Source organism: Pseudonaja textilis, chromosome 10 (genome assembly GCF_049901715.1).
Source record: "Pseudonaja textilis isolate UNSWEBS1 chromosome 10, rPseTex1.2, whole genome shotgun sequence".
Lineage (NCBI taxonomy): Eukaryota > Metazoa > Chordata > Lepidosauria > Squamata > Elapidae > Pseudonaja > Pseudonaja textilis.
In genome coordinates this window covers 23,991,029-24,128,603 of record NC_141999.1, presented here as the reverse complement: position 1 = coordinate 24,128,603, position 137,575 = coordinate 23,991,029, and the positions used below count along the sequence as shown (strand labels likewise).

Genomic DNA, 137,575 nt, shown 5'->3' with positions numbered 1-137,575 from the left:
CAGTATTAACCTTGGCGTTAATCTCTGCTTGTTATAGAGTGTTAATTACTGGTGAGATGTTTTTGTCTTTTTGTTTTCTTTTTGGCTTTTTAATTGTCTCCTTTGAATGGTATGTAGATGTTGCTTACCTCTATGTGTCTGTTGATAGATGTTTTGTCCGTGGGCCAGACTTCCAGGAGTTCTTTAAAGTTTTTTGGACTTGGCTTTGTCTAAGATGCTGACACTTTCCCAATGGAATGCCAAAGTCTATCCACACGTTGTACAATTAAAGAGTTTTCATCATGTTTTCTAATTGCTGTTGCAAACTGACTAAAGCACTAGTAGTCAGTATCTACCCTTAGTCAGAAGACATTAATTTAACGTCCTTAAGTCAGTACTGTCTATCTGGTATTGCTTCTCATGTTAACGTGCTTAAGCCATATGTAGATTGCTTTGCTCTTTGCTTAATGTGTTGGGTGAACTCATTACAGTCTATAAGCTTTGGTTTATGGCTTAGCAGCTTTGAACTTACTCTACCATAGCTTATTTAATAAGCCACAGTTAAATACCCGTGACTTCATACAAATGGCAGAGCAATTCAATGAATCCAGCCCTCTGCATTACCGTGGTGACACATATTCATCTAAATGGGGAATGACTCAGTTGTGGTTCGGTGTTCTACAAAAACAATTATTTTGAACAAACTTTGAGAAAGGAAATAGCCCCAGAATGGGGAGGCTGAATGAGACAACCAAAACTGCACACGACAGAGTAAATAACGTAAACAAAAAAGGAGCGAAATGCATTAAAAAAAAATAGCCGTTTCTCAAAATTACAAAATTGCTGATATTTGTCATGCCCTTTTACAGGCTTGGTTGTAAAATGTCAGTGTTGTGGAATAACACACAGGATCCCCAGAGGAGGGAAAATGGGTTAGGAATACACAATGACATTTAGCTGTGTGGTTCGTGATGGAAGGGATCTACATTCAACTATTTTTCTTCCTTTGCACCATTATTCCTCAAGGATATATATGTAATTTTACACTGGAGCTCTACAACAACTACCGTATGTTGATTGTACATATTGTCAACTGCAACATAAACCACCATAGCTGGGTTGAAAGCCAGAACCAAGCAAACTTCAAACCAATTAGGGTTCAGAATCTGTGTGAACCCAACTTCTAGTTCAGAAAAGAGTATAAGCCTGTTTTTATAGCTTTGCCACCTCAAAGGTACTGTTTCCAATGGCAGCTGGGCTTTTCCTTAAAGACATTTCACTTTTCACCCACAAAGCCTCTGGCTGAATGTCAGAGTGGAAGAACCTTCTTGGATGACAAGCAAAGCGTCTTCAAGGAAAAACAAAGACAGTCCGGTTGCCTCTTGAAAAAGCACCTTGGGACAATCATTGACCTGGATGACAGAAAGTCTCCATAGACATATCGCTTTGCTGCGATTGCACACCGGGAAAAATTATTGAAGTCCAACACATTTGATGTGAACAATGGAACAGAAGCTGCCCTCGGAAGTTGTGGGAGCGCCATCACTTGAGACTTTCAAGAAGAGATTGGACTGCCATTTGTCAGAAATGGTGCTTGGGCAGGGGGTTGGACTAGATGACCTACAAGGTCCCTTCCAACTCTGATTATCTGTTATCTGTTACATTTGGGGAAATCCTGTGTACTATAAAAGATGTATATATCCCATATTTTATCCAGGAGTGGAAGGTAACATCTATAGCTTTCTGTCTTCCCTATTTATATTTATCCTTCTATCCATCCATCCATAGTGATTCTATCTCTGTCTTCTTATCTTTCTGTCTGTATCCATCATCCTATTTATACATCTATCTATATCCTGTCTGTCTATCATCTATCCATTCATCTACTGTATCTGGTTTATCTATCATGTCTACTGTATGTATCTATCTACTGTATCTATCTACCATATCTATCTAATCCTATCTATCCTGCCTGTCTGTCTGTCCATCCATCCACTGTAACTGTTTATCTGCCATATCCACTGTATGTATCTCTTTACCGTATCTACCTACTGTATCTATCTAGTCCTATCTATCTATCTATCCATCCATCCATCCATCCATCCATCCTATCCTATCCTATCCTATCCTATCCTATCCTATCCTATCCAATTCAATCCATATCCTTGTCTGTCTGTCTACGTATTCATCCACCCGTCCGTCCACCCACAATAGTCTTGTAAAGGTTGGGCTGAGAGAGTGACCGGTTCAAATTCAGGCAGGGAGCTTCTGTGGCCATGAGGGAACCCCATTCTGGGTCTCCCCAGTGTCCCTCCAACATTTATCCACGGCACAGCTCTTTGCGGCTGAGCTTGGTGGCTTGCTTGCAGACATTTCACAACCCAACTATGGTAGGCGACCTCATCAGTTCCAGGCAGAATGGGGTTTGCTGCCCCACTAGCAACTGATGATGTTACCTAGCTGGGTCCTGAAACGTCCGCCCAACCGCCCAACCGCCCACCAAGCTCAGAGAGCATGCGCAGAGTCTCCATTCCTTCGGATGCTTAGACCACTCGGGCCGTCTTCAAACAGCTTTCTGTCGCCATGGCGACCACAGCGGCTCAGCCAAACGCTTCGGATTGGCTGGCTCAGGAGACCTCGACCTCGCCGCGTCGCGTCATGTGACCGACTGTCATGGCGGCGCCGCTGCGGTTGGGTCGCGGCGTGGGTCCGCTTTGGCGGGCGCTGCAGCCACCGCTCCGCCGGCCGCCGCCTCGGAGGGCCGGCTCCAGCGGCGCCAGGAGCCGCCTGTACGAATACGCCCGGGAAGGGTGGGCGTCGTGGCCGCGGCTGGACGTGGCGGGGCTGAGCGAGCGAGACCTGGAGGTGCGCAAAGGGCCTCTCAAGGCGCCGGACCTGCATGAGATCGTAAGCTCTGTGTGTGTGTGTGTGTGTGGGGTCGCCCGGATTGGCTTGGCTGAAAGGGCCGCTGAGGCGGGCTCTGGAATCTCGGCTTCGGGCCGGGGGGGCTTAAAAGGCGTCCTGTGTCCTCCCCTCTCTCGCCCGCCTTTATGTGTAGAAATCAGTATTTTTCAACCTCTGCAGCTTTTAAGATGCGTGGACTTCAACTCCCAGAATCCCCCAGCAGGCGTGCCTTAAAACAGGGGTCTCCAACCTTAGCAACTTTTAAGACTTGTGGACTTCAACTCCAAAGCTGGCTGGAGAATTCTGGGACTTGAAGTCCACAAGTCTTAAAGTGGCCACGGTTGGGGACCCCGCCTTAAAATGTGTGGATTTCAAATCCCAGAATTCCCCACCCAGCAGGCGTGCATTAAAATGTGTGGATTTCAGTTCCCAGAATTCCCCCGCCAGCATGTTTTAAGATGGGTGGACTTCAACTCCCAGAATTCCTTAGCCAGCATAGGGTCCACACATCTGAAAGCGGCTGAGCTTGAAAGACATCGGTATAGAATAGATGACCTTTGGATTTGTCTGTTATTTTGAACCCTGTAGCAGTCAAAGAGCTTGGGATCTCTAAGCCATGAAGAGTTCATCAAACAAAGAGATGTGATTAATTGCATGCCATTAAGCCAATGTTGGTTCTAAGAGAGCACATAGGCAGATCTGCTGGATGATCTGTGCCCCACCTGGTCCTTCAGGTCTTCAACAGTGCCTCATTGCCTTTTTCACCGAGTTCTTCCACCTGGCTGTGAGTCTCCTTCAATTTCCTTTCACTTTTCCCGACAATATTGACTTCCGTACAGAACAGAGTCTTCATCTTGACTGATTGTATGCTGTCATCAAGTGACCTAGAATTTAGCGGGTTGACATTATTTTCCATTAATTCCATTCATATTTGTTAAATCCTTCCATTCTCCTCCTTGTCCCTCAAGCTTGAATTTAAAGAAATTGAGTCCTACCGGGTGATAGGAAGCCTTTTTAAGTGCGTTTTTAAAATATCTAGACATTTCGAAACAGTTGTTGATTCACTTCTTACATATAAACTTAGTTATGTGCTACAAACTTAATCTCCTGGTGCTTCTGATTTACCAGAACTGCGGTGTGAAAGAACATTCATACATGGTGTCTCCTTTTGACCAATCTGGCTTAATCCTTACTAACTGTTGTAATTTTCTTTCCTCCTATATCCTAACCACCAGGTTACTGCTTGGGAGAGACTGAATCAGGTTCAAGAGGAGATTGCAAAACTCAACGCAGAAAGAAAGAGAGTGAGGACAGAAGTGTACAATTTTATGGTAAGAGCCAACGATCATGATCACTCTGGAATAACCCCTGAATTTACTGTAGGAAAATACATTAATGAATTAATAAAGCCACTTCTCTTCAATAGCTTGTTTTGTTTTTGTCTGAATTATGATTGCTGGGGACTTTTCATTAAAAAAAAAAGCTGGTAAGGATTGACTCATTGCTTCAGATAGTTTATCCCAAATTTTGGAATATTAATTGGTTGCTTCTCGTATTTGTAGAATAGACAAAAATAGCTTTACATCCTTGGTTGATAGTTAATTATTCACAAGCATTACGTTGGTTTGTTTTATGAATAACAGTCCCCTGTTTTTTTCTTTGTAGCAAAACCATGATGAGAGTACTTTACAGACGGTAAGGAAATTTCTTTTACATGTATATATAACAGATATAGATGGATATAGATAGACAAATGTAAATAGAGATAGATAGATTGATTAGATAGATAAATATATATAGATATAGATAGATAGATTAGATAGATAAATATAGATAGATATAGATAATTAGATAGATAAATATAAAAAGATATAGATAGATTAGATAGATAAATATAGAGATAGATAGATAGATAGATAGATAGATAGATAGATAGATAGATAGATGATAGATAGATAGATCTTAATCACTTCAATCCAGGGTTTCAAATATAGAATTGGCATTTGCTTGATTTGGTTCTGAGTGGGTACAGATTAAAAAACTAGAAACACGGGGAGAAGATGCAATGGTAAAAATGGAGAATATTTTCTGCTTCCGTGAATTCTTTGACATCTTTTCCCCTCTCCCCTCCAGCTGCCTGTTTACAATGCCTTGGTGAAAGAGGGGAGGGAAATCCGTGTTTGCCTTAATACCTTGCGCCAGGAGGAGGTTGAGTTGCAAGAAAAATACTATCTGCATGCCCTAAGGCTGCCCAACAGGATTCACCCTGATGTGGTAAGGAGCATAAAATAGAGAAGCAAATTTTGGTATTTCTAGGGCTCTGGCAGGCATGGAACATCAGGTCCAATTAAACCAATGTATTGCTAAAAAGCTAACTCAGGTAGTCACTAAAGCCATTTGTTTAGAGACCGCAGTTACAATGGCACAAAAAAAAGGGACTTAACAACCGCATTTCACACTTTCACACCATTGCAGCATCTCCATGGTCACATGACCCTAACTTAGCACCTGCTTGGAGTCAGAAAAGAGTCCACAGGATTCAACGCGTGTGTGTGTGTGTGTGTGTGTGTGTGTGTGTGTGTGTGTGTTGGACGTAGTACTTTGTGGCTATGTAAGGATTCTACGCTGATTCCTCTTTTCACTCCGCCCCACTTCTTCTATAAGCTATGAATGAGGCAGCCCAAATTTCCTGAATCTTTACTATAAAATTGTTGTGGAGCCCTCTGGCTTTGCAGTCACTTAGCTTAGGCCTAGTGTTTTTCATCTTGAGTTGGACAGAAATAATAATTGATACCGTGTCTTCGCCTCTTTTCTTCCCATAGCAATCTGGAGATGAGATTGAACCCAGGGTAGTGGAGATCATTGGCAAAAAACCAGGTGAGGAAACCATAGCCTGAGCTACCATTGAGGTAGAATTCAGAAGCCACTGAAAAGATTCGGTGCCCATTTACAGCCAAAAATAATACTTACACAGTCAACGCAACCCTGTGGTGCTTTAAAATATAATGCCTGTCGCTTCTTTGCTTTGTTTTGGAAACAGAATTTGATTTCAAGGTAAAAGGACACCTAGAAATTGGAGAAAACCTGGATATTATAAGGCAAAGGTTAGTATGAAAAATTGCAACATTCCAAATTGTAGGATTCAAATTCATTTTTACTCCAGTCTATTCCAACTAATCTGCTAAATGGACATATGTGAATAGGACAGGCGGAGTTGAAATTTCTTCTTAATCAGACTGGAAATTTTGTTTATGCACTCTTTGGGATCTCTTGAACACTTTTTTCCTACCTCTTCCTTAGACGCTTAGCACATATTTCTGGTTTACGATCCTACTACCTTTGCGGGGCAGGTGCGCTGCTTGAGCGAGCCCTGGTCCAGTTCACTTTCTCCAAGCTGATCCAAAAGGTATGGAGTTCTCGAGCATCGTAAATCAGTGTTTTTCAAAGTTGGAATGTCTAAGAACTGTGGTGGACTTCAGCTCCCAGAATTCCCCAGCCAGCCATGCTGTTGCGTTGGTTTGTACCCAAAGTTCATCGCAAAGAAACGTAGAGTGATCAGCTAACGCTCCGTAATGTTGATTTTTCTTCTCCTTTGCATTAAGAGCAAACTAAAAAAATGGGTTATTTTTTTTATAGGCGTTGGGGCACGAGGCATTCCTGCCGACCTTAACAACCATTTCTTTTACCTTCAGGGTTTCATTCCTATGACCGTCCCAGATATGGTTAAAGGAGCTGTTTTTGTGAGTATGCCTCTGTTTTGTTCCGTTGCATCCAGTTCTGGCTAATGAAGGCGTCTATGGAGCTGAATACGTTGCTTAGCTTCTGAGGGGTCCTTGATGCTCTCTCAGCTTGGTGGTTTTCTTGCAGACTTTTCATGACCCACCTAGGTAACATCATCAGTGCTAGAAGGGAGTGGGGTTTGTGAGGAGGAGGAGGACAGTGAGGTCCTTGGTGCTCTCTGAGCTTGGAAGTTTTCTTGCAGACATCTCACAACCCAACTAGGTAACATCATCAGTGTCTTCTGTTTATCAGGAAGGCTGTGGCATGTTACCTGAAGTCCACTCCTCCCTGGTATATAGGATAGACCCTTCCCGGTTTGAGGATCTGAACTTGGCAGGAACATCCGAGGTTGGCATTGCAGGTATGGTTGAAACAGGGAAGTCTTCTAACCTGTGGTCAAGGATAAATTTGGGGGGCCACACCAGTGCTTGAAGGGAGAGGGGTGTGTGGAGTGGAGGAGGAGAGGGAGGAGGAGGAGGAATATGGGGTCCACGGTGCTCCCTGAGCTTGGTTGTTTCCTTGCAGACGTTTCATAACCCCAATAGGTAACATCATCAGTGCTAGAAGAGAGGGGAGTTTGCTGAGAGGAGGAGGGGGAGGAGGAGAAGGGAGGAAGGGAGGACAATAAAGACTTTGGTCTTGAGCTTGGTAGCTTCTTTGCAGACGTTTCATGACCTAACTAGGCAACATCATCCGTGCTAGAAGGGAAGAGGTTTTGTGAAGAGGAGGAAGGGGTGAGGAAAAGGAAAACTCTGGGGTCCTTGGTGCCTTCTGAGCTTGGCGTTTTCCTTGCAGACGTTTCATGACCCAACTAGGGAACATCATCAGTGCTAGAAGGGCTTGCTCTCTGTTTCTATACAAGGGGCTTGCCCTGTCAGTGTGGATGCAAATGTTCTTGGTGATTAAGTAATTAATCATTAAACTTGGTAAGTAAGTAAGTAATTCCTCGATTTAAGCTGTTTACCATTTGATTATTTGATTGCTCGTCTTCTGGCACGGATGGTGTTCCCTAGTTGGGTCATGAAACGTCTGCAAGAAAAACCACCAAGCTCAGAGAACACCAAATATAGTTTGCCCCCAAGCTACAAATATTCTTTTTTTTATCAGTTCCATTTTTTTTCCTTTCTTTCCATTTTTGCCTTCTCCAGGTTATTTTGCAGACCACGCTGTAGCTTTGAAGGATATGCCTGTCAGGTGAGTTCAGTGGTGGGCTTCAACCGGCGTAACAACTGGTTCGCAGTGCGCTTGAAAATGTCAACTCATAAAATAGTTCTATAGTCTGTTTAGAGTTGCCAACAGAAAGGGAAGGAGGGAAAGGAGCTGGAAAGAGCAGTGCAGCAGCTTGGAAACAGAAAGTGCATTCCATGCATAGTTTTTCAGAGAGAGTAACTAGGTGACTGAAGTTTCTGCTGCCACAAAATTCTGACTGGAGGGCCTGATTGATGACTCTGGGCTATGGACGTGTCCCATTGGAGAATGTGAATTACGATATACCCAGGGGGTGAGGGGGAAACCAGGGTCAAGGGTGACAATGAACGATGTGTCTCAGAGTCGGCTGCACCCAGGCAGTGCTGGCATGTTAACTCCCCATAAATCCTTTTGAAGTTTTGGAAGTTTGGCTCGAGACTCAGGATTTAATTGGGGGTAACTGCCGGAATCCTGACAGCTAGCCGACAGCTTTAAAACTTACCTCCTACTTCAGCCCCCGTGAGTAAAACAACTGAGGCCCGGCAATCCGCTCTGCCACACCTGTCAGCTGGGTGTCAACCAAAAAATACCCCTTTGGTCTTTTTAGTTGCCAGCAGAAAGGGAGTGGGAGAAAAACAGTGCATTCCTTAAATGCCTCAGCTAATCGCCCTGGCAGCCAAAGCTGATGGCACACAAGATTATTACTGGAGAGCTTGATTGAAGACTCTGGGCTATGGATGTGTCCCATTGGAGAATATACATCCAGGGTGTGGGATGAAGACCAGGGTCAAGGGGGAAATGACTGATCTGTTTCAGAGTCGGCTGCAAGCAGTAAAATGCCGACATGTTAATTCCTAATAAATCAATTTTTGCGGCTAGAGACTTATTGTCAGCTTTGGAAGCCATATTCCACGCTGCCACATAGCCTGAGAACGTGGGAAGGGGGCGATTTCAATGGAGTAGTTCTAAGTAGACCAAATAAAATTCTTTTAGTAGTTCAAGGTTATTAAGTGTGGCGCAGGATAGAAAAAGGATCTTAGACTGGGACGGATCGTGATTGGTCCATGTGATGTGATGAGGGGGGAAAGGGGGATGGATTGTAGTTCGGGACATTGTGGGAAGTCCAGGAAACTTCTAGTTTCGAGATTCCACAGGTGTGCCAGGTGCTATTCCAATAAACGTACTTTTGAGAGTATGCTTGTCTCGGAGTTACTGATGAGAATGGGGGTTTGCTGGAACACTGACATTTATGATTTGAATGGGGGTGGGTTTGTTGGAGCCTTGACACTGGGCTTCAAACGAACGAAATATAGGACAGACTAGCTCAGGGCAGGTGGGGCCAACGGATCGCCGGAACTGGCTGAATCCCACCCCTGAGTAAATTGTTTTCTACTTGCTGTGCATTCACACCTTCGGAATTGCCCTTCCAGATGGCTAGATTTCCCGGGGTGGTTTTTCTGTTTTAACTTCCAACAGATTTTCGTGGGGCGGCCGAGTGGGAAGGCCCGATGTTGCACCACAAAGCATGATTAATCATCCTTTTTTTTTTTTAAACTTGGCCAGGATAGCGTGTTCCAGCACCTGCTACCGAGCCGAAACCGAGACCGGCAAAGAGCCGTGGGGTCTCTATCGGGTGCACCAGTTCACCAAGGTGAGGGCCGCTCCGCTTCCAGGGCCAAGTCTGCCGGTGGAGAGAAGATAACAGCACACCTGTGGTTGCGCAGCTGCCACAAACAAAGACATCTTGGCTGGATGCGGACTGGCATAGTTCTAGCGGCCGGCTGTCGGCGCCTGTTCGGCTGGGCCTGGAGAAAAATCCAAATCACATTGGCAGGGAGGGAGGCTCTGGGTTGAGCAAAGAAATGCAGGCCGTCCTTGACTTACAACAGTTTGTTTAGTGTCCGTTCAAAGTTCCAACGGGACCTTCCGACAAGCCCAATCCATGGGGAAGCCGGGTTCACTTAACAACCGTGACACAACTGCAGGGACTCCCTTAATAACGAAGGCAGGAAAGGGCTAAAATGGGGCAGAACTCGCTGAATGGTCTCACTTAGCAACAGAAGTGTTGGGCTGAATTGTGGTCGTAAGTCACGGAGGCAGTCCTCGACTTAACGACCACAATAACGTGATAATAACAGTAACATAATAGCGATAAATTGATGGAGGATTGTGTTTCCTGGAACGAAACACGTGCCAGATAAGACACAGCCAAACTTCACCTTGGCTGGAGCGTTCGGTTTTTGCTGCCATATTGGGTCTGTTTCAGATAATAATAATTATTTTTTTCCTCTCCAAAAATGGAGCGGTACTTGAAAAGTTAGATCAGGGTTTTTCATACTTGACAGCTTTTAAGATGTGTGGACTTCAACTCCCAGAATTCCTCAGACAGGATGCTGCCTGGGGAATTCTGGGAGTTGGAGTCCACACATCTTAAAGCCAAGGGTCTTCCAATTTGGCAAGTTGAAGGCTGTGGACTTCAGCTCCCAGAATTCCTGGGCTAACATGACTGGAGCAGGAATTCTGGGAGTTGAAGTCCACAAGTCTTAACAATTGCCAAATTTGAAGACCCCTGTCTTAAAGCATGCTGCCTGGGGAATTCTGGGAGTTGGAGTCAATCCATTTGAAAGCATGCTGTCTCGGGAATTCTGGGAGTTGAAATCCATCCATCTTAAAGCATGCTGCCTGGGGAATTCTGGGAGTTGTGGTCCATCCATCTTAAAGCATGCTGCCTGGGGAATTCTGGGAGTTGTGGTCCATCCATCTTAAAGCATGCTGACTTGGGAATTCTGGGAGTTGTGGTCCATCCATCTTAAAGCATGCTGGCTTGGGAATTCTGGGAGTTGGAGTCCACCCATCTTAACATTGGCAAGCTTTGAAAACATCAAGTGAGGTCACCCTTTTCTCTTCTCCTTCCTGCCTTCGCCCAGGTGGAAATGTTCGGCGTCACCGCCAATGAGACGGGTCTCGAAAGCAACGCCTTGATGGAGGAATTCCTCGCCCTGCAGAAAGAGATTTTCCTGGAGCTGGGATTACACTTCAAGTGAGGAGACAGGCTGGGTGTGGCAGCAGTTGCAGATCTGTCCCAGCTGCTTCTGGGTGGCTGGGGTGGGGAAACACCGATAATGACAGAAACATCCACACAGCAAAGTAGCCATGGGGTTTTATTACAGGGGTAGTCCTCGAATTACAACCATTTGTTTCGTGACCGTTCAAAGTGACAACGGCCTTGGAAAAAAAAAGGGACTTCCGACCATTTTTCACAACTTACGACCTTCGCCACCTCCCCAGGGGTCACAGGGTTAAAAAATCGGGCCGCTTGGCAGCCGGCTCATATTTACAACGGTCTGGGGGTGGGTGGGTAACGTGATCTCCTTTTGCATCCTTCGGGCCAGCCAAGCCAACGGGGGGAGGGGATCAGATTCATTTCCACAGTTGGGTTACTAACCCAACAACTGCAGTGTGTCAACTCATCAAACATTTCTTTTTAGAGGTGCCCACAGAAAGAGAGGTGGGGAGCAGTGAGGCAGCTTGCAAACTGAAACTGCATTCCATAAATGTTTTCAAAGATAGTAACCAGGCGACCGAAGTTTCTGCCATGCAAAATTCTAACTGGAGAGTATGATCGATGACTCTGGGCTATGGATGTGTCCCATTGGAGGATATGAACTATGATACACCCAGGGGGGTTGGGGGAAAAACCAGGGTCAAGGGTGACAATGAGTGAGGTGTCTCAGAGTCGGCTGCACCCAGGCAATGCCGCATCTTCTAACTCCCAATAAAACCTTTTGGGAGTTTGGCTAAAGACCCACAATTTAAATGGGGTTAAGTGTCGGAATCTTGACACGATGTTTCACTTAACAAGGATGGCAAGAAAGGTCGTAAAACGGTCGTAAAACTCACGAGAGTTATCCTCCGTTTAGCGGCCTAAACCTTGGGCTCAATTTTTTGGGGTTGTAAGTCGAGGACTGCCTGTATCCGGTTAGAGGAGTTCACCAGCAACCCCGCCTCCCCCTCCCAAAGAGCCACATGAGTAAAGATGGGGTGGGGCGGTCTCAGCCCCCTGCTTTGCCTCCCCCAAACAGGCTTCAGGATTTCACTGTCCTTTTGTGGCTGCTGGTGTTCTGCCCAAGGCTTCCCAAGACCGTAAATAAGCCCACCCTTAGTCCAAACAACTCTTGTTTTTCAACGCTGGGAATTATGTTCATTTCCAGCTGGTGATAAGCCCCAAACAGTCCTCAAGATAAGCACCCACCTTTCTTTCCTTTGAATGGCTGCCAACAATTAAAGTGCCAAATGAATTGTTAAAAAGCCAAACGAAGTACAAAGTCCACACAGAGCTTCAAGGTTTAATCCGAACAGAGCAAACAACTTTGCTTCCTGCAAAGGTTTCTCTACCTTTGCACCTCCTTTATACCTTAGGGGAGGGGCAATCACTTCCCAGCCTTACTCCCAAGTTGCCCCTTTTGTTTCAGCTTCTCTTGATTTCTAGCAGCTCTGTGCATACGTGCACTGGGAACAGGCTCCCGCTGTTCCTCTGCCTTGCTGCTGCCGGATTCTGGAGGCTCCGGAGTCAGCACATAACTCCCAGATGGTTCTGGCCCCATCTCTACATCGGATGCAGGACCCTCAACCGAGTCCGCTCCAGACTCCCGGAGTGGTCCCCGTTCCTCCCCACTGTCCGATTCTGCTGCTGTCTGCACAGGCTGCCCGGCGAACCACAACAGCCGGGCTTCCTTCTGACCAGCCCCTCTCTTTTGGTGACAGGGTTCTGGATATGCCCCCGCAAGAATTGGGCCTGTCTGCCTTCAGGAAATTTGACATTGAGGCCTGGATGCCCGGCCGGAACCAGTATGGAGAGGTGAGAAGGGAGGGGTTATCTCAAGGCCTGGGCTTTTGGGGAGGGGTCGCACTAAGGGTTGGTGGTGGAAAGATTTCATTGACCTACCTGCGGATGCGTCCCTGGTTTGGGGATGTCCAGGTTGGAATTGTTGCCGGTGCTCAGGTATTCACAGCTTGCAAATCTTCTTCTCCGGGGAACTCACCTGTCTTGCTCCAAGTGAAGAATTCACCTGTTGGATTAAATCGAGGCCCGTTTTTTAATAGAAGAAATGAACGAGGTCTTCCAATCCAGCCTTTGTCAACTTGTAAAACATTCCTACACTTGTTTCCAAGTTGCCCTAAGAAAGAGGGGGAGGGGAGACTGGAGAAGCATACGGCAAATGAACTTAGAAGCACCTTCCAACCTTATTGTCAACTAAAAAATCACTCCTTTGGTCTTTTTAGTTGCCAGCAGAAAGAGAGTGGGGGGAAAGCAGTGCATTCCTTAAATGCCTCAGATAATAGCCTTGGCAGCCGAAGCTGTTGGCACGCAAGATTATTACTGGAGAGCATGATTGATGACTCTTGGCTATGGAGGTGTCCCATTGGAGAATATACATCCAGGGGTGGGGGGAAAGACCAGGGTCAAGGGGAAATGAATGATGTATTTTAGTGCTGGCTGCACCCAACTAAACGCCAACATGGTCACTCCTAATATATTTTTACTCTGAGAGAGTAAAAAAGCAGCTAGAGACTTATGATTTGAATGGGGAGTAGCTTTGTTTGAACCCTGACACTTATCTTAAAAAAGATTGTAGCTAAGCTACTGAATCTCTTGCCCACGGAAAACTTTAATTGGAGAATGTGATGGATGACACCGAGCCCGTGTAGGAGCTTAATTGGAGAAACTGATTTATGGCACACCCGCGGGGCGGGCGGGAGGGAAGCAGGGTCACAGGAGACTGTAACAGCTCACGCCAGTATGTCGCTTCTAATGAATTCTTTTGAAGTTTTTTGAAGTTTGGCTCAAGGCTCATGATTTAATGAGGGCGATCGCTGGAATCCTGACACCTATACTATTTCAGACAAAGTGACTGTCTTCTAGTCTCTTCTTAAAAACCTCCAGCGTTGGAAGCACCTACAACTTCAGGCTATCTGCCAAAGAAACAGCCTTTCGTTTTTGATTATTCCACCCCTAGAAACGAGCGGTAAAATCCCTCCTAAACACTCCTGGGCTATACAGTATACATCCCTCTGGTTCTTGTTCCTGGACCACACCGGTACAACTTCGTGGCTGCATTAGAGTGTTTCTTTTTTATTACTTTTCATTTATTTACTAAATTTATCTGCTGGCCATCTCACCGTCGAGCAACCTGGGGTGCTTTCTAACCTCATAAAAGAGAAATGGAAAACATTGAGAACGTTAAAAAAAAAAGCATTAGAAAAAAAGTAGACGAGAAAGAAAGCGAGACATAAATAAGAAGGTTTACGATGGCTGATATATCCTTTTCCAAGAAAAGATTGGTAATTCTGCCAAAATCAGACGGAAGGGTGGGATGGCTTCTTTTCCGCATGCCCATCCTGTTCCCGGCTCTCATCCTGTTTTCTTTCTTCCTTCCCTCCCTCCCTCTTTCCCTCTCCAGATCTCCAGCCTCTCAAATTGCACCGATTTCCAGTCACGAAGGTTGAACATCATGTACTACAACGAGAAGCAGCAGCTCAGCTTTGCACATACCGTAAGCTCGGTTTGGAGAGACCCTTGGGGGGGGGGGATGTCTCGAGAATAAAAAAAGGGCAGGGGGTCTGCACAGAGAGAAAGCCCCCTCCCGATGCCTTGTCTCCCTCTGGGCCACCTTGGGGCTGGGGGCTCCGTGCGCATGGCCTCCACCCATTCACGACCTCTTTTGTGCACCTTTCGCAGGTGAACGGAACTGCTTGTGCAGTTCCACGCATGCTCATTGCCATCCTGGAGTCCAATCAGCTCAAGGTTTGTGGAGGGTTTTTATTTTTTTTTGCTTTGCATAGTATATTGCCCAAGCTGGAACCTTCTGGGTGCGTTGGGACTACGACTCCCAGAATTCCCAGCCAGCAAGGGAGGATAGATGCTTGGGGAAAACCTAGGGTGTTTCCTCCCTGTGAAAAGAGGACATTAGCGCGCACCGTCAGGGCTCTGGCAGTTACCCCTATTTAAATTATCAGTCTCTAGCCAACTTCCAGAACTTAAAAAGAAGATTTATTAGGAGTAAATATGCCGGCGCTGCCTGGGTGTAGCCGACTCTGAGACACATCATTCGTTATCATCCTTGACCCTGGTTTTCCCCTCACCCCCTGGGTGTATATCATAATTTATATTCTCCAATGGGACACATCCATAGCCCAGAGTCGTCAGTCAGGCTCTCCAGTTAGAATGTCAGGGCTCCAACAAATCCACCCCCATTCAAATCATAAGTCTCTAGCCGCATCTTTCATAGGGAGAAAATAATAGAAAAAAAATCGATTTATTTGGAGTGACCATGTAATGGAATGGAATAGAGAATAGAATAGAATGAGAATAGAAAATAATAGAATAGAAAATAGAATAGAATAGAATAGAAAAAAATAATAGAATAGAAAATAGATAGTAGAATAGAAATACAATAATGGAATAGAATAGAATAGTACAGAATAGAAAATAGAATAGAATAAAACAAGGAAAGAATGGAATGGAATAGAATTAGAATAGAGCTGGAAGGGTCCTTGGAGGTCTTCTAGTCCCACCCTCTGCTATACCATTTCAGATAGGTGGCTATCCAGTCTCTTCTTTAAAAAAAACCTCCAGTGATGTAGCACCCACTATTTCTAGTGGCAAGCTGTTCCACTGGTTAATTGTCCTCCCTGTTAGGAAGTTTCTCCTTAATTCCAGATTGCTTCTCTTATATGTTTAGTTTCCAACCATTGTTTCTTATCCTGCCCTCCGCTGCTTCGGAGAATAACTTGAATCCATTGGATTCCCTTCTTCTTTTGACCCCACTTCTCTCCTTTGCCCAGGATGGCAGCGTTCGAATCCCGACGGTCCTGCAGCCCCTGATGGGCGCTGAGGTCATCCACAAACCCAGCCACACCCTGTTAAAATACATCGGTCCCAACCAGTCCAAGAAAGGGAAGAAACCAGTCGCGGAGAAGCCCTGGAAAACTTAGAAGGAGCAAGGTACCCTCCGTTAGGGGCTGGAATACCGCCGTGAAACGGGGCAGCCCCTCCTGAACAGCCAACGTACCACTTCTATCTCGGACCGGCAGCTGGAGCGGGCTCCAATGTGGCGCGTGGCATTGGCTTCCCCTGCAGAAGTCACAAATGGAGAAAGAAGTTTACTTGCACCTATATATTTCGGGGTGGTACCTTTCAGGGTGGCATCAGGCTGTACAGGTGATCCCTTTTCCTCCTGTCTGGCATCTTCCAGAGATGATCCACCAACCCAACCAGCAGGGCCTCTTTCCAATCGAGCTGTCTCTTCAAGGAGTTGTCTTTCCTACACAAGAGGGGCTTCGGTACCCTTCGGCCAGGTCTCCCTCTGAAGGATGGAGGCGCATTTTCGAGACTGGGGGTGGTGCTGGTGGTGGTCCCTGCTTGGTTATTTCAGGCTCTAGTTTCTTCCTCTGGAATCCTGCGCCCTTCTAATGTTCAGTCCTTCATTCTTTCCATTGTCAGGATTCCAGCAATCGCCCTAGTTAAGTCATGATCCTCGAGCCAAACTTCAAAAAATCTGCAAAGGATTTATTGGAGGCGACATACTGGCACTGCCCTGTGTGAAGCCAACTCTGGGATTTCTTTCTCCTTCCACTTCTGGGCAAATACCATTCTTGCCGCAGTGATGACATGTATGATCAAATACAACTCTCTCTTATGATGTTTTTTTTTAAATATAATTCCCAATTAAAAAACATTCTGGTCTATGATCTACTTTAAATCCCATTATTTCTTCCAGTCCCTTCCCAATCCTGTGCCAACATTTTTGTGCCAACTTTTTTTACAGCTCCACCATGCATGATAGTATGTGCCCCTGTTTTCCATTAAGCATTTCCAACATTTTGGGAATTGAGCATAAAACACAATCTTAATCCTGGCAAAAACCACTTTTAGTTCCACGGCTGCGAATTACCTTCATTCACAGCCTACCAGGCTTCCCAAACAGTCTTTCAGGGGAATGTTGATAAACACCCACCTTATCGCACTTGGGATGCGGCCAGAGAACTAATGGCCAGGTGCAGAGCAAGGCCAAACTTGACACAAGAGTCCAACAGAACTTTTCAAAGCTTGAACCGGCCAGACGAAGTAATTGCTTCCTGCAAAAGCTCACGTCCCATTCGCTCCTCTTTTATGTCCTACAGGAGGGGCCAATTATCTCCATGTCAGGATTCCAGCAATCGCCCTAATTAAATCATGATCCTCGAGCCAAACTTCAAAGGCTTCATTAGAGGCGAGATCCTGGCCCTGCCCTCTTTGAAACCAACTGCCCCACGTCATTTATAGTTCCTGGTTACCCTGTTTCCCCTTCTCCCTCCTGGGTGTGTCCTAAATCAGATTCTCCAACTGAGCACCTTCACGGGCTGGGTGTCATCAATCATGTTCTCCAATTAAATATATTCGCGGGCAAAAGCTCCGGTAGTTTAGCTACAATCTTTTAAAGATAAGAGTTGGAATGTACTTTTGCTTCCAAATTGCTGCACGGCTCTTCCAGATTTCCTCCCTCCCCCCCCCCCCTTTTAATGGCAACTATTAAAACAGGTATAGGAATGTTTGATGAGTTGACATCCGGCCCGTGGAATTGTGAATTTTTGGAAACAGCCCGCATCTCAAATCCCGACGGGCTTACTTAACCCGGGAAGGAAAGGACTAGAAATATAACATGGGTAAATCAATCAATAAATTGGGGTGATATTTTCACTGGTTTCTAGTCTGGCCTTGCCTGGGAAGTCTTGTTCCATCTGCATTCTTTTCAAAAACGAGCTGTCCTTGATGAGGCCCCCCCACCCCCGGGTTTCCCCTCCTGCCCCCAAGGCTGGGTTAAGGACTCGTTTTGGGGGAGCCACCAGGTGCTGGGAGTGTTGCCCTCCTGTTCTCCTGCCAACTCCAGCCGTTGCGGGAATGTCTCGAGCGAGTTCTGCCCAACCGCTGCCGTCCTCTTGCACAACGAGTTGGTTGCACCCTGCGGCGCTCCGTGCGCGTGACTTGAGAACAAAAGGCCCGCTTAACGAAAAGGACGATCCAACAGGTGCAGTTGGTCGTGGCAAAGTCAGGGGAAGAGAGGGCAGGCTGCCCTGGGAATGCCTCTTTGAATAAGCTTGTCTGGAGCAAAAAGGGAGTTGTAGCTTACACATACAATCGGACCATGTACAGAGGTGGAACCTTATGGGCGCTTGTAGAGATGTAGTCCGCAAAAGGCTAAGAGGGGCAGGGCGCATTACTTCACATAAAGGGTGGTTTTGTCTCTGGTGTGCCTTGGGAGAGAACAACTTTATGGGGGGGGGAAACTGGGAGACCCAATTTGGTCTATTTAAGGGAGCAGGCTAGAAACTAGGAGGTGGCGAGTTCTAGTCCTACTTTCAGTACAGACGGTGGTTGACTGACGGGGCTAAGAGACAGTGAGTTCTAGTCCCATCTTAGGCATGAAAGCTGGCTGGGGGACTTTGTCAGTCACCAGGACACGTGAGTTCTAGTCTCATTTCAGACCTCAAAGCCAGTTGGGCTACTTTAGGCCAATCACTAGGAGATGTGAGTTCTAGTCCCATCTTAGACCTCAAAGCCAGTTGTGTGACTTTGGGCCAATCACCAGGAGATGTGAGTTCTAATCTCATCTTAGACCTCAAAGCCAGTTGTGTGACTTTGGGCCAATCACCAGGAGATGTGAGTTCTAATCTCATCTTAGACCTCAAAGCCAGTTGTGTGACTTTGGGCCAATCACCAGGAGATGTGAGTTCTAATCTCATCTTAGACCTCAAAGCCAGTTGTGTGACTTTGGGCCAATCACCAGGAGATGTGAGTTCTAATCTCATCTTAGACCTCAAAGCCAGTTGTGTGACTTTGGGCCAATCACCAGGAGTCGTGAGTTCTAGTCCCATCTTAGACGTCAAAGCCAATTGGGTGACTTTGGGCCAATCACCAGGAGTCATGAGTTCTAGTCCCATCTTAGACCTCAAAGCCAGTTGTGTGACTTTGGGCCAATCACCAGGAGTCATGAGTTCTAGTCCCATCTTAGACCTCAACGCCAATTGGGTGACTTTGGGCCAATCACCAGGAGTCGTGAGTTCTAGTCCCATCTTAGACCTCAAAGCCAATTGGGTGACTTTGGGCCAATCACCAGGAGTCATGAGTTCTAGTCCCATCTTAGACCTCAACGCCAATTGGGTGACTTTGGGCCAATCACCAGGAGTCATGAGTTCTAGTCCCATCTTAGACCTCAAAGCCAATTGGGTGACTTTGGGCCAATCACCAGGAGTCGTGAGTTCTAGTCCCATCTTAGACCTCAAAGCCAATTGGGTGACTTTGGGCCAATCACTAGGAGACAGTGAGTTCTAGTCCAACCTCAGGCGTGAAAGCTGACTGGGTCAATCAGATTCAGCCCAACCCACCTCCCAGGGTTGTTGTGGGAAATTTAGGAGGAATTACTTGTTTATGTTCACCACCTTGAGTTATTTATAAAAATAACAAAAGCAGAATGAAAAAATAAATAAATACAGGGCGCTGACTTTTCAGTCCAGACGATGGAGCCGAAAGCTCTTACGTCATTCGAGGAAATGGGAAGGGAGTGTGTTTTTAATTGCAACTTCCCTTCATACCCTTCCTTGCGGAGTCTCCGTCTTGCCCATCCCCAGCCCATAATAGTCACCAGCTGTTCTTTGCTTGGCCAGGTCAAGTAAGGACAGGGCGGCGTTGTTTGAAGAAAAGAAACGTGCAACCAAGTTCCCTTATACCTAATGTCATCATCAATTTTCTCAGATGACAGAAACGTGTGTCCCCCCCTCCCGTTGTGTCACCCAACACAACAAGTTGTGTTACTCCGATCCTGAGCTGAGGCAGCCTTTCCAAAGAGTTGCTGCCAATGTCGGGTCATCATTCTGGGTGCTAATTGAGGGTGGCCTTCCTTTAATGTCATGAAGAAGTATCCAAGCGTGGCGACTTTAAAACTTGTGGACTTCAACTCCCAGAATTCCCCAAAACAGCTGGCTGGGGAATTCTGGGAATTGAAGTCCATCCATCTTAACGTTGCCAAGGTTGGACGTTCGTGATTTAAGAGTCAGAAAGGAAAAAAACTGGGATATTGAGTTTCTGGCTCTAATCAGGGATGTCCAACCTAGGCAACTTTGTGGACTTTGCCTCCCAGAATTCCCCAGCCGGCCGTGCTATTTCCCCCTGTTGCTGGCTGGGGAATTCTGGGAATTGAAGTCCATCCATCTTAACGTTGCCAGGGTTGGACGTTCGTGATTTATGAGTCAGAAAGGAAAAAAAACTGGGATATTGAGTTTCTGGCTCTAATCAGGGATGTCCAACCTAGGCAACTTTTAAGACTTGTGGACTTTGCCTCCCAGAATTCCCCAGCCGGCCATGCTATTTCCCCTGTTGCTGGCTGGGGAATTCTGGGAATTGAAGTTTACAAGTTGCCAAAGTTGGACACGCCTGCTTTAGGGCAAGTAACCTATTTCAACATTGTGCCTTTAAGACGCAGCGCAAGCTTGGGATGTCTTTCGTTCTGAAAACGTTGCCTCCTCCCCCCCTCCCCGTTTCCTCCCTTCTCTCCCCCCCACACCCCATGGTTCAAATCCTTCCTCCCCTCCCTAACTCTACGAGGGTTGCATAAAATGACCCCTTCCCCTCTTTCCAGCCGGAGGCACCGACCGGCTTTGTGGGCAATGCTAAACCGTGCATGAATTCTCTAACCCGCTGGAAAGGGAAATTTATTACGTTGGTTTTTCAAAAGGGGTGTGTGTGTGTGTGTGTGGGTCTCATTAGCACCCGTATAAAGAGACCCTCCCCCGCCCCCCAGCCCCTCAACCTTCTGTTAGGAGCAGGTGACATCACTTCCTTCCCGCCTCCTTTTAGCATTTTCCCCCGCCCCTTTCTCCAAAATCTCCGGTGCGACTCTGTTCAGTTCCACAAGAGAGTCCAAGGACGTTGGCCGGCTCGCTGCAAGTGCAACGCTTTGTGTGGGGTTTCTCCCTCCATCCACTCTCCCCCACTCCCTCTTTTAGTCCTTTCTGTGGTTTCCTTTCCTTCTCCACGCCCCCCCCCCACCCCCAAACCCACCGCCCCAAGTGGGACGAGAGAAGCACCTTGCCAGGGGGTTGAAGCTATGGTTTCTCTGGAAGCTTCGCTTCTGCTCTTTTTCCTCTGCCAAGGTAAGTCCCGGAGTGTGTTTTCCATCCCATCCTCTTCCTCTTCCAGCTCTCCAGCCCCGGGACCGAGGCGCAGTGGAACGTCCCCTCCAAAGTTTCCCCCCCCTCCTGATCGTGCTCCATGAAGCACTTAAGCAGCCTCGGCGCAGCCCATCGGCGGGGTTTCTTCGTGAACTTCGCCGGCAGATTGGCGGCTAAGGAGCTTGGTGGTCTCTGGACGTCTCGGTTGGGGACGTAGAATCTGGGTTTTGTAACCAGGGGGGTCTTTCCTGCTGGATTTCCCCATCCCCCTACCCTCCCATTGAAGGCATGGGGTTGTTTTTGTTTTGTCAAGTCAAAAAGAGCTTTTTATAACGGAGTTCCTCCTCTTGTGGTGACCTCAGGTGTCGTTTGTCCTTGAAGGGAAAAGAATCTGACTTGCGAATGTATCCTAACGGAATAAAAGAGTGGGAAGGGACCTTGGAGGTCTTCTAGTCTAGCCCCCTGCTCAATCAGGAGACCCTGTCCGGTCTCTTCTGAAAAAACCTTCAGTTAAAATAGACCTTATACTAGATTTTTCCTCCCAATCGGTTACCTTCGGACTATGGGGCTGCAAGAATCGTAGAGGTCATCTAGTCCAACCCCCGGCCAAGAGAGCCTGGGTCTTCTAGGAGTTTGAGCCCGCTCTAACTTAAAACAGCAGGATGTTGGTGAAGGCTGCCCGGATTCATTTGCTGCTTTCGTTCCAACGAAACCAACCAACACAGTCATCCTGCACGGCTTTGAAGCGGCGAGCTGACGATCATTATCAGCTTCTTTTAAACCTTTCCGCCGGGAGTGATCTTCAACCTCTCTCAAATCTTCTCCTTGAATGCTGCTCACTCTTCCCCGGTTGCATTTAAAAAAAAAAAAATCCATTTTTTCTCTCCCAAACTCCTCCTCCCTTCCTTCCTCCGGTTCCTTTTGTTCCCTCTTCTTTTCAATGCCTCTTTCCCCCCACCACCAAAAAAATCCACCTCCTTTCTAAAAGGCCCTGCCGAATATGAGACAAATACCAAGCGGTTATCTTGGTAGCGGGGTTGATTTATTTTATTTTATTTTTGGTCCTGTTCCGCGCATTAGATTCGGATTTCGTCCCCGAGGGAAGGCAGAGGAGTCAGCGCTTGGACGGGATTCCAAGCCGGAGGACTTCAGCACCCTGGAGAGCGGCTCCTTTCGCTGCCAAGGAGGCTGAGACATCAAATCCTGTTTTTTTTTTTCTTTCCTATCCAGGCAATTTTTTAAAAAAAAGCACACACACCTCTTTCCCGTTCCTGAAATACTTGGATGGTGTGAATGGGCTCGCTGCCTGGGTTTGGGCAACAGACCAGCCGCATTTTGTAGTTTTGAAAGTTGGCCAAAAGGTTTGAGGGATTTCTTGGGCAATGCAGTGTGCTGGTTGTAATGGGAGACAGGTCGGTGTGGTGAAACAGGTTATGGGTGTGCAGCCACGGCTCTTCAATAGCTGGCATCCCATCCTGGTTATAAAAGGGTTTGTTTTTTTGAAGCGAAGTCAGGATTTCTAGGGAGCAGATCCATTTCTAAATAAAACCATTGGGGATCGGTTCCATTGTGTCTTCAGTTTTTAGGAGCTGCTACGGTCTAAAAGGAAAGCATTTTGCTAAATGCTTTAAGCTAGCATATCATAATCAGTGGGACGGATGACCTAGTTTTATATTTTCCTATTGGTGGTATTTAAATCATAAGGGAAATTACTTTTGCATTTTCAGGGGGTTTTTTTTTCCTGATGCTTCCAGCGTGCCCTTCCAAAAGGGGATGTGCTGCCCCAATATTGCTTTTCAATTAAAAAAAAATAAAGTAATTCATAAATAAATGGTTTCATGGCAGAGACTGACTGCCCAGTTTCTGTCTTCTCTATCCTTGCTTTAAATCAGCCTTGGTGACTTTAAGAGGGGTGGACTTCAGCTCCCAGAATTCCCTAGCATGCCTGCTTTAAGCTGTGTAGATTTCAACTCCCATAATTCTTCAACGAAAGTGGGCAATTGGGGAATTCTGGGAGTTGAAGTTCATCCTTCTTAAAGTCACCCAGCTTGAGCTCCTAAATGAAGGAAGGCATCCAAATGATGACGACAATGATGATAAAAATTCCAAACTCATGCAAACCAGTAAAAACCAGGAACCAGCAACACAAAATGCTTAGAAGGGGACAGTTAATTGGGGTGAAGGATGGGGTGGTGGTAGATGGGGAGGGAGAGAAGGAGCTGCTGCCTTCTGATATATGATTTATGTTTTCTATTCATTCTGGGGTTCTTTTTTCTGGAATTATTATTGTGCAGTCTCTAGCATTATGTAATTCTTATGTAAGTCAGACTGGCACACCTGAAAAACTTAAGTCCTTCTCTCTGTCTTCCTAGAAGCCCCTCCCCAGAGATGACAAACCCCATAATGACAGACTCCTTCCCCCCACTTTTAGTTATTTAGTCATCACATGGTCCTTTGAACAGAACTACAGAATAACAGGGCTTGGAAAGGATTTTGGGAGGTCTTATTTTAAAAACTAACAGTGGGTCTGGTAAAGAGGACATTAAGAGGGTCTGGGGAGAGTTATTTAACATCAGATCCTAAGCTGGCCAAGAGTCACGGGACAGCGAGAGAGCCAGTGCATCGATTTAAGAAGTAAATAATAAAATTTTAAACATATTCACGGTTATTCTGGCTGGGAAGAAGCTTTGCCTACCCCTTGCTGGTTATTTCCTTGAATAGCAGCTTGGCGTCCCCAAAATGAAGCAGCCGAAAGGCTTTTCTTGAATGGAGAGATAAAAATAAGGAAGATTTAATCCAGGGAACGTCCACGCCCATGGCAACTTTTAAGACCTCTGTCTGGACTTCAACTCCCAGAATGCCTCAGCCTTCATGCTGAATAGCATGCATGGCTGGTTGGGGAATTCCACAGGCCTTAAAAGTTGCCAAGGTTGAACGACGATCCTGGTTTAATCTGTCTCATTTCTTCTGGGCTTTTTAGCCCAAGAAGGGAGATCAGAAAATAAAAAGGAGAAGGGGGAGCAGGAAGGGGAAGGGAAGGGAAGGAAGAAAAGGAATGAAGGAAGGAATACAGGGAGACAGGAGGAGGTGGAGAGGGGAGGAGAGAGAAGAGAAGGTTGGCATCTCAAACTGGAGATGTAAGGAAGATAGTTCCCACAGCAAGAGGAGCAACCTGCTTTAAATAAGAACCTGCTTTGGTTGTCTTGATGTACAAAGTTTGAAAGATTGTAATATAAGATATATTACAATCCATATCTTAACCACGGCCAGACTGGCATTTGCCCAGTGCTGGAAACTACCCTCTATCCCCTACTGAACTTATGGTTATTCAGAAAATTTTACAATGCTACCGAAATGGACAAACTAACTCACGTATTAAAAATAAAGAATCCTCAACCTATTATAGCAATTGAATCCTTTGTATATTTGGCTAAACCAAAGATAGATCACCTCTAGGAAAATTAAGGCCAAGGGCCTCAAGCAGAGATAAAGAAAAGCACCGCCGACAATAGTTTTGAAGAAGAAAGGACCTTACAGTCACAAAAATATGGTTTTATTATAACTGTTTTCCCTACTCTTTCCCCCCCTTCCCTTACCTTTCCCTCTTTCCTCTCTCAAGCCTTCCTCTTTCCTCTTGGCCTATGCCAAGACCTGTTTGTCTTTTGTTGTATATAATTTGTAGCTGTGTTGTTGTTGTTTTTAAAAGTAAAATTAATAAAGTTTTTTCAAAAAAAAAAAGTTTGAAAGAAACGTATCTCTATCTTAATGAAAAGAAGGACTAGGCTTAATGATCTTATAGAATACAGTTGAAATGAAATATGACAATTGTTGTAATGAAATTAATATCAGTTTTTTATGATGAATTGAATAGATTAATTTTTCTTGTGATACTACAAATAGTCAAGACCTTGTTGATGATCCAAACTCTGTCAAGGACCTTGGCGTACTCATCTCTAATGATCTAAATGCTAGAGCCCACTGTAACTACATAGCCAAAAAGGCATTAAGAGTTGTTAACCTAATCCTACGTAGCTTTTTCTCTGGTAATATTACACTACTAACTAGAGCATACAAAACATTTACTAGACCAATACTCAAATACAGCTCATCAGTCTGGAACCCGCCTTACGTATCTGATATTAACACAGTTGAGAAAGTCCAGAAATATTTCACAAGAAGAGTTCTCCACTCCTCTACTTGTTGCAGAATACCTTATGCCACCAGACTTGAAATTCTAGACCTAGAAAACCTTGAATTACGTTGTCTTCGATCTGATCTAAGTATGGTATATAAAATCATACATTGCAATGTCCTACCTGTCAATGAATACTTCAGCTTCAACCATAACAAGAGCACACAATAGATACAAACTCAAGGTTAATCGCACCAAACTTGATTGCAGGAAATACGACTTCAGCAACAGAATGGTCAATGTCTGGAATACTCGACCTGACTAATTTAATCAACTACATTAAATTAAATTATTAATCCAAGTCCCACCTCTGCTCTTTTATTCCCATGTCACAGAAAGTCCGATAAAGATTAGGCTGGTCACGAGTGCAAAACCTAGCAAGCTAGCCAAGCACCGGGTTTTGCTGCTGAAACGGAGGCATGTTTGAATATTTGACATTTTGAATATTGGAATATAATGCTTTCTCTCTCTCTTTTTTCCCCCCCAGCATTTTCACTGCCGGTACCTACTCAGCTGTCCAAGGACGATGAAACGGTAAAAGAAAAGTGGGGGAGGGTGAGTGAGGAATATACAGGTAGTCCTTGACTTACGAGTGCAAATGAGCCCAAACTTTGTGTCGTTCAGTGAGACACTTGTCACTTTTGTCCCGTTTTACGACTTTTCTTGCCACGTTGCTTAAGTGCATCCCTGCAGTTGTGGATTTAGTACCACGGTTGTTCAGTGAACCTGGCTTCCCCACTGCAGAGAGACCCTCGAAATAGCTTCTGCCCCTAATTTCCTGTCTTCTTCTTCTGATTTTTGGGCCAGGTGATTAAATGCATCTCAGAAATCTTAGCAGACACCCTGTCCAGATCCAGCCCAATGCCGGTGACCAGCGACTGCATGAAGGTCCTGAGGGAAGGTAAGTGGAGATTTGGGCTCCTCCTCCTCTACACAAATGACCCTCCCTTCTAGGACTGATGATGTTCCCTAGTTGGGTCATGAAAGGTCTGCAAGGAAACGTCCAATCTCAGAGAGCATCAAGAACCCCACAGTTCTCCTCCTCCTCCTCCTCCTCCTCCTCCTCCTCCTCCTCCTCCTCCTCCCCTCCTCCTCCTCCTCCTCTTCCTCCTTTCCACATATCCCACTTCCTTCTAGCACTGATAGTTGGGTCATGAAACATCTTGAAGAAAACCACCAAAGCTCAGAGAGCACCAAAGATTCCCCTCCCCCCATTTTCCTCCTCCTCCTCCTCCTCCTTTCTGCATTGGGTAATAAACCTCTGCAAGCTCAGACAGCTCTAAGCACCCCCCAGTCCTCTTCTTCTTCTTCCTCCTCCTCCTCTCCACAAGCCCCTCTCTCTTCTAGGACTGATGGTGTTACTTAGTTGGGTAGTGAAATGTCTGCAAGAAAATCACCAAGCTGAATTCCAAGGACCCCACAGTCCTCCTCCTCCTCCTCAACGTTTGCAAGAAAAATAACCCATCTTAGAGAGCACCTAGTCCTCCTCCTCCTCCTCCACTCCGCAAACCCTCCCTAGTTTCCTGGGTGGTAATCAGGAGAACAACAGTAGTTTCAGACTTGCAAGCTCCTTTAGCATTAGAGGAGAGCCGTGGTGGTGGAGTAGTTAGAATGCAGGCTAATTTGGCCCACTGCCAGCAGTTCGATCCTGACCGGCTCAAGGTTGACTCAGCCTGCCCTCCTTCCGAGGTCGGTCCAATGAGGACCCAGATTGTTGGGGGGGGGGGCAAGAGGCCGACTCTGTAAACCACTTAGCGGGGGGCTCTAAAGCACTGCGAAGTGGTGTATAAGTCTCGGTCTGTTACAATGAAGTAGAATTCACTCATCTGGGGGGTGGTTTGTTATTCTGGGAGTGTGAACCCGAGCTCCATTTCAGACGACAGAGTCCTGACGATGCTTCATCACCGGCATTTGCTGAGGGAACTGGAGGACCTCGCCCATCAAGGTAAGCAACTCCATTCTTGAGTTTGGTTCTTTGCGAAGTGGAGACGGAAGGTAAGGGGGTCCCTTTGAGGGTGCTATCTTGGGCCCAGTCCTGGCTGGGTGTCTCGGAGAGGGGGACTCGGGAGCTGCACTCCCCTGGAAAAGAACTCACTGAAATTTGCTTTTACAGAGAGAGATAAATCGACAAATTTATTACTGTTATTATGATGTACAAGTAGTTTGACTCAGACAATACCCTGTTCATGAAGCGCTTAAAGAATATTAAAGAAAAATGCATAAATTAAAAATAATAATCCCAACAGGAAGAGGTAGTAAAGAAGGACAAATATTTATTACTAAAGCCGTACTACATGGGTAAAGCATACGCAGAAGTTAGACAGCCGTGTAAGAATTACAGAATTCAGAATCAGCAGAATGGTGGCATGAAGGAAAGAATTTCCCCTGTTATTTTTTTTTTTTACTTTTAACCTTTATTTTTTTGGTTCAATGCCTTCCGTTCATTTCCAGAAAATACAAAGCATCTCCTGGCCCAAGAACCGAACCACAATTCTCCGGAAGAAAAACAACAAGGAGAACTCAAGAAGAGGGATGAGCCCGCCCAAGAGAAGGTAGCCGCCCCTGAGATGGTGGAAGAGCACGCCAGCGAAAAGGAAGAAGAGGAGGAAGGGAAGAAGAAGGAAGAGAAAGCTAAAACCTCAAAGGAGAAAGCGGAGGTCTCTCGAGATGAAGGTGCTTTGGAGGTACAGGATGAAGAGGAGGAGGAAGAGGAGGAGGGAGAAATAAAGAAGAGGGTCTCCTCGGAGACGTGGCACTCCAAGGAGTATTTCGGCCACGTCAAGAAAAGAGGTTCCAGGCGGCCCCAAATCCAAAAGGGAACGCTTCAGGGAGATGAAGGAGGCCCGGAGAGGCAGGAAATGGGCAAGAGACGCTTTAGAATGGATGAAGAAGAGGGGGATGACACCTCAGAAGAAGAGGAGAAGAAGAAATACCACCGTGGAGGACACAGCAATGACGAGAAGTGGGAGGGAGAAGAGGGGAGACCTTCTGTGGCCAAGAGGGTGGCGGAGAAGGCCAGCGACGAGGAGACGGCTCAGTTTGAAGAGGAGAAGGGCCTCAAAAGCTCCAAGGCCAAAGCCCACCTCCACAAAGGGTGGAAGCCGTGGCAGGAAGAAGCGGAGGAGGAGGAGGAGGAAGAGGAGGAGAACCACAACAAGGGGAGACATGGCCACCACCGTCCATCAGTTGACTTGGACCTCGAGAAGAGAGATCGGAAGGATCCAGTGGATCTGAGAGGCAGGCACCCCGCTCCTGAGGAGGAGGAAGAGGAGGAGGAAGAAAGGGACACCCGGCAGAGGAAGGTTGGTATGAAGGAAGAGTCACTTTGAGGGCCTATCAGCTGGTTTGGGTTTGTTTTTGTTTTATTTCAAAAAAAGAAGGAAGAAGGGAGGAACAAAACAGGAAAATAAAAGGAGCTGGGAAGATTCAGGAGGAAGTGAAGATTTAGGCTCCTAAAAAGTATTTCTCCTCAGTAGGGATACTTACGGACAGGGTTGTCCAACCTTGGTGATTTTAAGACTTGTGGACTTCCAACTCCCAGAATTCTTGAACTCTGGGCATTGAAGTCCACCCATCTTTAAAAAGTTTACTAGCATCCTGGCCAGGGAATTCTGGGAGTTGAAGTCCACCCATCTTATAAGCTCATTAGCATGATGGCTGGGGGAATTCTGGGAATTGAAGTCTCTGGAGCCTCGGGAGGATGAAAACAGGCCCATTTTGGCATTTCCCGAAGGCCTGTTTTTTGGCCTCTGCAAAGATTTCCCTCGAGCCTCTGGTAGGCCATAAAAGGCCTCAAACGGGCCAAAAATCAGCTGGGAGGTGCGCGCGCATGCACAGTGCAGGTAAGGAGGCGGGGGGTGTTGTGTGTGCATGTGCAGGGCACATTGCTTTGTGGGTGCCGGCACGCACGTGCTTTTGGCACACCACAAGGTCTGCCATCCGTGCCCTAGAGAGTATTTTAACTTACTGCAACTTGTGTCTGGTTTGCCAATTGCACAAGGGCAGATAGGACAGCTCTCCAGTGGGTTAACCTCATTGCCCAGAGGATTATGGGTATAATATTTCATCCTGGGTATAACATTTGCCCAGAGGATCATATTTAATCTTTGGAAGAGCTTTAGAGCTCCCGCTGCCTTCAGAAAGTTCAAAACATCCTCAAAGATCCATCTCATCCGGGGCTCCCTTTTTTTGAACTATTACCACCTGGCAGACGGTACAGGATAATAATAAAAACAAGGACAAACAGGCTGAAAAACAGCTTCGATCCCAGGGCAGCAACTCTTACTGGATTCAACTGTGTAGAGCAATATTAATGCAATATCAGGGGTTTTCGGTTCAATTGCATAGAATGTGAAGGAGGTGTGTTTGTGTTTTATTCTTTTGCATAGTTTTCTTGTGTATAGTGTACCCTGAAGACGGCATTTAATTTCGTTGTACGAGGTGCAGTGACACAATAAAGTATTACTACTACTCCTACTTTCCCCTTTAGGTTCCAGAGGTGGAAAAACTGGAAGAGATTGAACGGGAGCTGAAGTGGGCTGTTGACAAGCTAGAAGAACTCAAGAAGGGTTAAATCCTGCGGCTGCCTCAGAAGCCGGGGAGGGTAGGGGAAACCCCAGCTATCCTTTCTCTGTAGGACCCCTGTATTCAGCTTGGCTTTAGACTGTTAAACTAAGTTTTCCCCTCGCTTACGATGATAATAGAATACTTGTAGCTCAGGGTTGAACTGCGGAATCCTGGGTGCTCTCCGAGCGTGGAGGTTTTTCTTGGGAGACGTTTCGTGACTCAACTAGGGAACATCATCAGTGCTAAAGGGAGTGGGAGGAGGAGAACTGTGAGGTCCTTGGTGCTCTCTGAGCGTGGAGGTTTTCTTGCAGACGTTTCGTTACCCAGCTTGGTAACCTTGTCAGTGCTAGAAGGGAATGGGATTTGCTCTCTGTTTGCATTTAAGCGGTTTGCCCTGTCAGCGTTGGTGGAGCGTTGGAGGTTTCTTGTGAGGTCCTTGGGGTTGAGCGTGGAGGTTTTCTTGCAGACGTTTCATTACCCAGCTAGGTAAAGTCATCAATGCTAGAAGGGAGGAGGGGTTGGTCTCTTTGATAGTTCCTTGATAAGGTTAAAGGGATTTGGTAGGAGGAACTACCAGCTCAGACAACTAACTAACCAAAGAATGACCAAAACCACTCCCACCGACACCAAGAAGACAAGCCGCCCATATATAGACAGACAGCAAACACCTTCCCTTCTAGAACTGATGATACTACCTAGTTGGGTTATGAAATGTAAGAAAACCACCAAGCTGAGAGCGCCAAGGAGTACACAGACCTCTTCCTCCTCCTCTCCACATACTCCACTCTCTTTTAGCACTAATGTTATTATTACCTAGTTGGGTAATGAAACCAATCTCAGAGCGTATCCAGGACCCCACAAATATCCACCTGACTTGCATTTTGCCACAAAAAAGAGGGGATCCCTCAATCTGGCTACAGAAGACTGTTCTAGGAACATTTTGTTCCAAGCCTGTTTCCCCCTTGACTAACTAATCCTCAGATCTTTGCTTGTTATCCCACCCAGGATAGCTTTGATCACCTCCTAAGAGCTTAGCGCTACCCAGGTCTTTTATTCTGCATTTTCGATTGGCTGGTGGAACAAATTTGCATCCTTAAACTTTCCTACGTTGCAATTCCAGGAATGGTTGAATGGGGAACAAGGCTCTTTTTTCTGCTTTGCGCATCAAGGTTTAAAAGAAAAAAATATCGGTTTAATCAGTGTTTTTTTTTCACTTTGGGCAACTTGAAGCTGGGTGGGTTTTGACTCCCAGAATATCCCCAGCCACCCATTTGCAAGTTGCCAAGGGTGGGGTGTGGGTGTGTGTGTGTGGGGGGGGGGGAAAGCAGCAACTCTGGGTTAGAGAAACAGGCGCTCCCATAATCTTGAATTCCCACTCGTCAATAGAGGTGACGTGTGGCATCTCTGTACTTCGCTGTTGTAAGCTTGCCTTTTTCCTGACAACTGCTGCAGTCGTTCCACTGCACCGTTGCGTCAAATGTATTCTGAATCTGCACACACTGCAAATAAACCTAATTGCCTAAGGCGATGTGTGCCGTGTCTGTGTGTGAGCTAGTGGGGTTGTGTCCTCCAAGGCAGCTGTTCCGTTGTGGTCCGGCATCTGCTGAGTTCAGCTTTCTTCCTCCGGCTTATTTTGGAGGACAGATTTGCTTTTGGCTTCTGCTTTTATACACACCTTAGGAGGGATGCGTCCCTGCCTCCCATCAGAAGAGCTACTTTGGTCTAGGGGTGAAGGTGCCGGAAGGTGAAGGTGGGAGAGAGGAGTTCTAGTTCTGCCTTAGGCACGAAAGCTGGCTGGGTGACTTTGGACCAATGGCCAGGAAATTGTGAGTTCTAGCCCCCAGTTTAGGCTTGAAAGCTGGCTGGGTGACTTTAGGCCAATCACCAGGAGACGGTGAGTTCTAGTTTGGCCTTAAGCATGAAGGACAACTGGGTGACTTTGAGCCAATCACCAGGAGACGATGAGTTCTAGTTTGGCCTTAAGCATGAAGGACAACTGGGTGACTTTGAGCCAATCACCAGGAGACGGTGAGTTCTAGTTTGGCCTTAAGCATGAAGGACAACTGGGTGACTTTGAGCCAATCACCAGGAGACGGTGAGTTCTAGTTTGGCCTTAAGCATGAAGGACAACTGGGTGACTTTGAGCCAATCACCAGGAGACGGTGAGTTCTAGTCTAGCCTTAAAGAATGAAAGCCGGTTGGGTGACTTTAGACCAATCATCAGGCAAGTTTTACCCTGGCCTTAAATATAAGACAGCTGGGTGACTTTAGGCCAATCATCAGGTGACGGTGGTGAGTTCTAGTTCCGCCTTACGCATGAAAGCTAGTTGGGTGCCTTTGGGCCAATCACCGTCTCTCAGCCCCACTCACCTCCCAGGGCTGTTATTGCGAGTAAAATAAGAGGAATGCGTGTTGACGTGTTTGTCATATTTGTTAAAATAATAAAGGTGGGATAAATAAAACACAAACACACTTCAGCTATCGAAAATCTGGCAACAACTGCGTTGAATGCTAGTTGAAACGTTCAGAGGAAATTTTACATCTTAGTCTCAAAGACAGGCGTCCTTAAAGAAGAGGCCGGAGACCAACCGAGATTGGCAACTTACTCTACTTTGGATCTGAAAATAGCCCTTAGAATTATGCACCGTTTCCTAGGACTTTGCTGCCCTCTCTAAGCACTGTACAGAGTCGGCCTCTTGCCTTCAACAATCTGAGTTCTCGTTTGACCCACCTCAGAAGGACAGGAGGCTGAGTCAACCTTGAGCCTGGTGAGAATCAAACTCCTGGCAGTGGGCAGAGTTAGCCTGCAATACTGCACTCTAACCAGAAGGAAGTAGGGCGGGGAGGGTGGGAGGAAGGAAGGAAGGGAGTTTACAGAGTCAGCCTATTTCCCCTCAACAACCTGGGTCCTCATTTGACCCACCTCAGAAGGATGGAAGGCTGAGTCAACCTTGAGCCTGGTGAGAATTGAACACTTGGCAGTGGGCAGAGTTAGCCTGCAATACTGCATTCTAACAGGAAGGAAGGGAGGGAGGGAGGGAGGGAGGAAGGAAGGTTGGTTTACAGAGTCAGCCTCTTGCCCACAACAATCTGGGTCCTCATTTTACCCCCCTCGGAAGGACGGAAGGTTGAGTCAACCTGGAGCCTGGTGAGATCTGAACTGGCAAATTGCAGGCAGCCGGCAGGCAGCAGAAATAGCCTGCAGTACCGCACTTTCACCACTGTGCCACCGTGGGATCGGTGAGGGGGAATTTTGATTTGCGGGCCCTCCTATCCGAGTCCGACGCCGCTAAACGTTCAGGCAGGGGTTGCTGGCGCCATCAGGAATGAAAAGGAAGACAAAACGACAACAACGCACCGTATCCGTAAGGTTTTAATGATCTCTCTGCTCGGGAAGACCTACAGAATACAATCCACAGAGAAGAGGCAGGAGGAAGGGCGGGGGGAGGAGGGGAAAAAAAGCAGAGACGGAGACCGAACCGAGTCATAAATGTAAATCTAAACAACTCACAGGAAAACCACAGTGGAACTTCCAAACACGGAGCCTCCGTGGAAGAGGGGAGGAGGAACATGGCAAGGCGGAGCAGACTTCAAAAACAGCAAACACGACTCTTTCGTCTTTTGTTGCAGACGGACGGACGGAGGGATATTTTAAATAGACACTCCTGGGGGGGGTTCGCTCAGGAGGCAGCCCCTAGAAAAGGAGTGGGGAAGCCCCCCCCCCAGCTGTTGTTAAACACCAGTTCCAAGCAGGTTCTGGGTTCCAATTCTGCCTTCTTCCATAGAATCCTAGCTTGTTAGTCTATGAGATCTCCAAACTTGGCCAGCTTTAAGACTGGGGGACTTCAACTCCCAGAATTCCCCAGCCAACATAGCTTATTTTCTTACAATCCCTTCCTCTTGCAATCTCTCCTCTTTGAGGGAGAGGCGAAAAAGAAACAGACACGGCCGGCTGGGAATTCTGGGAGTTGAAGTCCGCCAGTCTTAAAGCCGGCCAAGGTTTGGGGACGCCATGTGCCAGACCTACCTTAACCATCTCAAATTTGCACTCTCTTTTCCTTCACCGCGGTGCCGCCCGCTGTCTCCTTTTTTGGGGGGTGGGGGGGGATTTTTCAGGGGCTCCTCAAGATACAAGGGGAGAGACGAGAAGAGGCCAGCCCACGCTTCCGGGGACTCCCAAGAATTAAAGAAATAAAGCCAGCCTGGGAAGAGCAGACAAGATATGGCCGAAAAGGATTTCTTTCCCTTGGAATTTAAGCAAGGAGCTTCCCAGGAGGAGGCCTGGCCTGAGCAGCAATTACTCTGCCCTTCCAGACAAGGTAAGCTGCGATCATCCCTTTCCTCGGGGCTTAACCGAATTACTGCTCGTCCAAACGGGGCGTTTAAGTCCCACTTTCTTAACAATCTCAGGGGAGGGAAAGAAAGACTTAAATCCTTCTTTTATTTAGGAAGAGATCTGTCCCCCCCACCCCCCCAATCTGCTATGAGACTCCCCGCAAAGGTTGTGTTTTGCTAAGCCCTGGATAAAAATTGGCCCAGATATTTAGGATTCCAGCCGGTCCACCGTCTCATGCCCGGTGGGGGTGACGGTGAGTTGAAAACCAAGTCGCGCAGGGGACAACTTTCCTTGTGCCAGGATGGGGGACCTTATTCTGGTTGGAAAGACATTGGCTGAGCCAGGAGGGAGAAGTCAAGCGGGAAACTAGTCTGGAATCTCTCTGGAGGCACAAAAGGGCGAAGTCGGAGCTTCTCGGATGCTGTTGAACTTTCTCTGAGCCGGGTGCAAGCCGGCAATCTGGGCAGATTCCTGTATGATAGGCACCAGCAAGGAAGTGGCTAACTGAACTCTTCACCTGTGGATCTGGCTGTTGGCGCTTGGCAGTTCTCCCAACTCTCCAAACCGCGAGAGGCGGGAACCCACCCCAAGAGCCCCAGACCATCCAGCTCTCCAGAACAAGATCCACGGACCGGGATCCAACGTTAAGAAGGGAGGGACACCCCCGAATCTGACCATGAGCATTCCTGGGAAACAGGGGGGAGGGGTGCTCCAGAAAGAGATGGACGAGGCCTTTTCACAACTAGGCTGTGCTCAGGACACACGCCAGCCACTTGCTAATAACAACGCAAACCCAAATCTACTGATTTCTGAAACATCAAGGCGGGCAAGAGACAAGGAGACATCAAAGACAAGGAGACATCCAATTCCGGAAGAAGGACAGAAGAAACGGAGGGTACGCATCGGAATGGGGCCACCTGGGGAGGCGGCTTCCGGGCTGGGTGAGACCGCTTCCCCTTTCGTCCCGGCCTTTATAAATAAATTTTTCACATCTAGCTCACAGTGAAGATGCAGTTGCTACAGAGATTATCCTAGCCAGATAATCCACCAGAGGGCACTTTCCGTGGAGTCCGGCGTGGGGCAAAAGGGCTCCTGGGCTCCCCTCTAGTGGCCACAATTAATCACAATGTCATCGTATTCTTCCTGGGGAAAGAAAGAAAGACGGGCTGTTGGGCGTCTGCAGGGCTGAGCCCAGGGGGAAGGGTCAAAGGCAGCATCAGTCTGGAGTCCCTTTGCACCCACAAGAAAGCTGAGTCCAGCCCCCCCCCGCTGAATTCTGCTGACTCTTAGAGCTACCACCCATTTGCTTTGAGCGTTAGCAGTTTGGATTCTTGTAGAAAGTGTTAGCATGCAGTCATTCCTCCCTCCCTCCCTCTTTTCTTCCTTCCTTCCTCCCACCTTCCCCGCCTTGACTCCTTCCTTCCTTTCTCCTTATGCCTTCTTTCCTCCCTCCGACTCCTTCCTTCCTTTCTTCCAGCCTGACTCCTTCCTTCCTCCCTCCTCCGCTCGACTGACTCTTTCCTCCCTCCCTCCGACTCCTTCCTTCCTTTCTTCCAGCCTGTCTGACTCCTTCCTTCCTCCCCTCAACTGACTCTTTCCTCCTTCCCTCCGACTCCTTCCTTCCTTGTCTGACTCCTTCCTTCCTTCCTCTGACTCCTTCCTCCCTCTGACTCCTTCCTTCCTCCCATCCTGTCTGACTCCTTCCTTCCTTCCTCCGACTCCTTCCTTCCTTCCTCCGACTCCTTCCTTCCTTCCTCCCATCCTGTCTGACTCCTTCCTTCCTCCGACTCCTTCCTTCCTCATCTGACTCCTTCCTTCCACCCATCCTGTCTGACTCCTTCCCTCCTTCCTCTGACTCCTTTCTTCCTTCTACCCATCCTGTCTGACTCCTTCCTTCCTTCCTCCGACTCCTTCCTTCCTCATCTGACTCCTTTCTTCCTTCTACCCATCCTGTCTGACTCCTTCCTTCCTTCCTCCGACTCCTTCCTTCCTCATCTGACTCCTTTCTTCCTTCTACCCATCCTGTCTGACTCCTTCCTTCCTTCCTCCGACTCCTTCCTTCCTCATCTGACTCCTTTCTTCCTTCTACCCATCCTGTCTGACTCCTTCCTTCCTTCCTCCGACTCCTTCCTTCCTCATCTGACTCCTTTCTTCCTTCTACCCATCCTGTCTGACTCCTTCCTTCCTTCCTCCGACTCCTTCCTTCCTCATCTGACTCCTTTCTTCCTTCTACCCATCCTGTCTGACTCCTTCCTTCCTTCCTCCGACTCCTTCCTTCCTCATCTGACTCCTTTCTTCCTTCTACCCATCCTGTCTGACTCCTTCCTTCCTTCCTCCGACTCCTTCCTTCCTCATCTGACTCCTTCCTTCCTTCCTCCCATCCTGTCTGACTCCTTCCTCCCTCCCTCCGACTCCTTCCTTCCTTCCTCCCATCCTGTCTGACTCCTTCCTCCCTCCTTCCGACTCCTTCCTTCCTTCCACCCATCCTGTCTGACTCCTTCCTCCCTCCCTCTGACTCCTTCCTTCCTTCCTTCCTTCTTACTTACTCCCCTCCCCTTCCCCCCCCCCCGCACAGAGTGCCAAGCGGCCTGTCTCACTGCTTGCCTCTCCCTTGCGATCGCACTCACCTCGCTGTTACTGTCCACACTTTCCTCAGAATCCCAGTCCGGCTCCTCGGAACCGAATTCCCGTAAGAGCTGCGGGATTTTTTGGTCAGGACGGTGCACGGCGCTGTACATGGGCGTGTAGCCCACGTACATGCGTGCCTCTGTGTCAGCTCCTGCGCGCAAGAGGCACTCCACTACTTCGGGGCTCTGGGATTCCACCGCGAGGTGGAGAGGACTCCGGCCACAACTTAGCTCCTGCAAGGCAACAACTGCTTGTCAGTTGAAGGCGTCCATGCGAATCCCGTTTGGACGCTCCAGTTACAAGAAGTGGGAAAATATTCAGGCAACAAATTAGCGCCATGCATTTAAAATAAGTTTCAAGCTCTCCTAGTTGAGAAATAGTTTCACAACAACAATGTAGCAGAGGCGGCGTTGAAAGAGGGATCAGCCTAGAATCCCAGCACAGGCGCTAAGTCCCCTTGTGGCTACACAGGGATTCTAAGCTCATGCCTCTTTTAACGCCGCCCCCAGCTTCTGGCAACTCCTTCCCCTACTCAACTGGCCACCTCCTCACCTGACGTCCACGTCAGCTTCCACTGGTCAAAAGGGAGTTATACTTAACAGGGGCAGTCCTCGACTCATGACAGGTTGCTTAGCGACCATATGAAGTTATGACAGACCCCGGAAGATATTTAGGACTTGGTCCTCGCGTTTTGATGGACAACCCATTCCCTGTAGTCACATAATCAGATTTGATATGGTGGGCAACTGGCCTGTGTTTATGATCTCTGGCAGCATCCCGCAGTCCCATGACCGTGTTTTACGACATTTCTGACAAAACCCGGTGTTCACTTCCGGTTTTTGGTAAAAACCGCCCCCAAAGGGTTTTAATGTCCATGGATTCACTTAATAACCATGCTGATTTGCTTAATCATATTCATTTAATGACTCCATCATCCCTTGCGGGGTGGAGTCTGGGAAACTGAATGGAGCTAGCAGAGTATGTTTTAATGGCCAGATGCCCTTCCTGTTGCCAGGGTGGAGTTTTGTTTCAGCAAAGCTATTCTCATTGTGCCCAGAGGAAATATCTGCCTCTACCTAAGGATCGAACTCAGTCACTCTTGTGAGGCCACCGCACCATTCATTGATTTGCTTAATGCCCGTTGCAAAACAGGTCATCCAATCGGGTCAGTCACGTGATCGCCTGTTTTACAAACACGGTGACTTACGACCATAACGGGCAGGCTCCATTAACAGTCAACAAGGTGAGGATTACCTGTAATAATTTGTTTTTTTTGTTTTTTTTAACCCGATTTCTCTCCCGCTTTTCTATTTGAATTCCCAGCCTGTTTAACCCGAACATCGAGGATCGCTTCCTTTAAAAACAGAATGAAATTGACACAGAGATTTTTTTTTTCCATAAAACTAACCGGTTTGTTGAGATCTGATCCTGCAGAGATTAAGAGGCTCACCATGCCCAAATCTTTCCGTAGAATGGCCACATGCAGGGGGATGTAACCTGGAGGAGGGTGTTGGAGGAAACCCCCAAAAAACAACAACAGCAAAACAAAACAATTTTATGAGGTCAACTTAGGCTGCAGGGTGGAAAAACAACCCGTCGTTCCCTGCGACCTGTAAACCTTCACCCGCCACACTGGAATTCAAAAGAAATCCCATCGTACAAAATAAATAACATCTGTTCCAATTCGGTTCAGATCCCTTGCCAGAATTTGAGCAATCTATGCAAAGCCGGCAAGGAGGTAAAATTTTAACCACAGTAGAAGTAAACACCTGGCTTTGAAAAAGAGATCAAAAATCACAATCTAACGGGGGAAGTAAGAGACGTACATTTTGTTAACCCTAAAACTTCTTATTACTGGACCACAACAGGACATAATTTTATGCATCATTTGTATGGTGCATTTTTAAAGTAATTCACCGTTCTGGTGCTTTATATTTCAATATATATTTTAATATGCTGTGTCAGGGTTCTGGCAGTGACCCCAATTAAATCACAAGTCTCGAGCCAAATTTCCAAAACTTCAAAAGGATTTATTGGGAGTTAACATGTCCGGCACTGCCTGGGTGTAGCCAACTTTGAGATACATCATTCACTGTCACCCTTGACCCTGGTTCACCCCCCACCTGTCTGGGTGTATCGTAATTCATATCTTCCAATGGGACACATCCGTAGCCCGGAGTCATCAATCAGGCTCTCCAGTTAGAAGTCAAAATAAGTACATAACGTTATTAAGTACAAAATAAACCAACAACAGAGACGAGGTTACAAGCCCACCCACTCATCAACGGATAGCTAAACTGTGTGAATTTTGGAGGCATGCCAGTGATTTTCTGAACTTCCCCCAGCCATGAGGACTAGAAACTTGTGCTCACGGTTTTCTCTCCCTGTTTACAACAGGCTTCAATGAGGAGAGTTCTATCCAGGAGTGGGCTTCAAAAATTTTAGCAAGGGGTTCTCTGCCCAGTTGCTGGGTGGGCGTGGCCACGATGGGCGTGGCCTCGTCGGCCACCTGCACCATGGGGGCGGAGGGGTTGCCTGCCCCGGGCTCCTGAGGCTTTCCTCGAGACTCCAGGAGGGCAAAAAGGGCCTCCCCAGGCTCCGGAGGCTCTCTGGAAGCTGGAAACGGGCCCATTTCTGGCCTTCCCAAACTTCTGGGAGGCCCATTTTTCGCCCTCCCTGAGCCTGTATGTGCGCTCTGCCCATACCTGCATCCAAAACGGGCTCCTGGGAGGGGAGGGGTGAGCAAAGCCAGCCAGGAGTGGGATTTGGGGGGGTTCTCTGAATTGCACAGAATCTTAGCTAGGGGATCTCCCGAACCCCCAGCAGCCCACCCCTAGCAGGGGTGGGATTCTACCAGTTCGCACCTATTCGCTAGAACTGGTTGTTAACATTCTAAGCAGTTCAGAGAACTGGTTGTTAGAAGAAATTACTGGGCCAATCCTGTAAGGAAGGCAGGAAGGAAACATTCTGGTGTTGCTTACAAAAATTCCCTCTTTGTTAGCCCTTATTTCATTCTTGGCAGGACTAGACTTCCTGTCTCAGGAACTTCTCTAGAGCTTTTTTCCCCTCCTTTGCTGGTCCTTTGCTTGTGTGGAGTGACCATTAAAGTTACAATAGCACTGAAAATAATGACTTATGACCATTTCTCACACTTACGACTGTTGCAGCATCCCCACAGTCACAAGAGACCAGGCGAGGAGAGGCGTGCCTCGATGTGAGTGATATTGAGTTGGCTACGCCCAGCCAATAACATGAGCACCAAGCCACGCCCACCCAGTCACATGACCACCAAGCCACGCCCACCACCTAAGCCACGCCCACAGAACCGGTTGTTAAAAAAATTGAATCCCACCCTTGACCCCTAGTTCTATCTATTTCATGGACGCTGCTTACCATCATAATTGGTGCAGTCCAGTTGGGCCTGGAAACGGTTGCGCTGACAGGGCCTTTGGACGGTGAGCGGCGCCAGCAGCTGTTCGGCACAATCCCGCCACCCTTCTCGGCACGCCAAGTGCAGGGCCGTATGGCCTCCTTTCTCTTGGACGCCCAGCCCGGCTCCTGCCGACACCAGTTTGCCAACAAAGCCGGATGCCCCGAGGATGACAGCGATGTGAAGTGCAGTCTAAAAGTGCGGGAAAGTGAAGGAAAGGTGAAAAGCGTCCGGTGTGTTTTTCACACTTAAGTTTTGGTGTTCTCTTATAACAAGCATGTCCAACCTTGACAACTTTAAGACTTGTGGACTTCAACTCCCAGAATTTCCCCCAGCCAGAATTTCTGGGAATTGAAGTCCAAACAAGACTTTTTTTTTAAATTTCATGCTGACTGGCAAATTCTGAGCATTGAAGTCCACAAGCGTTCAAGTTGCCACGGTTGGACACCCTTGTTTGTGTAAGAGAACACCCAAACTATTATTTGTTTAGCAAGACTGTTGACACCAGGCCTAGAAGGCTTCCGATCTCATTGTTTTATTTGTTCTCAGCTTTCATCTTTTAAAATTTAACCAGCGCAAATTCTGTCCTCAGGTCTGCCCCAAACAAGTCGTCTTATTGCGACTTATAAATTTGGGGACTGCCGGAAGCGAAGGCAAGTACCCTGCGGTCTCACCTGGCCAAGATCATTCTGAATATCCAGGTAATCGGTTCCGTGGGTGTACTGCAGAATAGAATCCAGGAAAGCTTCATGTTCATGGATCACCGCCAGGTGAAGAGCTCTGGAATGAGAGGAAAGAGCAAACATGGTTTAAAAAGTGCCAAACTCACAAGTGGAAAAAACTTTTCTGCAGTATAGATAGTTCTCGACTTACAACCATTTCATGACTGATCCGACTTAAAATGGCACTGAAAAAAGTGACTTTTCCCCGCACAGTTCTAACCTCTGCAGCCTCCCCACAGTCAAAATTCAGATGCTTAGCAACCGATTCATATATACGACAGTCTCAGCATCCCAGGTTACACGCGATCCCCTTTTGCGACCTCCCTTAAAGCCAACCTCAACGGGGACACCAGATTCCCTTACCAACTTAATTTTAGTTTAGTTTATCGTCATTGCCCCTCGCACAATGAAATTAAGTGCCCCCTTCGGCGTACATGATAAGTATCAAAATAAAAGCACAAAACAAACACCTCCTTCGCATTCTATACAGTTAAAGGCTACGGATTGCCAGGGTTAAAAACTCCAGGTGAGACAGGTCGTGAAAAAAGAGGGTGCGCTGGGCGGCGGTTGTTAAGCCGAGGATTTACCTGTAGAGGTAGTTACATCCTCGACTTAGCCTCGCCATCGAGCCCCGGAATTACGGTTATGTTGTGCGGTCCTTAAGCAGGTCATCAGGTGAGGCTCTCCCACCCTCCCCAATTTTCAATGTCGTGTGCCCCCCTTCCCCAGGGACCCCAAGTTCGCCCCCCCCCACCCGCAAAGAACCTGGGCTACCTACGTGTCTCCATCCTCCGTGACGAAGCCCAAGACGTGGCGCAGCCAAGCCTCGGGGCCCACCTGGCTCTGGAGGTGGACGCCCCCCACTCCTTCCACCAGGTCTCCCACCTCCTCGTCGCCCCCCAGGGCCGAGTCCAGGCGCCCCTCCTCCTCCTCCTCCACTTCCAGGGACTTCTGGGGGGCTCTGGGGTCAGAGGTCAAAGGGCAGCCCCCAGGGACCCCCTCAGGGACCCCCAGGCCTCCATCCTCCTGGAGCTGGACCAGCTGCCCTTCGCTGAGCGAGCCCAGGCCGCTGTCGCACCATTCCTCGCCCCCTGCCTCCAGCCTCTTGGGCTCTCGGGGGCCGCCCTGGCCGGGCTGTCCCTGGACGAAGGCCATGGCTCGGGACGGGCCTACAGAGGAGCCCTCACTACGGGCAGAGGGGCCATCGCGGAGGCCGGGCCCCCAAAATCCGCCGGCGGGGGACCGAGAAACTCAAGCAGCCGGCCCGGCCGAGGATGCCATGAAGGGGAATTTCAGCGGCCTGGGGATTCCCCGGGGTGAGCGTCTTATCAGGCGAAGAGAGGCATGCCGGGAGTTGTAGTGACGCTCCTGGCCGTCGTTCTTTTTTTTTTCTCTCTCTCTCCTCCCCTCCCTCTGCGCCTGCGCTTTAGAAAACAAGACGGCGGCTCCATATATTTTTTCTCGAGGTATGATGGGAAGTGGAGTCCTGCGAGTAAAGACTTTTGGATAACATTGGCGTTTTTTTCACGTTTTGGTGTTTCCCTTTAGAACGTCCTCTCGTTTACGTTACTATTCGTTTATATTCGCCTCCGTCTAATTTTTTTTGGCTTTGAGGCGGCCCTAATTTGGAAGGACGGTTTCACGCTTCATCGACGTCGCCCCCAACTTAGCGCAAAGCCTGAAGGGAGATGGGAGTTATTTGCAATTTCTCTTTCCCCGCCCCCTCGTCCCTAGCCGTGGTTCGGCGAGCCCAAAACGGTCTCGCCCATCGGTGACGCCATAGGTTGTTTGTTTGTAAAGCTGGTCGGCTATTGGCTGCTCGCCCGCGGGGCTTTTCGGGACTTGTAGTTTTCCTCTCAGGGAGCAACGGTCTGTTTGGATTCTCGGCGGAGCGGCGACGCGACCTTCCATGGCAAGCCGGGAAGGTAACGGTGCCCCTGAGGGAACCGGTGGGCTGAGGGAGCCCGGGGCTCCTGCCCAGTCTCCCCTTCTTCCTTCTGTTTCCCTTGTCACAGGCGCTGCCGCCAGTCCCGAACAAGGCGCCGAAAAGGCCTCGAAGTCCTCGGTGAGGATTTAGGGGGCGAAATTGGGGGGGCGTCGCTCCAAATCCCCCCCAGGGCCTTCTCTCGAGGCGGCTGTGCCCCCACAGAGGGGAAGGGGGCGCCCGGAGCGATGTCCATCAGGCGGAAATCCAACCGGTAGAGCTCCCCGGGCTCGAGGCCCAGAATAAGGACTCTTAAAATATCATTTCGGGGGGGGGGGGGGGGGGTTGGACTTCCAAGCCCATCATCCCCGCCTCAGCTGGATGGGAGTCAGGTGAGGGGGGAGAAAACCCTCTGAGGAAAATCCTGCTGCTATGCCAATTTTCCCCATCCTCCCTTAGGAATTTTCCAAAATAAAACAAAATATATAAATAATAATATCGTGGGGGGAATCCATCCTTTTAAAATCTGGTATGGTTTGGGTACCTGGGGATCCCGTCTCCTCGACTTACGGCCACAAGTGAACCCCACATTTTTGCTGCTAAGTGAAACGTTGAAATGGCAAATAGGGTCTCCCTGCTTGAGCTGGGGGCTGGACTAGAAGACCTCTAAGGCCCCTTCCAGCTGGATTCCTGATTGATTCCTTTGTTGATGGAATTTGGCTCCCGTTTTTACAACCATTGGTGCCGCGGTTGTTAAGTGAGTAACAGGGTTGTGAAGTGAATCCTGCTTCCCTGTTAAGTTTTGCTTGGAGCCATGTCCAAAAGAAGGGGGCTCACGTAACCTTGGGACACTACAACCGTCATAAATATGAGTCAGTTGCCAAGTGGCCAGTTTTGATCACGTGACCATAATGATGCTGCAACGGTCGTAAGAATGAAAAACAGTCACAGGTTACTGTTCTTGGAACGGTCACACTGAGCGAACAGTTGTAAGTCAGGGACGACCTGTAGATCTTTTATTACAGCTGGTCCTAAAAATACATGACATACACAAATCTGCCACCATTAAGTGCCTGCTTGAAGTGATGACACTGGAAAAAGGGACTTAACAACCTGTCCTTAGGTTTACGACGGTCACGGCATCTCCACACTCACGTGATCAAAATTTGCCAAGCAGAGTCAATGGGGAAAGCTGGATTCGCTTAACGACTGCAATGATTGTGTTTGAGGGCTGCTGCAAAAGAGGTCATAAAGTCAGGCGGGTCTCACTTAACAACTGTCTTATTTAGCGATGGGAGTTATGGTCCCAGTTGTGGTCGTACACTGATTACATATGTCATTAAGTAAACACATCAAGATCTAAATAATGCATAAATAATACAAATAAGTCAGAATTACATTAACACTTGCATCAGTTGTGCAGTTAATCAAGCTTGTCATTCAAACTATTGCATATGTTACAAACAAGTGACAAAATTTAGCCACACTTGAGAAGAAAGTTGATGATTGTAAATACAACTGATCAGAATCACCGGGGAATTGGATTTAATGTGGAATAGACAGTATAAAATGGTGTTTCTTAACACTGGGCAGCTTGAAAACCTATGGACATCAACTCCCACAATTCCCCAGCCAGCAGAAATCTGGGAGTTGAAGTCCACGTATCTTCAAGCTATCCAGGTTGAGAAGCACTCGTATAAAAGGATATCTCTTGCCATTTCAGAGGCTCATTCTTCTCTGGGCACAGGTTTAAATTCAAATGAAATGCCCTTATATCTTTTCTCCAGAAATGCCGATGGTGAAACATTGATCCATACTGGGGCTAGAGCCTTTCTGAGTTTGAGGCCAGAAAGCACCCTTAGCTCTGGAAAAAGTGCCGGAGCCACTGAAAAATACATTTTTAGGAAAGGATAGGTTTGGGACATTCTGGAATTTCACAGTTTTTTTGGGGGGGCGGAGTGTGCTTAACAGGCCTTAACCCTGCTCAAGTTGAGGCCAGACAAGATTGGCCTGACTTAATATTAACAATAAATTCAGTTAATGTTAAGGAATTCTAAGAAATGACATCCCTCCTTTCTTTCTTTCTATAGAGTTCAGATTCTGATGAGGAAGGAGGAGCTTCTGGCCAGACAGAAAGTAAGCAACTATCCAGTGGGAGCTCATGTTTTACTTTAAATATTGTGAATGTATAAATTGAGGCTCTCCCGATATCTCCAAACTGTCTTCCTATAGTTAATGAAAAATGATTTCTAGCCATAGAACCCCCTGAATTGTGAAACCCAGGATAAGAATATTTGCTGTACATGGTAGCTATGTAATCAAGCATTATAATTACATTCTTTGGCCTGGAATAAAGTAAGGCTGGCCTTAATCCATTGAGCAAAGACACATGACTTCTTTCTCTGGGCAACAGTAACATGTCCATTTATTAGTGAGCTTGTACTTTGTGTCAGCTGCCTCATGACAAGGTGAGCAAATCTCCAGTGGAGCACGTAAATCAGAATTTATTTATCAAAAATAAGAATAGAATAGAGGAAACGAGTTCCTACAACAACAGTGCGTCTTCCCTTTCAGAGTTACACTTCTCTGAAACGAGGGGGATCTTGTTTTTTTGCTTTTTTAACAATCTTCTTGGAGTGAGGCAAAACAAACTAGAAAAGCCTCAAACTAGATTCCCTATGGCTGACCGGGGAATTCTGGGACTTGAAGTCCATCCGGCTGAAAGATACCAAGGTTGAGAAACACTGTTTGAAGACATTAGCAATTTTTTTTATATATAAAGCGTAGAATAGCCAGCCTTTGAGCCGCAGGTAGATTTTTCTCCAGGTAAGAGTTTAGCACAGTATGCAGAGATCTCATGGGGGGTCCCTGGCGCTTTTTGAGTTTGGTTATTTTCCTGCAGACATTTTATGACCCAACTAGGTAACGTCAGTGCTACAAGGGAGTAGGCTTTGTGGAGGACTGTGGGGGTCCGTGGTGCCCTCTGAGCTTGGTGGTTTTCCTTGCAGACCTTTAGGTAACTTCATTAGTGCACTGATTATCTCTTCTATCGGCACAGATCTCAGCTCTTCAAGGCAAATTATAATGTTGCGATTTTTTTTTTCTTTCTTACCAGTGGAATTTTTGCGAAACCTCTTTTCCCGGACTCTGGGCTTCGGCAGCGAGAAGCCCGAGAAGGTGCTGGAGGAACTGACGCTGGAAGGCGTGACCAACTTCATTCTCACTGAGAAATGTAAACCAGTTCTTTCTAGAGACTGAAATATTTTGCTCTTTTCCTTTTTCTGTCAGCCTCTGAAGTGGATGAAAAAGGTGTGGGGGGAGGGGAAGAGCTTGTGATGCAGGTGGTGGTGTAGATCAAAGGGAGGAGGGAGGTTTGGCACCTCTTTGTGTTGTAGTTAAACGCTGTTATCAGTATATCTCTGCACGCTTACCTTGGTCGCTGATACTTTTACCGACAGGGACTGCTGTCGACAAAAGTTATTTTCCCAGGGCCACCCAAAGTAGTCAGGCTCTTAGCAGAAGAATTTGAATCCCAGCCTCTAAAATTCTGCGGCTTCTCAGTTGCTGAGGCTCCAATGGTTGGATGCCCATGTCAAGCAGTTGATGCTGTTCAGGGTATGAGGGTGGCATGGTGGAATTCAGGGGTTGATATTGAAAGGCAACGTCTTTCTCTTGCAGGCAAGAATATAATCTGTATGGTTGGTGCAGGAATCTCAACCAGTAAGTGTCACGGTGGCTTTGCCGGTCACGTGTCTTACGTCTCTTTTTTGTTTGTTTGTTTTGTGCAAATGTAGGAGCAGAATGTGATGCTGGTTGATAAAATTAGAAGCTGCCTTTACATAGTTAGGGGTCAGAAGGAGTTTTTTTTTCCTACTCAATCTGAAAAGGTGTGCTCTTATCCTGCAAGAGAGATTATTTTTTTTAATAAGGAAACTCTTTTTCTGGGAGAATAGAGAAAAAACGTTCACAAGAAGCGCTCTGGCGAATCAGAATCATTTCTCCCCTTTGCTCTAAGCTGGGCTTGAAATAATGGATCTGGGAACCTCAAGTACAGCATCTGCCTCTTAGCTCAAACTGTGTTGGTGCTCTCTAGCATCAGAATAAATGAGCCCCTATCCTTAGAATGTATCCTTAGTTAGTTTTCTATTCAGCTGCTTCCAGCTATCCATTTGGTCTCCGCATCTGCCCTTTCTGCCTCTCAGGTGCGGGGATCCCCGATTTCCGCTCACCTGGCACGGGGCTATATGCCAATCTGCAGCAATACAGTCTACCGTATCCCGAAGCCATCTTTGAGATTGGCTACTTCAAGGTACCAGGCTGAGTTACCCGCTTGCTATTTACGTGGGCTGAATACGGTGCTCTCTTGTGCTTTGCTTTCTTTGGCATAACTGATTTTTGATGTCTGTTTTCATTTAGCAAAACCCAGAACCATTCTTCGCCTTGGCTCGGGAGCTCTACCCAGGGCAGTTCAAGGTCAGATAGTTTTTCATATTTCCTGAGCGGTGGGCAGGGATTTAAACTCAATCCTGCAGCAATCTTGTCGCCTTAGGAGAAGAAATGGCTGCCTGAAAGAGTTCCTAACAAGTGCTCCCCGCGCCTCCTTCACACTCTTGAGTAGCTGGATCTGAAGTCCACCTCTGTTTTGGTCTGCTTCTAGTTTAGAGAGATGCTCAAAATCAGTTCTTAAGAGATTTTAAGTGAGGGGCTAAGAGGCTTTAAAGTAGAACCAGCACTACATCCTCTGAATTTTCTTAACAATTTTTAGTGTTTGGGGAAGAGGGACATTTCTTTATCAGAACTGGTTACAATACAATTCCCGTACAATAAACGCACACCTGCAGAACTGCATTCTTCAATTAGAATTAACCCGACTGATTAGATTGTCCCCAGAGAGACTACTATCAATGCCCCTCTTCAGCGGTGGGATTCTACCAGTTCGCACGTATTCACTAAAACCAGTTGTTAACATTCTAAGCAGTTCGGAGAACTTGTTGTTAGAAGAAATTACTGGCCTAATCCTGTAAGGAAGTCAGGAAGGAAACATTCTGGTGTTGCTCACAGAAACTGCCTCTCCATTAACCCTTATTACATTCTTGGCAGGACTAGACTTCCTGTCTCTGGACCGTCTCTGGAGTTTTTTTCCCCTCCTTTGCTGGTACTTTGCTTGTGTAGAGGGACCATTCAAAGTTACAATGGCACTGAAAAAAGTGACTTATGACCCTTTTTCACACTTACGACTGTTGCAGCATCCCCACAGCCATGAGAAGCCAGGCGAGGAGAGGCATGTCTCGATGTGAGTGATGTTGAATTGGCCATGCCCACCAACTAAGCCACACCCACAGAACCGGTTGTTAAAAAATTTGAATCCCACCCCTGCCCCTCTTGTGTGAAATGAATTGGATTGAGGTATATAGGTACAACATTTTAGGAGTGGGGCCTCCTTTTTTGAACAGCCCCTCTGTTGAAATGAAAGTTCCCTTCTCCGGCTTTGTTCCAGAAGATGCCACACACCAAGTTCTTTTGTTGATTGCTCCGTGTCCTCTGCAGGTTTTAATGAACTGAAGCTGATGTTTTTTGTGCTGTTGTCCATTGATTATGGATTAATTTACTGTGGTTTATTGTTTCATTTAACCGCCGTGGATGTTTTGTTGTTAATTTACAATGGATGTTTTAATGTGATGATGTTGTTAACTGCCATAAGTCCCGTAAGTGTCAGAATGAATGAATAAACATATAAATAAAAACTACCCCTTTGGTTTCCTTTGTGAAAAGAAAATATGACATTTAAGGCTCTGGTCCTTTTCAGCCCACAGTCTGTCACTACTTCATCCGCCTTTTGAAGGATAAAGGGCTGCTGCTACGCTGCTACACTCAGGTAAATAAGTCCTTTTCCTTTTAGGTCTCTTTCTGGTCTTTGGGGCTGGTGCTTTAAAACAAAAGTTAAAGCTTTTGTTGTATTATTCCTGCCTCCTAAATAAATAAGGGCCGTTAGCGTTTTCTTGCTTTGAAATGGTGCATTGCAGCAAGTGAATTTTGCCTGAGTCGTCTTGACTGTGAGCCAGTAAGATGATTTATAGCAGAGCTGGAACTTTTCAGTGCCAGGCTTTTCCCTAGGTATATCTTCAAGACAAAGGGAAACTTTTCTTCTCTGTTAATGTTCCAGCATCCTGTTTATCATTTATTAATATCATGCTCCCATCTTTCAGTAGCTCCTCCTTCATAGAGGCCAACAATAACCATGATGGTGCCGTTGGAACTACAATTACCATTGTGCATAGCCTTGCATAGAGTCTTTGAAGCAGTCTGAGCCCCTCTCGGAGACTCCTAGTCAGATTTAGCTCCAGGATTGATTGACGGCCATCGGAGGTTGGATTTATTTCAAACTTCTTTCCTTCTTTCCAGAACATCGACACCTTGGAGCGGGTGGCCGGTCTGGATGCCGAACACTTAGTGGAAGCTCATGGCACCTTTTATACCTCCCATTGCATCAGCTCAACTTGCAAGGCTTCCTACAGCCTGGAGTGGATGAAAGGTGAGGGTCAGGCATTGGAAGCAGGGAAGACGTTATCAGGGGCCCTCTGGAAGGGATCAGAGGGGTAAAGAAAATATTTTAAAAAATCCTTTGGAATAAACTTGTTATTGTAAAGAATTGAACAGTGTTGAGGGAATTATTCGTTTAGCAGAGCGATGGCGTTGGGGGAAAAAACTCTCCTTGGGTCTAGTTGTTCTGGTGTGCAAGATAGGAGGGTTGAGGCCCATCTCACATCTGGGGGAGGGGAAGCCAGATGTTCCAGAGGTCAGGCGCAACGACAGAGAAGGCCCTCCTCCTGGACCCCACCAGCTGGGATACTGGAGGTGAGGCAGCGTGCCTCCTCTGCCTGCACAGGTGGTACGGACCAATCCCAGTGGGGTGAGACAATCCCTCAAGGAACCTGGACCGCTGCCACTTAATGTCAAATCATGAATTAGCTGCAAACGGAATTGGCTCAGGTGCATTGCTCTTCTTTTTTCTTTCAGAAAAAATATTTGCATCTGTCACCCCCAGGTGTGAAAAATGTCAGAGCGTAGTGAAGCCAGGTGAGCCTCTGACCCGGTCATCCCTCAGAGCCACGTCCTGGGATCTTGGTGCTTATCGGTCAGGTTTCAGGGAACCTGAAAGGCTCTGCTTTCTTTTCCTTCCTTCAGACATCGTGTTTTTTGGAGAGAATCTTCCTCCGCGTTTCTTCTCTCTCATGCAGTCGGTAAGTGCTTCAGCCGTTGGTCCTTTGGACTCGGGACGCTGGCAGCCCCAGGTTGGAGGTCTCCCAGGATTTCTGAATCCTTATTTAAGGAGTTAAAATCTCCCCAGGCGAAAGGATGCTAGCAATGTATGCTAACTGGTCAGACGTGATCCATAATTGGTCAGGAAATCTGGTGAATGAAAATAGGGCACAAAAGGAGCCGTGTTTTCGGCATAGAGATAAAGGATGTTTTTTTTTTTTAAAGCATTCAGCTTCCATGGAGTCATATCTTTCTCCCAGAGGAACAAAACGTCGGGCAAACATTAGCTGGATCTTGCACTCTAAGCAGATTAGCACATTAACCTTCAGTGTTATAGGCAGAGGTCCCTCCACATGCAGCATGTAATCATTTGAAATCCTGTACGGCTCGTCCTCGACTTACAACAGTTCGCTTAGTGACCATTTGAAGTTACTACAGCACTGAAAAAAGTGATATGACCATTTTTTACACATTTGACCGTTGTAGCATCCCGTGGTCACATGATTTACATTCGTATGCTGACAACCAGTTCATATTTATGACTGTTGCACTGTCGGGTGTGTGTGTGTGTGTGTGTGATGTGATCCCTTTTGGCAACCTTCTGACCAACAAAGATTCGCTTAACCGTGTTACTATTCGAACAGCTGCAGTGATTCACTTAACAAATGCGGCTAGAAAAGTAAAAAGGGGCAAAACTCACTTAACAAATCTCTCCCTTGGCCGCATAAATTTGGGGCTGAATTCGGGTCGTACGTTGAGGACCACCTGTATCTGCACACTGCAGGAACCTAGAGCTTTCCTCTCTGTTGAAGTAGTCTTACAACCAAGAGCCTTAACACTGCAGGGGTCTGTCATGACCGTAATAACATGGGGCTGCAAAGTCTGTCTAGGCCTGAATAAATGCAAGGTCAAAGGAACATTTCCAGATAGCACGACTTCAGAGACCGGAGTGTTTGAAACCAGGTTAGAAACTGGGACACAGCTCTTCAGGTGCCCGCCATCCTTCACACTCACCCTCTGCTTGCAGGATTTCCAGAACGCGGACATGCTTATTATCATGGGTACCTCCCTTCAGGTCCAGCCTTTCGCCTCTCTGGTCAGCAGGTCAGTGACCCTGGGCTGTGTAAGGGAGGGCTGGCTTTTCTGATCCAAGACGCTGCAGGAACCGTCGCTAAAGGGTCGCTCGTCTCTGTTTCTTCCAGGGTGCCCACAAACACCCCACGGCTTCTGATCAATAAGGAGAAGACTGGAGAGGTGAGGTTAGGTTTGCCACCTGCTTTCTTTGGTCTGCCACAGAGTGGAAGCTCCTGGGAATAGAGCCAGGGTGTGGGCAGCTACGGCAGCTTTTCAGGCTGTGGATTTCAGCTCCCAGAATTCCTGAGCTGACATGCTTCTTATACCTCTGAGAATCAAGAAGGCATTGGCTTGAGTGGCTTCTGAATGCTATCCTGTTGCTCTGGCCTTTTAAAAATAGGCTTTTTAGCCCAGGCAACATCTCCTGCCTATCCCCAACCAAGTCATCTTCCCGACTCTCTACCCTAAAATTATTTCAATGTTATGACCTGTGGGAATTCAACTTGCAGAATTCCCGAGCCAGCTTATATCATGATAGTTCTCTGCCGATCTTCCACCTTAAAATTGTCACCGTTTTGGAGTCCTCCAAGAGGATATTTTTACATTTGTTGTCTCATTTCAGAGTGATCCTTTCATGTCCCTGATGGGCTTAGGCTGCGGGATGGATTTTGATTCGGAGAAGGCATACAGGCAAGTTCAGTTTGGGGTGCAGGATTGCGGCAGGGTGGATGCTGAGAACTTAAGGGTTAACCCATGAGAGGTAGGGTGTTGTTCAGTGCTTTGGTGCCAAGCAGTAGTCTTGGGTAAGAGACTTCACTTAGGAGTTAATAAAACAAAGTTTAAGCCAATAATTCTGACATGCTCAGTTCCCCTGGTGTATCTAATGCAGCTTTGTGGTCCATGTGCTGAGTTCCCCTGGTGGCTTTAGGGAGGCTTGTCCTGGTCCTGTCTATGGAGATTCTCAGTCATCCAAGTCATGGTTGTCCCAAAGGTGCTCTTTTTTTTTCCCAAGAGGCAATTGGGCTTTCTTGTTTTTCTTTGAAGAGGTTTCACTTCTCATCCAAGAAGCTTTTTCAGCTCTTGGGGGGGAAAAAGCACCTTTGGGGACACTCTTGGTCTTCATAGCCCAGAGATGTTTTACGGAGATGGTCCTGCTAGGGAGATCCACCCGACTACAAGGTAGTTGTAAAGATTGCTGGAAGAAAAGAGGCCTCTGTGATGCAGTGGTTAGAGTGCTGTATTGCAGGCCACTTCTGCTGACTATTGGCTGCCTGAAATTTGGCAGTTCAAATCCCACCAGGCTCAAGGTTGACTCAGCCTTCTGTCCTCCCAAGGGGGATAAAATGAGGGGCCAGATTGTTGGGGGCAAGAGGCTGACTCTGTAAACCGCTTAGAGAGGGCTGTAAAGCACTATAAAGTGGTATATAATTTTAAATGCTATTGCTATCTGTCTTGGAATGCTTTGTCAGCTCTGTATAAAACCCAATAAACTGGAGTTCCTTTATTTACCATTCTTTTTGGGGCGGGGGTTTTTTTCCACTCCACTTAATTTTTCAGGGACGTCGCATGGCTGGGAGACTGTGATGAGGGCTGCCTGGCTTTAGCAGAGCTGTTGGGATGGAAGGTATCTCTCCCAGTTCAAAACCACTGAGAAGAGCCCAGATATAAAAATGAATGGGATTCTCTTTGGCTCCCTCTGGGGCCTTTACTGGGAAGCGGGGTGGTTTGCCAACTTTGGTTCCTTACGTGGATTTCTCTTCTCTCCCCCTTAGAAAGAGCTGCAGGAACTGGTGAAAAAGGAACACGCTGTCATTGACGCCCAATCTGGACAGACTGCGGGTGTCGGGGCAGGCGCTGGTCAGCAACCAGCCAAGAAGCAAGAACAGAACCTGTCTTCGGAGAAAGAAAAGCCAGCTGCAAAGAAAGAAAAATGAAGAGATTAGAAAAGATCGAGGAACGCTATTTTTCTGATTATTAAAAAAACCCACCTCGACACGAACAGGGGATGCTTGGGGCCTTCTGTCTTCATTTCCTTAAGGCGAGCTGGCGGGGTGTTCTCTACCTAATTTGGGGCAAGTCCCTGTCACCCCCAAACTGCTTTGGGGAGGATAAATGAAAAGAAGATTCTTCTGTGAGTCCCTTTGTGCTGCTGGAGAAAAGGCAGGATGTAATTTAAACAAGTAAACTAAGCAAAGGGACTTAGCTTAGCCGTCTGGTGCCAAAAATTTGAGGGGAGGTTTATAGAGTTCAATGCAAAGGTGTAATCCAAAATAGGTCTCATCCCATTTAAGTCATCTCTGGGGACTTTGGGCCTGATTGACGCCACTAACAACTGAAATTATGATTGAATTGAAGTTTTAATTTAGCAGGAGTAGTATTTCTGGAAGATTTCTTTAGAACAGGGATGCCCAACTTGGCAACTTTAAAACTTGTGGACTTCAACTCCCAGAATTCCCCAGCAGCAAGCAAGCAATAGCTCTTAAAGTGGCCAAGATTGGACACACTTGCTTTAGAGCCTTGCTGGGAGGGTGAATTCGATTAATATCCAGTTAACTTCATAAATTTGTTCTAATTGTCTTAGAGGAAAAACAAGACAAAATGAGACCTGATCTTAACTTCTATCTAGCCTTTTTCTTTCTTTCTTTCTTTCTTTCTTTCTTTCTTTCTTTCTTTCTTTCTTTCTTTCTTTCTTTCTTTCTTTCTCTCTCTCTCTCTCTCTCTCTCTCTCTCTTTCTTTCTTTCTTTCTTTCTTTCTTTCTTTCTCTCTTTCTCTCTCTCTCTCTCTCTTTCCCCTCTTCCTTCTTTCCTTTCTTCCCCTTCTCTCCCTTCTTTCTTTCCTTGAGCTAACCAAGGAAGGCACTTTTGAAGAAGCATAGTTTGAAGTGTTAAACAGTTGATTTATGCAGGGTAGCAGTTTCGAACTACCTATGATGCTTTTGTTTCTGTCATTTCCATAAAGCTGTCATCAGTGACAATTAAATATAATCAGCTTGATACCACAAGATAATATGTTGTTGTTGTTTTTTCTGTGTTCCTGTGTTTATTTGAAGAAGACTGGGTGTAATTGGTGTAGCTAACATTTAGCGGTTCTTGTAGTAGTCCAGATGAGCAAAACAGGTGGTAATTCAGGGGGTTGGATGTTGGTGCCCTCTCGTGGACACAAAGCGAAACTTGCTTTTACAAAGTTTAATATGGATGCAATCCGTACGCGTTCTCTTGATTTCTGCACTGAGAGGCAGCTATTAACTTTCCCATCAGTTTTCTGGGGATCGCAGGTTACACCTGAATAGCTTTGGGCACTAGCTGATGGCTCCCTGACATCTATTAAAATCTTTTTTTTATTGCTACAATTAAAGAAATGTATATATTCTTTAGATAGAGGTCCTGAAAGAGTAGTTTATGATAAAAGCAACTCTTGAATGCTCTAGTCTAGCACAAGTAAGGGTTTTGCATATAAAGAGCTTAATTTTATGCGCCGCTGTTTACATGTTATGCACTTTTTTTAAAAAAAATGGATTATAGAGGAATTTGCAAACTCATTCGCACAGTTCATAGTTAGGCAACCCTTTTCTTAGTTCAACTGAACTGCTGCTAAAAGGTATACAAGTTTCTAAGATCTCTAGGAATAGTCAGGCTAAACATATGAGAAAAAAAGTAAACAAGAAATTGCTGTTTAAAGCACTTTTCCCTTAAACCAATTTCTTGAGCTTTTGTGCTAATAGCCTTGCGCTATTATCTTTCACTAGGTCAGTGTTTCTTTCAGATATGTGGACTTCAGTTCCCAGAATTCCCCAGTCAACAGGCCCACACAAAGTTGCTGAGACCGGCTTAAGACTGCTCTTAAGTTCAGCTACCTGCCCGAGCCTCCTTAACAGCTCGGTCGTCCGTCTCAGTTTTACCTTGTGTGTCTAGTTTGGTCTGTCCAAACTAATCTCCCCTCCTGCCTTCTGGCTTCACACAGCAACAAGGTTTTCTTCCAGAATTCTCTCTCTCTCTTGGTGCATCGCAAACCTGTTGATCCACGACTGAAGGTTATGAATGATTCTCCTGGAAGGCTTTGCGGGGAAAAAAACACTTTACATTCAAGAAGGGAGAGGCTCCTGACATGGACTATGCATGACGGTATCGTGTCACTTCGAGTACCGGAGGCCACTGCTGAGAAGCGTAAGTGGCGTGTTCGTTTGTGAGCTTCTCAGAAACAGCTAGTTGGCCACCATGGGGCAAGTGAAACCTGGATTAAATGAGGTTTAGTTTTTTTCCCTGATCCAGCACATCTGTCTACTCTTCAAAATGTTTTTCTAACGAATGCTTCTCCGCCCAACTTTTATTTTCAGTTGCCTTTCTTTGAAGTGAACGGCAGAGGCCCCAGAACCACGTGAAGGCTGCCGGCAGAGGTGTCAAACCACATCCCTGCCTTGGTCTCCCGAAACTTGTTGGTCCTGCCTTTCTTCGCTCACCTTTTTCCCGATCCAGGAGTGGCAGCTGGACTCTTTGAGATTTCGTAGCTGGCGGTTTCACCTTCCTGCATGCCCATCGCAAGGTAAGATCTCCTAACCCTTGGTGGGACCCGGTGAACGCGGGGAGCTTTGGAGCAGGTTTCATTTCTGAACAGGAACGTTAAGGCAAAGCTTTGAGGAGAAAAGATTTACCTTTCCCGATCAGGGAAGCGAAGCAAAATCTCTTGAAGTAAAAGACGTATCTCTGGGGAATGAATGCTGGATTTATTGGGGGGGGTGGGGTGTTCTCTAAGTTTGCCTGCTTGTTTTCTTGCAGTCGTTTCATTATCCAAACTAACGTTATCACTGCTGATGATGTTACCTAGTTTGGTCAATGAAACGTGGGCAAAAAAAACCAACCGAGCTCAGAGAGGTCCAAGGAGCCCTCCCGTCAACCCCGAGCCGCAAAAATATTCCCCTTTCTTGGATTTATTGCCTGCTGCTGAGTGTTTTGGTGGCGTCAGCTTGTTTGTTGAAGCGATCATGGGGTGAATAAATATATATATATATATATATTTTTGATGCAGATATTCAGACGCACCTGGAACTTTGTGTTCGGGTGGGAGGAAGGTCAGAAACGGCCTTTGGCATGACGGTCTGGATGCATTCGGTGTTTTGCCAAGCGCTGGGTTTTTTGTTTTTTGTTTTTCAAGCAGGATGTTTGCCTTCCCTTTCAGAGCTAAGCATCGACTCTGTCCGCCATTTTGCCCGCTGATAGAGGCACGTGGACTCAGGTCTCCCTTGCAGCCCAGGTGCGAGCTCCGCTAGGGCAGGCGTTGAAAAGGAAGAGGCCGCTTGGGAGGGGAAACTTTCTCCTGAAGCACCTTCCCTGGACGCTGCACATTTTTAATTGAGCTGCAGGTGTGTACGTATGATTACTTCTCTGAACGGTGGGAGCTTTCAAGAGTGTTGAGCTTACGGGGTTAATTGCCTGTGGAAGGAGGCCGGGCGGCATCTATTATCCACTGTAATGTGTATGGTTAATATTTATTCACAAATACGTTGGTGGTTTCAAATCGAATTAAAGGACCTCGGTGCTCTCTGGACTTGGTTGTTTTCATTTCATTACCCAAACTGGTAACAGATCCACTGATGTAGCCTTGTTTGGATCATGAAACGTCTGCAAGAAAATAGCTAAGCTCAGAGAGCACCAAAGACCCCACAGTTCTCCTCCCCTCTTCCTCCTCATTGGGTATGGAACCTTACAAGCTCCTTCCCCTTCTCCTCCTCCTCCTTCCTGCATTGGGTAATGGAACCTCTACAAGCTCAGAGAGCACCAAGGACCCCACAGTTTCCTCCTCCTCCTCCTCCTGCCTCCTCCTAGGCACCAGACACAGCCTCCTCCTCCTTCCTGCATTGGGTAATGGAACCTCTACAAGCTCAGAGAGCACCAAGGACCCCACAGTTTTCCTCCTCCTCCTCCTCCTCCTCCTCCTCCTCCTCCTTCCTGCATTGGGTAATTAAATATCTACAAGCTCAGAGAGCACCAAAGACCTTTCATTTCAACCCTGAGCTACAAATATTGTCCTCTATTGATCGTTAGAATTCTTCAGTCATACCAGATGGATTTGGGGAGAGCTGTCTCCTTTCCCAAGGGTAGCAAGTTTTACTTCATCCCATGATAGCAAATTATTTATTTACTTGTCCCAATAATTCACTCCTTCCTCCTGTTTAGTTTACCTGGGCCACGGACGTGTCTTTGGCCGCTGCTATTGTCTCTCCACCTGCGAACACCTGGAGTTCAACCTGTTTGATGTCTTCTGTTTCTCCAGGAGATCGTTCAGAGACCGTCCCTCCGAAGAAAACCAGTCTGGGAAGTTTGATCAGGAGAAGAGGGCTTGGGGATTAACCAGAGTCTTGTGGGAATGAACGATGACGGAGACCATGGTTGACGCCAGCAAGGAGCACATGGGAGCGGGGTCTCAGTAAGGAGAGGGTCTGCGTGTCAAGGAAGAGGAATGTCCGTTTGCCCAGCCGGTTATGCGGAGAGCTTGTAGTCCAGCGTTTCTCGGCCTCAACCGCTTTTTAAGACGCGTGGATTTCAACGCCCAGAATTCCTGCAAGGAGATGAGAGGAAATGCTGGGGATTGAAGTCCATACAAGGCCAAAGTTGAGAAACCTGGCAGGACATCCAAGGAAATTCTTGTGCCACTTCTAAACCATGTTTGATCTTGTGTGGCGCCTAGCTGATTGGCTAAACAGCTCCTCTGATCCAGGAGTAAAATTTTGGCTGGATTTCCCCATAGGAAGTGGGGTTGACGGCTAGGCAGTTCCGACCCATTGACAGCTAAGCAGTTCTGGTGACGGCTTCTTTTAAGCCACTGACTTATCCCAGGAAAAAGCCAGATCACCTCTTCGGTTGACTTCCTTTGCCGCGTTAGATTGATTGATCGATTCGTTTGGGAAATTTATATTGCCGCCTATTCATTCATGGCGACTTACAGGAAATAAAAACAACATAAAAAAAAGAGAATAATGATAAAAATTTAAAAAAATGATAAAAGAACGGTGGTTTGTTTTACAACCATTTGTCTAAAATGCTATAGGCTTTCCTGCCTGACCAGGGGGTTGGACTAGTAGACCTTCAGGGTCCCTTCCGGCTCTTTGATTCCGTTCTTCTATGTTGTTGAATAAATCACAGTTGGTTGGTTCACACAACCGGCTGAGCCGTAAATTCTGCTCTAGCAATGGCAGGAGCTGGGCTCATTTAATAAAACCAACCCGTGCTAGGACTTGGGACCTTGGGCGAATCCCACCCATGGTCAAAATGTGTTTATTATTTATTTATTTATTGGATTTATATACTGTCCTTCCTACTCTTGTGTATTACATTAAAGTTTGCATACGAGAACTGGAGGGCTTTTGGCAGCGCAAAATCAGTTGGTCTCTTTGTTTGTGTCTTCTCTTTCGTAGGTCGGAGGAAACGGCGGGGCGAAAACCCAGCAGTCGCCTCCCACTTCTGGACAGGCTCTCGGCCACGCGTGGCATTTGGGAGCTTCTGGATGTCCAGCCAGAGCAAATCGAGAGGCTGCTCTCGTCACACCAACCAGGGGTGACTGACTAATTCTTTTTAAAGAAATTTGCTCGGGGTTTCTTTCCTGCAAAACTGATCTGTTGTCTCCATGTCACCCATCCTTTTGTTGTTGTTTTTTTTAGTTCCCTGTTTAATCCTCTTAATTTTAATCACTTATTACCTTTTTTTATTATATTGTAAGCCTCCCAGAGGGACGCGGTGTGAGAGAAATGGGTATTTAGGAGGTGGTGATGGTTTGGCTTTGGGATGTGATTTTCCAGCAACCCTGCTGTCTCCATTTTTTACCTGTTTCAGTCATTCATCGTTGCTAGAAATGGGAACGCCGCTGCCAAAACACTTTTCCTCCGTTTACCTGAAAGTGACAATAAGATGGTTGACCTTTTTCCTCTTGAAGACCATCCAGGTGAGTTGGTTTCTATCCCTGGGAGATGAACAGAGACACCTGGTAATCTCACGGAACAATGCAACATTAAGCGGTATACTCAAACCAGCGCTAAAAACATCTTCAGACAGTCTTAACGTTAGGAGAGAATTAAAATATGGAGATTCTCAGTCACTCAGGTCAGGGTTGTCCCCAAAAATGCTTTTTCAAAAGGCAACTAAACTTTCTTGTTTTTTCTTTGAAGACATTTCGCTTCTCATCCAAGAAGGCTTCAAATGGTATGGAAATATGAATGGATTTCCAAAACAGTTGCAGACTACAGGAATCATTTGCACGACTCAGGTGATCCTGAGGTCATAGATAAACCTCCAAGTGGCCTCAACAGCTCTCTAAAAGGATGCAAATGACCAGCTACCTGCAAGGAATATAAATCCTTCCATTCCCTACCATCCACTCAGAGCCAAAGAAGCCTCTTGGATGAGAAGCGAAACGACTTCAAAGAAAAAACAAGTCCAATTGCCTCCTGAAAAAGCACTTTTGGGTTGAAAGAGAATATTTGCAGCTCAGGGTTAAACAGTGGGGTCCTTGGTGCTTTCTGAGGTGGGTAGTTTTCTTGCAGACGTTTCATTACCAAATTAAGTAACATCACCACGCTGATGATGTTCCCTAGTTTGGCAATGAAAGGTCTGTCCACAAAACTACCCACCTCAGAAAGCACCGAGGACCTCACAGTCTTCACATTTACGATGGAAAGATGTTTGCTTTTCTTTCTCACGTATGCATGCATGAATGTCTAAGCTTCCAGGATCCTAGAGCTGTACATGTAGAGGAGAATGGTACCCCTTCCTTTCCCTTCTCTGGAGCCCCCCATAATCTCACCTCCCTTGCTGGATCTCATAATGAGAATCAGAAGTGTGGGAAATAGGAAATGTCCAGGCTTTGAGCTACCGTTCTTCACTTCCTTGCACCAACCGGTTACTGGACCTCAACATTCATCACGTCTCTTCTGGGGAATTTCAAAACATCATTTCCTTCTATTTAAAAGAGGAAGTAGTTTGGAGAAGCACAGAAGGACCAGTTGTCACAGGCTGCACGCTCGACTTGTTAACTGGCAACCTCCTTACATTCTTGACCGAGAGGGTGGCCGTTACTTCTGTCTTTTTCCCACCGTTCTCTGCCTCTCGCTCTGTTCTCATCTTGCTTCCCCTGAATTTGATGTTCCCCTTCTCTGAACAGGTGAGGAATTCTTCCTTGGGTTAAATAATGTGGTTTTTAATCCTACCTTGCTTCTAGGAAAAACGGGGCGACGTCAACAGGTGGCTTCTGTCTCTCTCTCTCTCTCTCTCTCTCTTCTTTCTCTCTGCGCAACGGGGAAGATTCCTGCCCAAGTAAACTTAAGGAAATGCACAAGGGGGCGAGGGAGAAAAATACCTCTCCCATCCAAAAGAAGAAAGCCAGGGCTCTCCCATCAGGGGTCTCCATTCCTGGCAACTTTGAAGACTTGTGGAAGACTTCAACTCCCAGAATTCCCAGAGGCTGGCTGGGGAATTTGGGGAGTCGACGTCCACAAGTCTTCAAAGTTGCCAAGATTGGATACCTCTGCTCTGCATAAGAACTGGAAAGAACTTCCAGAACTTTTTTCTTGCAGAGTTACCTAAATCTTGCAAAACCCAGGGGTTGGAGTGATGCCAAGGGGGCAGCCCTGTATATCTTTGGGCACCAGTTGAAAATATCAGGCTGGTTTTCTGGCTTTTCAAAATGGTGCTAATTATACCAGGGTAAACTTGCCTCCAGGTTGTTTCTTTAAAGTCTTCTTCTTCTTCTTCTTCTTGTGCCCTATCGGTCACCGGATCTTGGCGATTCTATTTTTATCAACACCCACACGAAAAAGTGCTGTAAACTATACCCACATTTCTTTATTTGCGTCCCCTCTTCGGTGTGTTTTTACAAATATTTCAAGGCAGCCAGCATATCCCTCCCATCTTCCTCCTCCTCCTCCTCCTCCTCCTCTTCCCCACAACAACAACAACCATGTAAGGCGGGTGCATTTACAATTCTGCTTGCCGTACCTCAAGAAGGACGCACAACAGCAGAGCTGGGAAAGATTGGGAGAAGGGGCAACTGAGAATGGTCAAGGGGCTGGCATGGCTTCCTTGCGAGGAAAGGTTGCAACGTTAAGGGCTTTGTAGTCCTTTAAAAGAGGCGAAAGAGAGGGGTCAGGGCAGAGGTACAAAACCCCGATGTGGATAAATTGTATAAAAGCAGGTGGTCTTAAAACTTGGCCACTTTCATTGTTAAAAAAAATCATTTGACTATACTTTTATTCATTCATACTTTATGAGATAACTATAATTTAAGTAATTTATTCTATAACAAATCATATAATCAGGCCAATTCTATCCTAAAAAAAAAACACTTTATAGATATATTATCTAATAACAAAAGAAAAAGAAAAAACAAGAATATTCCTTATTATCTAAAATTCTAAGTATTCTATTGTCATATTTCATCATCTAACCATTGATAGAAAAGGTCCCAAATTTTATAAAATAGTTTATCTTCTTGCTCTCTAACTTCAAATGTCAATCTACTCATCTCAGCACATTCCAATATTTTCTTAATAATTTCTTCCTGCAATGGAATTTGTGGACTTGTGGACTTCAACTCCCAGAATCCCCCAGCCAGCTGTCCCTGCTTTTTCTCTCTCTCAATCTCCTAAACTGGAGAGAGATTGCAGAGGAAGGGATCGCAAGAGAGTAAGTTCTGCTGGCTGGAGAATTCTGGGAGTTGAAGTCCACACGTCTTAAAGTTGGCCAAGTTTGGAGATCCCTGGTATAAAGAGACTAGATTCCCGTTCTCTAAATACAAGTAGTTCGTTTAGTGACCACTCAAAGTTACAATGGCCCTGAAAAAAGCGAGTTTACGATCTTTTTTCACACTTACGACTGCGCGGCATCCTCACGATCATGTGGTCAAAATTCAGGCCCTTGGCAGCTGATTCATATTTATGACGGTTGAGTGTCCTGGGGGGGGGTCACCTTTTGTGGCCTTCTGACAACCAAACAGGGAAACCAGATCCGCCTCCCTAACCACTGTGTCACCGACTTAACAATTGGCAGGGATCCACTCAACAGCCGTGACAAGGAAGACTGTAAAAACAGAATCAAAATCCTAGGGATGGAAGGGAACTTGGGAGGTCTTCTAGTCCAACCCCCTGCCCAAGGCAGGAATCCCTTATTTCTTCTCGGACAAACGGTTGTGCCAACATTTTTCTTGAAAAGTTACCGTGATGGAAAACCCACAACTTCTGAAGGCAAGCTCTTCCATTGACTTAATCGCTATCTGGATCTCCTTCCGATCCAGCCCACTTAGTTCAGTATTTTTCCCACCCCCCGCTGGTTGATTACCTCTTCTTCCTGAGAGGATCCTGGCCCTGAAATCTTTTTGGTTTTTTTGTTTCAGTCCAGAAGTGTCAGTAGTTGAATTTCAGACTTCCTTCTGCGCTCCAGATGTTCTCTTGTGAACCACGGATATGTCCCAATCCACTGTTGAGTCAGGTTTGGGGGGCATTGCGTGAATCATTCGTTTCCAGGCTCTCTTATTTTATTTTTTCCACTTTGCCTTCAGTTGGAAATTGTGAATTGAAAAAAATAATGGGAAAAGATTGCTGTGATTATAAAGCATGTGCTTAACGAGCAAGCCCTGGCCAAGGACGGAGCCTTCCTTCCCCCGCAGCCCCCATGGCAATCGATCTACAGGTAGTCCTCGAGTTACGGCCACAGTTCTGCCCCAGATTTCCGTGGCTAAGCGAGACAAGCTGTGGAGTGAATTTTGCTCCACTGTACGACCTTTCTTGCCGTCATTCTTAAGTGAATCCCTGCGGTTGTTAAGTTAGAAATAGGGGTTTGTTAAGTGGATCTTGATTCCGCGTTGATGTTGCCTGTCGGAAAGCCGCCAAAGGGGGACCGCATAACCACCTGGGATGCTGCGTTCGTCATAAATATGAGTCAGCTGCCAAGCACCTGAATTTTGATCACAAGACCATGGGGATGCTGCAACGTAAGTGTGAAAAGCAGTCGTAAGTACATGCCAGTTGCCAAGCATTTGAATTTTAGTTGCATGACCATAGGGATAAGTCATTTTTTTTTCCTATGCTGTTGTAACTTTGAACAGACATTAAACAAATGCTCTCTCTCTCTCTCTCTCTCTCCCTCCCTCCCCTCCCTCCCTCTCTCTCTCTCCCTCCCTCCTCCCTCCCCCCTCCCTCTCTCCCTCCCTCTCTCTCTCTCTCTCCTCCCTCCTCCCTCCCTCCCTCTCCTCTCTCTCTCTCTCTCTCTCTCTCTCTCTCTCATTTGCAGCCCTTCATCTCAAAGGCTCTCAGTTGTATTTCAGAAACCTTTTGGAACTGGTTGGCTTTCACTTTGTGAGCAGGTGAGCACCTGGGAGTGGGGAGGTTGTGGGGTTGAAGCAGGCTGGGAGGAACCTATAGGTGCCAAATGTGACTTTTAATTAACCCAGTAAGTGCCAGAGGCTTCTGAGGTCAAAGGGCAGGCTCCTGGCATCTGCCTTTTCCCAAACATTTCAAGACCTTCCCAACTCAAAGTCAAAAGAGAAGGCTTTGGGGAAAAAGGTGTGAGAAAGAAATCTCAGGCCACGTGCCCTGAATACGCTTGGAACACCCACTTTAAAGCACCCACCATGGTGCAAAATCTTACTTTTGAATGGTACGTTTGAATCTTTTACTCCCTTAATTATTTTTAACGTGTTTCTATAATTGGTAAGCCACCCAGAGTCGCCTTGCAGGGGAGATAGCCAGCACAGAAATGTACTAAATAACTAAATTAGTCGTAAATGAATGGAAAAAAGGGTAGCGCAGAAGGGCCCACAAGGTGTCAGCTTTGGAAGCCATATTAGCACCAGAAGCTTCCATGCTACCACATTCTTGAGCAGGGGAGGGGTGGATTTCACGGAGCGCGTGTGTGGTTAGACATCATAACATTCTTCTTTAAAGTCAAGGTCATGTTATTCCTGCACCTGGCTGAGAAGTAGTAGAGGGGAATGTCTCAAGTTGGAACGGATGGTGATTGGGGCATGTGATGGAATGGTGGGTGCAGGGGGTGGGTTTGTAATTTTTTTTACTTACTGGAGGGAAACCCGGAACTTTCAGATTCGGGATTTCCCAGATGTGCCAGTATATTAAAAAGAAACTTTGAGAAAATGCCCGTGTCGGAGTTTTTAATGGGTTTTTCTGGAATCCCGACATTATCAGCCAGTCGTGGGATCGTTTTTGTCATTGTGCTTCTTCTTCTTTTTCTTCTTCCAGGGATATCCTGCCCTGTTTGCTCAGGATCCCCCATGTCTTTCACCTTCCAGCTGATTTAGATGCAGTTGCCACCTTGGGCCCAAGTGAGTGAGAAAACCCCACGTTCTGCTCTGGAATTTGGGGAGAGTTTGCCAAATTCGGGGGGTTGCTTAATATCTGTACTCTCCGGAATTTTTGCAACGCGGTTCGTTCCTTTGAACAAAGGCACGCAATTATCGAGAAAGTGGAAGGTTTCGTTTTGTTTGGAAAGCGATCTTGCTTTCCGCTCCAGCCTTGCTGCAGGGATTCTGGTAGAAGGGAATCTTGGTAGCTCAGGGTTGAACTGGAGAGGCCCTTGGTGCTCTCTGCGCTTGGTGGTTTTCTTGCAGACGTTTCTCTACCCAACTAAGTAACATCATCAGTGCTAGAAGGGAGTGGGGGTTTGTGGAGAGGAGGAGGAAGAGGGGAAGGAGGAAGGAGGATGAGTCTGGGGTGCTCGGAGCTCTCTGAGCTTGCAGATGTTTCATTACCCAATGCAGAGAGATGGAGGAGGAGGATGACTATGGGGTCCTTGGTGCTGTCTGAGCTTGGTGGTTTTCTTGCAGACGTTTTACTACCCAACTAAGTAACACCATCAGTGCTAGGAGGGGGTGTCATTTGTGGAGAACAGGAGGAGGAGGAGGAGGAGGAGGACTGTTGTGGGCGGGGGGGGGGGCGGTCTGGTGCTCTCTGAACTTGGTTGTTTGCTTGCAGACATTTCACTACCTGACTAGGTAGCATCATCAGTGCATGAAGATGTTGCCTAGTTGGGTAATGCAACGTGTGACGTCATAGAACAGTTTTGAAGCATCCCACCAGGGTTCCTCTCCTCCATTTCCTGTTTGTTTTTCTCCTCCTCCTCCTCAGCGTTCTGGGCGATGCCTCGTAAACCGACCAACGGCCAGGCCTCAGACGACGCTGAAGCCAGCTGCATGGAACCCAACGGGGACCTGCTGAAATCCAAGCAGCTTTCGTGCTCCATCCGCGTGACGTCCGAGGACGCCGCCCTGTGCATCGTGAACCCCCTCTTTCTTTCCGTGCACAGCGACATCGAGTGGCTCGACCTGGCCCCAGGCCTCTACCACTCGAGACGCAAGCGGGGGTCCCTGCCGCTCGCCAATGGCACAGCGAGGCAAGAAGCCCCAGTTAGTCTGGAACGTCTCAAGTCTCAGGAAGAGAAAGAGAAGACGGGGAAAGGTAAGATTCGGGCAGCTCTTGGGGGGTTATCGGTATAAACGCCTCCCCTGGTTCTCCTGCTCCCTGGGAGCCTGGCTTACCAATGGAAGAGAACCTTTGTAGCTCAGAGTTGAGCAGTGGGGTCCTTGGTGCTCTCTGAGCTGGGTGGTTTCCTTGCAGACAGGATTCTGCCAGTTACTCCAATTAAATCGTGAGCCTCGAGCCGCACTCCCAAAACTAAAAAAGATTTTATTTGAAGTTAACAATCTACGTCTGGCATTAACCTGGGTGTAGCCAACTCTGAGACACATAATTCACTGTCACCCTTGATCCTGCTTTCCCCACCTCACCTCTCTGGGTGTATCATCCAACACAAAAAGAAAAAAATAGCCAAGAGTCATCAATCATGCTCTCCAATTAGTTTGTGCCCGGCAGAAGCTTCAGTCATCGAATCAGTCTTTGAAGAAAATATGAATGGAATGTACTTTCGATTCCACACTGCCGCCTGCTCTTTGAAAACTCCCCCCCTCACCTTTCTTTCTGTTGACAACTATAAAACGTGCATACAAAATGTTTGATGAGTTGACACGTTTCATTACCAAACTAGGTACCCTCATCAGTGCTAGCAAGAGCTCTGATGGTATAATCTAGTTTGGTAATGAAACTTTTTCAAGTAAACCACCAAGTCCAGGGAGCACTAAGAACGCCGTAGTCTCCTCCTCCTCCCCCCCCCTCCACTCCACAAACCCTTCTCGTACTGAGGATGCTACCTAGTTGGGTTATGAAATGTCTGTTAGGCATCCAGAAATTGTCCACGGTAATCAATCACTCCGAGACAAGTATAATCTCCAATTGACTTATTAGAACAGCTCTGGTACGTCTGTGGAGTTTCCCAAACTGAAAAGTCATTTTCAGCGCCGTTTCACAAAATCCACCTTCTCTCCTCCCACTTCTTACACTTCATTAATCACGAGAACCAATTAACTGCAGCTGGAATTTTTAATGCGACATACGAAATTCCTCTAGCCCCCTTTTTCCTTATAACATTCTTGGCAGCTGAATCTCAGAGCTGACAATGTCTGCAAAGAAAAAACCCCCAAGCTCAGAGAGCACCAAGGATCCCATCATTGTTGTCGCCGCCTCCTCCTCCTCCTCCTCTTCCTCTTCCTCCTCTTCCTCCTCTTCCTCCTCCTCCTCCTCCTCCTCCTCCTCCTCTTCCTCCTCCTCCTCCTCCTCCTCCTCCTCCTCCTCCTCCTCTTCTTCTCCTCCTCCTCCTCCTCCTCCTCCTCCTCCTCCTCCTCCTCCTTCCTGTACTCTGCAAACCTGCTCCCTACTAGGACTGATGATGTTACCTAGCTGGATCATGAAACATCTGCAAGAAAAAAAAAACCCAGCTCATGAAACACCAGTTCAACCCCAAGCTACAAAGATTCTCTTCTCTTAGTAGAAACTTCTGTGTAATATGACCAGTTGGCACCCTAGATGGTAGACAGAATAACACAGATTGGCTAATATGTACCCCCCCCTGGCTCCTTTCTTGCCGTTTTCTTCCCCGCAGACCCTCCGTCCTGCTCAGCCTCTGCGCAAGGGGATTTCCTTCCTCGCAGGCCATCCTGCAAGAGTCCGGAAACCGAGGCCCGGCCGTCCTGGTCCCCCACGGCATCCCGAAAGGAGACCCGCTCTCCCCACCGTGTTTCCTGGGTGGAAGGGATCTCGGCCGACGCTTTCCCCTGCTTGAAAAAGGCCCGGTCCGAATCCTTGTTGCTGAACGACTCCCTGTTGCTGCCTCTCATCCCGGAATTGGACTCGCTCTCCATCAGCAGCATGGAGGACGAGGGCGAGGGTCTCCCTCCTGCCACCCCCTCCCCACAGAAGAGACGGCGCCCCTCCTCCGTCACCTTCACCCACAAAGTGTTCCACCGTCTCTCGGCCATGAGCAGCGCCCTGACCGGCTTCCTCTCGCTCGAACGCCGGGTGGCCAAGCGGGTGCAAGAGCTGGTCCAGGATCCCAGCTCGGACGTGGGAGGCCTGGTGCAGAACTTTGTGGAGCACATCCAGCAAGGAGCCCGGTCCCGGCACCCCACCAGCACCGAGCTGCTGCAGGAGATACGGCACATGATCACCAACCTGAAGGGCTACCTGGTCGAAAGTTCAGAGCTGCGCGCCGCCATCTACTGCGAATATGTTGACGCCGAAGAACCGGATCTCGGTAGGGAAGGCGGGTGGGGGGGGGTCTTCTGAGGGATTTGGGGAAGGGGAGTCCTAAAAGAACGATCCGTTTTGGGTAGTGGGGATGGCTGCACAGTAGGAGCTGGCAGGATTGGGCTATTTCTGCCCCGTGAGCCCCAAGGACTCTGAGCTGCAAATATGCTCTTCGGTCGCTAGAAGGGGTTAGCAGAGTGGAGGAGAAGGAGGAGGACTGTGGCTCTCTGAGCTGGTTTTCTTGCAGACGTTTCGTTACCCAGCTAGGTAACATTGTCCGTTCTAGAAGAGGGGGGCTTGCAGAGAGAAGGAGGAGGAGGAGGTACTGTGGGGTCCTTGGTGCTCTCTGAGCTTGGTTGTTTTCTTGCAGACATTTCATCACCCAACTAGGCAACAACATCAGTGCTAGAAGGGTGTTGGGTCTAGAGAGGAGGAGGAGGAGGAGGAGGAGGAGGTGGTACTGTGGAGTCCTTGGGGCCCTCTGAGCGTGGTTCTTTTCTTGCAGACATTTCATGACCCAACTAGGGAACATCATCCATGCTAGGAGGGAACGGGGACAGAGAGGAGGAGGAAGAGGACTGCGGGGTCCTTGGGGCCCTCTCAGCTCGGTGAACTCATGGCAGACATTTCATGACCCAACTAGGGAGCATCCTCCGTGCTAGCAGGGAATGGGGAGAGAGGAGGGAGGAGAAGGACGGTTGTATCCGTGGTGCCCCTCTGAGCTTGGTGATTTCCTTGCAGGTGTGTCATTTCTAAACGAAGCAACAACCTCCGTGCTCGACCGAACCAACCCTGTTCTACAGGGGTTCAACCCTGAGCTAAAAATAACCCTTCTTCTCTGGGTCGGGCAGAGTTTCTCTAGCAGCTCCTCTGTCTGCAACGACTCCCAGGGAGCCCACCCCCCCTCAAGTCTTGTTTTCCCAGAAAAGTGATCACAAATATCTCGTTGCCTTACCTCCGAAAGAACCGAAAACATTTCTGCGGTTTCCACTCTGGGCCCTGGGCAGGTTTACGACAATGTCTGCTGACAGCTTAGGAAATCAACCTGATCTGTGGTCAGGTTTGCGATGCAGGCAGCGCCGTGTGTGGCTTTTGACAGTTGAAGGAGAGGTTTGGGGCGGTGGATACGACGGGGATGGAGGGGGGAAAAAAAACCCCAGAAACCAATAAAGGAGAGAATATTTGTAGCTCAGGGTTTGAAATGAGGGGCCCCTGCTGCTCTCTGGGCTCGGAGGTGTTTCATGACCCAACTAGGGAACATCTATGTGATAGAAGGGAGTGGGGTTTGTTTAAAAAAAAAGAAAAAAGGCCAACCCTCACTCTCTTATTAGCACTGATGGTGTTACCTAGCTGGGTCATGAAACATTTGCAAGGAAACAGAGCGTCCCAAGGACCCACAGCTGACCATTCCCTTCTAGCACTGAAGAGAAGATTTGTAGTTCAGGGTTGAAATTCTTGCAGACATTTCATGACCCAACAAGGGAACATCTTCAGTGCCCGAAGACAACCCGTCAAAGAGTAAACAACAGCTCAGTCAAGGAGCCACCAAGATCTCACCAACACTGACAGAGCAAGCCAGTTGAAGAGAAATAGACAGCAAGCCCTTCTAGCACTGATGACGTTACCTAGTTGGGTCACGAATTGTCTGCAAGGAGTTCACCAAGATCTTAGAGGGCACCACGATCCCAAGAGAGCTAACCTTAAACAGGCAATTTTTTTAAAAAAAGAAAGCTTTTGAGCTCACCTGCACCTCCGAGGCTTTTGTGCAAAATTTGGAAGAGGCTTTGGCTGAAAATTAAATTCCAGCCTTAAGATTTTTTTCTAAGGACAGATAATCCTGGGTGGTTTCCTGTGTTTAGTTTCCCACAAGGTTTTCAGGGGGATGTTTACCCAAACAGGTTTATCTTCTGGTAAGTCTCCAAAGCAGCTGGTCAAAGGTGGGAAGCTTTCTTAACTCGGCAGCCCTTAAACCCAGGATTGGCACGAAGGAGGGTATAGGTTCAGTCCTTGGCCTTTGCAGCTCAGAAGAGTCAGGCTGATGGATGGTGGCACATCTCTGCAGAAGCCAGGATTGGTTTGATAAGTAATGTCTTAGAGACACACCAGTGGTTGGATTCCCACGTGGCCCCAAGCTCAAATCTGTGATTTGCAAATGGAATTAACGCTCTCCACTGGATTCCTCAACTTTGGCGATTTTAAAGAGGGGTGGACTGCAACTCTCAGAATTCCCCAGCCAGCTGGCTGGGGAATTCTGGGAATTGCGGTCCGCCCGTCTTAAAAGTCGACAAGATGGAGAAATATTGGACTACGCTACACCAAGGTAGGACTGGGTAACCTGTGTGTTAGAATGGCAATGAAGAACATATAATCAGCATACCATCATTGGAAAAGCAAGACAACTTGCTCAAAATATAGGAAACTTCACTCCTATCCACCCATGCGATGGGGCCCTATCCACCGCGTTGCTCTCAACCTTCCTGAGATGTTAACTGCTACCTTGGTAAGCCAAAAGGTTGCTCCATCTTGGACAACAGGAGCTAAATGGATGAGAGCTGGCTTATAGCTATTGCTTAAGATGCTAGTCCCTAAGACCAAAGGATCCTGGCTCTAAGCTCATTATATTGACCTTGGGGTACTGGCAGTTAAAACACACACAAAGAATGGTTGCAGGGATTGGGTATGTCTAGTTTAATGAGTGAAAGGACTGGGAGGGGGGTGGCTTGACTGCAGTCTTCCAGTATCTCAGGGGCTGCCCCAAAGAAGAGGGAGTCAAGCTATTCTCCAAAGCACCTGAACTCAGGACAAGAAGCAACAGATGGAAACTCCTCAAGGAGAGAAGCAACTTAGAACTAAGGAGGAATTTCCTGACAGTTAGAACAATTATTCAGTGGAACGACTTGCTGATTATTATTACCGTTATTGTCAGAGTACAACATGTGTACAGTGAGGTTGGCTGAGCCTCCCTTCATGCACACACACACACACACCCCAACACAACTCACAGTGAGGACAGGAGTCCTTAGCCCAGTCCCAATCTTATTACACTATGTGACCTTGTTGCACAACGCCGACCGGCCCTGCAAGTCTATCCTACTATGTTGACATGAAGTTATTTTCCGTTCAGGAGCCTGACAGCCCAGGGCTAGAAACGGTTTTTCAGCCAACGGTCATAATTTTGAAACACGGTTGCCCCCAGAATTTGAACACCCTGGAGGTGTTCAAGAAGAGACTGGAGAAGCATTTGTCCGAAAGGTTACGGGGTTTCGACTCCAAGGTCCCTTCCAACTCGGTTCTTCTTCTCGTGGGCCAGGTTCCGTGGTGGAAGACGCCCTTTGCAAATGCATCCTGAAGCCGCTGAGGGATACGATTTACGCTCAGTTGCTGGGCTTCCACACCGAGGATGGGTCTCTGAACCGTTTGCGTGAAAATCAGCTGACTTTGAGCCAGCAAAGCTTGGAGGAGCTGGGAGTGGCAGCCGGGGTGCCCGACGGGCCTTGCCTGGAGCGTATCCAGGCCAAGCTGAGCCTCCTGCACCAGGCATACTCGCCCAAGAAGAAGGAGGCCCACATGCTGAAGGTCTGCAAGATGCTCTACGAGGCCATGAACCTCCACCGCGAGAAGGCAGGTAGGAGGCCTCTGGCTGGGTTACGTTTCAATTCGACTATTTCGATCTCTGGGACCATGGAAGGCATTTCTGCCGGGGTGTGTGTGTGAGTGAGATAGGGGAAGGTTACAGTATTGGTAGTCCTCGACTTACAGCCCCAATTGGGCCCAGGATTTCTGTTGCTGAGTGAGCTTTTTTGCCACGTGCCACAGGCGTTGAGCGAATTAAATAAATATACGTATATATTGCCAAGTGGCCTGGGCCCCCTCTCTTCGTCCCCGAGCCGCTTCAAACGTCTGCTGTCCCTCCCCATAATATGTCTTCCCCCCTCACCTATTTTTCAAAGTGCCGTTTGGTGCCGATGACTTCCTGCCGGTTCTTATCTACATGCTGGTGCGCTGTGATGTGGTGTCCGTACAGTTGGACGTGGAGTACATGATGGAATTGATGGATCCCAATCAGCTTCAGGGAGAAGGTAGCGTGGTTTTCGGGGTTCAAGCCAGATCTCTTTCCAAGAAAGAGTTTTCTTCCACCAGCCGTTAGGAGATCAGTGTTAAGTTCTTTGCTAACACTAAATGTGGCATGAAAGTCCCGGTAAATCGCCAGGAGATGGTGGTGAGTTCTAGTCCTGCCCTGGACATGACAGCCAGCTGGGTGACTTTGGGCCAATCACCAGGAGACGGTGAGTTCTAGTCCTGCCTTAAACTGAAAATTGGCCGGGCTGATCATCAGAAGACAGGGGAGTTCTAGTCCCATCTAAGGCATGAAAGCCAGCTCGGTGACTTTGGCCCTATCCCCAGGAGACGGTGAGTTCTAGTCCTGTCTTAGGCATGAAAACTGGGAGGACGACTTTGGGCCGGTCTCTCAGCCTCTCAGCCAAACCTACCGCACAGGGTTGTTGCTGTGGGAAAAATAGGAGGGTAATTCCCTCTTCAATCGTTGCCCCTTCAGTTATTTGAAATAATAAAAACGGGGTAAAAAATTGAGCAATGAAATAAAGATTGTACTTTCCGTACTAGAAGACTTGGGGTTACTTACGGTGCCCCGTGGCACAGTGAAGGGCACTGCAGTTGCCCTGTAGTTGCCTTGACAGACGAGAGAGGAGGACAAGAAACTCAGGGGACCCAACTGGATTCTGGGGGTTGACTTGGTCTTGAAAAAGGTCCTTCAGAAACCTTAACTGTCACTCTGGTTTTTTCCCCTCCCCCCGAAATCTTTCCGGTGTTTCCCACGTTCCCATCCTCCCTTCCCCTCCTCCTGCGTTCTAGGGGGCTACTACCTCACCACCTGGTTCGGGGCCCTCTACCACATTGAAAACTTCCGAGCGGCTTTTACCATCACCAGGCAGATCAGCGTGGAGGCCCAGCGCTCCATCCATCAGTGGCATCGCCGGCGTACCATCCATCACCACCATCGCCGCAATTTGCAGGTGAGCGTGGGCGGCAGAGAACTTTCCAAGCGGAAAGGGCGGAGCCAAAGATCCTCTTTTGACCCTTGTCTCCTGCGGAGTAGGTCCTTCGGTTGGGGTCATTCTAACCGTGGTTTAGATCGGTGTTACTCAAGCTTGGGGCAGGTTTTAAGAGGTGTGGACTTCAATTCCCAGGATTGAAAAAACCCCGTTGCTAAAGGCGACGTTCATTAAGTGAATTTCGCCCCATTTTACAACTTCGTTCGCAACAGCTGTGAGGTGAACCACTGCAGTTCTTCAGTTAGTGACACACGGTCATTAAAGTGAATCTGGCTTCCCCATTGACTTTGCTCGTCAGCAGGTCGCAAAAGGGGGATCCTTGACCCTGGGATACTACGACCGTCCTAAAGACGAGACAGTTGCAAAGCATCTGAATTTCAGTCGTGTCACCCTGGAGATGCTGCAACGGTTGTAAGTGTGAAAACTGGTCCTAAGTTACTTTTTTCAGCGCCATTGTAACCTCGATCAGTCACTAAACGAATGTTGTAGCTTGAGGTCTTCTTCCTGAACTGGGACAATAGCTTGGTGTCCCAACTTGAACCAGTTTGAAAGCAGTTGAGCACTGTGGTGCCCCTGCAGATAGAGGTTCCCTATGGCCCCCAGTGGAAGAGGGTCCTTCCATCTCCCGCTCTCCTTCTCTTTCTTTCCACCCTTCGTGGCATTTGACCCGCAAACTCTGGTCATGGCCTGATGGCTTCCTGGTAGGTTTGAGGTCCATCGCTGGGATGGACAATCTCCGCCAACCTCCGTGGTCACCGGGTCTCTCCCTTCTTTTCAGCACACCCTCTACGTCTCCTTCCACGAACCCTTCAACAACCAGAAGATCGTCTCCGTTCCGCCCAACATGACCACGGCGCTGGTCTGTGCCGCCTGCGCAGAGAAGTATGGCGTCTCTGACGGTGCCGCCTATGGCCTTTTCTTGGTATCGGACAGCTCCACGCAACTCTTGCCGGAGGACAGCTGTCCCCAGAAGGTCCGTGCAGACCTCCTCCAAAGAGAGGGCAGCGTCAATTTTGTTTACAAGCCCAAGAATAGCACCCTGCCTGCCGCTGGTTCCGGTCTGCTCCGGAAGACTGTCGACTTGACCGAGCCCCGTAACAAGCCTCTGGAAAGGGTGGGGATGGAGCATCTGGAAGCGGATTGACTATGGCCACGGACCTTCCTGGTCTTCTGGGTTGGATGAAGTTTCCCACTTGGCCGAAATCCAGATAAAGGCCGAGTTTCCGAGGACTAAAGACTAAAACCAAGACTGGCTTAATGTCAGAGCTGCCTCAACTTGACACCCTCTAAGAAAGGACAATCCTTAACTCCGTTTGTTTACAAAGGTGTAGTTCGCTTAGACGTCAAGTCTAAACGGCAGCCGTGCAAAGCCAGAACTGAAAATTGCGTGCCATCATTCCCAAGTCTAACTTTCCTCCCTTTAAGTACATCCCCTTGCTCGCACACACAAACACACACACACACACCACTGTCCAGTTAAATTCAAAGAAGATATTTTCAGAACGGTCGCTTTGATACGCAGCTGTATTCCGTTCCCCACCCAGTCGACCTTGAAACCGTGTCCTGGGGGAGATACGGTCAGCTTTTCATTTTCCTTCTATCCTGCCTCCTCCCATGCAGTCTTCCCCCCACCCACCCACCCCCAAGAGTTCATGGCAGCCTGGCACTGAGCGATAGCAGAAGACAAGCCTGAAGTGGCAGCTGGCACGAGGACTACGGAGAAGAAATCTCTTGAGCAGAAGATCTTGAAGTGCTGAAGTTCTCACCTTGGTGGCAGTGGCTGTCATCATCCCTAAAACTAGTAACGGGACAGGAACGAATCGTCGTTAAAGTTGTTCTAACTGTCCTCCTCTGGGTTCCTCCCCACCCAAAGTGAGTTTCCCCGACCAGCCTAACGCGAACCGGCCCAGAGGAACTGGGAGAGAAACCGCAAACTGGGTCACCAACTCCAGGCTGTGAAGGTATGCGCTACTTTTCACGCGTAACTCTCCCCTTTTGCTCAACTCTTTAGTTGCCACCTCTGGTCAGCTCCCGCAGAGCCTTGAAAGTTGGCCCTGCGTCTCCACGTACAACCCGAGTACATTTCGCTCCACGCTCCGTGGGGCTGGCTGGAAGGCCTTTTCGCCCAGCCACAAGAGGCTTATCAGTTGGATTCTGGAAAAGTCCATTAAACATCCTGGTTTGAATTTTACATGTCACCTTTTGAAAACACGTCCTTTTCTGACCTTGCGACCTGGTGTTTCCTCATCCGCCGTCCTCCGAGAGAATGGGAGCCACGTCTGTGAATTTGGATGCAGGCCTGGTGTTTTTTTTTTAAGAAGCCCCAAGATGCAAGATATTTCCCCACTTGGGGAACTCCGCATCCTCGGTGCTTCTTTGTGGATAACAGTGGCCACCAAGGAATTATTTGAAGTATCCAATCCCCACTTTTCCCCCAGCGCTATGAATACCTTTTTACAACCAGGGCCGGAGTTCCATATGCTGAAATGGGTGTTTTCGAGGTGGGTCTGTTAGTGATTTCTTTACAGCAGTCCACAAGTTACAACGATTCTTTCAGTGACCATTTGAAGTCACGGCGTTCTAGTACAACCCACTTTTTTAGGAAATCCTAAATCAATTCAGGCAAACAGTTGTCCGGTCTCTTCCTAAAAGCCTCCAGCGATGGAGCCGCTCGCACCTTTCTGGAGGAAAGTCATTCCACCGATTAATTCTTCTCACTGTTGGGAAATTTCTGTTCGTTCCAGGTGGCTTTTCTACTGGGTGAGCTTCGCTCCCTCCCTCCTCCTCCTGTCAGTCAGGGGAACACTGGAAGTTTTTAAAAAGATGTTGGACGACCATTTGTCTGGCGGAGGGTTTCCTGCCTAGGCAGGGGGTTGGACTAGAAGACCTCCAAGGTCCCTTCCAGCCCCTGTTCTATTCTGTTCTATTCTATATTCTATTCTCTATTCTATTCTATTATTCATTCTATTCTATTCTATACATTCTATATTCTGTTCTATATTCTATTCTATATTCTATTCTATATTCTATTCTATTCTATTCTATTCTATTCTATTCTATTCTATTCTATTCTATTCTATTCTATTTTCTATTCTTCTATGCTATTCTACTCTACTCCGATTCTATTCTATTTTCTATTCTATTCTATTCTTTCCTATTCTATTCTACATTATTCTATTCTATTCTATTCTATTCTATTCTATTCTATTCTATTCTATTCTATTCTATTCTATTCTATTCCTTATTTATTCTAGTCTAGTCTAGTCTATTCTATTCCTTATTCATTCTAGTCTAGTCTAGTCTAGACTAGTCTATATTCTATTCTCTAGTCTATTCTCCACATTCTATTCTATTCCACTCGATTCCATTCTATTCTCCATATTCCATTCCATTCCATTCCTGCCTTCTGGTGCTTTGGGGACTCGCTTGCCCCCCCTCCTCTTTGCGGCAACCCCTTAGATATTGGGAGACTCTCACATCACCCCAATTCCTCCTTTCAATGAGACCGGCGCCCAGTTCCAGCCACCATTCGATCCCGGTGCGATTTCCGTCCAGCAGAGAGCAGTGTCCCGTTTCCCAAGCTGCCGTACGCTCGGTTTTGCGCCCCTGGCTCAATCAACGTGGCCCCGTCCCGAGGCTCGAATCCAGAACGCCTACGGTTTGGGTCATCAGCTGGCGTTCTAGGGGGTCACTTCAGGAGGAGCTGTGGATTCAATGGTTAAAGCTTAACCCATGCTCGGTCACCCAAGGGGCTCTCAGGAGCACATTTTGTTCTCGCAAATATCCCTGCCCCAACCTGGGCTGCTCTGCGTGTGTGTGCGTGTGTGTGCGTGTGTGTCCCCACTCCCTGTTTGCTCTTCCCTGGCGTGCAACCGAAAGTCAACGAGTAAGAGATGGTGTCGGTGGTGAGGAGCAGTAGAGGCGGCTGCTCGGGGGTGTTGAGAAGAGAGATTGGGCAAGGAAGGAAGATCCGAACACCCTTGTGGCTTCTTGGAGAGAAGTGGACCTGCAGAACAAGGTGTTCCCTCCACAGCGTTTCTCACAACCTTTTAGTAACTTTAGACGGGTGGACTCCCAACTCCCAGAATTACCGTGGCCCCGAAAAAGCCACTTATGACTGTTTTTTCACGCTTACGACCCTTGCAGCGTCCCCACGGCCGCACGATTCCCCTTTTTTTTGGTGATCTTCTGTTAGTAACTTGACAACTGCCGGTTGATTCGCTCACCAACCGTGGCGAGACCGTCCTAAAACGGAACAAAACTCACTCAATGCAGTTACACTCGCTCAGCCACAGCCGGCGTTTCCCTTAAGCCACAAAAATGGGGGGGCTCCGTCGTGGGGGTTGGTCCCCTAAGGACAACCTGTGCGCTCCTTCAAGCCCTCCGGAGTTGGAGCTTTGCAAAATTCCCGGAGGCCAAGATTATTTCTGATGTAATAATTCAATCGGAATAGAGCTGGACGGGGCCTCGGAGGTCTTCTAGTCCAGCCCCCCACCCCCCCTCTACCGTTTTAGATAAGTGACTTGTTTCTTCTTTTAAAAAAAAAGCCTCCAGCGATGAAAGAGCTACCCTCTGGCCACACAAATGCGACCTGGCTTCTCTCGGGCGACAGCTTCCCTCTGGCCCAACGGCGGCCTCTGATCTGCCGAAGTGGGTGGGTGAGGGTGGGTGGGACCCCTCGACCCCTCCCCTCCCCGAGGGGGGGAGGGGGGCGTGGCTTCTCCTCCAGCTGTTGCCGGCCCATGTGCTTTGAACACCTTGGGGAAGAGCGCAGTGACCAGCCCTGGGAAAGGCGGGGAAGTGCTGGTGGGCTCTGGGGAGGGGGGTCGGTGGGGGGCTTTATAACTCGGCAGGCGGCGACTCGGCCGTGTCCAGTCCGTGTCCCCTTCGTCCTGCTTTTTTTTGGGGAGTGGGGACTGCAGGAACCTCCGTGAGAGATCGAAGGCTCTGCCACACCATGTCTCCTGCGCTTTGGCTGCTGCTGTTCCTGCTACAACTGACAGCATCTTTTCGGTCTCCGGTAAGAAAACTTGGGAGCAAATTTTTTAAAACAATCTCCCCCCCGCACCCCAAAAAAATTAAACACGGGGTTGTGGGGAAGTGCGTGTGACACACTGGCAAAAATTGTAGGGTGAGAGACTCAACCACACTGCTCCCAATCGGGAACCTCCAAAATCTGAGCTGGACCACTGCCAGAAACGTTTCTCTTTAACAACCGATGTGAAATTGGGAGCATAAAGGGAGAGGGGTCTGTGCAATTGTGTTTTTTGGGGGGTGGGGTTTGCTAAATGGGGCACATTGACTCTGATCCTAAATGAGATAACCCCCCCCCTTTTTTTAAAAAAAACTGGATCCCTGCAATGGGTATGCTATGAATTCATACAGGTTCGAACGTCACAACGCTTGGGAAGTGAAATACGTGTACGCGTGTGACTTTAAACCTCTAGATATAGAAAACACTTCCTACCCCCTTTCTAAAAGAGATCAATATTTGGCAAAGAAAGGTTATTTCCTTTGGCGGTGTGCAAAGTTAAAACTCTTAAAAACAAGAGAGTTTTGGAGTCTGGTGTCTTATTGTTCATACAAAGTCAGAGAACCCGAGCTAATATTTGGGGCTTTTTTCTTTCCGCTTCCCTCCCCTGCCCCCCCGTTTTTTTTTTTTTTTCAAACCTGGGGAAATTGTCAGCACTTTTGATTTAAAATAAAACTCGGGCTCCAGCCCAGCGAAAATGAAGTAAAATTTGTTTTACACCCTCTATTTTTTTTTTCTATTTATTTAAACTTTCTGGATGTGAGCCGTCTGCCATAATCTGGAGTGAGTTTGTGGTGGTAGGTTAACTACATTTTAATTGAATTTCAATGATCAGTGCCTAATCTTTTCTTGGGAACTTGTATCACAGTTTAAGGTAAAGAGGTTTGTGAAGTTTGGTTGAAGCAGGTAGTTCTCGACCTACAGCGGTTTGTTTAGTGACTGTTCAAAGGCATTGAAAAAAGGGGCTTATGGCCATTTTTCACAGTTATCATCTTTTCATCTTTCCCCATGGTCCTGTGATCAAAATCCAAATGCTTGGCAAGTGGTTCATACATTTTATTTATTTTTATTTTTACTTATTTTATTTTGTCAAGCGATTATAAGACAACAGGTATAAGTATAAACGTAGTTATGAATACGAATGAAATGGATACGAATAAGAAAATAAAAGAAACAATAGGACAGGGAAGGTTGGTGCGCTTATGCACGTCCCCTACGGACCTCTTAGGAAAGGGGTGAGGTCAATAGTAGACAGTCTAAGGTTAAAGTTTTTGGGGTTTGGGGAAGAAACCAGAGTCAGGTAGAGTATTCCAGACATTGACCGCTCTGTGGCTGAAGTCATATTTCCTGCAATCAAGTTTGGTGCGATTAACCTTGAGTTTGTATCTATTGTGTGCTCTTGTGTTGTTATGGTTGAAGCTGAAGTATTCATGGACAGGTAGGACGTCGCAATGTATGATTTTATATACTACACTTCGATCGGACCGGAGGTGGCGTAGTTCTAGGTTGTCTAGGTCTAGATGGATATGATTGTTGCTGTATCCCAAGATTCATGCGATCCCCTTTTGCGACCATCTGACAAGCAAAGTCAACAGAGAAGCCAGATTTGCTTAGCAACCGGGTTACTAACTTATCAACTGCAGTGATTCGCTTAACAACAGAGGCAAGAAAGATCGTAAAATGGGGCCCAAATCACTTATTTACTTTCTCACCTAGCAAGAGCAATTTTGGGCTCCATTGTGGTCCTAAGTCAAACATTTCAGCGTTTCTCGACCTTGGTAACATTAAGATGCGTGGACTTCGACTCCCATGCTGGCTGGGGAATTCTGGGATTTGAAGTCCGCGCATCTTAACGTTATCAGAGTGAAGAAACATCGCTGCATATATTAATTGAGTCTCTATCTGCCCTCCCTACGACTCTCAAAGCACGTTTTGTGTTCCACTCTTGGAAATAAGAAAAAATACGTTTCTTTGGGTTGAGCAAAGAGAAGATTAAAAAAAAAAAAAGTTTTATAAGTTTAAAGTCTTCTCTTCCACAATCTTTTATCGGTCCTCACATAAAGTCATTTTTATTTTGTAACCGTCCCTGGGTAACTTCACTTTATCTAGTTGGCTCTCCATAGGCCCAGGCGGAAAATTACCGTGAGCAATGGAGCTTCCATGTTTACAGATTTATTTATTTTTTAAAAAGAGGCACAGTGACATTTATGTCACCATGTGCCAAGGTTGATGGACAGCTGTAAACAAGGAAATCTCTAATCTTACTTTGTTTGTTGTTAACCTCTTTTGCAAAGCTCTTAGCTTACGGAATAGACGAGTTCTTGCTAACGCTTTGGTGTAGTGTTTCTCCTAGGGTTCCTTTCGCCTTCATGTTCCTAGAATTACCTTGAGAGAACGTGGGCAGCCTATCCATTTTATAATTAAATAAAATAAAGACTATGTTTTCTTCCCAAACCTCCCATTGTTCCCACCTTCTGGCTTAACCCTCTTACTCACCTCTTAAATCCAAGTGTATACAACTATCAATATGCATCTTCCCTCCATTCTCCTCTGCCCTCTCAGGGTTGTGCAATTGTGGGTGTTAAGACCCTGAGAAGAGGACCTTCCCGCTTAGACAATCGGGAGTTTGCATCTTTTTCTTCTACGCGATGAGTCAGGATTGCAGCATTTGGGACTTGAGGTGGGATGTTGGACATCGACTCTGGAAGGTTTTTTTTTCGCTGGTCCCCATTCTTGGTCGTCCTTTTGAATTATACTTTGATAAGCTCCTTCTTTGGGCAAAGAACTTCCTCTGACTCTGTTGCTTGTGCAAACTGCTCAAGAAATAATTCAGGAATGCGCTTGTAGTTGTCAGTCAATGTGCTTAGTCTCCAATTCCTTTTTGGCCAGGAAAGAGTTTGGCTGGTTTCTTGTTTGGCTTCACGCTATAGTAGAAAAAGTTAAATACAGGCAAGACTTCAACTTACAAACTATTTGTTTAGTGACCATTCGGAGTAACAGCAGCACTGAAAAAAGTGACTTATGACCATTATTCACACTTACGACCGTTGTAGCGTCCCCATGGTCATGTGATCGAAATTCAGATCCTTGGCAACTAACTCTTATTTATGACGGTTGCAGCGTCCCATGGTCAGGTGGTTTACATGCAGATGCTTGACAACTGATTCACATGTATGACGGTAGCAGTGATCCTGTGATCCGCTTTTGTGACAGTCTGAGAAGCAGAAGCAATGGGGGAGGCCAGATTCCCTTAACAACCGTGTTACTAACTTAACAACTGCAGTGATTCACTCAGCAACTGTGGCAAGAAAGGTTGCAAAATGGAGCAACGCTCACTTAACAACTGTCTCACTTAGCAATGGAAATTTTTCAGCTCCATTTTGTGGTCTTAAGATGAGGACTACCTGTATACAAAGGTCCCAGAAGAATTCCACGCTCTTCTCTGTTGCATATGGGAATGCAGTGGTCAGCACTCCAGATGGGAAGAGCCAAGGACAAAATAGCGACCAACCAGAGTTGTCTGAAGCGTGTGGTCAGAAAAGTCAAGATGGCCACCAAAAAAGTCCAATCAAATTCCTTGTGTGTCCAATCACACTTGGCCAATAAAGAATCCTATCCTATCCTATCCTATCCTACCCTATTCTATATTCTGTTCTGTTCTTCATCCCTCTATTCTATTCTGTTCTGTTCTATTCTTCATCCCTTATTTCTATTTCTATTCTGTTCTATTCTATTCCATTCCATTTAAATTCTATTACTGTATCCTTCTATTCTATTCTATTGTACCCTACGACTATTATTAAGTGTTGTACCCGATGATTCTTGATGAATGTGTCTTTTCTTTCATGTACCCTGAGAGCATCTGCACCAAGACAAATTCCTTGTGCGTCCAATCACACTTGGCCAATAAAAGAATTCTATTCATGTTTTTTTTCTTTTTAATTTTCTCTGTAACCTTCAGGTCTTTAATACGGGAAGAAGCTAAAGGAGAACATGATAGATTTGAAAAGGGTTTCTTTGATCATTTTATTTTTTTCCTCAAATTCTAAATCTTATCTGAAAATAAAAAACCCAGAGATGAGTTTGTCTGTTTTTTCGGCCGATTGCTCTCAGTGTTTGGCCTACTTGTGTGATTCTGGGAAGGGGTTGGCCGGAGACAGCTCATAATTAGATTTTATTCTAGATTTCTCGGAGCTGTTCTCCGCCCCCAGCTGGAAGATGGCTCTGGAGTCCCTTTCTCAAGAACGATGGGCTTGAGCTGGGCGCTTTTTCCTATCCAGCCATCGGCCGGGCTTTCACATATCCCGAGGCACAAAAGAGCATTGCCAAATTGGGAAGGACTGAAATCCATATTTAGTTCCAAACGTGTGACTTGCAGGAGCTAATTTTAACCTGCTCTTGGGAGGCCAAGTCTGTTTGGAGTGAGGTCATCTCTTCTGTAAGCCCTTAACAAAGATCACCAGCTAGAAACTCAACTGGGCAACCACCACCCATGGGGGGGTCGTCTCATAGATGTGGACCAAGCAGAAGAATATGCCCAAATGTTTTGGGTTTTTTTTCCCCCAAAGAGGCAACTAGACTTTCTGGTTTTTTTCTTTGAAGAGGTTTCGCTTCTCCTCCGAGAAGCTTCTTCCACTTCTGACCGAAGAATTCCGTTCCCCACCATTCAGCCAGAGCAGAAGAAGCTTCTCGGAGGAGAAGCGAAATGTCTTCAAAAAAAAAAAAAAAAGTCCAGTTGCCTCTTGGGAAAAAAAAAGGACCTTTGGGACCCGAGACTCTCCCCACCCTCATCTGAATTTTTCTGCATCTCAGGAGCAACAGATCAAGAATCTGAATCTCATTGAACTAAATCAGAAGTTTTTAACACATACAGTTTTATGCTAAAAAGATAAGTTGGGACGTTTTGTCCGGCAAGGAGAAATAAGAGTACAAAGACAACAGCGTGGAACCAGGGATGCCAGTTGAGGTAGTCCTCAACTTATGACCAAAATTGAACCCAACATTTCTGTTGCTAAGGGAGATGGTTGTTAAATGACTTTTGTCCCATTTTACGACCTTTCTTACCAGAATTGTTAAGTGAGTCCCTGCAGTCGTTAAGTTAGTCACTTCTAATGAATGTTCACTGAATGAACTTCTGACAGGGAGAACAACCAACCCATGGAACAGAAGTTGCCTTCGGAAGTTGTGGGAGCGTCATCACTTGAGACCTTCAAGAAGAGATTGGACTGCCCTTTGTCAGAGATGGTGTAGGGTCTCCCGCTTGGGTGGGGGGTCGGACTAGATGACCTACAAGGTCCCTTCCAACTCTGATTATCTGTTAACTGTTGTAACTATCTGTACTTGCATTTTATCCGTTGTTTATTCCCTAAGAACAATCGGCCAAAGCTTTGCCTGCTAGTCAAGGATTGAAACGTCCAGTTTTTGAGCTAGTTCTCAATTTAGGAATCAGGTGTGAGAATACAGTAAACTCCTTTTTCGTTCCTTTATAATAATCCGTCTCAAAAAGAAGTAATCAACCCAAATCTGACGGCGTCTGGCATGTCTGCAGCCAGTAGCTCACACAAACACACATACACACACACACCTGTCCAGGCGTGGGCCCTCCTGGGTTTGTTGATCTTGGATGGGCTTCAGGGCACGTCTCTTTGCGCCCCCCCAGGCCCCCCCAATGTCTCAGCGGGAGAACACACGCTGTGGACAAGCTAAATACACCCCAAGGGCCGGGTTTTCTGGAATCGCCCCCACGAGGCAGGTCTCGGGTGGTAGGTTGCAAAATGCAAGTGCAGAGAATTCTGATCCAAAACCGCCCCAAACCCTCTTTTTTTTTTTTTGTTTACAAAAAATAAAGTTTTTATTATTTTAATATCCAACAAATCCTTTCCATTTCAATCGTGCGTCGACCAGGTACATATTTCACTTTTGGACCATTATAAATAATAATATACTGATCAAATCTCACAATGCAATGTTAACCACATTCCCATAAATATAATAGTGTCACATTTATCTATTACTTAAATTTCTCTAATTACTCTACAAATACATCTCTCTTAATTTGTTTTATTCTCTACCCAACGATAAACCATATTCCATACTATATAGGAATCAGTTTCTGCTAGTGTCAATCTATTCATTTCTGCACATTCAAATATTTTTTCAATTGTTTTCCCCTCTATCGGTATTTTATCACTCTTCCAATTTTAGGCAAATACTATTCTAGCTGCTGTTAAAACATGTATAATTAAATATGGCTGCCCAGGGCTCTTAAATTTGGGTTTTTTTTCAAGCGTTGATCCGATGAAGTGGTGGTTTTTAGGAAGGTGGAAAGCTACTTTAGACAACAAAGGTCCATTTAGAAGGGCCCTTGATGGATGTGGAGAGGAGCTGAGCTCAGTAGGTTCCTGGCAGAGATTTCCCAAGCCGGTCCTGGGGGAGCGATTGCGGTATTTATTTATTTTTTAAAAACATTTTATTTAATTTTTTAAAAATAAATTTATTTATTCAACATTTAAAAAACAATTTCCACTTTTGACAATGATTCCATAACGGTTTTTCACACTAGTTAGTAAAGTCTATAACTATATCAATTACTTCTCCGTTCTATTCACTTATACTCTTATTTCTCGATCTAACTTATAACACTATTAACATATATATCTATATCTATCTATACATATACATACATATACATATACGTATACATATACATACATACATACATAACATTAACATTTGCAGTGATTCCCTTAACTGGAAAGAAAGATCGTAAAATGAGGCAAAATATACAACAAATGTCTCACTTAACAGAAATGTAGGGCTCGATTGTGGTTATAAGTTGAGGACTACCTGTAGAAAATATTCTCAACCTCCACCCACCCACCCCCAAAAATGGACACACGGATTATTCAATGAAATTCTGTAATTTCTCATTGCTTTGCTGAATTTTCTCACTGCGGGGAGAATTTTACCCACTTTTGTTTTCTTGTAAAAAATTAAGGAATGTTTTCCTATACATTATATTGATGAATTAAATAAGAGAAAATGATTCAGTTTAAAACTGATTGCTTGTGTTTGTCGTCCATGCATCTTAAAGCATGCTGGCTGGGGAATTCTGGGAATTGAAGTGCACCCATCTTAAAGTTGACCAGGTTGAGGAAGATGGTTTCACTGCTTCTCTGCACCCCAAGAAATCTTCTCCTTCCCCTCCCTGCTCTTTCAACTCTCCAAATCCTGCCCCTAAAGACACACACACACACACACACACACACACACGCACGAGCATCACCCAGCATCTTGGATGCTGACGGACAGACACAGAGCGGAGAGTTGTAATGGGCAGGCCTGCCTATCAGGTTCTGTTGATGCAGCCCTCACATTTTCCTGGCTGCAGCTCCTGCGGTTACGGGCAGCATGCAAGGAGCCAAGGTAAGCTGCGAGGCACTTGGGCCGCTCACCACAGACACACAACACACGCACGGCACACAGACACAAAGAGACAGGGAATCTGTTCAGCCGGGAGGCAGGCAGGCAACGGCTGGCTTGTCAATCAAGACTGAAGGGCTCGGAGGGCAGCTGCCTCTTTGCAGAGAGCGGCGTGCAACAGATGCAGATTTTTACACACACACACACACACACACACACACACACACACACACACAGCTCTACCTTTGGCGTCAAGACCCCTGGGTCTATTTGCACCCCTTACTCCAACCTGTTTGTTGGTTGGATGTATCCAGTCTTCCTCACAAATCTAGATCTCAGACCACTTCACCCTCGCCGCTTCAACTCCATCCTAAGTCATAGGGGAGATTTTTTTTTGCCAAGTTTTGATTTTCTTTTCTTTTCTATTTTTAAATCCAGAGTTCCTTGAACAATGAGTTGGGCAGCAAATAAATTGGATAAATCAATAAGTAAAATAAATGCAGTAAAATTAAAAGAAAGCGTGCCCCACCTAAACAGATAAGCAAGCCAGCTTGCATTTTTAATTTCCCTCGTGCTACTACAGGTAGTAGCACGACTTAACGACCAACGCTGGGGGTGGGGTGGTCAAAATTTCCACAGCTAAGCAAGGCCGTTGTAGGAATCAGGGCCGTTGTCAAAAGCGAAGCGTGCAAGAGGGCTGAACGAATCCAGCTTCCTTCCTCGACTGTATCGGGAGCCAGGTGGGGAGGCCTGGGATGCGGTTGCCGAGCAGCTGAGCTTTGATCGTGTCGCTTTGAGGCTGTGAAGATTGTAAAGGCGAGGACCAGTCACAAGTCACTTTGCCCCAGTGCCGTTGTAACTTCAAACTGTCGTTAAACAATAAAGGAGACCGTTTGGGTGCTCAGGGTTGGGATGAAGGGGTCCTTCGTGCTCTCTGAGCGTGGTGGTTTCCTTGCGGACATCTCTTTGCCCAACTAGTTAACATTATCAATGCTTAGAATGGGGCGGGGTGGGGTTTGCGCTCTGATTATACACAGCTAGTCCTCGACTTACAACCATAATGGAGCCCAAAATTTCTTTTGTCAAGTGGGACATTTGTTAAGTGAGTTTGCCCCATTTTATGACCAGCTGTTAAGTGAATCACCGCCATTGATAAGTTAGTAACCCGTTTGTGAAATCAATCTGGCTTCCCCGTTGATTTGGGGAGGGTCAAAAGGTTGCAGAAGGGGAACAAAAGATCTTGGGGCACAGCAATGGTCGTAAGTATGAACCCAGTGGCCAAGCCACTGAATTTTGATGGGGGTGCTGCAAAGGTCATTAAGTGTGAAAAAGAGTCGTAAGTTCCTTTTTTTCAGCGTGCTGTAGTAACTTTGAACAGGCACGAAATGAAGTGTGGTCAGTGGAGGGCTGCCTGTATACATAGCGGTGGGATTCAAATTTGTTTGCTACCGGTTCTGTGGGCGTGGCTTGGTGGGTATGGCAGGGGAAGGATACTGTAAAATGAGAGTGTCTGTTGGAGTCTGATTGAGGGGGAGATCGAACAGCTGACAGGGAGTGGGAGTGTGGATCCAGTGGCTGTGGAGGAAACTGGGGAAGGGCAAAGCCCGGCTGGGCATTCAGAGGAAGACCCAGGCCCACCCCCTCTTCATCCTAGGGCACGCAGGGACGAATGGATAAGGGAGCAACATGGATTACGGGGGAGAAAAGGGCCCTGATTCCCTTCATTAGCTGCAGCTGGGAAAACAGGGTTTAAAAAGGGTGTTTAAAAAGCATGAATTATCTTTGTTTATCAAGTCTTATCTGGGTTTTGGCGACCTCCCAAGTATGTGTGTTTCGTTATCTTTTGAAGTCTTCAATTCCTTATCCTGCCTTGTCTCGTTAATTGCTGCAGAGGGGTCTGTGTTGGTTTTTATTTATAATTTAGATGTACTTTGGGCTCGGACTGAATTTGTTCCCTTTAAAAACTGTTCTTGGGAGAGGTTTTTCTCCAGCCGATGATAACTGGACATTGGGGGTCAAGTTGGAGGAATTAAAGGGATTTTACCTACTTTGGGGACTTGGTTGCTTTTGTGCCACGCCCCTTTGGGTCATCACAGTCGCAAAAGAGATCATGTGAACCCAGTCACTGCAACCGTCATAAACGTGAAACAATGGTCAAGCGGCCAAATGTAAATCACATGACCACGAGTGAAAAAAGGGTCATAAGTCACTTTTTTCAGTGTCGTTGTAGCTTTGAATGGTCACTAAATGAGCTGTAGTAAGGTGAGGACTACCTGTGCAAGTGGATCCTCAACTTGCAACCAACTCTGAAGTCATAGCGGCCCTGGAAAAGGTGATTTATGACAATTTTTCACACTTAATGACTGTTCCAGGATCCCCGTGGTCACCTGATAAAAAATTCAGATGCTTGGCCACTGATTCATACTTATGACTGGGCTGCGGTATCCCAGGGACATGTGATCCCCCTTTGCGACCTTCTGAAAAGCAAAGTCAACAGGGAATTAATTTAACTTAATGCATTTAATTTAATAAATCAATTTGTTAACTTAACGACTATGACGGCTTGGGAATTCAGGGATTTGAGGTCCACCTGTCATATCTTGCAAGATTTGCAAGAAAAATTGTTTTTCTCGTTTAATGGCAGGATGGAGAGGGATGGTAATTGATGTCCCCCACATCTTTGAGTGACCAAGTTTGACAAACCTTGATCTAGGCCTGTAGAGAGGGGACGCGAAGGCTATTGAGGATCTATCCTGCACCATCCAGGATAGACAGTCCCACAGCCCACCAGCAATTCATCATGGTTAAATCTACGTTTCAAAGCAGGGCTGGCACAGCAAACGGGTTTGCTATTGTTGTGGCCCGCCAGCGGACAATGGAGCTGGCAGCAGATTCGGACGGTGAGGAGGTTGGGGAGGAAACTGGGCCAGTCCTGGAGTCTGGGGAAGGCTCGGACAAGGGCTCTGCGTCAGAGGCAGAGACGGGTTCAGGGCCGTCCAACAGTTATCAGCTGCCTTCGGAGTCGGACATTGGTGAGGCAGAAGAATAGCTGGAGCCTGTTCCCAGCGTGCACATGCACAGAGCTGCCAGAAGAAGGGAACAGCTGAGGAACAAAAGTCGGCTCGGGAGTAAAGGCTCAGGTGGACGGTGAATGGCCCCTCCCATAGGGAATAAAAGAGGAGCGAAAGGGGAGTGGGGTTTTTGCAGGGGACAATTAGTTCATTTGGGTGAAGATCTGTCCCTGCATTCTTGCTAATTATTATCTGCTACCGTGTGGCAACTGAAAGGTATCGGCCTGGCTACTTTCCAAGCCTGATAAAGGTCTGTAATTGTGGAATATCTTGAAAGACTGTTTGCTGGAGACGAATTCACGGCAAACTGAATAAAAAGGGGGTTCAGCGGGATGAGGAGTCGACTTCCTGCTGTTGGGGAAGCCCGGGTCAGAACAGCTCTCTAAATTCTTCTCGGCTGCTGGATTAGTCTTTCAACATGACAGCCAGGACTGGGGAATTCTGGGAGTTGAAGTCCACCCATCCACCCCCGTCTTCAAGTGGCCCGAGTTTGAGAAACTCTGCTTTATTCCATCAAAGGGTCTTTGAATGCTGCCCTCCTCAAGCAGACATGAGGTCACTCGTCATCTTCACAGGAGCTCCTGTGTCTTCAAGGAGAGCCAGGACTCCGATTCTGACAGCCCTTCCTGGATTGTGTAGACACAAACCCCCTCATCTCGGCTGCCCACGGTTGCGGGAGGCGGGGAGGGAGGGAGCACTGCTTCTCTGAAGGGTCTTTCAAAAGGAAGGTCCTTCTGGGCGCCCACCAGCGACCTTCAGACCTCCATTTCCAAGGACAATCGGGATTATACAGCAATAAACGGCCTGCGTATTCAGAGCAGGAAAAATATAGGACTCTCCTGGATAAGGTCGGGAGTGGGCCAATCACCAGGAGACTGGGAGTTCTAGTCCTTCCTTAGGCATGAAAGCTAGCTGGATGTCTTTGAGCCAATCACCAGGAGACTGGGAGTTCTAGTCCCGCCTTAGGCATGAAAGCTAGCTGGATGTCTTTGGGCCAATCACCAGGAGACTGGGAGTTCTAGTCCCGCCTTAGGCATGAAAGCTAGCTGGATGTCTTTGGGCCAATCACCAGGAGACTGGGAGTTCTAGTCCCGCCTTAGGCATGAAAACTAGCTGGATGTCTTTGGGCCAATCACCAGGAGACTGGGAGTTCTAGTCCCGCCTTAGGCATGAAAGCTAGCTGGATGTCTTTGAGCCAATCACCAGGAGACTGGGAGTTCTAGTCCGCCTTAGGAATGAAAGTCACTGGGTGACTTTGGGCCAATCCAGGAGACTGGGAGTTCTAGTCCCACCTTAGGCATGAAAGCTAGCTGGATGTCTTTGGGCCAATCACCAGGAGACAGGGAGTTCTAGTCCCGCCTTAGGCATGAAAGCTAGCTGGATGTCTTTGGGCCAATCACCAGGAGACTGGGAGTTCTAGTCCCGCCTTAGGCATGAAAACTAGCTGGATGTCTTTGGGCCAATCACCAGGAGACTGGGAGTTCTAGTCCCGCCTTAGGAATGAAAGTCGACTGGGTGACTTTGGGCCAATCCAGGAGACTGGGAGTTCTAGTCCCACCTTAGGCATGAAAGCTAGCTGGATGTCTTTGGGCCAATCACCAGGAGACGGGAGTTCTAGTCCCGCCTTAGGCATGAAAGCTAGCTGGATGTCTTTGGGCCAATCACCAGGAGACGGGGAGTTCTAGTCCCGCCTTAGGCATGAAAGCTAGCTGGATGTCTTTGGGCCAATCACCAGGAGACTGGGAGTTCTAGTCCCGCCTTAGGCATGAAAACTAGCTGGATGTCTTTGGGCCAATCACCAGGAGACTGGGAGTTCTAGTCCCGCCTTAGGCATGAAAGCTAGCTGGATGTCTTTGAGCCAATCACCAGGAGACTGGGAGTTCTAGTCCCGCCTTAGGCATGAAAGCTAGCTGGGTGACTTTGGGCCAATCACCAGGAGACTGGGAGTTCTAGTCCTGCCTTAGGAATGAAAGCCGACTGGGTGACTTTGGGCCAATCACCAGGAGACTGGGAGTTCTAGTCCCGCCTTAGGAATGAAAGCCGACTGGGTGACTTTGGGCCAATCACCAGGAGGCAGGGAGTTCTAGTCCTGCCCTAAACACGAAAGCAAGCCGGGGGACTATGAGCCAGTCCTTCTCTCATCCCAACCCCCCTCACAGGGTTGTTGTGTGAAAAATAGGAGAAGGAAAGTGCATTAGGTACGTTCACCGCCTCGAGTCATGTGGGATGAAAATGCAATCCCTGCATCCATCTTTAAACTTAGCAAAACAATTGTCTTCCCTTTTTTCAACCAAATCTTTTTTTTAAAAAAACACAATTTTATTGGTTCTTTTAAAAACAAACAAAACAAACAGAACATAAAAACATCAGCTCTCTTCCATACATATATACAAGCAGTGTGTCGGTTGGTTCATCAGTTTTGTGCATTCATTTCGTAGTCTCCATTACAATTACATTACATAATAACTTGTATTATCAATCCAAACTTCTATATCCTAGTATCACGATTAGAAAATCACTTGACTATGATCTGATTCATTCATACTTTATGAGATAACTATCATTTAGGTAGTTTATTCTATAACAGATCATACAATCGTACCAAATCTATCTTAAAAAACACTTTTCAACCAAATCTTTATGCAGATGCCGGAGCCCCTTCTACCCTACCCCACCTCAAAATGTATAACCGGATCCTTCACTTCAATATGTGAAGTTGTTTTAAGGGCCGTTCCATTCTTTATGGGGGAAAAAAATATCCATTTGCTTCTTTTTGGGGATCTCCCAAGTAACATTTTCACGGCTAAGGTGAGACTAGAACTCACTGTCTCCTAGTAATTGGCCCAAAGTCACCCAGATGCTGCCCTTTATGGCTAAAGTGGATCTTTAACTTACTGACTCCTGGTAATTGACCCAAAGTTCCCCCACCTGGCTTTCATGTCTAAAGTAGAACTAGAATTCACTGCCTCCTGATGATGGTCCAAAGACACCAGCCGGCTTTCATGGCTAAAATGGAACTAGAACTCATTGTCTCCTGGTGATCGGCCCACAGTCACCTAGCTGTCTTTCGTACCTAAAGTGTGGAACCAGAACTCAGCATCTCCTGGCGATTGGCCCAAAGTCCTCCACCTGGCTTTCGTACCTGAGGTGGAACTAGAACTCCCAGTCTCCTGATGATGGTCCAAATTCACACAGCCGGCTCAGCTCGCCGTAGCATAAACCCAGCATTCATCATGCTCATTGCAACTTCTCAGGGGTGTCCTTTCTTGACTTTTTGGTGGTCAAAAAAGTCAAGATGCTCCCCCACCCCCCTCCAACGGTGGGATCCAAACTCCACCTGGTTGTTTTTAGGTGCAACACATACTGTGTTGATGTGAGTGATTTTAAGCAACTTGAGGGGAGTGTGTGGGGGGGTGCCTCATCCTGGAACAGACTCCAAGTCTACTCACAGTATGATTTTTTTTTCCTTTCGCTCCGGGGCTGAAAGACGACACCGCGTCCCGTCGCCCTATTTTACGTGTCCTCTTCCCTTCTGCAAAGTCACGACTTAACGCCTGACAAACACAACGCACGGCGCTGGATGCCCCCTCTGAACAGCCTGTTCTGGGATGCCAAATCGCATCTCTGCCGCCTCCCAACGCAAATATTAGCGCAAATCTTCGCGTCCATTACGGATGGGGATATTGGCTTCTTTTGCAGTAGGCAATTTATCTAATTACTTTAGCCCAGAGAGAGCCAGTTGTTTTTGGGTGGGAGAAGATGCACTTGGAAAACGTGGCAGGTCATCAAATGGGTTCCAAATATAACACAAGCCGCTTTCTGGGGGTGCGGGGGGTGGGGGCTGGATATGCTCCTGGGCGCACGTCGGCCGGGTTGGAGGAGAAAAAGGCAGCCGTTCTTTGGGATTTGAGATTGGCAGACCCTGGAACGGAGCCCAGCCCAAAAGAACGAGGGGTCTGACATCTCATGGCTCCCTCAGAGTCTCCCAGGATGAAAAATAGGGCCAGCCTAGAGGCGTTTTTTTTTCACACTGAGATGACACCTGAAATAAACCTGGGCTCCAAGATCCCCGCAGGTGGGGACTGCAGCCAAGAAATCCAAAGACGCTCGCTCCTGGGGAGGAAAGCTGTGGCAAATCTAGACAGGATACTAAAAAAGCAGAGACACCCCCCCGGCCAACAAAAGTGCGTAGAGTCAAGGCTACGGTTTTTCCCAGTGGCAATGTATGGCTGTGAAGGTTGGACCAGAAGGAAGGCTGAGCGCCAAAGAATGGAGGCCTTTGAACTCTGGGGCTGGAGGAGGAGACTCCCTTGGCGAGTCCCTTGGACCGCAAGGCCATCCAACCGGTCAGTCCTAGAGGAGATCAGCCCTGGCTGCTCTTGAGAAGGCCAGATCCTGAAGAGGAAGCTCAAAGACTTTGGCCGAATGCTGGGAACGATGGAGGGCAATAGAAGAAGGGGACGGCAGAGAATGAAGTGGCTGGAGGGAGAAAACTGAAGCAGTTGACATCGGTTCTGGAGAACCGGTAGAGAACATTTTGAGTAGTTCAGAGAACCGGCCAATCCCACCTCTGACTGGCCCTGCCAACCCCATCTCTTCTCTGCCTCCCATTGAGTCCCAGCTGATCGGCTGGGTCTCCTTTGGTTGCCATGCACAGGAGAACGGAGCTGGAAAGCAGGTTAGTGGGGTGGGGAGGGAATGTTCTGACCCAAACCTGGTTCCACGAGAGTAAACACAAGACAAAGGTACCAGCACAACCTTTTAATGCTTCATTTACGAATCCCGTTCCTTCGCGGATAAAAGGCTGCTTCCAACAAATTAGCTCCGATAAGAAAGAGCCTTGCCAAGTTTTTGCAAGGCTGCCAAGAACACCAGATAAAGTTACTAAACAACAGATCAGAGAGACTCCAAATACCAACTCAGATATTCTTAACGCCCACCAGGCTCCAGTATCAAACTACTTTGCCTTCTGCAAAGAACTGCAGTTTCTCAGCTGGCTTTTATCTTCTCAGGGAGGGGCCATTACTTTGCAGCCTTACTCCCGAGTCGCCCGTTGCTGCTGCAGCTGCTCTTTTCTTCGAGCAGCCCTGCACCCACACGCACTGGGCACAGGCTCCTCGGGGTCCTCTTCATCAATGCTGCCAGCCTCCACAATCTCCAAAGGCAGCATTCCACTTCCTGAGGGTCCTGACCCCATCCCTGCATCACACGCAGGCCCCTCATCTGACCCCTGCCATGCCCACCAAGTCACGCCCACAGAACTAGTAGTAAAAAAAATTGAATGCCACCACTGACAGGAAGGCCTGGAGGAATGTTGTCTATGGGGTCGCGATGGGTCAGGCTCGACTTCGCAACTCACAACAAATTACAGGTAGTCCTAAATTTAGAAATATTCTTAGTGCGCTCTGAACTTGGTTGTTTTCTTGGTAGACGTTTCATTACCCAAAGTAGATAACATCATCAGTTGCTAGAAGGAACTGTATACACAGAGGTGGCATTCAACAGGTACTGACCAGTTATGGAGAACCGGTAGTGGAAATTTTGAGTAATTCGGAGAACCGGCAAATACCACCTCTGTGTGATGACCCAAAAGGGGCGTGGCACAAAAGCAACAAAGTCACAAAAGTAGGTAAAGTCCCTTTAATGCCTCCAATTTAGCCTCCAATGTCCAGTTATCATCGTCTGGAGAAAAAACTTTCCCAAGAACAGTTTTTAAAGGGAAGAAATTTAGTCCGAATCCAAAGTACATCTAAATTATAAATAAAAAGCAACACAAACCACGCTGCAGCAATTGACGAGACAGGGCAGGATAAGGGATTGCAGAACTCAAAAGATAACGAAACATACACAGATGGAAGGATGCCAGAACCCAGATAGGACTTGACAAACAAAGACAATGCAAGCTTTGCTTCCAGCAAGGTTCTGTGCACAAACAATCTCTTTATCCCGTTTTCCCAGCTGCAGCTAATGAAGGGAATCAGGGCCCTTTTCTCCCCCGTAATCCACGTTGCTCCCTCATCCGTTCCTCCCTGCGTGCCCTAGGATGAAGAGGGGGTGGGCTTGGGTCTTCCTCTGGAGCCACACTGGAGCCACACTCCCACTCCCTGTCAGCTGCTCAACCTCCCCCTCAGAATCAGACTCCAACAGGAGCATGACAGCTACATCCAGACAAGGCCGCATCTTTTAACTCCCAACAAATCCTTTTGGAGTTTGGCTCGAGACTCATGATTTAAATGGGGTTAAGTGACAGCTCCCTTAAGAAACGTCTCACTCAGCCATCGAAATTCTGGGCTCAACTGTGGTCGTGAGTCGAGGCTGACCTGTGTTTTAATCACTCACCTCTGCCTCTTTTGCAGTTCCTCATCTCGGAGGGTGACCAGGAGCAGCTGCCGTGCCCAGCCGAGTGCCCCCCACACCAACATGGCCGCCCCGTCTGTGCCTCCGACGGGAAGTTTTACAGGTCGGCCTGCGCCTTCCAGGAAGCCAGGTGTGAACATCCTCACCTGCAGGTGTGGCCTCGCTTCCGCTGCAGGGGAGCTGCCCGGCGGGATAATAACAGTAAGGGGACCAGGACTGGGGACGGATTGGAAGCGGGGTGGGGAAAGCTGGCAGGGAGATGCCCCTGTCTGAAGATGGCCGAAAGCAGTGGGAGAGAATTTGGGGGAAGGGTGGTTTATCCCAGGTGGCCGTAGCTGTGAAACTGCTTATAAATAATCCTTGTCTTATGACTGCAATTGTCCAAACCTCCAAGGGACTGGCCCCTGGTGGCCATAGCTGTGAAACTGGGCTGCGGTGTGGATTGATTGATTGGCAAATTGCTTATTGGTATTCCTCGACTTATGACTGCAATTCTCCAGACCTCCAAGGGACTGGCCCCTGGTGGCCATAAGTTATGAAACCGGCCTGCAGTGTGGATCGATCGATTGGCTAATTGCTTACAGGTAGTCCTCGGCTTACGACCGCAGTTCTTCAGAGTCCCAAGGGACTGGCCCCAGGTGGCTGTAGCTGTGAAACCGGGCTGCGGTGTGGATTGATTAGCAAATGGTTTATAGGAGTTGAAGGCCCCCGCTCCCCCGTCTAAAAGTCGCCAATGTTCAGGCAGCCTGTTGCAATGTCCGATCTTGACTTGTGTCTTCCTCCCATTTCTTCCACAGGTGCCAATTTGACGCGTTGCCAGGAAGACCGAGCAGCTGCCCTCGCCAAATCCCGGCGCCAGACCCAGGCCCCCTACGTGCCTGAATGTAGCGAGAATGGCGCCTTCCTGGAGGTGAAGATCTTTCTGCGTCTTGCTTACGGCACCGGGCGAGCTTCCTTTCTCTCTCTCTCCCTCAAATACTGGAAGATGCTCTCCTGCCTCCCCTGGTCCTTCTCTTCCCTAGACCAGCCATGCCCAGTTCCTGCAACCATTCATCGTATGTTTTAGCCTCCAGTCACTCTCTCTTGCCGACTGTCTGAATTCTGACTTATGGGGACGCTGCTGTGGTCATGAGTGTGAAAAACGGCCCCAAGTCAATTTCTCCAGTGCCATCGTAACTTTGAATGGCCACTAAATGAACTGTCGTAAGGCGAGGATTACCAGCAGGGGACTCTTAAGGATGCTGCAACGGTCGTGTGTCATAAGTCACATTTTTATGGCCGTTGTAACTTCAGGCAGTTGCTAAACGAATAGTCGTAAGTCGAGGACTTACCTGTATCCCAGGCACATCCCCTCATCCATTCTCTCTCTCCTGCCTGCGCAGATCCAGTGCCATAAACAAACGGGCTATTGCTGGTGCTCCACCCCGGAAGGCAAACCCATCGCAGGAACGTCTGCCCTGAACCAAGCGCCCAATTGCACAGGTAAGGCCTTCTGGGTATTCTCTCACCTCCAACCAGGCTCAGGGGTGGGATTCTACCAGTTCGCACCTATTCGCTAGAACTGGTTGTTAACATCCTAAGCAGTTCAGAGAACCAGTTGTTAAAAGAAATTACAGGGCTAATCCTGTAAGGAAGGCAGGAAGGAAACATTCTGGTGTTGCTTACAGAAACTGCCTCTCCATTAACCATTCTTGGCAGGACTGGACTTCCTGTCTCTGGAACTTCTCTGGGGTTTTTTCCCCCTCCTTTGCTGGTACTTTGCTTGTGTGGAGTGATCATTCAAAGTTACAATGGCCCTGAAAAAAGTGACTTATGACCGTTTTTCACACTTACGACTATTGCAGCATCCCCACAGTCATGAGAGGCCAGGCGAGAAGTTGCGTGCCTCAATGTGAGTGATATTGAGTTGGCCACACCCAGCCAATAACATGACCACCAAGCCATGCCACCAACTAAGACACGCCCACAGAACCGGTTGTTAAAAAATTTGAATCCCACCCCCGGCCAGGCTCCTGTTCTAACCCAAACCTGGTTCCACGAGAGTAAACACAAGACAATGGTACCAGCACGACCTTTTACTGTTTCATTTACGAATCCTGTTCCTTCACAGATAAAAGGCTGCTTCCAACTAATTCGCTCCAATAAGAAAGAGCCTGGCCAAAAATCAATATAAAATGTTTTGTAGATGCCACTTAGCGCCGGCAAGACTGGCAAAAATGTATCCAAATATAAAACTGGAATTCTGGAAGTGCAAACAAAAAAAAGGAACGTTTTTCCATATGTGGTGGCAATATATAAAGAGGTTAAAAAATATTGGAAGAAGGTACGGAGATGTCTCTTTGAGATTATAAATTATAGATTGAAATTGGAACCAGAAACGTGTCTATTTTATATGATTAAAGGAAATTTGAGCAAAGATAAAAGATATCTTATTGTATACATCTTAATGGCAGCAAGAATCACCTTTGCACAAAGCTGGAAGAGTGACAAAATACCACCAGATGAGGCTTTAGTTCAAAAAATAATGGACTGGCAGAGCTAGACAAATTCACTATGGAACTAAAAGGGAAGGATGATCGAGAATATTATGCAATATGGGATAGGTGGTACGAATGGGTGAAGAATATAGATAGAAAGGTATAGTTACAAAATGAGAAACATGTATATATAATGACACAAACACTGTTAATGTACATGAGAGTTTTGTATTTTTGGTTTTTAAAGAATAAAAATTATTAGAAAGAAAGAAAGAAAGAAAGAGTCTTGCCAAGTTTTTGCAGGGCTGCCAAAAACAACAGATAAAGTTCCTAAACAATAAATCAAAGAGTCTCCAATACCAACTCAGATATTCTAACATCCACCAGGCTCGAGTATCAAACTTCTTTGCTTCCTGCACAGAACTCCAGTTTCTCAGCTGGCTTTTATCTCTTAAGGGAGGGGCCATCATCTTGCAGCCTTACTCCCGAGTCGCCTGTGCTGCTGCAGCTGCTCTTTCCTTCGAGCAGCCCTCTGCGCATGCGCATTGGGCAGAGGCTCCTCGGAGTGCTCTTCATCATTGCTGCCAGGCTCCACCATCTCTGAACTCCCTGAGGGTCCTGGCCCCAACCCTGCATCCCACGCAGGCCCCTCATCTGAGTCCTCGCTCTCCGAGACCTCATCCGTCCACACCTGCTGCTAGCGAATCACGACAGCTCCTGGGGGCTGATGAGTGGGGTGGAGAAACGAGGAATTTATCCAAGATTTATCTTCTTGGTTCGGGTGGCTCGGTTTCTCTTCTGAACTGAAATAATTAATGCGGAGAAAATAATATTTTTTGGTCTTTTAATGACCCCGTAATCCCTTGCATCAGGGTGAAATCGGGGCAACTGAATGGAGCTGACTGTTTACTGGCCGGATGCCTTTCCTGTCACCAGTGAGGAGCTTTGTTCAGCAGAGAGAGTCTCATTGTCCCCAGAGAGAGAAATATCTGCTGCTACCAAGGATCGAACTCACAGCCTTCCGATTGTGAGGCGAGAGCTCCACCTCTAGGCCACTGCACAACTCAGAGAAAATAATTAATAATTAAATTGAATTAAATTGAATATATTTATTAATAAATTTAATAGTCATTTATTAATAAATTAATAAATATCCAAGGGAACTGGATCAAGATCAAGAACAGCTAGAAATCCAGATTAGCGGATAAGAGCGGTGTTTTTTTCAAACCTGGCTACTTTAAAACCTATGGACTTCAACTCCCAGAATCCCCCAGCCCGCATGCGTTGCTGGAACGTCCAATCACAACGGTGTTTATAAATCAAGGACTGTCTGTAAACCCTGGTTAGTCACCCCTTGATTCCTTTCGTCTCTTTTGCTTCTGCCACAAACCAGGAACGGATTCGGTGGGAACGTCATGGCAAGATGCCCGTTCTTCTAAGCGAGGTAAGCCGCCTTCTGCTCACACTTATGCCCAGCGACTGAGTGTGCACGATGTGCCTAACTTGGTTAGTGAGTTAACCCGTGTTCTGTATTCACACTATGCACTGACCCAAGTTCAAACTAACCCAGTTTAGCATGTTATGGGGATCATGTAGGCTCTAGACCAGTATTTCTCAACCTTAGCCACTTTAAGATGTGTGGACTTCAACTCCCAGAATTCCCTAGCCAGGTTAGGGAATTCTGGGAGTTGAAGTCCACCCATCTATAAGTGACTAGGGAATTCTGGGAGTTGAAGTCCACCCATCTATAAGTGACTAGGGAATTCTGGGAGTTGAAGTCCACCCATCTATAAGTGACTAGGGAATTCTGGGAGTTGAACTCCACCCATCTATAAGTGACTAGGGAATTCTGGGAGTTGAAGTCCACCCATCTATAAGTGACTAGGGAATTCTGGGAGTTGAAGTCCACCCATCTATATGTGACTTAGGGAATTCTGGGAATTGAAGTCTACCCATCTAAAAATGGCTAGGGAATTCTGGGACCCTAAAACTGACTTAGGGAATTCTGGGAGTTTAAGTCCACCCATCTATAAATAACTAGGGAATTCTGGGAGTTGAAGTCCACCCATCTATAAGTGACTAGAGAATTCTGGGAGTTGAAGTCCACCCATCTATAAGTGACTTAGGGAATTCTGGGAATTGAAGTCTACCCATCTAAAAATGGCTAGGGAATTCTGGGACCCTAAAACTGACTTAGGGAATTCTGGGACTTGAAGTCCACCCATCAAAAAGCTGCTCGGGTTGAGAAATGCTGATTTATAGCTACTTGAGCTTCCTGACAAAACCAAAAGTCATTTTTCTGCATGGCTCCCTTGAATGCCTTTGGGGGGCAGGGTTGCTTCGCAGGCAGAGGTTCAACCGATTGAGCTTCTTCTGCCTTAGGAAAGCATACCGCCCCCCCGGTTGGGTTTCGGGTTGGCCCCCTCCCTCGGTTTGCGTCCAGTGTAGAACCCCGACGAGCCCTCATCCTCGACTCAAGTCGCCCCCCGGTAGCTCTAAATTCTCTCACTCTTTGGACAGAGAAGATGACATTAAACCCTCTGTAATAGCTGCCTTCCACCTCTTTTCCTCCCTGAACGCAGAAGAAGGTGTGGCCCCTCGGCCTACTCAGCCAAGCCCCGGGCCCCACAGACAGCCAGGTAGGTCCTTCCTTCTCTCCCGCCCCCCAGTCCAGGCCACCCAGGCCACCCAGGCCACCCAGGCCACCCGGGCCCCTCGGTTTTGGGGGTGGGGGGATGAGCTGCTTGGACTCATCCAGAACTGGACCATGGTTGCACGGGGTGTGTTTGCAGCGCTAGGCAATGATTGCACAATGCATGCTGGAAATGAAGACTCCCCCCAAATGTGGACTGCCGTGCCTGAGTTAGTTAATTCTTTCTTTCTTTCTTTCTTTCTTTCTTTCTTTCTTTCTTTCTTTCTTTCTTTCTTTCTTTCTTTCTTTCTTTCTTCCTTCCTTCCTTCCTTCCTTCCTTCCTTCCTTCCTTCCTTCCTCCCTTCCTTTCTTGTTTCTTTCTTTCTTTTCCTTCTCTTTTGTCTTTCTCTTTCCTTCCTTCCTCCCTTCTCCCTCCCTCTTCTTCCTTCCTTTTTCTTTCTTTGCTTTCTCTCCTTCCTTCCTTCTTTCCCTTCCTTCCTTCCTTCCTTTCCTTTCCTTTCCTTCCTTCCTTCCTTCCTTCCTTCCTTCCTTCCTTCCTTCCTTCCTTCCTTCCTTCCTTCCTTCCTTCCTTCCTCTTTCTTTCTTTCTTTCTTTCTTTCTTTCCTTCCTTCCTTCCTTCCTTCCTTCTTTCTTTCCTTCCTTCCTTCCTTCCTTTCTTTCCTTTCCTTCTTTCTTTCTTGTTTTTTTCTTGTTTCTTTCTTTCTTTTCTATCTCTTTTATCTTTCTCTTTCCTTCCTTCCTTCTCCCTCCCTCTCCTTCCTTCCTTCCTTCCTTCCTTCCTTCCTTCCTTCCTTCCTTCCTTCCTTCCTTCCTTCCTTCCTTCCTTCTTTTTATTTTCATTTTCATTTATTTATATCCCACCTTCACTATTTTTATCAAGAAACTAACAAACATACCTAATACTCCTTCCTCCTATTCTTCCCACAACGATCCTGTGAGGTGGGCTGGGTTGAGAAAGAGAAGGACTTGCCTAAAGTTATTCACGTGGCCTCCATGCTTAAGACGGGGCTCGTCTCCTGGCGCTTGGCCCAAAGTCACCCAACCAGCTACCATGCCTACGGCGGGACTAGAACTCCCAGTCTCCTGGCGCTTGGCCCAATGTCATCCAGCCGGTTTCCAGCTCCGAGGCAGGATTAGAACTCACTGCCTCACTCACTGATGAAAATGAATATAAATAAACAAAGCAGTGGCAATCCCTGTCGGCTGAGTGGGCAACACGGTTGGGTGGGTGTCCTGCCCTATTTGGACTATTTGGAAGGTTCGGGGGTGGTGGTAAGAAAAAAACCAGAAGGGCCACTGAGGCACCGAAGAATTGGGTGGGCTAAGATGGTTTCCAGGGTGCCCCATGATTGCTCTAAACTAACCCCTCTGATTCTGTTTCCGGCCAATTATTCTGCTTCCCTGCCCGTCACGGATTCCTCACTCCTCCTCCGTAACCCAGAAGGCACCACCCGGCCTTTCCTGATTCCCATCATCCTTCCGGATTTCAAGGCCAACCACTCGGCGAAACCGGCTCAAGGTGAGCCCCGTTTTCTTACTAACGTATTTATCAAATGTATGTTGCTGCTCATGTCACTCTAAAAAGCAACTTTGGACGGCTGTCCATGAAAGATATAAAATTATTTATGTCCAGTGCCGGATCTGCCCAAAGTCCAGATTTAGGAATTGAACTCTCGGACTCTTTGGGAAATGACTCCTAATTAAGACGGTTGCAGTCAGATTCAGTTTACAATTGTATTACTAACTGCAGTGATTCACTTAACAGTTGTGACAAAAAGGTCATAAAATGGATGCAAAATTCAGTTAACAACTGTCTTGCTTAGCAACAGAAATTTTGGGCTCAACTATGGTTGTAAGCTGAGGACTCTCTGTACCACCCCAGTCAAGCGGTTGTCCTGTCTATTTTTGAAAATCGTCTTGAGTTTAGCCTTTGCTAAGAAAAACCTGGTTCATCCTCTTTGTGTCAGGATTCTGGCACAACCCCAATTAAATCATGAGTCGCGAGCCAAACTTCTAAAACTTCAAAAGGATTTATTGGGAGTTATGCTGGCACTGCCTGGGTGTAGCCAACTCTGAGGCACATCATTCATTGTCACTCTTGACCCTGGTTTCCCCCCTCCCCACCCCAACCATTGAGTGTGTCATTAATCATATTCTCCAATGGGACACATCCATAGCCAAGAGTCGTCAATCATGTTCTCCAGTTAGAATTTTGTGGTACAGAAATTTCAGTCACCTAGTTACTATCTTTGAAAACATGTATGGAATACAATTTCGGTTTGCAAGCGGCTGCACTGCTCCCCCCTCCCTTTCTGTTAGCAACTCTAAAAAAAAAACATATCAATATTTTATGAGTTGACATTTTGTAGGAATTGAGCAGGCTGATCTGGAAGGCGGGGTCAAATGTGCCATAAGTTTAGAATCGTTGCATTCCCACAGGAGAAACAAGCCCAGCCTTCCCATGAATTCTGTTGACTTATCTGGCACCAACTGGGCTTGACTGTTAGTAGAACAGATTCTTGCATAGAGGTAGCACGCAATAAACTTTTAATGCTTCGAACTCAACTCCTGTTTCTGCTTCCTTGCGCCGGACACTCCTCCCGTCCAGAATACCCGCCGTCGTGCGAACAGGAACGGCGGGAAGCCATCCACGAGGCCCGCCAGCACCAGCAAGAGGGCACCTTCATCCCGGCGTGCGAAGGCGATGGCACCTACAAGGAGGTGCAGTGTCACCAAGCCACAGGCTACTGCTGGTGCGTGCGGGTGGATACCGGCCGCCCCATCCCAGGGACCTCCACCCGGTCAGTGCCATACCTGTCTTGAACCCAGAGTTTGAATCTGATTGCGCCCCTTTCTTCTCCCCCATGTTCAGTGCCCCCCCTCTCCTTTAGCATAAAGCAGGGGTCTCCAAACATGGCAACTTGGTGGACTTCAACTCCCAGAATTCCTCAGCCAGCATGAGGAACTCTGGGAATTGCAGTCCCAACACACCCGATAGCCCCAAAGCTGGTCAGAAGCAGACTTGTCCAGGAAAGATGGGGAGAGACCCAGATCTGGACCTGATCTGGACTGCAAGTTTCTTTCCATTCCATTCCAGTATGCTACTGGTTTGGACTGGTTCACCTGAATCGGTAGTAAAAAAAAAAAAGCTCTGACGATCAGCTGAGAGAAGAAAGAAGAGAAAAGTGCAGGATTGGCCCTCCCGCCTGCCAATCCTCCCACCCACCAATCCCTCCCATTGGCCTCCCCCTGCGCTTTCCTCTTCTTTCTCCTCTCAGCTGATTGGCGCTGCAGAGCCTCGGCTGGCGTGGGGAAAGGTGCGCGCGTGCGTTAGGCAAGCCACGCCCACCAAGCCACGCCCACCAAGCCACGCCCACCGAACTGGCGGTAGAACCATTTGAATCCCGCCACTAGTTCTTAACGTCACCCGCTTAACAAAAGGGAGAGCTCCCCTGGAAAAGAGATTTACCACCCCACAAATCAATTTTAATCTTAATTTCTCTGCGTCGTTTTTCCCCAGAAACTTTCCCCCGGACTGCGAAGCTGATACAGCAACCAAGAGCACGGAAATAGGGCCCTTGTTCCGAGATCGGATCCTGCCAGGTAAGTCAGAGCTGCTTCCCTGCCTTGAAAAACAACAAGGAGGAAACACGGTTGTGTGTTGAGTCCCTTACTCTCTACTCTTTACGTGCGTGCCTGCATTCCCACTCAGGCTAGTAATACTATTACTAAATTTGCAGAGGATACAACAGTGGTGGGACTCATCTCGGGGGTGTGTGTGTGTGTGGATGAGTCTGCCTAGCGAGATGAGGTGGACCAACGGTTGCTTTTGTGGTGTGGAGACCATAACTTGGTCCTCAACACCAATAAGACCAAGGAGCTGATAGTGGACTCTAGAAGGAACAGATCAGACCTCCAGCCCTGGCTTCTCAGTGGAGACCGAGGGGAGCAAGTGGCCAGTTTTAAGTTTCTGGGTGTCACCCTAAAAGAGGACCTGACCTGGGGGGCTCACATTGCAGCCCTGGTCAAAAGGACCCAGCAGAGATTAGACTACCTGAGACTTCTCAGAAAACAACAGACGGATGAAAAACTGCTGGTGACCTTCTACCGCTGCACCATAGAGAGTATCTTATTACACACCTGTGTAGGGTTTGCCACTTGCACAGGGGCAGATAGGACAGCACTCCAGAGGGTGAACGTCATTGCCCAGAGGATCCTGGGTTGCCTTCTCCCCTCTTTGGAAGAACTTAAAGCTTCCGCTGCCTTAAGAAAGTTCAAAACGTCCTCAAAGATCCATCTCATCCTGGGAACCCCCTTTTTTTGAACTATTACCATCTGGCAGACGGTACAGGACAATAATAAAAACAAGGACAAATAGGCTGAAAAACAGCTTCTATCCCAGGGCAGTAACTCTATTGAATTCTACTGTATAGTGTAATATTAATGCAATATCAGGGGTTTTCAATTCAATGTATAGAATGCGAAGGAGGTGTGTTTGTGTTTATTTTCACAGTCATAATATACACTGGAGATGGCATTTAATTTCATTGTACAATGTGCAATGACAGTAAAGTAAATTAAACTAAACTAAACGTTTATTTTCAACAAGGGTTTTCAGCCGCTTTCTGTTGGAAAGGTTCCTGTCTTTTGATTTTTCCAACTAGGTTGTCCCGGGTCAAAGAAAACTCAATTCCTTACCCAACTGATCAAAGCATTGAGTTCCCACATGCTCCAATCAAGGCTGATGACCATTCCATACCGCAGGTAAATATGGCTCGCCCCTGGCGAAAAAGGAAGCGCCTTCGGTCTGTGAACCGCACGATCAAAGATATTATGCAGAGTTGTGTTTCTCGACTTTAAGGTCTCTGGATTTCAACTTCCGCGGTTCTCTAGCTGGCATTTTGAACTTGAAGATGGGTGGACTTCAGCGTGGTGGCGAGGGGATTCTGGGATTTGGAGTCCACACCCCTTAAAAGCTGCCAAGATCAAGAAACGGGGAGTTGGGCTGCAGGCGTTGGGTGACGGGAGGGCCCTACGCCAAACTCCCAAGTTTTGGAACATGGTTAATTTGGTTAATTTTAGAGATTTTGCCAAGAGCGTTTGCCCAGTTGGCATATAGGAACCCTGTAGACAGATAAATTATTATCTGGAGGGTCCTGGAGACCCAGACTGACACAGCTAGCCAGAGTTGGAGGAGAGAGAGAGGTAGAGGGGGAAGAAAGAGAGAGAGAGAGAAAGACAGAGAGGGAAGGGAAGGGAAGGGAAGAGAGAGAGGAAGGGAGAGAGGAGGGAGAAAGAGGAAGGACAGCAAAAGGGAGGAAAGGAAGGGAAGAGAGGGAGGGAGGGAAGGGAACATGAGAGAGGGAGGAAGGAAGAAAGAGCGGGAAGAAAGAGAGAGAGGAGGGAGGGAGAGAAAAGAGGGAAGAGACAGGCAGGGAGGGAGGGAGAAAGAGAGAGGGAGAGAGAGAAAGAGGAGGAAGGGAAGGGAGAGAGGGAGGGTTAGAGAGGAGGAAGAAATAGAGGGATATAGAAAGACATCGAGAGGGAGGGAAAGAAGAGAAAGGGAGGGAAGGGAACAGAGAGAAAGGGAGGGAGGGAGAGAAAGACAGGGAGGGAACAGAGAGGAGGAAGGGTGAGAGACGAGGAGAAAGGGAGAGAAAGGGAGGGAAGGGAAGAGAGAGAGAGGGAGGGAAGGGAACAGAGAGGGGAGGGAGGGAGAAAGAGGGAGAAGATAGAGGGAGAGGGAGAGAAAGACGGGAGGGAAGGGAGAGAGAGAGGGAGAAAGGGAGAGAGAAGAGAGAGAAGGAGGGAAGGGAAGAAAGAGAGAGAGACAAAGGGAGGGAAGAGAGAGAGAGAGAGAGAGAGTATTTGGTAAAGTTTAAGGGCCAAGAATTGGGAGGTCATGAGTTCAGGTTTTGCCTTGGGCATGAAAGCCAGCTGGGTGATTTGGGGCCAATCCCCAGGTGGTGATGAGTTCTAGTCCCCTCTTGAGGGATTCAGGGTGAGTCTCTTACGCTCAGCCCAGCCTACCTTCCAGGGTTGTTGTTGGGAACATTACAAATACCACCTTGACTTGCAGCGACAATTAAACCACGTTTAAAACAAAAAACCACGACACGCTCTCTGGCAGGTTTCCGGATTCCTTAGCGGCCCCCAGCTTGGAAGACCGGGCCGTGCGCTGGCAGTTCACCCACCTGGACCGAGACTTCAGCAACGGCGTGAGCGAGCGGGAGCTGCGCCCTTTCAAGCTGTACATGAAGCAAAACGCCCGGCCCAAGCGCTGCGTCCGGAAGTTCCTGGATTACTGCGATCTCAGCGGCAACAAGTTGATCTCGCTGCCCGAATTCAGAGGCTGTTTGGGGCTCAGCTAACCCTCCGGTGTGTATTTTAACAGATCGTCAGAGTTGGAAGGGACCTAGTAGGTCATCTAGTCCAACCCCCCCTCCCAAGCAGGAGACCCTACACCATTTCTGACCGATGGCAGTCCAGTCTGTCCTTGAAAGCCTCCAGGGATGAAGCTCCCACAACTTCTGAAGGCAATTTCTTTTCCATGGGTTGATGATTCTCACTGTCAGAAAGTTTCTCCTTATTTCCAGGTTGAATCTCTCCTGGATCAGTTTCCATCCATTATTCCTTGTCTGGCCTTCAGCGGCTTTGGAGAATAGTTTGATCCCTTCCTCCTCTCTGTGGCAGCCCCTCAAATATTGAAAGATGCTCTCCTGTCTCCCCTGGTCCTTCTCTTCCCTAGTCTAGCCAGGCCCAGTTCATTGTATGTTTTAGCATCAAGTCACTCTCTCTTGCTCTCTCCCCCTCTCTTTCTGTCCCTCTTTCTTTCTTTTTCTCCTTCCTTCCTCTTTCTCTTTCCTTTCCTTTCTCTCCCTCTCCCTTCAAATATTGAAAGATGCTCTCCTGTCTCCCCTGGTCCTTCTCTTCCTTAGACTAGCCAGGCCCAGTTCCTGCAACCGTTCTTCGTATCTTTTAGCCTCCAGTCCCCTCATCATCCTAGTTGCTCTTCTCTGCACCTTTTCTAGCATAGCTGTCTAGTCAGATATCTTAACTAGAACAGAACAGAACAATAGTTGGAAGGAACCTTGGAGGTCATCTAGTCTAACCCCCCACCCAAGCAGGAGACCCTACACCATTTCTGACAAATGGCAGTCCAGTCTCTTCTTGAAAGCCTCCAGGGATGAAGCTCCCACAACTTCTGAAGGCAACTTCTGTTCCATGAGTTGATTGTCCTCACTGTCAGAAAGTTTCTCCTTATTTCCAGGTTGAATCTCTCCTGACTCATTTTTACGATGGTGGCAGTGACCCAGGGTCATGGGAATCTCCTTTTGTGGCCCACAGTTATTGAGTGTCGCGTTGACTGTGAAGGTGGAGCCAACAGTCGTAAATCTGAGGACCGATCCTAACTTAATTTTTCCCAGGCCGTTGTAAATTTAAACCATTTTTAAACGGATGGAGATAAACATTGAGGGTGGCCTGTATTTGGTGCTATCAACAAAATTGGGAACTTGCTGGAGTTAACAACAAGGCCTGGAAGAAAATTAATTAGTGCTTTTTCAACCCTCCCCCTCCTTTGTCCCTTAATAAATTCACCCCCTCCCCATTTTATCCTGTCAGTCCTTCCGACAAAAAGTAGTTTTAGAGAGCAGATTAAGTCTTGTATTAACTTTCCACGCTGTTTCCTTCCCGATGGGTTAAGTTGGCATTTCTTCTTTTGTGAAAGTGACCGAGAATCACCTGAAACCTTTGAAAAGAAATGGGGACAAACTGATTATTTCTGCTTTGTTTTGTGTGTTTTTTTCCGAGAAACTCAAAACCTGCTTCCTTGATTAAAGACGTCAATTCCAAACACAAAAGGCAAAACACCTTTGGCAACACTGAATGCTTTTTCCAGTTGTGTGTCTTTTGTTTTTTTCATTCTGTCGGAAAGCTTTTGTCATTGGGCGTTTTTGCAGATCTTTGTCTCAAATGAAGTTTGACTCTTGATCGAGGACACAGGTTGTTGCCAAAAGACAGATAAGGAGGAGAAAGGTTGCCTTCTTAGGATGAAGATGTGAAAAAAAGAGAGAGAAAGGATAGAATGGAATGGAATGGAATATAGAATAGAATAGAAAATGGAATGGAAAATGGAATAGAACAAGAATAGAATAGTATAGTATAGAATAGAATAGAAATAGGAATGAACAGAATAGAATAGAATAGAATAGAAATAGGAATGAATAGAGTAGAGTAGAGTAGAGTAGAGTAGAGTAGAGTAGAGTAGAATAGATATTGGAAGGAATAGAATAGAATAGAATAGAATAGAATAGAATAGAATAGAATAGAATAGAATAGAATAGAATAGAATAGAATAGAATTCTTTATTGGCCAAGTGTGGTTGGACACACAAGGAATATGTCTCGGTGCAAATGCTCTCAGTGTACCTAAAGGAAAAGATACATTTGTCAAGAGTCAAGAATCATCAGGTACAATGATAATAGTCATAGGGTGCAATAAGCAATCAAATCATACTAGGAAACAGGCAATATAAATTGTAAGGATACAAGTGGCACTTCAGCACTTCAGGTTTTGGCACTTCCGGTATTTTCGGAAATACCAGAAGTGCTGAAACGGGCCCATTTTTCGGCCTCCCAAGGCTGCAGAGGCTTCCCTCGACCCCCCGGGAGGGCGAAAACAGCCTCCCCCAGCTCCAGAAGCCCCCGGGAGGCTGAAAACGGGCACTTCCGGTATTTCCGGAAGGCCCGTTTTTCGGCCTTCCAAGGCTGCAGAGGCTTCCCTCGAGCCTCTGGTAGGCCGTAAAAGGCCTCAAACGGGTCAAAAATCATCTGGGAGGGGTGTGCATGCGCAGTGCAGGTAAGTTTGGCTGGGGCTCACATGCCTGCACAAATGGCTCCGCGTGCCATAGGTTCACCACCATGGTGATAGGGTCTCGTGCTTCAGTTATTAAGTGCAAGGACCAGTTGCAAATCACTTTTTTCCGGCGCTGTGAAGCTTTGAACTGGTCACTAAGCGAACACCTGTAAGCTGAGGACCGCCTGTAGTGAGGCATATCCCAACCTCATATTTCATTAATCTTTTTCTCCTTTCCTGTTCAAAGGTTTTCTCTCTCCCAAAATGGCATGCAATCTCTCTCCCTCTCTCTCTCTGAGTTTCGGCCTTCGATTGCTGACTGACTGACCTTCTGCACTTTAAAAAGAAAAAAGGACGGACTGGATTTTCTGCCAAGAGTGACGAGGAAGAATGAGCAGAATCGGTGACTGCAAAGCCCACCCACTCGTGTGTGTGTTTTTCCTTCCTGGTTTTACCACCTCTTGCTTTTAAAAACGTAGATTTAAAAAGGGCGGCGGTAATCCGCGGTCTTCCTAGATTTTGTTAATAATAACTATATTTTAATCCTTGCTTTATTTCTACGGGGTCCTTTGAAAGGGAAAAAAAAATCTGGATGTGAGAGGATGATATTATAGCCTTTCTCTCTCAGTGTTTTTAAAAAGATGTATGTTTTTTTTTTAAAATAAAAGGACGATTGGTCTTCTAAGTCCCTGGCGCTGGGGAAAAAAAAAAAAAAGCCGGATTTTAGAACCAACTCTAGTCTTATCTGCGTGGGCTCTTTTGAATCAATAAATTATATACAAGGATGCTCTTTTAAATGCTGTTTTCTGGTTTCCATTTAAATGGTCGAACCTGCCTTCCACAATGCAGGCTCTGTATCATTTCTGTCTTGCGATACAGGCAATCCGCAACTTACAGCCACCATGGAGCCCAGTGTGATGACCCGTAGTGTAACACAAACGTAACAAAATCCAAAACGTCCTTTAATGCCTCCAACTTGGCCCCGCTGTTCAATAATTCTCAGTTGGAGATAAAACGTATTCAAAAACAGTCTTCAAAAGAAAGCAATGCAGTCCGAACTTAATGAGCAGATCGAGGTGAGATAAAAAAACCAAAACAAACTACAATGAAGGAATTTCCACAACAGACCAGGATAAGTAATTACTGCAAGGAGATAACCAGGTACAGTCTGTTGGAAGGACGCCAACTAAGATAACTTCAGCCCAAAATAACGCATTCTTTGCTTCTGGCAATGCTGTGTTTTTAACCGTCTCTCTTATATACCATTCTCCCCAGCTGCAACCAATGAGGGGGATCATGGCCGCTTCCTCTCTCATAAGCCAAGTTGTTTCCTTCTCCGTTCCTCCCTGCATGTCCTAGGATGAAGAGGGGATGGGCCTGGTTGCCCAGCCAGCCTCTGCCCTTCCCCAGCCTCCTCCACAACCTCCGGAGCCACACTTCCACTCCCTGTTGGCTGTTCCTCCTCTCCCTCAGAGTCAGTCTCCACCAGAGGCATGGCACCCAGGCCGCAAAGGACGGGAAGGGGGGGGAATTAATTGCACATCATTTCCATTTTTTTAAAATCAAGTTTTTTAGTTCAACCTACACACACAACCATACATTAACAGTGTGGCATCAATGTATCATACATTTTAGTACAAGCAGAGTTAATAATATCTCTTAATACACATATTCACATTAAGTCACCACTTCATTGCTTATTTTCAACATTTCAATATTCTCTCCTAACGTCAACCACCTTAAACATACCTTATAGTTTCATTGTTCAATTTCCTCCCCAATTTTATTTTTTAAATAAAAAAAATTCTCGTTTGGCTAGTGTGAATCCAGGTTTCCCATCTCAATACAAACGTGACCATAGTTACCTATTCATTTTATTTATGAAATATCATATCCCGTTATCCTTATTGGTATTAAATGTTAAACTTATCCAATTCCAGATCATGTTATAATTCATTTTTTCATTTTTTAATTCATTTTTTCTTAGGGTACTTACTCTCACATCTTATTTCACATTGTTATCTAAAATGTTTATCTCATTTCTATGTTCATTTCCCATATTACCTTTTTCTGTCACGTTTGCAATTTTAACAGTCCTTATTATATTAATTCAAATTTGTCGCCTTTGGTCGGTAATTCGAGCTAGCCACCTTCATTTTATATATTAAATCCATCCTTGTCAAGAGGCAAATGAGTTATCTCCCAATTGCAGCCGGTTGGCACAGCCCAAGTTCTCTGGAGTGGCCCGCCCTCTGCTGGCGGATCTGCGCATTTCAGCGCGGTAAAGGGTTGTTGTTGCTTTTTTGCCTTTTGTGAATAATTATTTGAGTTATTTTATTTACTAGCTCGAGACCCGTGCTTCACTACCAAACTACGTGGTGGGGCTTAGTTTTGGGGGAGGAAAATAAGGGGGAGGGGAAATTCTGCCTCTGCCTACCAGCATCCATTCGTATTCATCCGGCTAGTGTCCTGTCAGTGTGAGAGAGAGTTGAGGGCTGTTTGGAAACTGAAATAGTATTTGCTGTGTGAGCAAGGAGACAGCGAGGAGCCTGGGCGTGGCTTAGCTCAACTGTTCTGTGCTAAAAAGCTGTTTGGTGCTCTGAAACTGAAACTCCTCTGCTTGTGTTTTGCAGGTGGGGAGGGGGAGTAGAACTCCTTAGCATCAGAGCGTGTTGATAACAATAATATAGGAAATACTCTAAATGCTCTGATGGTCATTTCAAAAAAATCCTTTCTTAGTGAGCACCTAGAAGCCAAGAGGAACATAGGTGCCAAATTTTCAAGTTTGTAGGCTTTACGGTGCTGAAGATTTTGTGATGATGCGCAAGGAGTATTTTGCTTTTATATAGAGAGATTTAGCGCAAAGACATCAAACTCAATTTCACTGAGGGCCACATCAGGACTGGGTCTGACCTTGGAGGACCGGTGGCCATGGTGGGCATGATATGGACTGCACCTCCGCAGACATGGTTTTGATTAAACATATTAAAAAAATAGGCATACATTTCTGCAATTTTGGTTTTTCCAATACTTGATCTACTTGATCACCTTATGAGAGAGAGAAACTGACTCCATAGGTAGACTAGAATTATAAATTGTTGACATAGGCTATAGTAGCAGAATCCTGAAAGGTGAAATATTTTTATTTTTTTCTCCCTTTTATAACCTTCTGAAGCACCCCGGAGGCTCCATTTTGGGCGTGGTAGGTCTCCGGGAGCGCTCCAGAGGCCAAAAGTGGTTGCAGGGGGCGGCCCACATCCCACCTGCACCCCATCTTTGCTAGCAGAGGCACCTTTTGAGTTTGACATCCCCGATTTAGCCTAGAGTACACTAAGAGCAGCAGGAAACATACATAAAAGGAGTGCAAAGTAACACTAGGGCACATGCAGGATGAAAATATATTAGTCAGTTTGCTGGATAGATTGCAGCTTTTCTCTCATTGCACAACGTGCCAAAAAAAAAACCCGTTGCAAATCTCCTTCCAGTTCAGAGCAAATTTATGGACTTTGCAACCTGCGCTTCCCTGGGTTCCCACGTGCAAACTGGCAGTGCAAACTGGCAGCGGCTTCACACACAGGCACACAAACGCACGCAGGCCCTCGAAGTCGACTTCAGGAAGCTAAAATTGTGCAGCAGACTTTAGCTTCCAACCGGGCCAGAAAAGGAGCCGCTGTAGCCGTTGGAACGGAAAGACACGGGAGTCACAAATAAGGAACGAGATTTGGCAGTTCCGCATCTGGATGCTCTCCCGAGCACCAATTCCACTTTTGAAAATAGGCACAGCTGCTTTAGAAAAGGCAGCTGCCCCCCGTAAATAACAACAAATAAAAGAAACTTTTATTCTGTTCGTCTAGCATCGCAGAATTTCACCCAAACCTCGTTTCTTTAACTCGCTCAGAAATGATTTTAAAAAAAGGCTGACCCCTGGATTCCAAGGGGGGGGACCGAGAGCCCCCTCCCCAGTGGGATTTTGATTCTGGATTTTGACCACGTGACCATGGGGATGCTACAATGGTCGTAAGTGTGGGACAGGGACAGGGGTGGGATTCTACCAGTTCGCACCTATTTGCTAGAACCGGTTGTTAACCTTCTAAGCAGTTGGGAGAAATTACTGGTCTAATCCTGTAAGGAAGGCAGGAAGGAAACATTCTGGAGTTGCTTACAGAAACTGCCTCTCCGTTAACCCTTATTCCATTCTTGGCAGGACTAGACTTCCTGTCTCAGGAACTTCTCTGGAGTTTCTTTTTCCCTCCTTTGCTGGTAATTTGCTTGTGTGGAGTGACCAATTACAATGGCACTGAAAAAGTGACTTGACCATTTTTCACACTTACGACTGTTGCAGCATCCCCACAGTCACGAGAGGCCAAGCGAGGAGAGGCGTGCCTCGATATGAGTGATATTGACTTGGCCACGCCCAGCCAATAACATGACCACCAAGCCACGTCCACCACCTAAGCCATGCCCACAGACCCGGTTGTTGAAAGGCCTTTGCAAGGAGCTCCGCATCAGCTCTCCAACTTCTTTGCGCTCGGCCGTTCTACCTTGTCAGGCTGTTGTTCCTACACCCAAGTCCCATCTCGAGGTTGCCCGAGGCTTTCTCTTCCAAACAGTGTCAAAAGGCAGCTCCGTCCGAGGGGGGGGGGGAGAAGAAGGAAGAGAGAGGTACCCACGACGACCCACTTCCACCCTCCTCCTCCTCCTCTTCCTCCTCCTCCAAGGCGCTAGCCCTTTAAGAGGAGGCGGGAAGCATGCGCGCTGACGCCAGGCGTTGAACGAGGCGGGCGGGCGGCTCCTTTCGGGCGTCCGCGCCCTTTTCCTATTCCGGGACCCACGAGCTGTGCGAGCGGGGCGGCCGATCCCACGCGGCCAGGGACTTGGGCAGCTTTATCCACCGCCGCCCCGCGACCCCCGCCCGAGGACTGACCAGCGGGGCCGGGCTGCGCTCGGGTCTGCCCGGAGCCGGGCTTGGGAAAGGGCGAGCGGAGCCGCCGATGACTTTGCAGCCGGCCGGAGGGGGGGCAGCAGCAGCGGCAGCAGCGGCGGCATCGCCCACCGGGGCGGGGCGGGGCGGGGGGGTTTTCCGCGTGGAACGTTGAGGGGCCGCTTCGCTTTGTGACGCCGCCGCGGAAAGTTTCCCCACGTTCCAAAGGCGCCTTTGATCTGCGCCCCCCGCCCGCCCGCCGGGAGAAAGTCAGCCCGGTTGGGACCCCCGCCCACCTCTCGGCTCCGTCCGCCGGGCCGCGCGCCCCCCCCGCCGCCTCCTCTTTGCTTCCCAGGTGAGTGCTTGGGGGGGGGAGACCCTGGGAAGGGAGGGGAGGGGTCCTCTTAAGGCGTGTCCCCGCCCCCCCAGGGGTCCTTTTTCCTCCTCTCTCTCCCACCCACCTTCCCCACTCTTCATCTGCCCCCCCCCGGGGGAGGGGGCGCGCGTCGCCCCTCAAAACCTTACAAACCCGGCTCTAAGGCAAGACGCGTGTCCAGCCGGGTCGCGCGAACGCAGCCTGAGTTGGCGGGGCGCGGCCGGGGTTGGGAGGAGAGGGAAGGAAGGAAGGGGGAAAGAGAAGGAGGGAAGGAGAGAGAAGGAGGGAAAGAGAGAGAAGGAAGGAAGGGGAAAGAGAAGGAGGGAAGGAGAGAGAAGGAGGGAAGGAGAGAGAGAAGGAAGGAAGGGGGAAAGAGAAGGAAAGAAGGAGGGAAGGAGAGAGAAGGAAGGAAGGGGGAAAGAAGGAGGGAAGGAGAGAGAAGGAAGGAAGGGGGAAAGAAGGAGGAAGGAGAGAGAAGGAAGGAAGGGGGAAAGAGAAGGAAAGAAGGAGAGGGAAGGAAGGAAGGGGGAAAGAAGGAGGGAAGGAGAGAGAAGGAAGGAAGGGGGAAAGAGAAGGAAAGAAGGAGAGGGAAGGAAGGAAGGGGAAAGAGAAGGAAGGAAGGGGAAAGAGGAGGGGAGGAGAGAAGGAGGGGAGGTGAGAGAGGGGAGGAAGGGGAAAGAAGGGGAGGGAAGGAGAGAGAAGGAAGGAAGGGGAAAGAGAAGGAGGGAAGGTGAGAGAGGGAAGGAAGGGGAAAGAAAGGGAGGGAAGGAAGGAAGGAGAGAGGGATGGGGCAGAGGGAGGGAGGGAGGGAGGGGAAAGAGGGAAGGAGAGGGGGAGAGAGGAGCCCACCCGCCCGCCGCTTTTCCCTTTGCCATCCCGAGTTCAAGCGAGAGGGAGCCTCTGTGGGGACCCCCCCCCAAAAAAAGGGGGGCTTGGGAAAGCCTCTCGGGAGAAGTTGGAGGTCAAAGGCAGGACGGGCGGGGGGGGGGGCGAGGCCGAGAAGGCGAAGCGGGGCCCTCGCTCCGCCCTCCCGGCTGGGAAGAGGTGGGCAAACTCGGGGAGGGGAAGATTTTTCACCCCGAAACACCCACCCAGCCCGGGCACCGCCTTCCCGCGGGGAGCTTGGGGTGGATCTCGGATTTGAATTAAAACTGCCGTTCCCGGGCGAGGCGGCGCAGGCGGGCAGGCGGGCGAGGGCTGAAGCGGCAGACACGTGTTGGGAGCCGGAAGCGCGGTGCGTCCTTGTCCCGCGCGTCAAAGGGTGTGTGTGTGTGTGTGTGTGTGTGTGTGTGTGTGTGTGTATCGGGGGTAAAACTGGCGGAGAAAGGCCTTCGGGTCCGGATTGGGGGGGACGGGACGGGACGGGGCGGATTTGCGGTCTGTGGGGCGGAGGAGCCCCGAACTTCCCCTCCCGGCTCGCTTCCTTTCTGGGAAACACGGTTGCAGTTTCTTCTTCTTCTTCTTCTTCTTCTTTTGCACGGTTGCATTTTTGTCCCCGGCTCTTTCGGGGGCGAAGTTCATTTCGGGGCAGTCGGGAAGGGGGAGGGGAGGCGTTGGGTCTTTTACCCGGGTTGGTGTATTTGCAAACGGCCTCTGGAGCAAAATCTCTGAAATCTCTTTCTCTCCTTCTCTTTTTTTCCAGAAGCAAAGTTTCTTTTTTCCAGAAGCAAAATCTCTCTTTTCTTTCTGGAGCAAAATCGCTTTTCTTTCTTTCTTTTTCCTGGAGCAAAATCTCTATTTTCCTCTTTTTCCCCAGAAGCAAAATCTCTCTTTTCTTTCTGGAGCAAAATCTCTTTTTTCCTCAGTAGCAAAATCTCTTTTCCTCTCTTTTCTTCCTGGAGCAAAATCTCCTTCCTTCCTTCCTTCCTTCCTTCCTTCCTTTCTTTCTTTTTCTTTCTTTCTTTCTTTCTTTCTTTCTTTCTTTCTTTCTTTCTTTCTTTCTTTTTCCTGGAGCAAATCTCTTATTTTCCTCTTTTTTCCTCAGTAGCAAAATCTCTTTTCCTCTCTTTTCTTCCTGGAGCAAAATCTCCTTCCTTCCTTCCTTCCTTCCTTCCTTCCTTCCTTCCTTCCTTCCTTTCTTTCTTCTTTTTTCCTGTAGCAAAATCTCTATTTTCCTCTTTTTCCCCCAGGAGCAAAATCTCCTTTTCCTCTCTTTTCTTTCTGGAGCAAAATCTCTTTTCTTTCTTTCTTTTTCCAGGAGCACAATCTCTATTTTCCCCTCTCTTTTTCCTGGAGCAAAATCTCTTATTTTCCTCCTTTTCCCAGGAGCAAAATCTCTCTTCCTCTCTTTGGAAGTACAGTAACAAATTACCCTTCCTTTTTGGGGGTGGGGGTGGGTGGGGTATAAATCCATGCCTCTCTATCCAGGGTCATTTCACTCTGGCCCAAGGACAGCCTGGCAACAGCTCCTTAAAACCCAGGACTGAGATTTCCTCTGGGTCAGAACGCCCCTGTTCTCTCTCTCTCTCTCTCCCCCAATTTGAAAAAGGTTCCTTAATTCAGGGGGGGCTCCAACTTTGCCAACTTTTAAGACCGGTGGACTTCAACTCCCAGGGTTCCTCAGCTAACATAACTGGAGGAGGAATTCTGGGAGTGGAAGTCCACCAGTCTTCAAGCGGCCAAGGTTGAGGGGGGGCTCCTGCTTGTGGATCTGGGCCTGCAGGCTTCAGCCACCCAGGAGCGGGGGGGGAAGGGTGCTCTCCCCCTCCAAGACAAGGCAAGGCAAAAAAGCTTCCAGGTCTTTTATGTGATTCTGCGCACTTCCTCTGGGCCAGGCTGCCAAAGAAGAAGGAGAAGAAAGAGAAGCAGGTGTTGGGACAACTTGTGAAGGCTGCTATTTGGGGAAGGTGGAGCAAGTTGGCAAAGTTTTTGAAAAGTTGGGTGTTTCCTCCTCTTGGAAATGGTTGGGTGCTCCAAGACTTTTGGGTGTTTTTTTTTTTTTGCTCTATTTCTTTCTTCCTCCCCAGCTTCAAAAAGGTGAAGAAACACTGTGTGAGTGTGTGTGTGTGTGTGTGTGTGAGAGAGAGAGAGAGAGAGAGAGAGAGAGAAGAGATTTGCCCATCTGGCTCTCCATTTAGGTAGCCACCCTCCCTTTTTTCCTCCTTCCTTCCCTTCCTTTCTCCCTCTCATCTTTCTCCTCTCCCCTCTTCCTCTCCTTTCCTTCCTTCCTCTTCTTCCTTCCCTCCCTCCCTATCCCTTTCTTTTCCTTTCCTTTCCTTCTTTCCTTTACTCCCTCCCTGTTGCTTTCTTTTCCATTTCTTCCCTTTCTTTCTACCTTTGCTTTCTCCCTTCCATCCATCCATCCTCCTCTTCTTCCTTTCCTCCCTTGTCTCTTTTTTTCCCCTTTTCTTTCCTTCGACCTTCTCTTTCCTTTTCTCCTTCCTTCCTTCCTTCCTTCCCTTCCTTTTCCTCCCTCCCTCCCTCCCTCCCACTTTTCAGTCTTTCAAACTTGGCATATCCCATCCAGGAACAGTCTCGGATGAAGAGAAAGAAAGGTGACTTGGGGGAGTTTTTCCACCTGTGAAACCTGGTGGGTCAGGTGGCCTGGAGGAGGTGGAGGTGGTGGCAGTTGGGGGGGACACTCCCCACGGGAAAGTGAGGGTGTCAGGAAGGACGGCGAGAACTTCAGCGACGCATAAATTGAAACGAAAGGGAGTGAAGCCCCGAAATGAGGGTCTGAAATGAGCTTCCGGATGGAAGCTGGAAACTCACCTTGGAAGCTGGTTTCGTTTCACCTTTTTGCTCTCCCTGTGGGATTTTGGGCCTTCCCTGCACAGGTGAATGGAAGGTCATTGAGTATCATCCGTCTTTCTTTTTACTCGGGGTTGAAAAAACAGGAGGGGGGGCAGCAAGATTAGCCAAGAAGTTTTGGGAGAACTTCAAAAGGGGCAGCCAACCGTCCGGCTCACGATGGGGTGAAAGGCCCTCCTAGCCGAGATCCAGGAAATCTCAGTCCTGGGTTTTAAAGAGCCCTCGCCAGCCCGTCCTTGAGCCAGAGTGAAATGACCCTGGATAGGGGCACTAATTTATCCCCCCCACCCCCCCAAAAGGAAGGCCTAGGGAGGGTTTGAAGGAAATTTGTTATTACACTTCCAAAAGAGAGAGATTTTGCTCCTGGAAAAAAAAAGAGAGTAGGATGAAGAGGCAGGATTATTATTAATTTTTTCTTTTCTTTTGGCCAAGGTCAGCTCCTTGCTCACCTGTAGAACAAGGCCTGCCTCGCCCCCCCCTTTCTCCAACCTAACCAAGGTGACTAATAATGCAGATCTCTGGAAGGGAGGAGCCGCGCTTGGCAGTGTCTGTCATTGTGGTTTTTGGGTGTCTGCTTCTAAAAATGTGACCTTCGGATTTTTTTTTATTTTTTTATTTTAGTTGTGGAGGAGGAGGAGGGGGCCCCCGAGGGGGGGTTGGGCCGCCTTGTCTGAGAATGTTCCGGAGCTCGTGTGCGTCCTGCACGTAACTTCCTCTGTGTGTGTATGTGTGTGTGACTTTCTCTGAGATGGGAGGGCCTGTGAACTCAGGATGGGAGGAAGGAGAAAGATTTGGGTGGCAAGGGAGCGGGTGTACGGACAGTCCTCTACTTATGACAGTTCCTTTAGCGTCCATCCCAATGCCGCTGGTGCGCCTGTTTTTCCACAGTTTTAACCATGTCTGTAGCCTCCCCGCAATCAAAACTCGAAATGCTTGGCAACGGGTTCAGACTTACGCCCGTGGTGGCGTCCCTGGGGTGAGGGGAAATCCCCTTTTGTGACTTTCAAAAGCCAACAGGGAAGAAACCAGATTCACTCCACCACCGGGTTACTGACTTCCAAAAATTTGGGGGCTTGGCCACTGACTTGTCCTTACGACCATTGCTCAGCGGTGGAATGCTCCCGGTTTGCACGGTTCCACCGAACCGGTAGTAAAAAAATGGTCTCCCACAAAGAAGAGAAAAGCATAGGATCGGCCTTCTCAACCTGCCCCTGCACTTATCTCTCCTTTATCCTCTCTGCTGAGTGACGCGGCAGGGCCTCAGCTGGTGTGGAGAAAGCTGCACGCCAGCGTTAGGTGCACATGTATTACATGTGCGTCAGTGGTGGGATTCAATCTTTTTTTTACTACCGGTTCTGTGGGTGTGGCTAGGTGGGCGTGGCCATGTGATTGTGTGGGTGTGGCTTTTTTGCAGCAAACCCCCCCCCCCCTGTTTTTTAGGCCTTCCTGGCCTCAGGAGCCTCGGGGGGGGCATTTTGAAGAAAAAAAACAGAGCATAGGAGTGGCACACAGCACCCCTCTATGCTCTGTTTTGGGGCCTTTTGGGCCTCGGAGGAGCCTCCTGGGTGGCATTTTTGCCCCCAGGAAGCTTCCCTGGGGTCCAGGAAGACAAAAAATGGAAGGATGTGCCCCCTCCCTCCATTTTTTGACTTCCTGGCCCTCAGGGAAGCCTCCTGGGTGAACCAGGAAGAAGAAAGAGGAATCCCGGCACAGCTGATCATAGGAACAGCTGATCATAGGAACAGCTGATCATAGGAACAGCTGATAGTCGGGAGGGGGAAAAAGAAAAGAAATACCTTAAGGACTGACTGGGCAGGTGAGCATTGGGTGGGTGGGGCAAGTGAGCGAGCGGTGACCAGGTTGCGGGTGTGGCCACCCATGCCAAATCCTTGCTACCGGTTCTCCTGAACCGGTGCAAACCGGCTGAATACCACCACTGGTGTGCGTGCCCAAGTGCGATCACCAAACCGGTTGTGGAACAGGTAGGAACCCCACTGTTGCCGTTGCTGTCTCCCGAGATCACGCGATCCCCTTTTGCGACCTTGTCCACTTGGGGAAGCCCAGATTCGCTCGACCGCCGGGTGACTTAACTTAATCGAACGGCAGCGATTCGCTTAACCGACCGTGGCCAGGAATGTTCGTTAACGTGGGGCAGAACTCCCTTTTGAACAAAATGCCTGGCTTAACAAGGTAGATTTGTGGCTCCGTGCTGGTCGTAGGTTGAGAACTACCTGTAAGGAGTAACTCGGCAAGATTTATGCTGGAAAGAGCGGGTGGGTAATCCGTGCCTTTTCCAAATTCATCGTCCCGCCCGTTGAATCACAGGAGGAGAACTAATTGCAAAGGATGACTAATTGCAATGCAAATATGCAGGTGTCACCTGAATTGCGGCCTGGGAAAAACTTGGTCTGCAGGCTTTTCTTTGGGGGGGCGGCGGCAGGAAAAGGGTTTTGAAAAACCCAGAAACGCAAGATGGGCGTGGCATCCAGGCTTCAGGTTTTCTTTTCCTGCCTCCAGAAGGAAACCTGCTTGCTCCTTTTATAAAAGGCCCTGGGGACAGGCGGTCCTCGTCGTAACGCCCGCAACTGAGCCAAGAGTTTATGTTGCTAAGCGAGAAATCTGCTCAGGGAGCCCATTTTTCTTGCCACTTTGTGTGTATGGGTGTGTGTGTGTATGTGTATATATATGTGTGTATGTATATGTGTGTGTGTGTGTATATATATGTATGTGTGTATGTGTTTGTGTGTATATCTCTGTGTATATATGTATATAATATATATTAAACATTTTGAATACAGTGTATTGTCAGGGCATTTTATTTACAGAAAACAAAAGAATATGAACACATACTAATAATAATTATAGTGTAACAGAATAATAGATTTCTCTTTGTATTAGCTTATTTGTAGTTCTGTTGGTTATACTGGCATATTTATAATTATAAACCATCTTTTATATTTAGTTCATACATAGCAATTATCTTCCTTCTAATTTCCACCTCTTATCTCTAACCGCTTGCAAAATCTATTCCATGTTAAGTAATATTCTGGTGTCATCTTTGTTCTTTATTTTTAATGTCAATCTATCCATCTCTGCAGCATCTAATGTTTTCTGAATTGCATTGCTACATTTCTTAAATGAATTAGTTTGGTTTGTGGATCGCCCATGTAGGCCAACTCAAAATACAGAGTCCGAAAACACAAATGACGACTAAAACCTACAAAAGCCGTTTAAAACGCAATTGGAATGTAAATACAATAATTTTAATATACTGGTAACCTACAAAAGCCGTTTAAAACGCAATTGGAATGTAAATACAATAATTTTAATATATTGGTAACTAAAAGGAGGTGATAAAAGGAGGCTTTTTTCAGTGGCGTCGTAACATTGAACAATCACTAAACGAAACCGTTGTGAGTCAAGGACTACCTGTTAACACAGTTGTTAAGTGAATCCAGCTTCCTTGTTGACTTTGCTCATCAGATGGTCGCAAAAGGGGATCACGGAACACTGTGACCGTTGTAAATACGAGTCACTTGCTAAGCGACTGAATTTTGATCTGTTGGGCATAGTGCAATGGGCATAAGTGTGAAAAACTGTCCTAGGTCAGCAGTTTTTTCTGTTGTAACTTTGATCGGTCACTAATGAACTGTTGCAAGTCGAGGACTGGCTGTATTCCTTTTTTGAGGTTGCTTTCCTGGAGGACGGTATATATTTATTGTGGCCCTGCTTTGCCTGTTGATCGTTTGATTCAGGAGTCGGCAACCTGTGGCTCTGGAGCCGCATGTGGCTCTTTCAACTCTCTGCTGTGGATCCCTGTCGCTGCGATGCTGCACCAGGAGGAGACTCTATGGTGGGGGAACTGGACTTCCAGTCGGCTCCAGAATTGAATGGGAGGCTTCTGCTTAGGACCTTTGTGGCTCTTTGAGTGTTTAAGGTTGTCGACCCCTGGTTTGCTGGATGAAAAGGGAGAGATCCAGCTAGTCCTTGACTTACAACCATTCTGTCAGGATTCCAGAAATCGCCCTACTGAAATCATGATTCTCGAGCCAAACTTCAAAAAACTTCATTAGAGGCGAGCAACACACTGGCACTGCCCTGTATGAAACCAACTCTAGCCTACGTCATTTGCAGTCCCCTGGGACCCTGTTTCCCCCCCCCCCCCCTCTGGGTGTGTCATAAATCAGACTCTCCAATTGAGCATGTTCACGGGCTGGGTGTCATCAATCACGTTCTTCAATTACTTAGGGCCGTTGTTCACACTTAACGCCCGTTTCAGCAGTCCCCAGAATCATGGCTGGTTCATACTTATGACTGTTGCAGTGCCCCGGCGTTGTGTGATCCCCGTTTTGTGACCTTCTGAACAAGCAAACCCACTCCATGGGGAAACTAGATTCAACTTCACCACTTGCCTTCCTAGTTGAACAGTTGTGTTGACTCGCTTAATGGCAAGGAGAAGAAAGGTCGTAAAATGGGGCAAAGCTCAATGTCTTGCTTAGCGGTGGAAATTTGGGGCTCCATTAGGGTCATAAATTGAGGACTAAACTGTATTCTTTTAAAAAGTAAAATGAAGTTGTTTTAAGATCCTCCAATTTCTCTTTGAGTTTGGGAAGGATGAGTTCTGAATGTGAAACAGGAGTATAAAAAGAATCTATGGACAGTAATATAATATTACAATATAATAAAAAATATAATGTAATGTAATATAATGTAATGTAATATAATATAATAATATAAGCCATACTAGCAGCATGGGGCCTTGGTACCTCCCTGAATGTTATGGGCTTTCATTCATTCATTCATTCATTCCTGATATGCTGCCTTCACTTTGGCACCATTAACCGAATAAAAAGAGTTGGAAGGGACCTTTAAGGTCTTCTAGTCCAGCCCCCTGCTCATGCAGAACTGTCACTTCAGATGAAGGGTTGTCCAACCTCCTCTTAAATTATCTTCCTGCACTAAGTCTCCCTGGCTGAATGGGGGGCTTGGGGTTGGAAGGAAGGACAGACTTTTCCAGTCGACACGAAAGGATCCTCCCTTGTTGCCTGGGGAAAGAATAAATAAAATAAATATTGTGCTTGCCGTAGGGCGACTCTGCTTGGCTCAGTTTTGCTTGGCAACTGCCCACCCTGCTGTGGCTCTGCTCAGGTGAGAAACAGGGTGGTGACCAGGTAAGGGGCGCGTGGGAGATTTGGCCAGGGGTGTGGGGGAAGAGGATTTCGTTAAGACTTAACATTAGGTACATTATTTCTTTAGAATTAGAATTATTAGAAGTCTTTTATTGGCCAGGTGTGATTGGACACAGAAGGAATTTGTCTTGGTGCAAATGCTCTCAGGGTACATAAAAGAAAAGATAACATTCGTCAAGAATCATAAGGCACAAATAATAATAATAATAATAATAATAATAATAATAATAATAATAAGGGAGGGAGGGAAGAGGGAGGGAGATAGGAAGGAAGGAATAGAAATCTTTATTGGCCAAGTGGGATTGGACACACACGGAATTTGTCTTGGTGCAAATACTTTTCGTATACATAAAAGAAAAGGTACATTCATTAAGAGTCAAGAATCATCAGGTCCAACACTTAATGATAGTCATAGGGTACAATAAGCAATCAAATCATACTAGGAAACAGTCAGTATAAATTGTAAGGATACAAGTGACAAAGTTACAGTCATACAGTCACAAGTGGGAGGGGATGGGTGATAAGGAGCGATGAGAAGATTAATAGTTTGATTGTATCTCTATTGTATCTGCAAATTCCCAGTGGAAAGAATTCCAGTGTATACTCAATAATTTCACCCATTTCCTCTAACCAACTCTGAATTTTGTGCCAGAAACCCTGGGCTTTCCTACAACTCCACTACCTATGATAATTTTCCTGCCCTTACTGTGTTGTCAATCACTTTCTCTCTCTCTCTCCCCCCTCTCCCTTTCCCCCTTTTCCCCCTCCAGTCTTGTATGGCCTGGGTGGTCCTCGCCTGCAGCCATGGGGAAGATGCTATCCAAGATCTTTGGTAACAAGGAGATGCGGATCTTGATGTTGGGCTTGGACGCCGCCGGCAAAACCACCATCCTTTACAAGCTGAAGCTGGGCCAGCCCGTCACCACCATCCCCACCGTGGGGTTCAACGTGGAGACGGTCACCTACAAGAACGTCAAGTTCAACGTGTGGGACGTGGGCGGACAGGACAAGATCCGTCCCCTCTGGAGACACTACTACACCGGTACCCAAGGGTTGATCTTCGTGGTGGACTGCGCCGATCGGGATCGGATCGACGAGGGCCGGCAGGAGCTTCATCGCATTATCAATGACCGCGAGATGAGGGACGCCATCATCCTGGTCTTTGCCAACAAGCAGGACCTGCCGGACGCCATGAAGCCTCACGAAATCCAGGAGAAACTGGGGCTCACGCGCATTCGGGATAGGAATTGGTACGTCCAGCCGTCGTGCGCAACGTCGGGGGAAGGACTCTATGAAGGCTTAATGTGGCTTACCTCTAACTACAAGTCGTAATTGCAGAGCCGGAGAGCTGACTCGACAACAGGGCATGTGCGCCACACCTCCCTAACCGACGAGTTCTTCAAGCTTCCCTTCTCTTCTCGACCCCGCTTTTCTCTTCGACTCTTCCCCCAACTCCTGGCACAGAGGCCTCTCCATCCATGGGGAGAAGATCTGGTTGCTTCGCTCTCTTGGAAGAGGCCTTGATTTCGATGGATGGAAAAAAATGGAGGGGAGGGGATCCTTTGGTCCCCACCTTCATGGATCCATAGCTACCTACCTGCACCCCTTTGGGACATTTGCCTCCTCTCCCAGCCCTCTGAACTCAGGTGTCTTCCGAATGAGTCACGTCTTAAGCCAAAGGGAAGACCCTCGTGAAAGAGAGTTGGCTGGGACCAAGTCCAGGAGCTCTGTGTTGACTTGGGGGGTGGTTTCCCTTCCTCCTCACCCCCGGCCCACCTTTTAAAGGTGCGGGGAAGCTTGGCCCTTCCAAGGAACTTGATTTTGCGCTGCCGTGGCCTCTTGGAAGCCATCTCTTCCCGCCTGGGCGCCTACAAGGTTGGCAGAGAGTCGAGCCACCGAGCTCAGAAAGGTGCTGCGTTGGCAGGCCGAGCTTGGCGGGGATGGGAACTCTTTGTTGGAACAGTTTCCTTCCTCTTGGTGTTGCTTCTTCCAGTATGTCTGCCCGGGAACGCCCTTGTCTCGCGGCTCGCCTCTCTTCTGACCTGTTCCACCTGCTTGGAAGGCGACGAGGACAGGCATGCCTAAGCGCCCGACCAAACCCGTTTGCCCAGGAGAGTGGAAGCCGCCGTTCTGTGGAGGCTGTCTTGTCCCCAGGATTCCCGGCCTACAGATCTGGCAAGGGTTCCTCCCTGTAAACCCGGGGACGTTCCCAACTCAAGAAGGACCACAACGGGGTGTGTGTGTGTGTGTGTGAGTGTCTGTCACATTCCTCGACCGGCTCCATTTACGAATCCAAACTCTGTTCCCCTGTCGACGATGAGAACCTCCCTCCCGATCTCCCAACCTTCCTGGGGTGGCCATCTTTGGACTACAAAGCCTGTAAAGGCCACCCAGTTTCCACAGTACGACGGGGCTCAAAACCTGGTGAATGGGAGCCAAGGCCCCTCCTTGGAAATTTACCTCTCTTTGCTCATATATGTGTGTGTGTGTGGGGAGGCTATGTATTCACATGCCCTCCAGCTGTGATACGGGACATTAGTTCTTGAGAACAAAATGTGCTTTTATCATTCAGATCCAAGCGGTGGGTATAAATCCTCCTTTTTAAAAAAATAATAATAATATTGTACTGATATGATTAATGGGGGCCGGGGGGCAGAGATCTCATTTCCAGCACCTTAGATTGTGTGGCCTTCAGTACGGATCAGTGGTTGGTTGGTTGTTTTTTCCAATCGCGGGTGGACAATTTCTCTTTCCCTTTTTAAAAAAAAAAAACCCTTCTATTTTAAAAACGGGGGGCTTTATGGGCTCCCAAATTAGTCCACTGAGGAATTGGGGAGCGTCGCAAGTTGTGGAGAATCTCGGTTCCCTCCTCCAATTTTCAAGCATGTCTCGTTGCACGGAAGAGGGCTTGCAACGTTTTTTCAATTCCACCCTTCCATTTCATCCAGATCTTCTCGTCCCTGGCAATCGTACGATGCATGATTCCCATCCTAATCCTGACCAGCTTGGATTGGGAAGCCTTTGGGGTAGGGCGGAGAGAGAAGCTGGAATGAGAAAGCAGGAAGGAATAATTTCTTTCTTTTTTTTTTCTTCTGCTAGAGAACTGTGGCCGTGCTAGCCCTGGAGGAAGAGGGAGGGGGCAGGAAATTAGGTTGCACTTTCTGCCGGCAGTTTTCCACTGCTGCTTGCACGCTGGGTGTGAACTGGATCAGATGTGACTCAACCGGCTGCTTGCTGGAGCTTTCTCAGTTGCGCTGAGCCAGTGTAAAATGTTCTGTTCAGCCGTCTTCCTGTCCCTCTGCTCTCCGCTGAGCTCCTTCTGGATTTCCAAAAGCCCAGGAATAATATTATACAGTCCCTGCCCCACACAAAAAAAAAAGGGGGAGAGGGAGGCCAGAATAGGGTGATCTAAGCTCCTTCTGGATATATGTATGTATGTGTATATATATATATATATATATGGATCTTTGGTTGTTCGGGTTTTCTCCCGCGTAAGATTCGAAGTACAACCAAAGATCCACATACAAATACCCGCGAGAACCTCAGAAAACAAACATATATGGTATTCAGCTTTGTTTCGGGTATTTTCCCACGTCATTATAGTTGTGCTTTTAAAGTTGTAGCAACGTTTCGGCAGAATCTCATCTGCCATCATCAGGCTTCTGGAGAAAAGAGAAAATACCCGAACAAAGCTGAATACCATACATGTAAGTACCCGCGAAAACTTAAGAAAACATATATATACATATCTATATATAGATTATATAGAGAGATATATAGATATAGATATAAAATTTTAAAAGATTTTAAAAGATTTTTTTTTTTAAATTAAAGTGTTTTAAGAAATTTAACAATGGATTTAAGGGGAAAATTAAAAAAAAACCAGGCAGAAGTTTGATCATCTGGTTCGGGAGGCCATTTTGACTTTTTTGACCTGCAGAGGCTCCTGAAAGCCTGGAATCCTTTCTTCCCCCCCCCTTTCTCACCGTTTGGAAATAGAGAGAGTGTGTGTGTGTGAAGGAGTTCTTTGATCTTGATTTCTTTTCTGGTTGTTTCCTTCCAAAGCTCACAATGGCTCCGAATATTCAGAAATATCTTTTGATTTGGAGAATCTGTAGCAGGTTGTGTTCAAAGTTGTGTGAGCGCAGGCCCTCCAAAATGCATTTTCAGTGTTTCTTTTCCTTGGCGGCTTGAAGATTTGGGTGACCTTTGACTCCCAGAATTCCTCCCCCCGCCCCTCCAGTCAACATGGCCGGCAGGGGAATTCTGGGAGTTGAAGTTCCACCTGGATTTTCAAGCTGGTTTATATCATCCAGAGCAGAGGTCTCCAAATTTGGCAGCTTTAAGACTTGTGGACTTCAGCTCCCAGAATTCCCCTGCTGGCCATGTTGGCGGGGGAATTCTGGGAGTTGAAGTCCATAAGCCTTAAAGTTGCCAAATTTGGGGGGCCCTGATCCAGAGCATTGGTAGGGCAGGACATTCAGCCTGGAGAGATTTCTTGGGGTACAGGAGACCCCATCTACTCCATCCCCTTCTGAATGGGGGGGGGGGATGTCCCTCCCCTGCTCTCTCTTTCCAGCTTCCTTCCAAAATAAGCTTTCATGCCGTGATGCCGTCTTCCGCAGCTTACCTACCCAGGTGCATCTCAACATTTTGGAAAGAAAATCTCATTTGGGCCTCTGGACATGCATCATGTACGTTGCCTTAAGGCAGGGGTCTTCAAACTTGACAGCTTTAAGACTTGTGGACTTCCACTCCCAGAATTCCTCCTCCAGTCACGTTAGCGGAGGAATTCTGGGAGTGGAAGTCCACAAGTCTTAAACTTGGCCAAGTTTGAAGACCCTTGCCCTAAATCCTATAGAAACCCGAAATCTGTTAAGAACCTGCTAGATCAGGGGTCTCCAAACTTGGCCACTCTTAAGACTGGTGGACTTCAACTCCCAGAATTCCTCCTCCAGTCTTGTTAGCTCAGGAATTCTGGGAGTTGAAGTCCACCAGTCTTAAAGTGGCCAACTTTGGAGACCCTTGCCTTAAGACTTCAGGACTACCCTCCCCATCATTCCCCATCTAGCAGTGGGACAGATGGGATCCACAGTCCCACCCACCACTCCTTCCATCTCTCTAGGGTGCCCAGAAAGGTGAGGCTGTGGGGGACGGGATGTCCAGATTTAAAGGAAGGGGCTAGGTCATGCTTTTAATGTGTGTCCCCCTCCCAAACATGGCATGTACCGCCATAATTGGGGTGCGGACTTTGTCCGAAAACGGGGCTTCCTCCTACCAGTGTCCTTCCTTGGCTGGGAACGCTGGGTCTTGAAGTCCTAATCTGTCTGACAGGTTGGGAACCGTTGCGGGGTATCATATTCTGAAGGCACTTAAATCCTGAAACTCAGCCCTGAAATATTTAGTGTGGCCATTTTTCCTTCCCCTTCATTGCTTGTCATTTTTCCAGTCTTCTTGGAATCATTCCGGAAAAAAAAATCACTCATAAAACCCAGACACGGCAGTTTTTATTTTCTCTTCCCCACCCCCAAAGCCTGGTGATGGTCAGAGAATGATCCGTGTGAGGAAAAAAAACCCCTCATTTTATTCCCCCTCCCCGCTTTTGCCTTCCATAAAAGGCTTGTCACTTATAAAGAACAAGGTACTTTTTCTGTAACTTAAAAATTGCAGCTGGTGAACTTTGAATGCGCTGATTTGTTTCTGGGGGTTTTAAAATAAAAATAAGGGTGGTTTTTTTTTAATTTTTATTTTTTTTTTTCCCCATTCCCCTGAATTAAAAATGAAGGGTGTGTTTATTGGATGCTAAAGCTGCACATAACAAATGTACTGTACTTTTATTGCTGGAATTTCTTTAGAATCTGGGTTTTGTTTTATTTTTTTTTGGCTAGGGTGCGGGAAAGGCAGTGCTCACACGTTCCTCGTGGCTATGAGTGCCTGGGGTGGGAACCCCCTATTGCAAACAAGGGCTCTTTTTTAAAAAAAAACAAATAAATGATTTTCAAATCTTCCATAAAAATGACGTGTCTTTTTTTGGGTTAAAAAAAACAACAAAAACCCTACCATCCATCAGTCACCAGTTCGCTGTCTGTGACTAACTTAGTGACGCCAAAGGAAAAGCATTGTGATATATATCTTACAGAAACAGATAATCAGAGTTGGGAAGGGACTTTGTAGATCATCTAGTCCAACCCCCCTCCCAAGCAGACTACACCATTTCTGCCAGGTGGCAGTCCAGTCTCTTCTTGAAAGCCTCCAGTGATGATGAAGCTCCCACAACTTCTGAGGGCAACTTCTGTTCCATGAGTTGATTGTTCTCCCTGTCAGAAAGTTTCTCCTTATTTCCAGGTTGAATCTCTCCTTGATAGTTTCCACCCATTATTCCTTGTCTGGCCTTCAGGTGCCTTGGAAAATAGCTTGACCCCCTCCTCCTCTCTGGGGCAGCCCCTCAAATATTGGAAGATCGCTATCCTGTCTCCCTTGGTCCTTCTCTTCCCTAGACTAGCCAGGCCCGGTTCCTGCAACGGTTCATCGTATGTTTTAGCCTCCAGTCCCCTCATCATCCTGGTTGCTCTTCTCTGTACTTTTTCTAGAGTCTCAACATCTTTTTTATAGTGTGGTGATCAAAACTGGGTGCCCTACTCTAGGTGTGGCCTTACTAAGGCTTTATAGAGTGGTATTAGTACCTCCCTTGATCTCGATTGTATCCGTCTGTTAATACAACTTAGGATTGCATTAGCTTTTTTGGCTGCTGCTGCATACTGTTGGCTCCTGTTTAGCTGGTTGTCCACTAAGACTCCAAGATCCCTCTCACAGTTCCTGCTATTGAGCCTGGTTTCACCCAGTCTATATATGTGTCCTTTGGGTTTTGTCTGCCTAAGTGTAGGACTTTACTTTTCTCTACATTGAATTTCACTTTGTTAAATATGGCCCATATTTAGTATATAATTTAGACCCATGACTTAATCTTCCTACGCCAGTATCGCTCTCCCTTCGCCAGACCACAGAGAATCACATGCTCCCAAATTGCCGTTTTGTGGACTTGAATTTCGGAGGTGTGATCTCTGCAGGGCATGGAACAGCTTCTGTGTAGCGCCTTAACAATGGGAGCGAGTTTGTGCATTTCTGGCTAGGTTTTGACTGCCATGGAGGGAGAGAAGAGAGTTGCCTTTGTGGTTTAACCATGTTTGGTTTTGTTCCTCTTTTGATTCTGGCTTGAAATGCAGCTGTGATTGATGTCAATAGATCACAAGGGCCTGCTGGCATTATTAAAAGTTTCATTTCTGTTCTTCCACCCATTATTTCTGGGAACGGCAGCTCACATCCTTTGGTGCGGCTCTGAGGACTTCTCAGTTTTAGGGAAGGGGAAAACCATATTTACTGTATTTGGCATTGCAGTAAATGAAATTGAATGTATATGTTCTGACCTAGGCTTCACAAAAATCACGAAGCAGACTCCTTGTCCCGACAAAACCCCTTTTTTATTAGGCTCTTTCAAGGATGAATGACAACCACAGACCTTATCAGGCTTGGAGAGTTGCCAGGCCGATAGCTTCCAAACACCACGCTGTAACAGAAAATACTTGGCAAGGAGTCTCTGAAGTCACAAAACACAAATCTTCATGCTAATTAAACGAACTAATTGTCTCCTGCAAGCACCACTCCCCTTTCACTCCTCTTTATTCCCTATGGGAGGGGCCATTCACTATCCATCTCTGCCTTTACTCCCTTGGTCTTTCATTGTTCCCTTCGTCTGGCAGCTCTGCGCATGTGCACATTGGGAACAGACTCCAGCTATTCTTCTTCCCCACTGATCTCCAACTCTGAAGGCAGCTGATAACTGTTGGACGGCCCTGGCCCCATTTCTGCCTCCGACACAGAGCCCTCATCTGAGCCTTCCCCAGACTCCAGGACTGGCCCAGGTTCCTCCCCGACCTCCTCACTGACCGATTTTGCCACCAGCTCCGCTGGTTGCTGGCGGGCCACAACAATGTAGTTGTGGGTCAGGCCCACAGGGGAACGTCATTTTCTGTCCTTGCTGAAGCCCATCCTTGCACAAGGGGGGCCTTAGATGTTCCCCCATCATTTGGGTTCTTCCAATTGCTCAGTGTGCTTTGTGGTAGAAGTGAAACACCCAACCGTATCATGTGGGTGCACACACACTTCCCTCAGATTAAATCTGGAACACCCTGTTCCTTAAAGCAAGACCAAGGTAATTACCAGTTGTTGTTTTTAAAAAAGGTATTTGAGTTTTTTTTTAAACACTTATTAAACATTAGAGTTACACTAAAAAAGTTGTCGAGATTCTAGAAAAAGTGCAGAGAAGACTTCCCTTGCTGCAAAGCGGCAAACTTGGAGAAAAGTAATGTTGCAACATCAGGCCACATGTTCTGGATGCTGCAAAGGTCATAAGGGTGAGGACTGGTCATAAAAGTTGCTTCTTTGGCACCGTTGTAATGGCCCTTTAACTACTAGGCTGCACTCACTTGTAAGAGCTTGAGCCAATCTGGCAAAAGAAGCAGAAACGTTGGAGATGTTGACCAGCCAGGAACAAAACTCCGCCCATTGGTGCACACTGAGGTCTGGTGTGCTGTGAAGCCTTCGTGCTATTTTATCACACCCAAGCAGCAGAATGCCACCTGGGGAGGGTTGACAAGCTCAACCACTGACCCCACGCCCATCTGGAGATCCCCTGCTTCTCGGAAGCAGCGCCAACAGGTTACAGCAACACTTGCGAGCAGGAAGCGCATGTGAATGACAGGCAGGAAGTCAGCATGGAGAAGACTGCAGTGAAGCTGGGTTGCAGCTCTGCCAAACCTCGGAGGAATGTTTGCTGCTGGTCACAGGAAGCGATGAGCCCATGAGTCACGCTGTCAGTGCTCCCGGTTGATTCCTAGCTGGATTGGGACCCAATAATGTGAAGCAAGCAATGTACAGTTGCACCATGCTCATCGTTGCACTCTTACAGTAAGACTGACAATGTTGCATGAACCTAGATTTGGAAAAATGGATTAGTGTGTTATTTTGCAATTAGGCAACTCCCAGAATTCCTCAACGGGGTTGAGTTTAAGTCCACCCATCTGGGAAATGCTGGATTAGCGCCACAACTGTAGTTGGTTTAAAATGGGCTTAGACTGGGCCATTGTGAACTGTCATCCAAAGTTTATAAATTAGCCTTCTATCTGAATCCAGCCAATCTCGCCCCCAAAATCCAATTCTATGTTACTGGAATGGACTAAATATTACACGTTAGAAGTATAAAGAAGGAACGTAAGGTTGGTTTACATGATCAAGGTTAAAATGGATACAGTTATTTCTGACAATCCTTACTGGACTTTTGCTAACACCAGGATTGAAATGATAATATTTTATGGATTTGTTTAAAGATAAGAGAAGCTATAGGAAAAAGAGATCATTTGTTGCAATTTAAGAGAAGGTGAAAATTATTAAAAGTGGTTACACTTATTGAGATGAAGGTCAGAAGTTTTTTATTTCCTTCCTTCCTTCCTCCTTTGCATCTTTTTCTTTCTTTCTTTCTTTCTTTCTTTCTTTCTTTCTTTCTTTCTTTCTTTCTTTCTTTCTTTCTTTCTTTCTTTCTTTCTTTCCTTCTTTCCTTCCTTCCTTCCTTCCTTCCTTCCTTCCTTCCTTTCTCTTTCCTTCCTTTTTCTTTCTTTCCTTTCTCTTTCTCTTTCTTTCCTTCCTTCAATCCTTCTTTCTCGCTCTAATTTTTACTATTGCAATTAAAATATTTAATGACATTATTTAAAACAAAACAAAGCGCCCAGCTGGATTTAATCCCTGGTGCTTTTGAGAAAGTGGGGCAGAGGGCAGGCGGGCTGAATGTTTGTTCTCCCACCTGTTGACATGTGACAGGTTGAAAACTTGTTCCCTTGTCAAGCCTGGCCAGCTTTTAAAAACAGCCGAGCAGGTTAACTACTGTATGGTTAATGTTCCACCTTTGTTCAAAGCCTGTCCTGCCATTGAGTTTGCTTTGTCGGCTAACCTTGCAACTTACAGACAGGGCTGCCAAAGTGGGTGGGAGGGGGGAGGAGAAGGGATTTGACCCATGGTCCCTGAAGCTGGGAAAAATGAAATGCTCCACACCACGTCCTCTTCAAGAGTTCAGCAGTCGTTGTATTGCATGGGACATTTTCTGCAAACAGAAGCTGACTTGCAAAGGGTAACGCTGGACTTAGTCCATGACTTTTTTCTATTTATCTTGCCGGCTTCTCTGATGTTCTGGGTTTGCCAGTCCAACATTTAGGTTAATATTTCTCAACCTGGGCCACTTTCAAAAAAATGTGTGGACTTCAACACCCAGAATTTCCCAGCTGACATGCCAATGAATATTAAAATGTTTGGACTTCAACTCCCAGAATTCTCCAGCCATCATGCCAATGAATATTACAATGTGTGGATGTCAACTCCCAGAATTCCCCATTAGGCATTAGGCATATCAGAAATTTCAATTGCATCTTTGCTACCTGCTTGGAAGCCCAGGGAGATCAGCGTGACCTGGGCTGAAATGTTAAAACTTTGCTTGTCAGTCTGGGTAGGTGGGGGAGAATGTCCTGGAAATATTTCGGGGGTCTAAAAATGGCTGTCATTATCCTTCCAAAAAAGATGAAGGGGGAGAAATACAGATCCAGGATCCAATCTGAGCAACTCACTGGGACCAAAAGTTCATTCTTCCAACTTTTTGGGCTGGTATCCAAAAACTTGAAGAGATCTTCAGACCTCTCTCTCTCTCTCTCTCTCTCTCTCGTGTGTGTGAGAAAGAAGAGAGAGCCCCCAAACCTGGAAGAATAAACTTTTCGACTCAGATTGGATCCTGCAATATTACCCAATTCATTTGCAAATACTGACCCAGTTTGCTTTTCCAAATTTATGCATTCCTTAACCAGCCTTGGATGCTAAAGAAAATTCAGACAACTGCAAGATTTTCTGTCTCAATTCTAGAAGTGAGGGGCAGGAAGCAGCCCCCCCCCTCCCCTTAGCTCATCCTAAATCCCGTGCTAGAGGGGGGGGGGAGGCAGAATCAAAGCAAGTGGAAAATTTGACTCAAAAGTCAAATAATAGTAAGGGGGAAGCTTCCAGTTTCTGTATTTCCCACCCCCTTCGACCGCGAGGCCAGCCAGATCTGGCTTTTAACAGCCAGCCAGCCCAAAATGTCTGCAGTTGTTCCCCTGTCCCATACACACAGCTTCCTTCCAGATAACATTTTGAATTTTTTTAAAAACAACAGAAAACCCTGCGGATCCTGAATTTGCAGTCCCCTTGAAAAAGGAGAGTGAAAAAGAGATTGAAATGGAGAAAAACCAAATTCTTTTGACCTCTTAATGTCTGGGCTTTCCTGAAGAAAATGTGCAGTCTGGTGTTAGAAACTTAGAATAATCTGGAGCACAGTCTGGTGTGTGACCCAGGTACTCCTTGACTTACAGCAGTTCGTTTAGTGACTGTATGAAGTTACAATAGTGACTTAATACCCATTTTTTCACACAACCATTGCAGCATCATGCAGTCAAAACTCAGAGACAATTAACAACTTGACTCATATTTACAACGGTTGCTAAATGTCCCAGCATTGTGTGGGGAGGTCACTTTTTGTGACCTTCTGACAAGCTAAGTCGAAGGGGGAACCAGATTCACTTAACAACCAGGTGACTAACTTAACAACTGCAGTCATTCTCCTAACAACTGTGGCAAGAAAGGCTGTAAAATGGGGCAAAACTTCATATGTCTTACTTAGCGACAGAAATTTTGGGCCCAATTGTGGTTGCAAGTCGAGGACTATCAGTGATTTGAAGTTCTGTCTTACTCTGAGTCTACATAAAGAAGGGAGATATGGGTGTTAGAACTAAGGAGCGGTTTTGCTTCTTTCAGGTGTGATCTTAGCCCCCAACTTTTGAACCAGATTCAACTCCTGTTTTCTGGGTTGTCCCATGACACCAGACGTCAAGTGGGTCCACACAATATGGTCAGGCACATCAGGACCTGACACCAAACAAGCATGTTGGGAAAATACAGCATGTGAATTTTTCACGGATCTGATTAAGAACACTGTGCATTGTTCACCTTTTCTTGGTAGCCTTGGACATATCAATGTGAGGCCTTTGGTGCTCTCTGAGCTTGGTGGCCTTCTTGCAGACGTTTCATGATCCAACTAAGTAACATCATCAGTGATACAAAAGAGTGAGCTTTATAAACAGAGCAGATCCCATTCCATTTCAGCACTGGTGATGTTACTTAGTTGGGTCACAAAACGTCTGCAAGAAAACTACCAAACTCAGAGAGCTCCAAGGACCCCACAGTTCAGTCCTGAGCTACAAATAATTCTCTTCTATCAATATCGGTGTGACTTCTGTCTCCTTTTTCCCATCCACAAAATGGATCTATGGATTGCAGTCGAGCTGACCAATTTCTGACAATGCATATAAAGAGCTTGACAAAATAGCCACTTAGCTGATATTCATTATTTAGCTAATGTTTATTTCTTTGTTCAATTTCTATGGCTACCCATCTGAGTCAAGGGCTCTGCGTGGCTTACAATTCAGCGGTTGGGCAGTTTATTTAATTCCTACTCTTGCTTTACGGTTTCTGCGCCTCAGACCCAAACACCCACCTGCCCAAACTCTACACCTTTTCCTACCATTGCTTCTTGGAAACGACTAGAACTGCACAAAATACAATTGATCTCCAGATCACGGGGAAAAGCAACAGCAGAAATTAGACTTAAATCTGGATTGCTGAGTGTTTTTCCCATCCAGCTTTGATTCCAGCTGGGTAATGCTTTAGAATTAAACAAAAAAGTAAGCAGTTTTTTTCTTTCTTTCTTTCTGGGGAGGAAGGAGGGACGGATCAAAGTAATAAGCTCAGCTGAAGAGCTGGCTTGCCTGCCTTCTTTTGCTGAGCAAAGTCTGGGCAAGCATCTCGGGGATATTAATTGCTGAGCAACCATAAATTCTGATCTGAGACACAGGAATGTTGCTGACAGCAGTGGGTGCAAATGATAACTTTGTCCTCTTTTTCCTTTCCTGCCCCATTAACGAGCAAAGGTCCCCTTTAATAGCCTCCACTGTCTTTAAAAGTCTGTAGAGATTCTCAGTCATCCAGGTCATGGTTGTTTCAAAGGTGGGTTTTTTTTTTCCAGGAGGCAACTGGACTTTTTTTTTATTTTTGAAAATGTTTCACTTTTCATACAAGAAGCTTCTTCAGTTTTGATAGGATGGCGGGGAACGAAAGGCTTTATAATGTATTTCTTGCAGACAGCTGGTCATTTGCCCAAAGGTGCTTTTTGCAGGAGGCAACCAGACTTTCTTGTTGTTTTTTCTTGGAAGAGAAGCTTCTTCAGCTCTGGCAGGATAATCCTTCCATTCCCCGCCATTCAGTCAGAGCTGAAGAAGCTTCTCGGATGAGAAGTGAAACAACTTCAAAAGGAAAAACAAGTCCAGCTGCCTCTTTTAAAAAGCACCTCTGAAACAACCAGGACATGGCTGACTGAAAACCTCCTCAGATGTCTTTCCAAAAAGTGACTGGCCTTCCTTGGCTTTTCCTTGAAGATATTTTGCTTCTTGTCCCAGAAGCTTCTTCGGTTCTTGCGTTCAGTTCGGATCAACTCAGAACTGAAGAAGCTTCTCAAATAAGAAGCGAAACGTCTTCAAAGAAAAACTAGAAAGGCCAGTTGCCTCTGGAAAAAAGCATCTTTGGGACAACCAGGACTTGAAGAGCTGAGAATCTGCCCAGATAAGCCAGGAGAAGCTGTCGGGGAGCAGAAACAGCCCTGAGGGGCACATCTCCCCTTGCTTGGCTGGGATCCATGGGAGACACCCCTGAGCCCCTGCAGGTGGGTGTGAAGCAATGGAGAGGGCAGGCTGGGTTCACACAACCTCTGGGCCAGCAAGGGGTTAACTGGGTGGTCCTAATGTTGCATTGACCCAGTTCATGTGGCTAAATTAGGGTTAGTGCATCGCTTGAACTCAATAAGCCATCTTTTAGCCAGCATTGCCTTGCATGCAATTCCTTGGCCAAAGTTCAAGACGGCTCCCATGATGCTTTGCGGACCAGAGGTCCTTTGACCAATCCCCAGGCAGGCTTGGCTCAGCACCAGGCCTTTCCCATGAGCCTTTGCTTCTCCACCGTCTCAACGTTAAGGGAGGGTGGGCGGGGCTTCTCTTGGTTCAACGTTCAAGACGACCGTTGGAGAATCTCGCCCCTCCCTTTTCCTTTTCTGGAACTGAGATTCTTCTTGGTTCATAAGATGAAGAAGGGCAGGGCTGCTACCGAAGTCACGTCTACCAATTAAAATAAAGCTCGAACGTTGCCGGTCCAATAGCTTTCCAGAGAGGAGAGTGATGGGCATAAAAATCTGCCAATAAGTTTAACTCCTTGGAGCGAATGCGTCTCCTTTATAGGACCCAATCAGGGCGTCCGTTTCAGATTTGGCGCAATCCGGGTTCGAACGGCTGAGATTGACCCTTCCTTGAGCCAATGGGATTTCAGGGTCAAACCGTAGCTTTTCAGGGGTCCCGACGGTTTTATGAAGAAGAAGGTGGGAAGTTGATGAGGAGCAATGTGGTGGGGCG

At 47.2% G+C, this 137,575-nt stretch overlaps 7 protein-coding genes and 1 long non-coding RNA gene across 19 annotated transcripts; 7 read left to right on the top strand and 1 right to left on the bottom strand.

Moving 5' to 3' along the window:
- Positions 1-2,489: 2,489 nt before the first annotated feature.
- On the top strand, positions 2,490-16,602 carry SARS2 (seryl-tRNA synthetase 2, mitochondrial). 2 transcript variants are annotated; one of them, XM_087940201.1, is made up of 17 exons: positions 2,490-2,886; positions 4,119-4,214; positions 4,549-4,578; positions 5,017-5,157; positions 5,706-5,760; positions 5,924-5,987; positions 6,184-6,289; positions 6,576-6,623; positions 6,916-7,024; positions 7,812-7,857; positions 9,415-9,502; positions 10,779-10,891; positions 12,616-12,709; positions 14,313-14,405; positions 14,591-14,656; positions 15,697-15,856; positions 16,355-16,491. In XM_087940201.1, the coding sequence occupies exons 1-16, from the start codon at positions 2,653-2,655 to the stop codon at positions 15,844-15,846; spliced, it is 1,533 nt and encodes a 510-aa protein (XP_087796327.1). In that variant the 5' UTR covers positions 2,490-2,652; the 3' UTR covers positions 15,847-15,856; positions 16,355-16,491. The 2 variants fall into 2 exon arrangements, with proteins under 2 accessions (XP_087796327.1, XP_026571235.1); XM_026715450.2 differs by having other exon boundaries at positions 15,697-16,602.
- A 4,289-nt stretch (positions 16,603-20,891) lies between these two features.
- Positions 20,892-31,101, top strand: CCER2 (coiled-coil glutamate rich protein 2). Its single transcript, XM_087940200.1, has 6 exons — positions 20,892-21,039; positions 25,737-25,783; positions 26,057-26,150; positions 27,126-27,194; positions 27,701-28,551; positions 29,739-31,101. Exons 1-6 carry the CDS (start codon positions 20,994-20,996, stop codon positions 29,820-29,822), a joined length of 1,191 nt encoding a protein of 396 aa, XP_087796326.1. The 5' UTR covers positions 20,892-20,993; the 3' UTR covers positions 29,823-31,101.
- A 2,069-nt stretch (positions 31,102-33,170) lies between these two features.
- On the bottom strand, positions 33,171-42,322 carry NFKBIB (NFKB inhibitor beta). The gene is made up of 6 exons (XM_026715332.2): positions 41,710-42,322; positions 40,884-40,989; positions 40,173-40,401; positions 38,188-38,276; positions 36,779-37,012; positions 33,171-35,294 (listed from the first exon to the last, which is right to left on the bottom strand). Exons 1-6 carry the CDS (start codon positions 42,084-42,086, stop codon positions 35,256-35,258), a joined length of 1,074 nt encoding a protein of 357 aa, XP_026571117.2. The 5' UTR covers positions 42,087-42,322; the 3' UTR covers positions 33,171-35,255.
- A 446-nt stretch (positions 42,323-42,768) lies between these two features.
- On the top strand, positions 42,769-54,196 carry SIRT2 (sirtuin 2). 2 transcript variants are annotated; one of them, XM_087940199.1, is made up of 16 exons: positions 42,769-42,856; positions 42,947-42,989; positions 44,948-44,991; positions 45,971-46,087; positions 46,534-46,575; positions 47,058-47,164; positions 47,272-47,328; positions 48,662-48,730; positions 49,258-49,387; positions 49,873-49,932; positions 50,041-50,096; positions 51,143-51,219; positions 51,318-51,369; positions 51,812-51,879; positions 52,747-52,813; positions 52,962-54,196. In XM_087940199.1, exons 1-16 carry the CDS (start codon positions 42,841-42,843, stop codon positions 53,121-53,123), a joined length of 1,167 nt encoding a protein of 388 aa, XP_087796325.1. In that variant the 5' UTR covers positions 42,769-42,840; the 3' UTR covers positions 53,124-54,196. The 2 variants fall into 2 exon arrangements, with proteins under 2 accessions (XP_087796325.1, XP_026571115.1); XM_026715330.2 differs by having other exon boundaries at positions 42,947-42,996; positions 44,946-44,991.
- A 446-nt stretch (positions 54,197-54,642) lies between these two features.
- Positions 54,643-75,090, top strand: RINL (Ras and Rab interactor like). Of its 5 annotated transcripts, XM_087940196.1 has the most exons (13): positions 54,643-55,729; positions 56,363-56,546; positions 57,458-57,610; positions 58,599-58,737; positions 59,014-59,122; positions 63,460-63,532; positions 64,425-64,507; positions 65,310-65,639; positions 67,177-67,827; positions 71,131-71,445; positions 71,771-71,899; positions 72,693-72,853; positions 73,671-75,090. In XM_087940196.1, the coding sequence occupies exons 3-13, from the start codon at positions 57,558-57,560 to the stop codon at positions 74,034-74,036; spliced, it is 2,409 nt and encodes an 802-aa protein (XP_087796322.1). In that variant the 5' UTR covers positions 54,643-55,729; positions 56,363-56,546; positions 57,458-57,557; the 3' UTR covers positions 74,037-75,090. The 5 variants fall into 5 exon arrangements, with proteins under 5 accessions (XP_087796322.1, XP_026571113.2, XP_087796321.1 ...); XM_026715328.2 differs by lacking the exon at positions 56,363-56,546; XM_087940195.1 differs by lacking the exons at positions 54,643-55,729; positions 56,363-56,546 and having other exon boundaries at positions 57,033-58,737.
- A 2,517-nt stretch (positions 75,091-77,607) lies between these two features.
- LOC113446028 (SPARC-related modular calcium-binding protein 1-like) lies at positions 77,608-109,557 on the top strand. 5 transcript variants are annotated; one of them, XM_026715454.2, is made up of 12 exons: positions 77,624-77,912; positions 94,774-94,975; positions 95,572-95,684; positions 96,157-96,256; positions 98,645-98,695; positions 99,834-99,890; positions 101,346-101,423; positions 102,513-102,705; positions 103,425-103,507; positions 104,569-104,668; positions 106,035-106,282; positions 109,008-109,557. In XM_026715454.2, the coding sequence occupies exons 1-11, from the start codon at positions 77,850-77,852 to the stop codon at positions 106,273-106,275; spliced, it is 1,281 nt and encodes a 426-aa protein (XP_026571239.2). In that variant the 5' UTR covers positions 77,624-77,849; the 3' UTR covers positions 106,276-106,282; positions 109,008-109,557. The 5 variants fall into 5 exon arrangements, with proteins under 5 accessions (XP_026571241.2, XP_026571239.2, XP_026571240.2 ...); XM_026715455.2 differs by having other exon boundaries at positions 77,644-77,912; positions 101,349-101,423; XM_087939318.1 differs by having other exon boundaries at positions 77,644-77,912; positions 99,777-99,890; positions 101,349-101,423.
- Positions 109,558-113,623: 4,066 nt separating this feature from the next.
- LOC113446030 (ADP-ribosylation factor 6-like) lies at positions 113,624-125,531 on the top strand. 2 transcript variants are annotated; one of them, XM_026715457.2, is made up of 2 exons: positions 113,624-114,036; positions 123,767-125,531. In XM_026715457.2, exon 2 carries the CDS (start codon positions 123,801-123,803, stop codon positions 124,326-124,328), a length of 528 nt encoding a protein of 175 aa, XP_026571242.1. In that variant the 5' UTR covers positions 113,624-114,036; positions 123,767-123,800; the 3' UTR covers positions 124,329-125,531. The 2 variants fall into 2 exon arrangements, with proteins under 2 accessions (XP_026571242.1, XP_026571244.1); XM_026715459.2 differs by lacking the exon at positions 113,624-114,036 and adding an exon at positions 115,224-115,291.
- A 7,446-nt stretch (positions 125,532-132,977) lies between these two features.
- Positions 132,978-135,018, top strand: LOC148124986 (uncharacterized). The gene is made up of 3 exons (XR_015744729.1): positions 132,978-133,173; positions 134,239-134,403; positions 134,877-135,018. It is a non-coding gene; the product is annotated as an uncharacterized LOC148124986 (long non-coding RNA).
- Positions 135,019-137,575: the final 2,557 nt, after the last annotated feature.

What these genes read in the sequence shown, in the direction of transcription:
- SARS2 (XM_026715450.2), top strand. Translation starts at nt 2,653, where the DNA reads ATGGCGGCGCCGCTGCGGTTGGGTCGCGGCGTGGGTCCGCTTTGGCGG. An exon ending in GGGTGCACCAGTTCACCAAG is followed by an intron (nt 9,503 to 10,778) that starts GTGAGGGCCGCT and finishes GCCTTCGCCCAG; the next exon opens with GTGGAAATGTTCGGCGTCAC. An exon ending in TGGAGTCCAATCAGCTCAAG is followed by an intron (nt 14,657 to 15,696) that starts GTTTGTGGAGGG and finishes TCCTTTGCCCAG; the next exon opens with GATGGCAGCGTTCGAATCCC.
- CCER2 (XM_087940200.1), top strand. Translation starts at nt 20,994, where the DNA reads ATGGTTTCTCTGGAAGCTTCGCTTCTGCTCTTTTTCCTCTGCCAAG. An exon ending in CATGAAGGTCCTGAGGGAAG is followed by an intron (nt 26,151 to 27,125) that starts GTAAGTGGAGAT and finishes GCTCCATTTCAG; the next exon opens with ACGACAGAGTCCTGACGATG. An exon ending in GGAGGACCTCGCCCATCAAG is followed by an intron (nt 27,195 to 27,700) that starts GTAAGCAACTCC and finishes GTTCATTTCCAG; the next exon opens with AAAATACAAAGCATCTCCTG.
- NFKBIB (XM_026715332.2), bottom strand. Translation starts at nt 42,086, where the DNA reads ATGGCCTTCGTCCAGGGACAGCCCGGCCAGGGCGGCCCCCGAGAGCCC. An exon ending in GTCACGGAGGATGGAGACAC is followed by an intron (nt 40,990 to 41,709) that starts GTAGGTAGCCCA and finishes CTCTCATTCCAG; the next exon opens with AGCTCTTCACCTGGCGGTGA. An exon ending in GATCAGATCTCAACAAACCG is followed by an intron (nt 37,013 to 38,187) that starts GTTAGTTTTATG and finishes GTTGCCTTGCAG; the next exon opens with GAGCTAAGTTGTGGCCGGAG.
- SIRT2 (XM_026715330.2), top strand. An exon ending in AAAAGGCCTCGAAGTCCTCG is followed by an intron (nt 42,997 to 44,945) that starts GTGAGGATTTAG and finishes TTCTTTCTATAG; the next exon opens with AGTTCAGATTCTGATGAGGA. An exon ending in CAGAGCTGTTGGGATGGAAG is followed by an intron (nt 52,814 to 52,961) that starts GTATCTCTCCCA and finishes TCTCCCCCTTAG; the next exon opens with AAAGAGCTGCAGGAACTGGT.
- RINL (XM_087940195.1), top strand. Translation starts at nt 58,306, where the DNA reads ATGTTGTTGAATAAATCACAGTTGGTTGGTTCACACAACCGGCTGAGC. An exon ending in CAATCAGCTTCAGGGAGAAG is followed by an intron (nt 71,900 to 72,692) that starts GTAGCGTGGTTT and finishes CCTGCGTTCTAG; the next exon opens with GGGGCTACTACCTCACCACC. An exon ending in ACCATCGCCGCAATTTGCAG is followed by an intron (nt 72,854 to 73,670) that starts GTGAGCGTGGGC and finishes CCTTCTTTTCAG; the next exon opens with CACACCCTCTACGTCTCCTT.
- LOC113446028 (XM_087939317.1), top strand. Translation starts at nt 77,850, where the DNA reads ATGTCTCCTGCGCTTTGGCTGCTGCTGTTCCTGCTACAACTGACAGCA. An exon ending in CCAAGCGCCCAATTGCACAG is followed by an intron (nt 96,257 to 98,644) that starts GTAAGGCCTTCT and finishes GCCACAAACCAG; the next exon opens with GAACGGATTCGGTGGGAACG. An exon ending in ATGACCATTCCATACCGCAG is followed by an intron (nt 104,669 to 106,034) that starts GTAAATATGGCT and finishes GCTCTCTGGCAG; the next exon opens with GTTTCCGGATTCCTTAGCGG.
- LOC113446030 (XM_026715457.2), top strand. Translation starts at nt 123,801, where the DNA reads ATGGGGAAGATGCTATCCAAGATCTTTGGTAACAAGGAGATGCGGATC.